Below are 144,179 nucleotides of genomic sequence, written 5' to 3' on the forward strand. Positions count from 1 at the left end.
ACCTGTTACGTTTCATTGACGGCCTGTGCGCTTTCGTAATGCATCGTGGATTTTTATGAAGTTCCGTACAGTTACTGTCCGTATCGTTCAGTGTTAATCGATCTTATTGATGATAAATTATGCGCAGAATACAGTGTACAATAAGTGCAGTACATCGACGTTATTAGAACTTAGGTAAATTTTTTCGTACTATTTTATTTCATTGCAGGCGATAGCAGGACGAGAGATCCAGTATTATCGGAATCTTTGGATTTCGAAGGCAGTGAGCTGTCGAATTCTGATTGGACAACGCATACCTTCAGATTTTTCACACCTACAGTGGCGAGAGAAAACTAGAGATTGGAGAGGTCGGGAGTTCAGTGACAGCGTGGTGGTGGTGTTGATTAAGTGCCTTTGATGCATGTAAAGTTCTACAATGGCTCGTTGGCAAGTTCTGGTGCCAGTTTTTCTGTTTTTAGTATGCTACGTTGTTGCTGCGGAGGGTGATCAAAAGAAAGGCCCTAAAGTAACAGATAAGGTATTGGAAAAATATTTTAGAAGTAACATTATTTCAGAAATAATACTAAGTGCAAACGTCAGCAACATAGTCTAGCTTCATGTCACATCAAGCCATTGATATTTACGAAGAACCGCTGGATTGAAAACTACTGTAATAATTTTAAGTACATAGAAGTTCGGTGTAAATACCACAGAATTCGCATATTTTTAACAGTACTTGCTAGTTTTGACATGTAATATTGATATTTGTTTCAGGTATGGTTTGACATAAAGATCGGAGAGGAGAATGTGGGCAGAATAGAGATTGGTCTGTTCGGTAAAACCGTTCCAAAGACAGTTAAGAATTTTGTTGAGCTCGCACAAAAGCCTGCAGGTGAAGGTTACAAGGGAAGTAAGTTTCATAGAGTGATTAAAGACTTCATGATACAAGGAGGTGATTTTACCAGGGGTGATGGAACTGGAGGTGGGTAGCTTCTTGACTCATTCATACATACAGAGAAATTGTAAAGATAGAATTGATTATCATACTATAACGTATATACTGAGCAGTACAGACTCTACTTGACTTTCTGAAACAGCATTTCGGTTAGTTTGTTTGGACAGTTTTATAGAGCTATTAAATTGCCCAAACAAACTTAGCAAAATGCTGTGCAGTGACGCTTGGTGGCCACTGTTTTCTCAAAATTGTTTAAAGTAATTGTATTTTCTTACAACCAGGTCGAAGCATCTATGGAGACAAGTTTGCTGATGAAAATTTCAAGCTAAAGCACTATGGAGCAGGTTGGCTCTCAATGGCCAATGCAGGAAAGGACACAAATGGCTCTCAGTTCTTCATCACTACAAAACAAACACCATGGCTTGATGGGAGGCATGTTGTATTTGGAAAAGTGTTGAAGGGAATGGTAAGCTGTAATTTATTTAGAATGCATTTTTGTATGAGTGTTTGGTAAACATCTGAAGACAAGTGTTGCATATACAGGCTGTCTATATGTATAGCCTAAAAGTACACTGATGGTGTTGGTGGCTTTTGTATTGTGTGCTGCAGTTGATAACACTAACTGCTGTGAATGATCAGACAATGGCAGAAAGAAAAAGAAAATATTCGATAAACATAATGATGTGGAGTGTATGAGATTACATGGTGCATAATGGAATATATTGTGCAGAATGTTGTCGTGTAAAACAGAATGTTCTGTAAAATTTTAACTGTATTGATAGGCTTCTGCATAACTACAACCTAGGAAACTGATATTTTGGAAATAGCCTACCCACAATTTTTTAAATTATCATTGGTCTGAATGATAGATTAGTCCTTTACCACAGCCAGTTTTCCTCAAGTGACATTCGTTTGCTTCACCAACTCTCAACCAAACTGACTCATTTCAGCCTAACAGACCTCTGGCTTCGCCACAGGTTAATCTGTTACCACAGGCAGTTTTCTTCCTGTCAAATTTATAGTCTTTGCCAACTGATAAGCAAACTATAGAATTGGATTATGAAACAACGCCCAAGAAATCGTGCCATATTCCAAGAAACATACAATGCAGTACAAGAAATACATGTAAAACCCAGTAACCAATTTTATAATCCCATAATAGATCAATGTTCTTCAGTCTCTTGCTGTCTATGACCAACAAATTGCTAAGAGCAGTGCACAGCAGTAGACCTGCTGACACTGTTAGTGCACTTTAACCATCCACAGGAAGCCTTCGTAATTTTCAAATGCTGTTAAAAAGTAGAAAGCAGCTGCTTGCAGTTTGTTGCATCTTATGAAGTAACTCAGTTTTGTACAAAAAATTGTCTTCTACAGGGATCTTTTCGTAACCCACAAAATGTCTAGATGGTAGTATACATCAGTGTGCACAAGCATGTTGGAGTAGATAGAGCCTGTTGCATCCATAGTTCTTTTGTGGAGATCACAAAGGTGTGGTACAGGTGAGGCACACTGTCATGTCCTGTACATTGTGGATATGTTCAGTCTAGGAAATTGATAATGTATAAACTCCAGTGCAGTGGTCACCATCCTGCTGGAAGATCACATCTGGCTGAAGGTCAACAAAGTGCCAAAGCACATCCATATAAACAGCTCATGTTACTGTTGGTTCAATGAAGAAAATTGTCCAAATATGCTTTCATCACACATTCACCTTCCCACATCTGTTTAAGGTTGCTTCATCAGAGAGAACGATATGAGACATCTAGGGTTGTATCTGATCCTATCAGGAACTTCTAAGCATTTGAGTGAAGTTTATACGACACTTTGTGAACTGCTGGGCTAGAGATGTTCAGATCTCTTGATACTTCGTAAACTGAGGTTTGAAAAACTGTCTCCACCATTTCAGCAGATGTGAATTTTCTGCCAGAATCTGCCCTTTTTACACTTCTAGTGGCTAGGAACTTGTTATACAAAGTCTTAATTGTCTTAATGTCTGGTAGCTCCCTTTGAAATCAAAGGTAGAAATTTCTGTAGACACCCCTTAATGCCCCTTTCACATACTGCAGATTGGACTCTCCCTTGAGGTAATCATTTCTGATAACTAAGAATAGTTTGGATAAAAACTTAAGCAATTGAGTTGCGTTACATCACATTGCAAACTGCAAGTATCCTTCCTTGCGTCTCAGGTTTTTTGAATTGAAATTGGGGGAGGTTTCACGTGGCCACACTGTACTCGGTGAGTCACTAGTTTGGACACAAGTTGTATATTTTCCATAACCACTTCAGAAAGCACATCTGTCTGTCTTATCCATGAAAAATCTTTAGTAAGATTTCAAAGGTAAATTTTACCTGAGTAAGAAGTAGCAGGGATAGTGTTCCCCAAGAATTATAGTAAGTATTGCTGTGATACTTGAAATAAGGTTTTTTTTCAAGTCAATGATGTCTTGGGCCAAGGAGAAGCAGTAAAGTTTGTTTTCTAAAAAAAAGGTATTAGTCTTCCCTTTCCATTATATTACAGGTTTAATTTTTAGCTATGTGTACAGAAATTCATGGGTCTCCAGCATTTGTTTTTCTTGGCATTGAGATATCCTTGACACATGTTTGCCATTGTTCCGTCAAATTATTCTATCCGTAGAGTAATGTTATATTCTCCAAACTTATTTCGGTACCATCTAAGTATAAAGTTCAGCTTCAAGGGCAATTAAGTACTTTAAAATGTAGCTGAGAATAGGATAGTGCTGTTACTAAAGTGTCCTAAATTTTTTCTGCAAATGGTAGTACAGCAGGATTTGCAATGAAGTTGGGATGGGGGGGGGGGGGGGGGCTCTTATATGTACATAACACCTGATATTGCAGAACTTACTTCTAACAAGTCACTAAGACAGTTCCAGAATATTTCAGAAAACACAAAGGTGAATAAAAAATTTTTTGGGAAAATGGGATGCAAATCATTTTTCCTTTCATTCATTAGTTTGCATCTTTATGCACTAAGCTGCTGTATACTTCTGCACTTTTTGTCTTATATTATATGATCACTTGGAGGCAGTTATCACTGATGTGTCGTAATTAACTGACATTTCATTATGAAAAATTGTACCAAGAATGATGTGTTTTGATATATCTTCAGTGCGCAATGGTCTTGAAACAGCATACATTCATAAAACACAAGTTAAAATTCTAAAACACAATATGAACAGTCTTTAACCACCAGTATGATGTTTCCATCCTTTTCTTAAAAGTTGTGCCAATAATGACACTTTTTTGAGACATCCTTAATATGCTGGTGCTTCGAAGTAGTAAATCTTCATAGGATGCAAGTTATATTATAAAATGCACCAATTATGGGCTAAGACAAAATCCAATATGGCATCTCTAAAGTTCTGCTTGTGAAATAGGACAGCTTGGTTGAAGGGTCTGAGCCTTCATCAGGCCTGTGTTAGCCATGCTCTGCAGAAGCCACACCCTCAAACCTCTGCTGTGTAAAGCTGTGTGACATTTCAAAGTGCAACCTTAAGCTACTTGACATCAGATATCAGCTGTTCCAAAAATCATGACTGTCATTACATAAATTCATGTTGGAAAAATATTTGAAATGTCTTGATAATTAAAATCCTGTAATCCAACACAGATATATGTATTTTAATATACAGGGTGTTTATAAATGAATATCGGGGTTTTAATGCTTTACAATATTTATTACATTAAACTTACATATAAATGATATGTCAAACGAAAGAGCAACTCAGTTGTTTGGCACCAGTGCCACCTCACTGGTATAGCGAAGTACGCGATTGGTTGAACTTCACTGTACCCAAGCACTGGATAGGTCGCAAAGGGCCCAATGACAGGGCTTGCTTTGCATGGCCTCCACATTCATCCGACCAACGCTATGAGATTTTTTTCCTTTGGGGCTTCATCAAGGATCGTGTGTGTGCCTCTGCTACCAGCAGTCCTCCCTGAATTAAGAAACTGGATTGAAGCAGCTGTTGCTACAATCACTGAAGACACACTTATCAACGTTTGGGAAGAACTCGGCTATAGACTTGATGTGTGCAGTGCGACAAATGGTGCTTACAATGAACATTTTTTGAGTTGCTCTTTCATTTGACATATCATTTATAACTGTAAGTTTAATATAATAAATATTATAAAGTGTTAAAACCCTGATATTCATTTATAAACACTCTGTATATTTTTGGGTACTTCCACTTCAGAGCCTTCAGCTATGAGTCACACCTGCTCTGGAACATACAGGAGCTAATTCAGAACTGTAACACAATGAGTATGGCAGTAGCAGTTTAACAACATTTTCATATCCCAACGTTACCTTGATTTGCAAAAGTGGATTGAACATAGCCAATATATAACTGATATCGGCAGTCATCTTTGACCCATGATAATTATGGTATATGATGTTATGGTTGTGTAGTTAGAGAACCAGTAGGTTATGGTGATACTGACCTGTAGCTCTGCACGAGATCTATGTTAAGTTGGAAGGTGAGAGTTTGGTTGAGAATTGATGAAACCAATATGCCCTGACACTAATTGCAACTTTTATTATGGTGCATATTGTACACATATTGATGGTTGGTTTATGTTCACCATTTTGGTGATGTCATGGATCAAAGCAAATTGGTGGCATCAGCATCAGTGTTTTCAGTAGGATCTTTATAGTAAAAAAAAGTGTCGAGCAGTATTCAAAGTCTTAGACTTTGGAGTGGCACACACATCTCTGGTTCTTTTCTGCCTCTCAGTGGCTGTGTAAAACTACTCTCATTGGCTATGCATAAGTACTGTGTTGTGTTGCCAGCCTTTGTGTGACAGTACACCATTAATCTCAATGTCCACCTCTGGTAGCTGAGTGGTCAGAGCAACATAATGTCAATCCCAAGGGCCCGGGTTCGATTCCCGGTTGGGTCGGAGATTTTCTCCACTCAGGGACTGGGTGTAGTGTTGTCCTAATCCTCATTATTTCATCCCCATCGACGCACAAGTCGCCGAAGTGGCATCAAATCGAAATATTTGCACCCGGGGAACGGTCTACCCGACATGAGGCCCTAGTTGCACGGCATTTATTTATTTATCTATACATCTTCATTCTACAGCCATTCTAAATTTCTTAATATTCAGCTGAATGCGCCTCTGTCTTCCTGTTTTCGAGTGTTCAGTACCATTAGTTTTTGGAAGGAATATTTCATACTGCTGTGGAGTGTGCACTATTATTGACAATTCCTGGCAGATTTTGTGTGCCAGACCAGGATTTGAACATGGGACTGTGCCTTCTGTGGGTATTGGTCTTGCTAACTGAGCTATTCTGACAGCACTTGTGACCTACTTTCTCAGTTTCACTTCTGGCAGTACTGCTCTCCCACTTTCCAAATTTCATAGCTCATTAGGTAAGAGCGTACCAAGTCAAGCTTTGAGTCTTGGTCCTGCACATAGTTCTGATCTTCCAGGATGTTTCAGAACAGTGGACTCTGATGCAATATGAACATTCATTTTGTAAAAATTTCCCAAGGCTGTGGCCAAGCCATGTATTTCCCCACTATCTTTTCTTCCAGCAGTGAAGGTTGTAATCGAGCCATTTCTCTGAACTGTCGTCTCTTCCAGGAGTGCTAATACCACATGTATGCTGGAGAACTTCTGTGAAGTCTGGGAGGCAGGAGTAAAACACTGGCAGAAATAAAGTTGGGTCTTGCATAGATAGCAAACTCGATAAGAGCATTGTCTGTGAAAGGCAAGGTCCTGGGTTTGAGTCATGGTCTGGCAAAAGGTTCTAATTTGCCAGGAAGTTTCAGAAATGGTTTTGGTACCAACTTCTCAATATAAACATGTACCAAGTGTACACATTTCAGTAAGATCGTTAAATCAAAGAATGCTGTTAAAACTTAACTCCCATACATGCTTTACATCCATCAGTACCAGGTGTGGGCTGAGAGGGCTGCCTACATTTCTCTCTGTATTTATGTACTTCACTCTATATTTCTGTTCTGGTCTTCAAAGTATAACTAAAACACATACATACACTATGATTTCTGTAAAACAGTGACCATGCTTTTGCCTAACGTCATACAAAATCTCTTGTGGGTTGCACTTGTCGACAGTATAAGGTACATCTTGGCAACAGGTTTCTGTGTAAAGTTTGAAGCAGCCAGTGGGAGTATATTATGTGGTAACCAGTGGGCAGTTGTTATCTACCTACTTTTTCAGGCTGTTAATTTATGAATTAATCATTTTATGTGGACAGCCTTTCCTTCACATTCTGCTTTGATAGCTTGCATTGTCTGGATGGCTCTTTCTTAGTTTTATGCTTTTGCTGTTTATAAAAGTTTATTTTATTGATCTATACAATGCTTTTGCACTGTCTTTTTGAAATGTCAGCAAAAGCGTCCAATCCCACCAGTCTGCCTTGAAGCGTGACGTAAGTGTGGTGTTGTGTGTGATGTCATTATGGTGCGGAGTTTACAAGTCAGTTGTGTTTGTAGATGTCACCCTGTAGTCTTTGATGGTGCCCTCTGGTGTGTGTGTGTGTGTGTGTGTGTGTGTGTGTGTGTGTGTGTGTTTGGGGTGGCCAACCTAGTTTGCAGTGCTGAGTTTGTTGGTGGTCTGTATTGATTGTTTCAGTTGCTGTTGGGATCTTTGATTTTTGGGTTTTTGAGGTGTTGAGTCTGGTTTTATTTTTAGTAGTTGTAGGTGTTGGTTTTTTGGTATTTATAGTTGTGGTTGACCTACGTAGGTCAAGGGGAATGTCAGATTCCTATTTTTGTAGGTGTTAGTGTTTGGTATAATCAGCTATGGTTGACCTATAAAGGTCAAGGGAAGTGTCAGATTACTGTGGATTTGGTTGGTATAGCAGAATTTGGTAAATTGCTTTTTATTTGCCAATCATTTTGTGTGTTTTGGCATCATTTTTTTACTGTTATATTTAGCTTGTCCCCACCCTAAAACCCCCAATTTCCTATGGTTATCCTGTTAGTTGATTGTATTATTGGAGGGAGATGTTATTGTCTTTGTATATGTATTTTCATGTTTGTTGCCATGTGTATGAAGTAATATCATAGGTGCCATATTGGAGATGCTGAGAATGGCCATTTCTGCTGTATTCATGTCACAGGTCAAAGCAGGCGGGTGGAATCAGACGCTTCTATAGTTACGAAATATGACTACTGATTTTTGTCTCAAAGGCAGAATCTATGTGGTGACTGACTGATAAGTAGCATAGCCAGAGATCTAGGTTAGGTTGGAAGTGACAGTTTGGTTGCCTGTTTATGAAGACAATGAATGTAAAGGTGGAATCTTGGTTGAATTGACAGATTGCTCTGTAGTGTAGCTAGAGGTCTAGGTCAGCTTGTCTGCTGATAGTTTCATTTTCCCTCATTTTTTGTTTACTTGCATCTAGATTTCTGCAGTAAAGTAAGACATACAAGATATGCCAACAGCAATTAATGAAAATTCAATGTTAAATTGTTCCTTGCATGTTCTTGTATATTTGCTCCTGAAAACAATGTTCTCCTCGGAAAAGGCAGTTTGATTGCTCTCTAGAACCTAGCAATGGAAGGTCATTGTTAACATTAAAATGTTAATATTTTTAATGGAAACATCATAAAGTAATTAACTGTATGAATCAGCTGTTCAGTCACCTCTACTTTCCACGACTGCTCGTGACAGGTGTTACTAAGACACTTAGAGGTTAGAATGTGGATGGCTCCTGGTAAACATGTATCATACATTCCACTGTTCATTTTCATAATAGATACCCACTTTGACACTGGTGGCTCTTAATCACCAATGTCCTTATTTTGGAAGACTGATTTCTCACCTCATAGGACTTCAGTATTTGCCAACCATTGCACAGGGTGGCCAGTCCCAGAGAATATTGTTACTTGTTAGGTTATTACACTACCAGTTTTTAATTTTTTCTGTAATTTAGAAGATATTGAATACCAGAAGTTGGCATTCCTTATTCCCCCTCTGCTTGCTTAGCAATAGTGTAAAATGTTATCTTCATTCCCTTGTGGACAGACTGTTGCTGTTGTTTGCTCCTGATGCATCACACTGTATTAAATTTGATTGCAGGATGTTGTCAGGAAGATTGAATCCACACCTACTGATGCAAGAGACAGGCCAAACCAAGATGTTGTTATAGCAGACTCTGGTGCAGAAACTGTGTCTGAACCCTTTTCAGTGGCTAAGGAAGAAGCGATCGAATGAAGATGTGTAAGTAGAACTTGAGGTGAAAGAACATCACAGAAGCAGAAGTTACAGTGAACTCAGTGGGCAGGTCATTCCAGAAATGTTTGATAAATGATCTTTGTATAACTTTGAACTTTTGTGTCTGTTTCTACAAGTGGAGAATAAAGATTTTTTTATAAACAGAGCATCCAGTTTTTGTCAGAAATTGCAACAATGTTAATATCCTTCAGACATACTGTTAAGAGTGAAAACAGCATAATTAAATACCAGCCATGTTAAGTTTAGTGGTAACATAACAGAACTTGATGTAGAGATTAAAGTGTTTAAAAATACAAAACTGACATTTATACTCTTTAATACTTCAAAGCTTTATTTTTATGGGTATGTATTATATCATAATGATTTGATCACACAAAATCAGGTTGTCTTAATGGCACAGATTGTCACGCCTGACAGTACACAATGCTAAGAGTGTGTCATCGTAAACATGGTTTTACAAATTAGCTTTTTGAGAGAGAATTGTATGTCTCTTCAGCTAGAATTTGGGAGAGTGGTCTAGTATTTTTAACTTTAAATGTAATTTATACAGGCGAAACTGCTGCTTTGGTACGCGCATGTAACTCCCGTACCTAATCAATGTACAAACTCTTAGCCTTCCACGAACTGAGGTGGCACATTAGTAAGATACTTTGTTCAGGAGGATGGTCATCCAGATTTAGGTTTTGTGATCTACTTAAGTCATCTAAGGGAATTTTGGGGATGGTTCCTTCGAAAGACCTTCGTCAATTTCTTTCTCTAACATGTGATTCTGCCCAGTATGTAATGACCTCATCAGTAATGGGATATAAAACTGTCTTCAATCAGGATTTGCTCCTGTTTGCAAATGTGAGACTTCCCATTACTCCTACCACATGGGAAATGGATATCTGCCTACTCTGTTACTGAAATACTGCTTTCTGACTACAGTAAAACACAACTAGCATGTCTCAGACCAGTGGACCGATCCAAGTATCGTCGTTCATGCTGTGCACAAAGCACTAAACAGGCAAACTTTTTCATTGAACAATGGGTTAAGAATATTGATCATTTTATTGGTCCTCAGTCTTTTGCAATGGCAAACTTGAATAAAATCTTCACAAACTGCTAGGGCTGGCATGGTGTTCCATTTATACACTGTCCAGTCACAGTAAAAAGCCTGCATAACCACCTTTTGCAGTGCGGACCACTGCAGGACATGCAGGGAAAGAGTCACTGGAGTTCTGGAAAGGATGTGAAGCCATGCCAAATCCAGTGTCTTGTCCAGGTATGCAAGCTTTCTTGGTTGAGACTCCGTGGTGCGAACAGTCTTATTGAGATGGTCCTAAGAGTACAGCAAACTCATCCTGGTACTCCTTGAACGATGCACATACCCTGCGAGCCATGTGACACCTTCCATTGTACTACTTGTTGACTCCACCAGTGTTGAGGAGAAACAAACAGCATATAGGGGTGCATGTGGTTCCCAAGGATAGACTTCTAAAATGACGTTCACCCAGGGAACGCCAAACATTCCCCAGCCTGTAATGCTCCCTCCTATGGCCTTGACCCTTCTCCGATAGATGAGGGACCCAGTGGAAAAGGAGCACATGCACAGAGATTTTGGTACAGGAAGACAGCCGATACCATCTAGTATTGTAGGTGGGAACTTCTAGCACAGTGCCTGTTCCTTTAAAGAGAGCATATCATATTTGCTGTTATTCAGGACTGACACATTCCCAGTGGAAAGTGGCCCATACCAATAGTATCTCTGTCTCATGAGTCGATTCGTCTCATTGGTTGACTTGGTTTCGGAAAGCCAACCAGAAAGAGTTTCTCAAATGTGGTTCATATATTTCAAAGATGGCGGCAAAAGATGTTGCTATTAAAGTTACTCATAAAGAAAATGCAACAGTACATGTAAAAAAAAAAAAATTCGTAAAGAAAATGAGTGGATAGATAATGAAAGGAAGAGGTTAAGAAACAATGGAAAAAAATATAAATCCCAGGAAAAAAAATTGTTCCCGAGAAAATGTTTCTTAGTGCCAGAGATCCGTGCTCCAAAACTAGTTTCTGCAAATACAAAACATTGAATGAAAAACAGGTGGAGGCAATATTTGAGTTTTGTTGATTGGGAGATCATAATAAGCAAAATGCTTTATTTGTAGTAGTTCGGCCTAATAAGTGCAAAAAAAGTGTAGCCAAAGAAGAGGAAAGTGCCTTTCAGGTATCTTATTTCATACACACCTGTTACTGAGGTTGAAGTGTGTAGGACTTCATTTTTGGCTGTTCATGCTATTTCTGTTAAACATTTGAGGACTGTCCATAGCAATGAAGAATGTGACACACAATCGTGAATCTAAAAAACATGTTTCTGTACATAAACCTCGACAGGATAGAAGAGGTAAGCATTCAACAGACGAGAGAAAAACATCAAAATGTTTCCATGGTACACATCATATTATAGTAAAACACAGAATCTGAACAAGTCCTACATAACCTCTGTTAACTCGGTTGCTGGAATGTATTGTTTGTACTGTTAAGATCTTAAAAATTCAGATGAAGTCCCAGTAAAACAAGTGTGACCCCCATTTTCAACAATGAATATAATATTGGTTTTAAATTGCCGTCGAGTGATATGTCGTATTTGTGATTCTGCTAAGGCACAACACCGAATCCAGACATCAAAGTACACATTGAGAAACCTGAATCTGGATGTAGTGCTCTGAAAAGTGACTCAAATGAGCCAAAACAATATGGTAGTGATGCACTTGTTTTATGCATGGACTTAACAACAAGCATTGCCAACACCATATATTTTGACGGAAACAGTTTTTACAAGAGATGAGTTTGGACATATGATTTCTGTATTCACCGTTGTAGTGATGTATGTCTGGTCCTAGAATGTTGCATCTAGAGCGGCCAATGAAGTAGCTAGCTGCATTTTAAAGGCTTTAGATATGATGAATGCCATCAAAGGCTCATCATTTATTCTGATTCGTGTTGGACAAATTAAAAACTGTATTATCCTCGGTCTGTGGTTGTACCTCCTAATTAAAAAATGTTTTGATGTTGAGCACAAATTTCTCCCCCCTGGTCACACTTTCCTGCCATGTGACAGGGATTTTTGAGTTATTGAGTAACTGAAAAGATACAGGCTGTGTACACTCCAGCAAAATGGGCTGAACTTATAAGAAAGAGCAAGCAAAAAAACTCATTCATTGTGGTTGAAATGAAGAAAGTCGACTTCGTGTCTTTGTCGTCTATAATGAACAGTATAGTCAAACACAACGTTACTGTTGACAAAAAGCTTGCAGACATGAGAAACGCAATGGTGTTAAGATTAGTGAGTGGTGAACATTCTGTATATATCAAATATTCAGAGTCAAACTGAGAAACCTGTGCGAGTTAGTTTTTACAGAAGTGTCGTGGGCAATTTATGAAGCTTGCAGACTGCCAGTTAGTTCCTAAGTATCCAAATGGACATCAAATTAAGGCAGCAAAGTTCAAGGACCTTCAAAGATTACTGCAATTAGTGCCTCCAATATATTCAAGCTTTTATCAGTCATTGATAAGTGATGGTAGTAACGATACAATGGAACAGGAAAACATTGATGAGGAGTTTGACTATTAATGACATGCTGTGTAATGTGACTACGTCTCAAGGATTTCATTTTCTGTACTTTAAATTGTAATAAAGTGACCTAATATTTAAATGTTTGCAAAACACCATCTACTGTTGGTATCACAGCAGTTCACATTACTATACAAAATCATATTTCCTTAATTCCCATTTCCCAACAACATACTCTGGTGGCATGTGCCCCTTTTCCACTGGGCCCCTCAATTGTTGCAGCGTGTTTGCCTTCAACCTGATGGAGCATAAAATGTGCTTCATCTGAAAAAACCTACCTATTGCCCCTCTCCAGACGTCTTGGTGTGAAAATTCCAGCCTTTGATGCTGGTGAACAGCCGTCAGAATAGATATATGAACCAGGCCACTGTGGTGGAGCCCCATACGTAGCATTTGCTTGAATGGTACTGAGGAGACAGTGTTGGCAGTTACTTGGTTCATCTGGACTTCAGTTGGTCAACAGTTGCACGTCTGTTCACCCACACCATTGTCATCTATGGCCCATGGTGCAACACAGGTGCCTCGGTGCTGGTTTGGGATAGCACCATTTTGCTATGCACGGTATACTTTAGCCACGATGGCATGAGAACAGTTGACAGAGCCAGCCATGCTTCCAGCGTTGCCCCTTTGGATATCAAACAAATTACTCTGTTTCCGCATCACGACAAGGACTGCAATGTTTTCTGCATCCCTTGACAAGATTTATATATCCTCCACTGCTAGTGGTGCCATCTGTGAGGGGTTAATGCACATAGACGTCAAAAAATGCCAGTCGTCACTTAATGTGACTGCTGCCTCTCATATACATGGTCCAGTGTCTGAAACCTCCCAGTGGAAGGCTGGAAAGTCATAGGCATGGGAAGTAGAGTTAAGCAGCTCCATTCCATTGCTGCCTTTGCTTTACGAGCTGTGTAAGCTGGACACAATTCTCAGCGATAGTGCCCCCCTGCGGGTCCGAGGGTTGGAATATGCCCAAGGTATTCCTGCCTCTCGTAAGAGGTGACTAAAAGGAGTCTCGCTTTTTGGCCGTATGAGTTCAGGTTCCATTCTATGGTTTGACCTTCCACTTTCAAAATTCTACAGGAGTGCGGGACATATGGGTAAGGATGCCTTACGTGGTGCACGAGTTATCCATAGTGCCCTTAGATTCGATCTCCTGAATCTCTTGTCATGACTTTGCATCCCCACCTGCAATTCAACTATTTGGATGAGGACACTTTGCGGGGTATGTCATCTTCTTCCGTTGTCTCCTGTCCTGTTTCGCCCCCACGACAACGTTGGATTTCTCTGTGCCCAGTATCCATTACGGTAGCCAGTCCGTTGTGGTAGGGCTGTCATGTACCCATTTGGTGGTAGCCCCCCCCAGACAACATAGGGATCGCATTGCTGATGCCTGAGCTGTAAACTCGCCCATGTATGCCAAGGAGTAGATGCCTGTCTTCCTGGGGCATCAGGACTCCCGGACACAGCCATCATGCCAGGTGACCTTTGCTGTGGCTGGGTGGCGCCTGTGGGGAGAGCCCCTTAGTCATCTCTTGCTGGTGACCGTACGGCGCCAGGAGTCTCTAAGAAGGGCAAGATCGAATACAATGCTGACAGGTATGACCCTAAATTGTTTCCCTCCCTCGCTACATCATGGGACGCACGTGGGGCTACAGAACGGAGAGGGGCATATTTGCCTCGGTTTTTAGGCTATAGCAGAACTGATGTGGACTCCTTTATACCTACAAAGCCTCAATTTTTCATTGAACACCCTGAGAATAAGTTTGGAGAAGTGACTGCTGTCCAAGATGCAAAACGGCACAGTCTTGATTCAGATAGCATCCCCAGCCCAATCCTGAGTGTTACTTGCCTGTGAAAGAGCTGGGTGATATTCCTGTTTCCGTCACTCCCCATAAAAGCCTCAACATGGTCCAGAGGATCATTTTCCTTTGCTATCTCCTCTTGCAGTTTGACTATGAGCTCCACACGAATTTAGAATGGCAGGGTGTTCATTTCATTCGTCGCATTTACAGGGGACCCAAAGACAACAGGGTTGCTAAAGGTGCCTTCATCTTGGCCTTTGAGGGTGATTCATTGCCTGAAAAGGTCAAGGTGATGGCTTACTGCTGTGACGTTAACCATACATCCCTCTCCCTATGCGGTGCTTTTAGTGCTGGAAGTTAAGGCACATGTCCTCCCGCTGCATTTCCAGCGCCACATGTCGAGACTGCAGATGTCTACTGCACCCAGATATTCCATGTGCACCTCCTCCGACTTGTATCAACTATGGAGAGTACCACTCTCCCTGCACGCCAGAATGCCCAGTACCCCAAAAGGAGCGGAAAATCATGGAGTGCAAGACCCTGGACCAGTTGACTTACACAGAGGCTGAACTTAAATTTGAAAGATTACATCCCATTCAGTTGACGTCGACATACGCTTCAGCTACGTCACCAACGCCGTCCCAAGTGCCAACAGTTCCTCACTCTGTGCCAAGAACAGTGGGCCCTCCGAGCCATCAGAATACATCCGCTCTGTTGGTGGTAGGGGAAAAATCTTCCTCCATTGCACCCAAAGCACCTAGTTCGGGAGCAAGGCCCCCACAAACGCAGGGGACATCGGTCCCTTACCCCTGCCGGAGAAGCAACAGCCTCCTCTGGCTTCTCTCATGCGGAAGGGGTCCCTTGGGGCCCTCTCTCCCAAGGTCTTCTCTAATGCCATGGCGACCACTCGCCAGTAGCTCAAGGAGCCAAAAGCTGCTGGACAAAGAGCTTCCTCCGTGCCTGAAGCTTCTTTGGAGAAATATTACCAGCAAGTCCCTAAAGAGAAGCGAGAGAGCAAACAAACTAAGTAGTAGTCTGCTAAGAATGAGGACCCTCTGGTGTCTCTACCACCACCACCACCACCACCACCCCTACCAATTCTGCATCTGAGGATGTGGTGGAGATCTTAACGTCCCCTGCGGACCTGGATCTCACTGTTGCCTCATCCACCATAGAAATGGCTACAAATACTAATTGCGTGCTTCATGCCTTCCCAATCTCTCGATAACATCATCCTCCAGTGGAATTGCGGTGGTTTTTTCCACCGCCTGGCTGAGCTACAGCAACTCTTAAGCGTTACACCTGCTTTCTGCATTGCCCTCCAGCAAAACCTGGTTCTCAGCAATGCGGACGCCTGCCCTCCATGGCTATAGGGGATATTACAAGAAACACAGTGACTATAATAGTGTATCAGGTGGAGTTTGTGTCTGTCCTGAACTCAGTATGCAGTGAACTTTGCCCCTTCAAACCCCTCTTGAAGCTGTGGCTGTCAGGACACAGGAAATAATTGTCTGCAACGTATATCTTCTTCCCCCAGATAATGCAGTACCCCTGAATACATTGGCTGCACTGATTGATCTACTCCCTAAACCTTTCCTGCTTTTGGGAGATTTTAATGCTCATAACCCCTTATGGGGTGGCACCGTGCTTACTGACCGAGGCAGAGATGTCGAAAATTAGCTGTCACAACTTGACCTCTGCCTCTTAAATACAGGTGCCCCCACACATTTCAGTGTGGCACACATGGCACATATTCGCCCATTGATCTCTCAGTCTGCAGTCCTGGCCTTCTCCCATCTATCCCTGCAGAGCGCACGATGACCTGTGTGGTAGTGACCACTTAACCATCTTCCTGTGACTGCCCCGGCATCAGGCCCATGGGCACCTGCCCAGATGGGCTTTAAACAAGGCAGACTGGGACACCTTCACCTCTGCTGTCACCATTGAATCTCCCCCACATGGTAATATCGATGTGGGGGTTGAGCAGGTAACTACAGCAATCGTTTCTGCGGTGGAAAACACGCTCTCTCGTTCTTTAGGGTGGCCCCAGCGAAAGACATTCTTTTGGTGGTCCCCAGTAGTCACTGAGGCAATTAAGGAGTGTCGGCAAGCTCTACAGCGGCACCCTTCCTGGAGCATCTCATAGCCTTTAAACGGCTCCGTGCCCACGTTTGCCAGCATATCAAAAGGCGAAAACATCTCTCATTCTACAACAAGCGACACCACCTCGTGATGTTCAATCGGATCTGATGTGATAGTGTCTTTCCATTGCACTGGCAGGAGAGCACCATCATACCAGTGCTAAAACCAATCAAAAACTCGCTTCATGTGGATAGCTATTGGGCCATCAGCCTCACGAATGTTCTTTGCAAGCTGCTGGAACGTATGGTGTGTCGGCGGTTGGGTTGGGTCCTGGAGTCACGTGTTCTACTGGCTCTGTACCAAGGCAGTTTCCGCCTGGATCACTCTACCACTGATAATCTTGTGTTCCTTGAGTCTGCTATCCGAACAGCCTTTTCCAGACGCCAATATCTTGTTTCCGTCTTTTTTTATTTACAAAAAGCGAGTGACACCACCTGGCAACATCATATCCTTGCCACATTATACGAGTAGTCTCAGAGGTCCGCTCCTGATTTTTATCCAGAAATTCCTGTTGCTACGTACTTTTCGTGTCCAAGTTGGTGCCTCCGATAGTTCCCCCCATATCCAGAGGAATGGGGTCCTGCAACGCTCTGTATTGAGTGTATCTCTAATTTTAGTGGCCATTAATGGTCTAGCAGCAGCTGTAGGGCCTTCCGTCTCTCAGTATGCAGATGAATTCTGCATTTCGTACAACTCCACCAGTACTGGTGTTGCTGAGCAGTGGTTACAGGGAGCCACCTACAAGGCACAGTCATGGTCTCTAGCCCACGGCTTCCGGTTTTCGGCTGCAAAGTCGTGCGTTATGCACTTCTGTCGGCATCGTACCGTTCATCCGGAACCAGAACTATACCTTACTGACGATCCCCTCAGTGTAGTGGAGACATATCGATTTTTAGGACCGGTTTTTGATGCCCGATTGATTTGGCTTCCTCTCCTTCGTCAGCTTAAGTGGAAGTGCTGGCAGCAACTCAATGCCCTCTGCTGCCTGAGCAACACCAACTGGGGTGCAGATCGCTTTACGCTGCTGTAGCTCTACAGAGCCCTTGTACAATGCCTCCTTGACTATGGGAGTCTGGTTTATGTTTTGGCGGTACCCTCAGCATTGCATTTACTCGAACCAGTGCACCATTGTGGCATTTGACTAGCAACAGGAGCTTTTAGGACGAGTCCAGTGACCAGCGTCCTTGTGGAGGCTGAACTCCCTCCATTGCAGATCAGGCGTGCACAGCTGCTTGCCAGTTATGTTGCACATGTTCGTAGTTCTCCTGCGCATCTGAATTACCCTCTCCTTTTTGTAGCCGCAGTGGTTCCTCTCCCGCATCAGCGGCCCAGGTCAGGGCTTACATTTGCAGTTTACGTCCGACCCGGTGTACACCTAGGCTGCGGCTTCGCCTGGACCTTTCACATGGCCCAAAGGGCTCAGTTCACCTGACGGCTCTCCATTGTCACTTCCTCTCAATTCTTGACATGTACCGAGGCCATGAAGTGGTTTACACTGACAGCTCAATGGCTGATGGTTGCGTCGGCTTCGTGTATGTCCATGGAGGACATACTGAACAGCATTCATTGCCTGATGACTGCAGTGTTTCACTGCACAGCTGGTGGCTATATCTCATGCTCTTGAACACATCCGTTCATGCCCTGGGGAGTTGTTTCTTCTGTGCACTGATTCCTTGAGCAGCCTACAAGCCATCGACCAGTGCTACTCTCATCATCCTGTGGTAGTGACCATCCAGGAGAACATCTATGCCCTGGAACGGTCCGGTCATTCAGTGGTGTTTTTGTAGACCCCAGGACTCGTTGGAATCCCAGGCAACAAACTTGCTGTAGGCTGGCCGAACAGGCTACACGGAAACTGCTTATAGAGATCAGCATTCCAATAACTGACCTGCATTCATTTTTACACCAGCAGGTTTTTCGGCTTTGGGAGACGAAATGGCATAGTCTCAGTACACACAACAGACTGTGTGTAATTAAGGAGACTACGGGTTGCGCGACCCAGGGCTACCTCCTGCACCGCCAAGACCTGCCTCAGTGTCGGTATAGTGCCCAGTTGACAGTGCCCTATATCCTGGTGCACTGTCCCACTTTGAATGCCCTGTGATGAAATCTTCGGTTACCAGATTCGTTGCCATTAATTTTACCTGACAACACCTCAACGGCTGACTTAGTTTTACTTTTTATTTGTGACAGTGGGTTTTATCATTTGATCTAAGTTTTAGCGCATGTCTTTTGTCCCTCTGTGTCCTCCTCCTCCTCTTTATTCTCATGGTCAGCCAGCCATGGTAACCTGTTTTGTCGTTTTAATCTATTCTACCTGTTCCTTGCATTTCTGTGGTTTTCTTGTCCCCTTTTGTCCATTTAAGTGTTGGTTGCCCTTCTCTCATTCTTGTGGCTTTTTCTTTCTCTCCGTTTTGTGTTGTCAGTCTCGCTTGTTTTATTCTCGCCCTTGTGGCATTGTTTTATTTGGAACAAGGGACCTATGACCTAGCAGTTTGATCCCTTCTACCCCTCTTTAAAACCAACCAACCATCAGCAGTAGTGCACATTGTATGGGTTTTGTAGATACTGCCACATTCACAGTGTCTCAGGTGCTGAAGTTCATACTGCTGATGTTCACCATAAGAAATTACATTGTTCTGTGCCTCAATGTGTTAAGGCTGCTCTTCATGCAAAGGATAATGTAAACTATTTGCATTCAGATAGCAGTCACTGTGGTTTTGGTTTCCTAGGCATATAATGATGAAACTGGCCATACTTCTTTTTGCTTAACACATCAAAAAATGCTAGTTCCCTCCTCAAGGTTAAGATGGACACCATTCATGTATGCTGTGAACTGCTGTTTTGCACTTTCAGCTGTAGACCATATTAAGGAAGTGTTGTCAACATACTGAAGGAAGCACTGAGTAAGGTAGTGCAGTGGTTAGTACATTGGACTCTTTCTGGACAATGGCGGTTCAAATCCATGTCCAGCCATCCAGATTTAGGTTCATTACGGTACAGGAAGTAAGTTGTCTTATGGCATGACAAGGGACATGACAATGGAAGGAATAATTACTGAGAAGAAATGCTGAGACCAAAGAAATTAATGTAAATTAAGACCAGGTGGGTGGTGAGAACCACCAACATGTAAGACCAATTCCCACCCAGAGTTCTGAGAAACTGGTGAGAGGGGGAAAGAATCGAGACAGCATATGTGGTGAAATGGGCACTGAGGTCATGACTGTCAAGCTGTAGAACCTGCTCTGCAACAGGATATTGTGTGTTGCTGGTAAGCACCCTCTGCCTATGCCTATTCATGCTACTGAACTCAACCTAACTCTTGCCTGGTGTTTTGTCAGCCTTGGGTATTACACTATCTTCCACATTTTAGCCGACTAGGGGAGAGCACTGGAAGAGATTTAGGGACTTCTTCCAACCCGGAGTTTTGGGTGATTTTTTCCAAACTCTCCCCTATTTCCTAAACCTCACCAGTCCTTTTCATTCATCCCTCTTCCTTCCCCTTCAACCCTTCTGCCAGAAGGAGCCACTGGCACTGAAAGCTTGCAAATTTCAGTTCCTTTACATGTGTGTTCTCATGCTGCTGCTTGGTGAGTAGATTTTTTTTTTTTACAGAAACTAAAACGTGCAGCCAGTAAAATCACTAAAAACTTATGCACAATGCACTAACAAAATATTTCAGCCATAGCAAACTGTATGTGTGGCCTATCTCATTTGAAGCAGAGATTGGCGATGACTGTTCTTATCAGACAATAGTAGGCAAAATTAATAATCACAAGGTTGTGTTTTTTGTTCCCTGTTATAAAATGGCAGCATTATCTTTTACTTTCTCGAACATGCTGTTATCAGGAGCAGTGAGTAACAAGCAATGTGCATGGAGGCATGTTCCGTATAAAGTTTTCCAGTGACAAAATAATAAATTTAAAATTGTCCACACTGGTTCTGATGGTTCACAGTTGCAATCTGATCTGTTTTCCACCACTAGCTAATTTATTTATTACTCACATTTATTCTATAAAAGATAGTCCTTAGGAACTGCCTCACAGTGCAGGCACATAAGTGTCTATGAAAAAGTGAGTGTTAACTGATGCTTTATCCCCACCCGAAGGGGAAGATATGTTGATTAGTCAAACAGCAAGAAGAGATGTGGATACTATGAAACAATTTTGTTTGGATTACTGTTTGCTTACAGGAGCAGATAGTGGTGTTTTGTGATAGCAGCAGTTCTTTATAATAGAAAGAACATAACAAATATTGTGTTAACAACAAACAACACTGTGTGTATATTATTTTTCAAACGGAAACTGGAACCAAAAATAATGCCACCCTGTTGTGTGTTGTGTACATCAATGCAGACAGTTGCCACGAGAGAGAACAGCTGGACTATATGGTGTTGGACAGTGATGACGAATCCCCCCCCACCCCTCCTCTGCTCTATGGCGTACCAGGCAACTGACTTAGCACGTGCATACCACACTAATAAATGATTAAGTCTTGCCTTCATCTGTTCTTGCTTTTACAAATGGAGGATACACAGTCCCAGAATCATCATAAATTGCCCCCCGAAATTAAATTGATGGACAGATCATAGAATTGCCTGTCTGCCTCAAAGTTTGTATGACTTCGTTTAGTTTTTCCATAAGGACAAGTTAATGTTTGTAATGAATTCCACTTAAGCTGACTGATAAAGAAGACCACTGCAACTTGTTTAGTACTGTATCATTCTTACCTGGCAGCAGTATAATGCTTCCAGTACTCTAGAATAAACTGAAGCGAGCAAATGAATAAATGAGGATCTTGTACACTTAAGTCTTGGTATCTGAAATTTATATTTTCAAATTCCAGAAATATGAGAACAGAAGTTGATTTTAGTACTCAAATCATGATATGGCTAAATAATATTGGAGACTTTCATTAAAGCATATGACGTGTATTCCATTTACTTGTATTTCTAGTCATCTGGAAACCAATGTACCAATCAGTTATCTGCTTACCCATCTATATTTTACAGTAAACAGAGTTTCTATATTCTGTAACTATCAATACTATTGCTAAATAATATGGGTGTAGAAGACAATCATTCTGTATTATATTTGGTATATAATGTCTGTTAATGCATAATGTTCTGCCATAAAAAATAAATTCAACACAACTGTTCATTTTTGCAGATACTTTGCAATAACATTGTTCAGTGAACAAAAAAGCAACATATCTTCCATCTGTACATTTCCACGTAGATAATAGGGCTCTTGTGATTTAATGTGCTGTTGACAGATTACTTTGCTATATCAGTAACTATTGGACTATAAATATTAGGGTTCCAGGATTCACACACACACATACAGACTCCACCTTTTAGAATTGGTTATGTATGTCAGAAAGGCCAAGATGCATGTTACCCTACAACCAGCTGGGTAAGTCCACCTGAGGGGTGGACGGAAACAAGGGAACATAATTCCCCAAGAGTGGGGTTCAGCACTTCGGTGTTCAAACCAATTTTCAAGTTGATAGCTAGTTCACATTCCAGTTGTTCAAAGCAGAATCAACATTTGCCTGAAGCACAGATAAGAAGTCTAAATATGGGTGTCCATGTAACAAATTGCACCTTGCTGAGCACCTCTGCACCTCACTGTACACTCTTCAAAAGCTCACGATGTGCCAGGATGTTGTTTGGACATTATAAAAGGCATCATATTTGAGCCATTCAGACCTATATTTAAGACTCTATCTTCTTTTAGAAATGGAAATCTCCTGCACTCCCTTCCTGTTCTGTTGATTGAAAAATGTCATTTATGAATGAGTCACATTCACTGAAAGTTTTGAGATGATGGCACTCAAGCTATACAAAATATTAACTATAAACAGGTGTTTCATCTTCGTCAATGGGCAGGCTGTAAAATAAATCTGTGAAAGGGACACCATGTATGTTCTTGCAGTTTGAAAGTGCTACAACCTTCTCAGTTCCCATTTAAAAAGGTATTTTGCAATTTCCTTCCCTGCATTGTTCTTGTTGACACAGTTTAACAGTCGCACTTATACATATTTTGTTTTGCTTCATAGCTTTTCATTTTCATACTGTCTACTGATAATTTAACACACACAGTACGACAATTTTACTTATTAGTGTAAATACACTAATAATAAGTAACCAGGAATCTGCAGGTTGTGAGGATTGTAATAAGAATGGAAATCAGGTACAGTGACAAACTACTACAGCATGGTATTGGAAAAGAACTTTTACTCGAGTTCTCTGTGCATCGCTATGTATTGACAGGCACCGAGGTGGGATGGATCCACCATTACACTAACAATAAATTTTACTTCACAAAAGATCTCTAAGACCAGGTCTTTGGTAGCTTCTTGGAGGGTCTCTTCTCTCTGTACGTTCAAATGTTGCTGCTATGTACCTTCGTTCACGATTTCGTGGGCCATGCAAGTCGGTCACTGCAATTTCCGTACACACCATGTCATCCAGAATCTGTAATGAGATTATCAGATCAATATTTTCAAGGAACTTAATGAGCTTATTTCTGCAGTTTTAATACTACAAAAGCAACAGATATGACACTTACACAATCTCATGAGATACTGAAATTAATCTACACATTTGTAGGTTCTTTTCTACACATAAAAATTAAATATTGTATGTTTGATCAAGAATGTGCACACCATATGCACAAAGAGTTGGAGGCCTATATGGTTATTCACATCGGTTTGTAGTGTGATGCTTATGGAGAAAGTGTGTCCTTATGGTAAAATGAAATATCACTGTCAAACCAGAACATGAAACAGTGCAATGACAATGACAAACTAGTTAAAAGGGAGAAATCACTGCACACATGAAAAAATATGCTAACTTAATTTCTAAATGTTATTTCGGAATAACAGTAATCACTTGAAGCTGTGTGTGGATTTTTTTAAATTTTTTTTATATAAGGATCATATTTTTATTTCACTTTCTATAAATTGGTGAATGTTGTTCATTTCATACTCACCTAGCAAAAATTTTTAAAAAGGCAGCACTACTTTTATTCGCATAAGATACGAGTCTACGTTCATTTTCTACTCTTGAATGTATCAATTAAACCTTGTTTGCACACAAAATATAAATCAAAGATCAAAAATAACACAAGGAAAATTATCTTTCTGATCTACAGCTTTAAAATTTAGAATAAATGACATGCAAAAGTAACATCTAAATAAAAAGAAAAAAATATTGGAAAACTTCTTTAAAACAATTTTGAGGGCAGAAGGAAGGAGGCTTACGGTTTATTGTGCTGTCAACATCAAGGTCACTGGAGACAGAGCACAAGCTCGGATTGTTGTAAGGATGTGGAAGGAAATCAGCAATGTCCTTTCAATGGAACCATCCTGGCATTTGCCTGGAGGATTTAGGAAAATCACAGAAAACCTAAATCTGGCTGGCTGGACATGGGTTTGAACGGTGCCATCCTGAATGGGAGTCCATTGTGCTAACCACGGTGCCACCTCACTCAGTTTGAGGGCAGAAGTATATGCTACATGAAAGAATGTATTAAAGCTAATTTGTCATTTTGAAATTTCTTTCTTCTAATTTCTGCATTTCATTTATTTTTTCTTTTGCAGACTTCTCAAATTATTCGATTTATTTAACACCATTACAGCCTGTTGTTTCTCTGGCTGCTATTATGCTGTGGTTGAACGGATTTCAACTCTGATCAGGACATAATAGCCCAGAACATTTTGTTAACTGTGACATTTTTGGCTGTGAAAATTAATATTTTATGATCATTGATCTGCCTTCCTTTCTTTTTTAGCATTTTCTGTGTTTTATACCTCTTCCAGATATTGATTATAATCATGTCTTAATATGGAGAGTCACACAAATCTTTATTAATAAACAACTATTATTACATCTGCACTTAAGATATTTACATGATCACAAATGAGTCTCAAAGCTACATGCAATTCTTCTTTTAAGATTTCCGACTTCATATTTTTTGTTACTCTAAAAACTCTTTCTGCAGTTGTTTGGCCGTCACTTAATAGAAAAAGCTTCTGGATACATGATCAAACTTGTATGTGTTTCATTTTTAAATGAAATCATCCAAACTTATAGTTTCTTTCTCCAAATTTAAAAATTCTTCAGTGTTTTCATAACAGTTTCATTGACACAATCTGCATGAATGTCACCACAATCTTCAAATCTAATAAGCTACTTAGAGGACATTTACTCTCCCTCATACAATTTCGTTTCTCTTGCACTACATATACTGATATTAAACATGATAAATTTCTTACAATGCTGAAAGCTGCTGGTGATTTCGAAATTATAACTGATACAACTTTAATTAACACATATTTTACGTCCCCATGTAAAATCAGTATGTCCCCCCCTCTGAAACCTTTCTAAAAGAATGTAGTTCTTGAATTTGTTTTTCACACACACAAAAAAGAAAAAAAAAGCCCTGAGGTCAAATTTTTCTCTAGGAAGATGGTTCTTAGGGTTATTGAATTCAACTTTTACTTCATCAACAACAGTTAAATTATTCAACAGTTTTGGTTTCCCTGTATTAATGCAAGAATTGATTTTTTAATATTGTCCGTTATGTACAAGAGCATGGGTTTATCAGTCTGATATGTGTTAAGGAAAGGCTGCATAATGTTTAAGTATTGCAAAGTGTTAAGTTTTACAGGAAAATGATTTTTGATTTTGTTGTTGTAGTCGTCATCGTTGTCATCTTCAGTCTGGAGACTGGTTTAATACAGCTCTCCACACTACTCTATCCTGTGCAAGCCTCTTTATCTCCAAATAACTACTGCAACCTACATCCTTCGGAATATGCTTACTGTCATCTCCTCTTTGACTCCCTCTACGATTTTAACTCCCCAAACTTCCCTCCAATACTAAATTGGTGATCCCTTGATGTCTCAGAATGTTTCCTATCAAATGACCCCTTCTTTTAGTCAAGTTGTGCCACAAATTGCTTGTCTCTCCAATTCTATTCAGTACCTCCTCATTAGTTGTCTGATCTACCTATCTAATCTTCAGCATTCTTCTGTAGCACCACATTTCAAAAACTTCTATTCTTTTCTTGTCTAAGCTGTTTACTGTCCATGTTTAACTTCCATACATGTCTATGCTCCAGACAAATACCTTCAGAAAAGATTTCCTAACACTTAAGTCTGTATTCAAAGTTAACATATTTCTCTTCTTCAGAAACGCTTTTTTCACCATTTCCAGTCTACATTTTATATCCTCTCTATTTCAACCATCTTTGGCACTGTTCTCAATATTTTGATATGATTTGGGTGGTGTCTTCTTAAATTTCCCCTTCTCTATCTGTTTAAACCATGTTTTCAATGCGGGCAAAATTTCTAGTACTCTCTTGCATACAGACACATTTTCAAACAATCGGTGAGAAACAAATTTCAAAGCTTGCCCCATTAACAGTACTAAAACCCTCTCTTATAGTTGGAGAATATTTGACTAATCAGTAAACACTAAAGAAAAAAAAGAAAGGAATAATTATCAATGTTCCAAACTAATGATTCAAACCCTTGTCTGAAAGCATTGTGAATGATGTGTATTGCACAAGCCTCAATATTTATCAGCTGACTGATTATTATAATCATTAAGAATGTGTTGTTCTATTGGTTTATGTAACTTCTAAGTTGGTGTTTGGACCATCCATAGACATTTTAAAATGATATGGGCAAAACTGAACTTGGCAGATTTTCAAACATGTCATTTGCAGTAGTGTGGCCATGGAAAATTGATGTTACAAAGATGTTTTGAGAAGGTAGTTTTTCTGGGAAAAAATCTATAAACATTAGCAGATAACACACAGCCCAGTCACATTAATGTGACCATCTGTCAAGAGCCTGAATAACCACCTTTAGCAGTGATGAATGTCGTGAGGTGCGCAGCAACAACATACCAAAAAGGATGTGGAGCCATGCCAACTGCAGAGCTGTGGCCAGCTACATTAGGTTTCTCGGTTAAGGGTCCATGGCACAAACAGCCTAATCGAGGTGTTCCCTCACATTCTCAATTAGGTTTAAGTTCAGAGTGTTTGGTGGCCAGGTGCATATAGTGAACTTATCTTTGTGCTCTTCAAGCCATGCACGCACACTGTGAGCTGTGTGACACATTGCATTGTCCTGTTGGTAGATGCCATGGTGCTCAGGAAAAATAAACCACATACAGGAGTGGACATGGTCCCGAAGGACAGATGCATACTTGTGCTGATCCACTGTGCCTTTCACAATGACGAGATCACCTAGGGAATGCCACAAAAACAGTGCACAGACAATAACACTCCCTCCTCTGGCCTGGAAGTTATCTTTCAGATGTTTCACACCATGTGTGTCAACAGCCATCTGTCTGATAAGAGCATAAAATGTGATGCATCTGAAAAGGCCACCTGTTGCCACTCAGTGAATGTCCAGTTGCAATACTGGTGTGCAAATTCTAGCCTTTGTCGCCAATGAACAGCAGTCAGCATGAGTGCGTGGACCAGGCGCCTGCAGTGGAAGCCCAGATGCAGCAACGTTCACTGAATAGTCATTCAGCAGACACTGCAGGTAGCTCCTTTGTTCATCTGGGTGGTCAGTTACTCAACAATTGGATGTCCATTCACCTACAAAAATCTCTGCAGGCATAGTTCACCGTGGCAACTTTGGTCCTTGGTGAACCACAGTTGCCTCAGTGCTGGTTTTAGATAGTGCCATTTTGTCACAAACGGTAGGATTTAACCAAGGCAGCAAGCAAACAGTTTATAAACTTAGCCAGTTTGGAAATGCTTCCACCTTTGGCCCAAAAGCCTATGATCATGCCCTTTACGACCTAAAATAAATTGCTGTTTTCCCATTACGACATGGACTGCACTGTTTTTTGTGTCCTTCAACACACTTTATATACACTCCACTGCTAGTGCTGCCACCTGCCATCCGTGAGTGGTCACTGACATTGGACAGAGGTGGTGGTCACATTGATGTGACTGGACCATGTATAATGTCAAATATGGGTCAAAAAATGGTTCAAATGGCTCTGAGCACTATGGGACTCAACTGCTGTGGTCAAAGTCCCCTAGAACTTAGAACTAATTAAACCTAACTAACCTAAGGACAGCACACAACACCCAGCCATCACGAGGCAGAGAAAATCCCTGACCCCGCCGGGAATCGAACCTGGGAACCCGGGCGTGGGAAGCGAGAACGCTACCGCACGACCACGAGATGCAGGCCCAAATATGGGTCATTCCATATGAATACACCCATTTTTAAAGAGTTGTTGCACCATGATAATGGATGTAGATAGACATAACTCCTCTATTCTTTCACAGGTTATTATCAGAAATATATGGCATTACAATTTATTTATGTAAAAATACTCGAGGCCCGGTAATAAAAAAAAAATAAAACAGGATTTTTTTTTTAAATGTGAGCCAAAATAAAAAAAGTTAATTAATATTAATATTGGGGGAGTAGTGATCAGACACATCATATACTAAGCTTAGAATAACGCATTTTACAAGGAGCATTAAACATTAGCAACTTAAAAGAGATTTACTGTGTTTATTAAAAATATAAAAGAGAAAAAAACGAACTTACTTCTTTCTTTACCAACAAAAAACCAATGAAGTGTAATTATATCACCATAAAGATGACAAGGGAAATAACAGAATAACAAAACAACACTGCTAAATAGTGTTGCGAACTTAAAAAAAAAGTTAAGTTCAACTCTGACAAAAACACCTTTGAAATACCCACAAGTTTAAAATTATGTAACGCCATCTAGTGATGTAATCTGTAACTCATATATAGCCCCCAAGCTCTTAAAATACCTGAATTCTGGATAATTACCCACAATCTAGCAACACTGCTGCTAACCACTTTTTGTAGCTTCGGTAGAGAGGGAGGGGGAAGGAAGGAAATCTCTCACGGAACTGTCTGTCTCTTCTGTCTGTCAAAGAATACATGTGGTTATTAGGATGATTTGAGTCAATCACCACTGTGCTTGAGCTGAACCACATGCTGAGAGTAGTGATAATACATGTGTCTGAATCTGTGTTACTTTTACATCATGATAACATGAGTAGTATTATGCTCATATAAGGATTTCCAAGCACTACTTGGAAATTTTTTCACAACTCAGATGTTTCTAACAAGGGAACCTCCCCATCGCACCCCCCTCAGATTTAGTTATAAGTTGGCACAGTGGATAGGCCTTGAAAAACTGAACACAGATCAATCGAGAAAACAGGAAGAAGTTGTGTGGAACTATGAAAAAAATTAGTAAAATATACAAACTGAGTAGTCCATGCGTAAGATAGGCAACATCAAGAATAGTGCGAGCGCAGGAGCGCCGTGCTCCCGTGGTTAGCGTGAGTAGCTGCGGAACGAGAGGTCGTTGGATCAAATCTTCCCTCCTGTGAAAAGTTTAATTTTTTATTTTCAGTTTATGTGACAAACTCTTATGTTTTCATCACTTTTTTGGGAAAGATTATCACATCCACAAGAAAACCTAAATCGGGCAAGGTAGAAGAATCTTTTTACCCATTCGCTAAGTGTACAAGTTAGGTGGGTTGTTGACAACATATTCCTGTCATGTGACGCACATGCCGTCACAAGTGTCATATAGAATATATCAGATGTGTTTTCCTGTGGAGGAATCGGTTGACCTATGACCTTGCGATCAAATGTTTTCGGTTCCCATTGGAGAGGCACGTCCTTTCGTCTACAAATCGCACGGTTTTGCAAAACACAGACACTAAACTTATTACAGTGAACAGAGACGTCAATGAACGAACGGACAGATCATAACTTTGCGAAAATAAAGAAAGTAAAATTTTTATCGAGGGACGACTTGAACCAGGGACCTCTCGTTTCGCAGCTACTCACACTAACCATGGGACCACGACGCTCCGGTGCTTACATGTTCCTTGATGTTACCTATCTTGCGCATGGACTACTACGTTTGCATATTTTACTAATTTTTTTCATAGTTCCACACAACTTCTTCCTGTTTTCTTGATTGATCTGTGTTCAGTTCTTCAAGGCCTATCCACTGTGCCAACTTATAACTAAATCTGAGGGGAGTGCGATTGGGAGGTTCCCTTGTAAGGTGTATAAGGAGTTTGTACACACCCTGGAGTATTGAGAAAAGAATCTACAAACATACTTCAGCCCACTACATATAAGTCCCATACGGACAGTGAAGACAAGTTCAGACTAACTACTGTTTACACAGAGGCATTTAAGCAGTCTTTCTTCCTAGACTCATATGCAGTTGGAATGGGAAGAAACTATAACATGTTCAACAACGTTGATGTCATGAACTTCACAGTGGTTTACATAGCCTCACTTCTTGTGTTCTGGGTGATACAACAAAAGATATTTCATCATTTAAAAACATACTGTCTACCAAATCATTCATCTTTTATTAGCACATTGCCACATCATATCTCACATAGTTTACTAATTACTTTCAGAATACATAAGAAAGAATAAGTGAGACTACAGTAAGAAATTCAGTGAAAAACTTGTAATATGTACATAGATCCAGAAAGAAAATCAATCTTAGCAAAAAAGGTCTAAAATTATAACCAGATATAAGCTATTGTACACCATGAATCACTTCTCATTTGCCATAAATAGTAGAGCTGAACATGGTATATTGTGAAACATTTGTCCACATGAATGACAACTTTACAAGTGTTACATTCAAAACAGGTTTCCCTATGATGCCCTTGATCATAACAAACTACCCATCTTCTAGAGGGAGCAGTTGGTTTCTCCTTCGGCATTTTTTGCACTGGAAAATGTTCCCAGGTTCTGGCTTGAAGCCTTAGTGGTTCTTCTGCTTGGTTGTCCCTTCCAAGTGTACACAAGGAGAGTTACATTCTTGAAGAGCTGCTCTGCCACAGTGAGCCAGAACACTGGAGTCGCAATTACTTTTTATTTTTGACCCACTGTCTTCTATAGGAGGTACCGATAACTGTTACATGGGGATGCAGCGAGCAAAGTGCACCCTCAGTTCACCAACTATTACAGGAAACCAGCATTTGTTGTCACTTCTTGAATTGGCAGCCAGTGTTTATGTTACGTAACAGTTTGTTTCTCTTTCAATGGATTAAAAAAAAAAACAGTGTTGTTAGAAATTCCATTACTACTTGAAGTTCTATAGGACATTGTCCCAGATGCTGTAGAACAGTTACTTCTATTTTAGATGTCACAGTGCAAATACTAGTTTTAGGATGATTAGCTACATTGTTTCCAGTCCCAAGGAATCACAGTGTACAACACACACTGCTGTCACATTGGCACAAGTTTCTTAGGTCACTGTGCTTTGTTGTGTACTTCCACTTTGTCTGACACCCAAAATGCTACTGTTTTCATAACTTGATCATGTATCACATGCAATATAGTAGCTTGCACCTTTAAAAGACTCATTAAAACCACTTGATTAAAAAACACCAAATACTAGCAATTTCTGCTTCATAGGGGTCAGGCGTACTGTCATTCACTGAGCTCACAAATATACAATTAGAGCCATGTAAGAGTAGTACCCACCATCATACTGTAATACACTGAACTATGATGGCTGTACGCACCATTAAACAGGTTCTTGAGAACAACATGTCAGTTTTCAGCTTAGTGACTGGGGGAGTTCTGCGATTATTACTAACAATAAAGATACAGATTTTTAAAATTATTCTAAGCAAAGTATTACAAAATTAATTCTACAAATAGTTGATCATCTCCTTGAGATTGCTTTTTTTGGGGGCTCTTGCAAATATATGCTAAGAAATTTTCACCCGCACAACCTTCAATGATTTGCTTACCTGGTCTATTGTGTGACCGTTCTCACTAAGACGTTTAAGCAAAGCTTGAGCTTCATGAGCAATTTCTTTACGTTCTTCCCTCTCACTTGCTGCCTTCACTTTTTCAACCTGGAAATAGAATATCATTAATCAATAAGGAAATTATTCATTAAAATGACGAAAAGCAAACATTTACCAGCAGCTGATTAAGGTGTCTCACATACACACATGTAACATCACAAACAATTCACTAGCTTGCGGGTGAGCTGCCCTTTGCTAGCTAATTCTTAAGCAATGTTACATGTGTGTGTGCTGCACACACCAATTAATGGAAGATGCCCATGGAATTTCACATTTTCCTGATATAATTTGTGGGAACATCACAAATTATTATTTTTGTTTTTAATGTGTTTGAAATGTGTTTGCTGTGACAATGCCAATGTTGACATAATAATATTATTATTCTTTGGAATAAAACATAATAAAAGAAGTTTGTTACACCATGGTGATTGTAATTAAAGATTTTTGGTGTGTGTGATAAGAAAATAAAATTGAAAAATCTACTTAAACTGAGCCCTTAATGAACATAAAGAGCTACAAATTGACGACCTCTACGTGATCGGCGAGATGATGACATCGGCAAAGTAATTGCGGCAAAACTTTCACGTATTTTTTTAAATTGAATTCGTCACATACTGTGTTAGGCGAAATGTCAAGAGCTGAATGAACCTGAAGATGATAATCATGAATGCAGCTGGAAATTGATAAGGTAAGGATTAAACTGCCAGTTTTGGACAGAAAAGCCAGATATCTGGTTTTGTATGCTCAAGCACAATTTATGATCGCTGGTATAGAGACTGAGCAACTAAATTTAACTATTAGGTTGCTCAGCTGGAGCCAAAATTTGTTGAAAATATCTAGGATCTAGTTACAAGTGATGAGAATAATAAATATTCTCTTGCAGAAGAATGACTTTTGACCAAAATTGTTTGGAACTGGGTGCTACTAAGCCTCCCAAATTATTAAGAAAAATGCAGGGCTACGCCAGTATTAATGTGTCGGACGAGATCTTGAAAACACTTTGGCTTGACAAACTTCCGGGTAACATTCTAAAATTTTAGTTATATCTGATGAAGCAGTGGATATGGCAGATCGTACGATTGAAATGCACTCTGTCGAGGACGTCCAAATTGCATCAGTTCAATCCATTCCATCAACCTTATCATACGTCAGTCCAAAATCTTGTAAGGATTGAAGAATTGGAAAATGAAATAAAATGCTTTGAAAATCAAGTAGGCAAAGACCACGCAGTACAAGGAGAAGCAGAGCAATATTCAATAAAAGCGAAAAATACTGCTATTATCACTTTAAATTTTGCACATGCTGTAAACCTGAAAAATCTGTCAGTGGCCAAACAAGGAAAAAAGGAAAAACTAAAGACGATAGACACAACACTGGCTGAGAGTTCTACTTCAGTATCGACATCAAGCCACCAACATCATCTGTTTGTTAAAGATCAGACTAGGGGAAGATATTTTCTGATAGATAGTGGTGCATATCATACCAGTTTTGAAAGACAAATTTCCACACTCTGACTTCAGTTTTTATGCTGCAAATGGTTGAGAGATAGAAACTTACACTTCCAAGATGTTAACCATTGATTCAGGGCTTACACGCAATTGTGAATGGCCATTCATTGTAGCAGATGTATCAAAAGGTATATTGGGGGCTAATTTACTTCATCATTATGGTTTACTCATTGATCTCAAAAATAAGAAGTTGATAGACAATGTCACCAAATTAGACACTTCAGCAGAAGTAACCACTGTGAATATTAAAGACTCAGTAAGCTCACTCTATGCTACATGCCAGTTTACTAAACTTATGGAGATATTTCCTAAACACAAAACCATCCTTAGTACCAAAAGTGTTGAAGCACAAAGAACAGCATTACACTGCTATAAATAATAGTATTATACGTCTGTCGCAATCACAATGGGCTAGTCCACTACACCTTGTTATGAAGCAAAATGGCCAGTGGAAAGACTGCAAAAATTATCGCCATCTGAGTGATAGGACTCTCCCAGACTGGTAGCTAATTCCATGAGTTGATGATGTAAATTTTGTCTTTCAAAATAAAAATATATTCTCAAAGATTAACCCACTAAAGCATATTATCAAATTTCATAATCTGAAGAGGGTTGGTTGGTTTGTTGGTTTAAAGGGAGGGGGGACCAAACTGCGCGATCATTGGTCCCTTGTTCCCAGTAAAATAATTACACAAGGGGGAAAAAAGAAAGGAGACATACAGCACAACAACAGGACAAAGGGAAAACCAGAAGAACAACAGAAGGACAACCAACATTACCATGGACAAAACAGGAAAAGAAAACCACAGAGAGTAGCAAGAAACAGGTACAAGGGGTAAAAACAACAGAGCTGATGACCGTAGCTGGCCGACCAAGAGAATAAAAAGAAAATGCCACCTACTCTGCAACACATTAAAACATCCACCCTAAAAGCATTAGAGTGGAGAACACAAAGGGACAAAGGACATGTGCTAAAACTTATATAGAATGATAATACGCATTGTCACATACAAAACGTAAAATTAAATTAGCTGATGAGGCGTTGTCAGCTAAAATTAATGGCACTGAGTCCAGTAACTGAAGAGTCCGTAGTAGGGCAGCAAAAGAAGGACAGCTCACCAAGATATGGGACACTGTCAGCTAGGCGCCACACCAACACTGAGGTGGGTCATCACGTCACAAGAGGCAGCCGTGTCTCACCGAAGCATGACCAATGCGGAGCCGGCAGAGAACCACAGTGTCCCTGCGAGAGGCCCGCATGAAAGACTGCCACACATTTGTAGTCTCCTTAATGGCACACAGTTTGTTGTGCATGCTGAGATTATGCCATTTCAGCTCCCAAAGCCACAAAACCTTGCGGCATAGTACTGAACGCAGGTCAGGCAACATAACCTGGGGTCCACACAAACACCACTGAATGACTGGACCGTTCTAGGGCATAGGTGGACTCCTGGATGGTTGCTACCACGGGATGATGAGGGTTGCACTGGCTGATAGCTTGTAGGCTGCTCAAGGAGTCAGTACACAGAAGAAACAACTCCCCAGGGCATGAACTGATGTGTTCAAGAGCACGAGATAAAGCCACCACCTAGGCAGTGAAAACACTGAAGCCATTGGGCAAGGAATGCTGTTCAGTATGTCCTCCATGGACATACGTGAAGCCGAAGTGAGCATCAGCCGTTGAGCCGTCAGTGTAAACCACTGCATGGTCTCGGTACATGTCAAGAATTGAGAGAAGTGGCAGTGGAGAGCCGCGGGATTAACTGAGTCCTTAGGGCCATGTGAACGGTCCAGGAGAAGCTGTAGCCAAGGTGTACACCATGGCGGTGTACGTGAATGGACCTCGAGTATAGGTGGTAAAGGCAAGGACTCCAGTTCGGAATGAAGGGATTGGACACGAACTGCAATTGGAGCCCTGACCTGGGCCTCTGATGCGGGAGATGAATCGCCATGGGTGGGAAAAGGAGACGGTGATTCAGATGCGCAGGAGAACTACGAACGTGTGCAATGTAACTGGCCAGCAATTGTGCACATCTAACCTGCAATGGAGGGACTCCGGCCTCCACAAGGACGCTGGTCACCGGACTGGTCCCAAAAGCTCCTGTCACTAGGCGAACGCCGCAGTGGTGCACCGGTTTGAGTAAACGCAACACTGAGAGCGCCACCAAACCATAAACCAGGCTCCCATAGTCAAGGCGGGATTGAACAAGGGTTCTGTACAGCTGCAGCAGTGTACAGCAATCTGCACCCCAGTTGGTGTTGCTCAGGCAGCAGAGGGCATTGAGTTGCTGCCAGCAGTTCCACTTAAGCTGACGAAGGAGAGGAAGCCAAATCAATCGGGCATCAAAAACCGGTCCTAAAAATCGATATGTTTCCACTACACTGAGGGGATCGTCAGTAAGGTACAGTTCTGGTTCTGGATGAACGGTACGATGCCGACAGAAGTGCATAACACACAACTTTGCAGCCGAAAACTGGAAGCCGTGGGCTAGAGACCATGACTGCCTTGTAGATGGCTCCCTGTAACCACTGCTCAGCAACACCAGTACTGGTGGAGTTGTACGAAATGCAGAAGTCATCTGCATACTGAGAGGGTGAGACGGAAGGCCCTACAGCTGCTGCTAGACCATTAATGGCCACTAAAATTAGAGATACACTCAATACAGAGCGTTGTAGGACCCCATTCCTCTGGATATGAGGGGAACTATCGGAGGCACCAACTTGGACACGAAAAGTACGTAGCAACAGGAATTTCTGGATAAAAATCAGGAGCGGACCTCTGAGACTACTCGTATAATGTGGCAAGGATATGATGTCGCCAGGTGGTGTCACTCGCTTTTTGTAAATAAAAAAAAAAAAAAAGGAAACAAGGTATTGGCATCTGGAAAAGGCTGTTTGGATGGCAGACTCAAGGAACACAAGATTATCAGTGGTAGAGCGACCCAGGCGGAAACTGCCTTGGTACAGAGCCAGTAGACCACGTGACTCCAGGACCCAACCCAACTGCCGACACACCATATGTTCCAGCAGCTTGCAAAGAACGTTCATGAGCCTGATGGCCCAATAGCTATCCACATGAAGCGAGTTTTTGATGGGTTTTAGCACTGGTATGATGGTGCTCTCCTGCCAGTGCAATGGAAAGACACTATCGCATCAGATCCGGTTGAACATCACGAGATGGTGTCGCTTGTTGTCAGATGAGAGATGTTTAATCATCTGACTGTGAATCCGATCTGGCCCAGGAGCTGTGTCGGGGCAATGTGCAAGGGCACTGAGGAGCTCCCACTCTGTCAATGGGGCATTATAGGGTTCACTGTGGCATGTACTGAATGAGAGGACTTCCCCTTCCATCCGCCATTTGAGAGTGCAAAAGGCTGGTGGTAATTCTCCAATACAGAGGCGAGAGCATAGTGCTCATCAAAGTGCTCGGCAATCACGTTTGCGTCAGTAGATAACACGCCTTTTATGTTAAAGCCGGCGACACCTGTTGGGGTCAGGTACCCAAAACCTTGTTTGATCTTTGCCCAGACTTGGGAAGGTGACGTATGGCACCCAAAGGTTGAGATGTATCCTTCCCAACACTCCAGTTTTCGCCTTTTGATATGCTGGCAAACGTGGGCACGGAGCCGTTTAAAGGCTATGAGATGCTCCAGGAAGGGTGCCGCTTATGCTGCTGTAGAGCTTGCCGACACTCCTTAATTGCCTCAGTGACTACTGGGGACCACCAAAAGAATGTCTTTCGCTGGGGCCACCTTAAAGAACGAGAGATCGTGTTTTCCAACGCAGAAACGATCGCTGTAGTTACCTGCTCAACCACCTCATCGATGTTACCATGTGGGGGAGATTCAATGGTGACAGCAGAGGAGAAGGCATCCCAGTCTGCCTTTTTTAAAGCCCATCTGGGCAGTTGTCCGTGGGCCTGATGCCGGGGCAGTGACAGGAAGATGGGGAAGTGGTCACTACCACACAGGTCATCGTGCGCTCTGCAGGGCTAGATGGGAGAAAGCCAGGACTGCAGACTGAGAGATCAATGGCCGAATATGTGCCATGTGCCATACTGAAATGTGTGGGGGCACCTGTATTTAAGAGGCAGAGGTCGAGTTGTGACAGCTAATTTTCGACATCTCTGCCTCGGTCAGTAAGCACGGTGCCACCCCATAAGGGGTTATGAGCATTAAAATCTCCCAAAAGCAGGAAAGGTTTAGGGAGTTGATCAATCAGTGCAGCTAATGCATTCAGGGGTACTGCACTATCTGGAGGAAGATATACGTTGCAGACAATTATTTCCTGTGTCCTGACAGCCATAGCTTCAAGAGGGGTTTGAAGGGGCAAAGTTCACTGCATACTGAGTTCAGGACAGACACAAACTCCACCTGATACACTATTATAGTCACTGTGTTTCTTGTAATATCCCCTATAGCCATGGAGGGCAGGCGTCCGCATTGCTGAGAACCAGGTTTTGCTGGAGGGCAATGCAGAAAGCAGGTGTAACGCTTAAGAGTTGCTGTAGCTCAGCCAGGCGGTGGAAAAAACCGCCGCAATTCCACTGGAGGATGATGTTATCGATAGATTGGGAAGGCATGAAGCACACAATTAGGTAAGTTATGCCTCAGGGTCACCTGATGCCACCGATTGAGTATTTGTAGCCATTTCTATGGTGGATGAGGCATCAGTGAGATCTAGGTCCGCAGGGGACGTTAAGATCTCCACCACATCCTCAGATGCAGAACTGGTAGGGATGGTGGTGTTAGAGATGGAACATTCAATGAGGCAGTTTACGCCTCAAGGTCACCTGCTGCCACCAACTTTTTGCCTGAGCAGTCTATATCCATTGTGTCTGAGGGTCCGGCGAGATCTAGGTCCTCAGCGGCCGCCAGAATCTCCACCTCAACCGCAGACGCAGAGCTTGTATGTAGCGGTGGTGTGGGTGTCACCACACTTCCCTTGGTCTTGGGGACTTTCTTTTTGGATTTCTCTTGCTACTCCTTGGGTTTCCCTAGCTTGGAGGACTTCACTGATTCAGTCCCTGGGACTGAGGATGAGCATGAAGCCCTACAACCAGCTGCTTTTGGGCTCTTCAGCCAGTGGTGGGTGTCATCTTTCCCACTAGCAGAAACCTGGGAAGGGAGTGACCCAAAGGACCCCTTCCTAGCGAGAGCAGCCAAAGAAGACTTACACTTCTCTGGCTCAGAATTGGGTACTGATATCCCCGATGGTTGGGGGGGGGGGGGGGGTTGTTGCTCCCGAAGTAGATAGCGCCGGAGCAACAAGGAGGGAAATGATTCCCCCACCATCAACGGGGCAGGTTCTGGATCTGAGAGGTGACAGGAATGTGAGGAACTGATGGGGCAAAAACGGAACTCGTAGTGGCGGCATAAGACGAGGTCATAGCCACAGGATGTAGGTGCTCAAATTTCCTCTTAGCCTCGGTGTAGGTCAGTCGGTCCAGGATCTTATATTCCACAATTTTCCTCTCTTTCTGTAAAATCCTGCAGTTTGGCGAGCAAGGTGAATGATGCTCTCCACACTTGACACATATACGAGGCGGGGCACATGGAGTATTGGGATGTGATGGACGTCCACAATCTCGGCATGTGATGCTGGAATTATGGCGGGAAGAAATATGGCCGAACTTCCAGCTCTTACAGCACCACATGGGGGAAGGATACATGGCATCACAGCAGTAGACCATCACCTTGACCTTCTCGGGTAATGTGACATCCTCGAAGGCCAAGATGAAGGCACCGGTGGCAACCTGATTATCCCTCGGACCCCCATGGCTGCGCCGGATGAAATGAACACCTCAGCACTCTAAATTGGTGCGCAGCTCGTCATTAGACTGCTGAAGAAGGTCAATGTGGAATATAATATCGTGGACCATATTTAAGCTCTTATGGGGGCATGGTGGTAACAGAAACTTCCCCCAACTTGTCATAAGCAAGTAATGCCCATGACTGGGCAGAGGATGCTGTTTTTATCAAGACAGCCGAGAGCATATTTTGGACAAGCCCTCCCAAGGAAAGCGTTTCTGAAGAAGAGAAATTTGTTAACATCGAGTATAGATTTAAGTGTCAGGAAGTCATTTTTGAAAGTATTTGTATGGAGTGTAGCCATGTATGGAAGTGAAACATGGACGATAAATAGTTTGGACAAGAAGAGAATAGAAGCTTTTGAAATGTGGTGCTACAGAAGAATGCTGAAGATTAGATGGGTAGATCACATAACTAATGAGGAAGTATTGAATAGGATTGGGGAGAAGAGAAGTTTGTGGCACAACTTGACTAGAAGAAGGGATCGGTTGGCAGGACATGTTCTGAGGCATCAAGGGATCACCAATTTAGTATTGGAGGGCAGCGTGGAGGGTAAAAATCGTAGAGGGAGACCAAGAGATGAATACACTAAGGAGATTCAGAAGGATGTAGGTTGCAGTAGGTACTGGGATATGAAGAAGCTTGCACGGGATAGAGTAGCATGGAGAGCTGCATCAAACCAGTCTCAGGACTGAAGACCACAACAACAACAACTCCACCTCCCCAAACTTTTCCTCCAAATTCTCCACAAAAAACTGAGGCTTCATGGACATGAAAGATTCCCCATCAACTCTCTTACATACAAGGTACCGGGGTGAATAAGCTTCACTATCATCCTTAGCCTGGCATTCCTTCCATGGTGTGGCCAGAGAGGGTAACGATTTGGGGTCATATTTCTTAGCATTGAAGTTAGACTTTGCCCACTTAGAGACTGCTGGTGACAGACCACCAGCAAGAGGTGACGTACTACACTTCATGGTGTGTCATCCACCCTGATGCCACCCATTCCGACCAGAGGTCCTCCCCACGGGTGCCACCCAGCCTCAGCATGAGCCACCTGGCAGGATGGCCATTGCCGGGAGTCCCAATGCCCCAGGGAGATGGGCAACTACTCCATGGCATACGTGGGGAGTTAACGGTGCAGGCATCAGCAGAGCGATCACTGTGTTGTCAGGGTGCCACAACCAACAGGGTACAAGGCAGCCCTACCACAATGGACTGGCTATCATGCTGGATATGAGGTGCTAAGAAGTCCATGGTCATCGTCGGCGCAGAAAGCGACACTGCATAGTGCATGGTGGAAAATGCATCCAGGAAGGTGTCCTCACCCAAGAGATGGAGAATAAGCGGGGCTGCAATGCGACGACAAGAAAGTGGGCTAAAGACCTCAATGCACGATGGACACGATGTATGGCACCCTTTCGCAATTGGCTCGCTCTCCGGATAAATTTATAAAGCTGGAGGTCAAACCCGACAGGGGACCATCACATAAAGGCCGAAACGTGAGAGACTCCTTTTAGTTGCCGGACAGATTTCACTGGATGTTTAAAGCAGCCATCCTTGCCGATGCAACTGTTAAATGTACTCAAGTAATATGTATGATCCTTCTTGGTCTTCAATGCTCAATTAGAAAAAACACTAATGCTACAATTGTGAAAATGGTTTATGGCTCGCCAGTCAGGATACCAAGTGATTTTTCTCAAGAGAATGGCACAAAAAGGGATTCACACTTACCCCAATTTGTGTCACAACTGAATCAGTATATGAATTGTCTAAAACCTGTCCAACATCCCCACAAAGCAAACAAAAACCATTCACATGTAAGGAAGGCATTAGAGCCTCCATATGAAGGCCTGTATGAAGTGATCGAAAGGAACTCAAAAATTTTTGCACTTAAAGTGAAAGACCAGATAAAAAATATTTCCACTGATCAATTAAAGCCTGCCTACCTGATGAATGAGAATAATAAACACCCTGATGGCACTCTGAGTTGTCAGCACAGGACCAACAACCAACTCTACAGAAGGTGAAAAACCAAGAAGAACAACATGATCTGGTCGTAAAATTCGATTACCAGCATGATTAGTTGAAGTCCTAAACTGACTATGCTACTGAGAAGGGAGTGATGTGGGAACATGACAAATTACTGTTTGTATTTTTAATATATTTGAAAAGTGTTTGTCACAATACTGTGGGTATGATAACATTATTATTCTTTGGAATTAAAAAAAAAAAAATTGTTATTCTATGCTAATTGTAATTAAAGTATCTCAGTGTGCACGATAAGAAAATAAAATATATTGAAAAATCTAGTTAAACTGAGTCCTTAATGAATGTCAATTGTAACAAATTCATTAAATGACAGATCCACAAAACTAATCAGGAATTTGATTCACACATGAAATTGAAGTGTGTGTGTGTGTGTGTGTGTGTGTGTGTGTGTGTGGTCTATTTTTGTCGAAGGCCTTACTGGCCGAAATCTTTGTTTGTAACAGTTTTTTTGTTGTGCCTATCTGTGACTCAGCATCTCTGCTATATGGTGAGTAGCAACTTTCCTTTTCATAATATTATTACATTCCATTGTTTGATAATGTAGTCATGACTTAAACTAAAGTGAAATTAATTATTTACGTATATCATCAGATATCATGAGCATACTATGGAATCTAATTTGCCGGCCGGAGTGGCCGAGCGGTTCGAATCGTGCCTCGGGCATGGATGTGTGTGATGTCCTTAGGTTAGTTAGGTTTAAGTAGTTCTAAGTTCTATGGGACTGATGACCTCGGACGTTAAGTCCCATAGTGCTCAGAGCCATTTGCGTCCAATTTGGTGTAGGTCCAATACTGCTTTCAAAATTATTCACGTATATCAAAAGGAACAATGACACAGATAAGGAACAGTAAGTACTTACGACATCTTTAGTGAAGGAAACCTTTGCTTGGTTGGGATTATCTACTTGTACGGCTCGCCTCAACACAGCCACAGCATCTTCAAGTCTGTTCAGATCTGCAAGTGCAGCTGCCTGTTACATGTCATCATGTATTATTACAACTGCATTTTTTTTTTTTTTGATGACGGAAAGTATTTACATAATAATCACTTCTAACACACATTTTTAATTGTAGAATAATACCTTGAGGTTCCTTATCGTGATATAGTTCTGTGCACCAACATTCGATATGATCTCTGCTGTAATGTGGGGTGCATTTTGATTGAGAGCAAGAGCCGCAATAAATGTAGCAGCTCTTCTTGTCGGCTGATGACCCACTTCTTGTAAATTTTTCCATAAATCACTTGCATACTTTAAGCTGTCCTCTGAATTCTGCATACAGATATGATATAACATTTATTTTAGAATCATGTTTACAAGTTGATAATACACAATATACAAAAATAACAAATTCCTAGCAGCTCTATGAATTTTTCAATTCTAGTAAGTTATTCTCAGTCACAAACAGTATGACCGAAGCAGTATTGAGTCACAACTAATGCCACATAGACCAATGCAGACAGCCTGTTGGTTGTTGGGCAGTGCACATCTGTCTTACATAACGTGGTCTCACAATTCCAAAACATAGTACGAGCAGAGTGTGCTTCATACAAATAACACTGTAACTTAGGTAATTTGAGGCAAATGAGAATATTTTGCACTTCCACTAGTGCACTGTGGCCACTATCAAAGCAACTATCACCTCCCATGACAAGCTGTCTAGATAGCTACAAGCCAAATTATAGTATGTGACACAAATGATTGGTATTGACAGCTTATGTGGGCATGTAGCAATGTTACCGGATGAGGCGTGCAGCACCCAGTTCGCTACTATCACATACTCTTGTGGAAAAAAACAAAAAAGATGACAATATGTAGGTTGTACTTATATGCATAAATTTATTTACAGTTATTAGTTCTAATATATAAACTTAAAAAATTGAAAAGAACAGTTCAATATCCCCTATGCTAAAAACCTTAAAAGTTGTTATATTTCACAACAGAGATGCAAAATATTTTTGTAACATTGTAAAACATTGGCAGTTGCAATGTTGTAAAACACTGGCAGTTATTGTTTTCACTGTTAAATATTTTCATTAATAACTTGTTACACAATGGGTGACAGAATAATTTATCACTACATTTGTAGACACAATCTGAAAAAGTACACACATTGTGATATTCAGCTGATGATTTGCTATCGTCTTAAATTCCCAAGTGTGTTGTAGTTACAGTAATGGAAAAAACACCACTCACATCACTGTCAGAACCTAATTTTGAATTATTTTCTTCCGTAATGCTTGAGCTATCACTGCTCTCTCTCAGACGCATAATTAAATTTTCTACACTATCTTCCAAAAAGCCTTGGTTGCCTCTGTGATGACACTTACAGTGTTGCTCACTACTTTCTCCCGGGCCTCTCCCATTGTTTTACTAACAGCTTCCAAAACATGAGTCTCAACTTTACAGAGATGGTGAACTGTTTGTTGCTAGCAACAGCTTATTTTAATATTTGTGCCCACAGACCTCCAGCAGCATTGCACTGAGAATGGTACAGACGAAGCTGAACGATTTCATGTTCTTGTCTTTTAGCAATTTCATCAATGATGTGTGTTGGAAATTATGGTTTCATTTGTGCTACAATTTTGAGTGCTTCAGCCTTCTTCAACTAATCTCTCAGACCTACAATTCATCTTTTGAACAGCTGAATAATTTCATCTTTCCTTCTTGTCATAATTGGTGTTTTACCAAGAACAACTGAATGATACAGGGCATTATCCATAATATTGCCCGACTGCCTTGTGAGATTTGTCATAAGTGATGTTCCAAACCACGTGCGGGGTATCTACATTATAAACTCCCTTAATGACAATAATCCATTTTTTTCCGAATGAAAGATTAACAAATAGTTTGGAAAAAAAGGGAGGAGGAAAGGAGAGTGGGGGGGGGGGGAGGGAGGGAGGGACAGAGGGGAGGGAGGGAGAGGGAGAGAGGGAGAGAGAGAGAGAGAGAGAGAGAGAGAGAGAGAGAGAGAGAGAGAGAGCAGTGTTCCTGCATGTAAAATAGTTTCTCCACCTTTTCCAACAGGCACTGCCACTGTCTCCTTCGAGGTTCCCTCAAGCTAACCCCTAAATAATGAATGACTGGACGTGTCACCTAGCCAAACAATATTTTTGAATATCTCACTCTTGCTTCTCAGCAGAAATTGAAACCACTATGCAAAATCTGTCCTTTCCATTACTGTTTTATGTCCATTTATAAATGAGTAGGTGAAGCCCATGTCTTTTCAGCACTTTATGCTTTGAAAATTTCCTTAATTTAAAAAGATAGTCTTTCTGAAGCAACACAAGCAGTTGCATAATGTGGCATGTTCCCCTTATTTACAAGGGAACTGTATCAGATTGAATGGCTAAAACAGAGTACAAATGCATTTTCATTATGAAGCTGTGCCTGTTCTACCACCCATCAGGCTTATTTATCTGTAACACTCCAAGTTCTGTATAATCAATGTTTGAAGGATAACAAATATAAATTCTTTAAAAGCACAAGTCACTGATGAAATAATACTATGTAACAGACAGTTACAGCCAGCAGGTCCACAAAAGACAAAATGAGGTATTATCCAGAAAAAAGCTATACGATTTTTGCTACAAACAAATGCAGTATGTTCCTGTCCATATTTTCCAAACCAGTAGGTGCTGTGTTGTGGAATTTTCTTCTTTTATTCATCATTGAAGTGCAAAGGTGGAGTTTCAATGAAGTAATTAAAACACAATTGAATGGAACAGTATGTGTAGTAGCCACCAGAAAGATCGCAGGAGGCGCACATTGGCACGGCGCGTCATGGACGGTAGTTGCCGCAAGTAGAGTCCCATTCACCAGAGGGCACGCGAGAATTCGGACGCGACCTCTGCCGGCGTAACAACAAGAACAACAACAACTCCAGCAGCATGGGCCGTGCCCAGTCAGTTAACATCGGGCATGCCTAGGGCACAGTCCCGGTCTACGCTAAGTGAAGTGCAACGTAACATGAACAGTGTTACTACACAATTGGCGACGAGTAGGGTCGTTCTTTCGCGTGTTGCGTCGTCGTTCCGGTTTCGCAGTTTCTCCACGGCATGGAGGATTTGGTGCGGGTTTTGGTTGCGCAGCAGACGGAGCTCATGGCCACCATGAAACAAGTGCTTCCGGCGTTGCTCTCCACGCCGTCTGCTCCGGAGCAGTTCCCTCCTCCCTTTCCCCCGTATGACGAGACGGCGGAGGATTGGGACGCATATGAACATCGCCTTCGGCAGCATTTCCAGGCGTTTCATGTTGCCGATGCGGAGGTATGTCGTGCTCTCTTCTTGTCTTGGATATCTCCCTCACTGTATCAAGTTTTGCGGCAGCTCGCGCCGTTGCAGGAACCCTCGTCCTTGTCTTTTGACACATTGTGTTCATTGCTGTCTTCATATTATCGCCGCCGCACGCATGTTGTGGCGGCTAGGGTCGAGTTCTATCAATGCAAGAAACAGCCCCATCAGTCTTACCGGGTGTGGACCGCTAACCTGCACGGTCTTAGTCGCAAGTATCATTTTGTCACGGAGCAGTCGCGAGAGTCGTATGCCCACGTTATGGTACGCGACGTCATTGTTCGTTCGGCCCCAGATAGGGAGGTCCGGCAACGGGCCCTGCAGTTAGAAGACCCTTCCCTCGAGGAAGTCCTGTCCATTGCTCAATCGTATGAAGTCTCTCACACAGCAGGTCAACAGCTGGAAGCGTGGTAAGACGTCGCGGAGGTTCAGGGCGGCGCGGCCGCGTCCACTGTGTCCGGGGTGGACGACGTGCAAGCGGTACAATCCGGCCGTTACGGCCGCTCCCGCGCGACGCGTAAACAGAAGTCCGGCCGCCGGCCCCTGTTGCCGTCCTGTGCGTCGTGCTATATACATCACGATCGATCTGAGTGCCCCCAGCGTTGGGCCGTTTGTCGCAAATGTAATAAAAAAGGTCACATTGCTAAAGTTTGCCGCGCAGCCTCAAAAGAATCGAAGGAAGCAAGTACAGCGGACATGGACGTTGACATTCAGGAAGTTTCATCGGGCCAGGCTCCCGACGCATTGGCACGCAAACTCTTTATCGAGGTGTCGGTTCGGTCGCGCCGGTTACAACTGCAAGTAGATACGGGCGCGGCAGTTTCGTTGTTGAATGCACAAACTTATTCCGACCTTGGATCGCCCCCGTTGGCGCCCGTTTACCGGCGTCTACGAGGTTATGGTAAACAGTTCATTCCCCTACTGGGTCAATTCACTACCGACGTGACTTACAAATCAGTCACTCGGCCTATTACTTCTATTGTTGTCAGTGATGCGAGCTCCGCTAACCTTTTTGGCCTGGATGCCTTTCAAGCTTTCGGTTTTTCTATCGCTGACACCATACAGTTGGTCTCCGAAGACGTTCCCTATCACTCATTGAAATCTTTGGTCTCAGACTTTCCGGATATTTTTGAGGAGGGCCTGGGGCGTGTTTCAGATTTTGAAGCTCACTTAACGTTGAAGGCGTCGGCCCGCCCGCGTTTTCTACGCGCGAGGCAAATCCCTTTGGCTCTCCGCCCTCAGGTAAAGGAAGAGCTAGACCAGCTGACAGCACTAGGGGTCGTTCTTCCCATTTCCACCAGTGAGTGGGCTTCGCCCCTCGTTATTGTCAAGAAGCCCTTGGGAAAGTTACGTCTTTGTGGCGATTTCAAGGCCACCATTAATTCCCAATTGGTGGTGGACACCTATCCTTTGCCTCGTGCTGATGAATTGTGCTCCGCCGTGGCGGGAGGCCAATATTTTTCGAAAATCGATCTGTCGGAGGCTTATCATCAGATACCACTTGATGAGGACTCCAAACGGCTGGCGGTCGTCAACACCCCGATTTGCCTTTACCAATACCAGCGGTTGGCCTTTGGAATATCCAGTGCCCCGGCGATATTCCAGCGTTATCTTGAGCATGTCACGTTGACAATCCCTCATTGTATTAATTACCTGGATGACATCATTGTCACAGGTCGCAGCACGAAGGAACACTTGCACAACCTTCGCACCCTCTTTCTCAAATTCCGGTCTGTGGGCTTGCGTTGCAACCTGCGTAAGTCAACCTTCTTCCAACCATCCATTGAGTATGTGGGCTACACCATATCTCGGCACGGCATCCAGCCACTAGGAAGTTTGGTCCAAGGTATCGTCAACCTTCCTCGGCCCACTTCGCTGAAAGAGTTACAAGCTTTTTTGGGCAAGATAGCCTATTACCACCGGTTCATTCCCAGGGCTTCCACTATAGCCCACCCCCTGTACTGCCTTCTGCACAAGGGTGTTCCTTTTGATTGGTCGCCTGCATGCGAGCGAGCGTTCACCTCGTTGAAGGGCCTCCTCACGTCAGCCCCTTGTTTGGCTACTTTTGATCCCCACAAGCCATTGGTCCTGGCTACAGACGCTTCGCAGTATGGGGTGGGGGCGGTCCTGGCCCATCGCAACGCAGATGGTTCCGAGCAACCACTGGCGTCTGCATCTAAAACGCTTAGTCCCGCGCAGGCCCATTACTCCCAGGTGGAAAAAGAGGCTTTGGCCATTGTCTACGCTGTTACCAAGTTTCACCCTTTCTTGTATGGCACAAAGTTTCAGTTAATCACTGACCATAAGCCGTTAATATCATTACATGGCCCCGCCTCTCAGATTCCGGATAGGGCGGCCCACAGACTACAGCGCTGGGCCTTGTTCCTCTCTAAGTACCATTATGACATTCATTTTCGCCGTACAGGACAGCATGCCAACGCCGACGCTCTTTCCCGTCTTCCGGTGGGCCCGGATCCTACGTTCGATCGAGAGGAGATTATGTGTTTTCATTTGGATGTGGCGTCCCGCCAAGCAGTTGATGGCTTCCCGATCACTAGTTCTCGAGTCGCCAGGGAAACGGCGGCTGACCCGGTTCTCCAGCAAGTAGTTCGCCTCATTCAGCAGGGGTGGTCCTCCCGCCCTCCGGGCCGGGCCTCGGACCCTCTTCGTAATTATTTTCTTCTACGAGACCGCCTCTCGGTCTTGGAAGGAGTTCTCCTTCTGGCTACCGATGATACAGCTCCTCGCGTGGTTGTTCCTGCAGGTTTACGAAGGGAGGTCCTCACGTTATTACATGCGGGGCACTGGGGTGTTTCCCGTACTAAAACCTTGGCTCGCAGACATGTGTACTGGCCCAGTATTGACAGAGAAATTGAGCACTTGGTGGCCGCCTGTTCCCAGTGTGCGAGCCAACAAGCATCTCCTAGGGCAGCGTTCTCTTCATGGCCGCCGGCAACCCAAGCATGGGAACGTGTTCACATAGATTTTGCGGGCCCGTTTCTCAATGGCTTTTGGCTCATTGTCATTGATGCTTATTCCCGATTCCCATATGTGGTTCGCTGCTCCTCAACCACTTCCGAAGTTGCAATCCAGGCACTAGCAAAAATCTTTTCTGTGGAAGGTCTGCCAATCACCCTGGTCTCAGACAATGGACCGCAGTTTATTTCGCAGACCTTACAGGATTTTTGTAGGCGCTTCGGTATTCGGCATGTTTGCTCTCCCCCCTTCCATCCACAATCGAATGGGGAAGCCGAGCGCATGGTGCGCACATTTAAGACGCAGATGAAAAAGTATGTGCACGAATTTCCTGCAGAGGAAGCATTGACGTTTTTCTTGACGGCATACCGGACCACACCAAGAACGCAGCCCCGCAGAGCTCCTCCATGGGCGTCAACATAGGACTCTGCTGCACCTCCTCCGGCCTGGTCCTCGCCAGTCTTCACAAAACGGAGTACCTGGCTTTCCACTGGGTATGTCGGTCTGGGCCCGTGGGTTTGGTCGCAATCCACGTTGGATACCGGCGGTGGTCCTGCGCCAAAATGGCCGCCGGCTCTATACCTTGCAGGCGGGGGACCGGGTGGTACGTCGTCACCAAAATCAGCTCCGTCCACATTCGGGCACCCACCCTCCGACCTCTCGGACACCGGCTTCCCCATTGCCGGCTCCTGTCTTGGTTTCACAGGGGACGTTACCTCCTCTCCCCGCTGTGACTCTGCCGCACGGTGATGGTTCTCAGCCTTGGCAGCCTCCAGTAGCTCCAGCACCGGCATCGCCATCATTCGAGATGCCCCAGCGAGAGCCGGACCCCCTAGCAGGCCCGGTTTCGCGGGAGTCTAGTTCACCTGTGGTCGTCCCTTCCTCTTCGTCCCTGCCACCGGGTCTTGCCCCTCCCGAGGTGGAACAGGATCCGGAGTTCGACAGCTTGTCGCCCGTTCTGTCCCGGGCTCCGGTTGTGGGACGACGGGGGCCTCTTCGTGTGGGTCACTTCCAGCCGTATTCGAAGGTTCCGGCTCGAGGGTTGGCAGATCCTCTCGACTCTGACCATCCAATGGAAGTGGAGGTCATCGCTCCTGCCCGACGCTCCACCTTCCGACGCAGTGGATCACAGTGGCTTCACCCCCCGAAGGAGGAGGAGTGTAGTAGCCACCAGAAAGATCGCAGGAGGCGCACATTGGCACGGCGCGTCACGGACGGTAGTTGCCGCAAGTAGAGTCCCGTCCACCAGAGGGCACGCGAGAATTCGGACGCGACCTCTGCCGGCGTAACAACAAGAACAACAACAACTCCGGCAGCACGGGCCGTGCCCAGTCAGTTAACATCGGGCATGCCTAGGGCACAGTCCCAGTCTACGCTAAGTGAAGTGCGACGTAACGTGAACAGTGTTACTACAGTATGCATACTTGACAATGTCAACATGTGGATATGCTACACTGTCTTCAGTGTATCTCCACTGCAGTGATCCAATATCGAAAGCCACAGTGACCACACTATCACACATGATGTGACGGGAATATCAATGTTGTATCCAGACCTTTGCCATAAATATGTTAACATTGGTCTATACCTTGTTTCATAAAGTTGGTTATAGATAACAGTGAAAGCAGATGATGAAACATCAGTCATGTAATGTGACCTGGGTTTGCCAATTTGCAAAAATACAAACTCAACAAGATCCATGCAATAGAGTTTGTACTGTCTAAATAAATATACCTCCAGAGGTTGGTAGCATTTGGCTGGCTTTGGTGGCAGTATCTGTAGCATAATATTCTTGTTAGGAAAACATTATTTTATCAGACTGTAGTCTTTGTGCCTTTACTATGAATCACAAAGTAATAGACCATTCTCACCAACATGTTCACAAAGGACCAACCTGAAAAAACTTTTCATGTGCTCTCTGGTCATTTTTCCATTTTTACTCACTTCAGTACAGAAGTTCTGTGGACACATTTCTGCTAGTTTCTTTGCAACCTGTGGGCCAAATGGCCCCTGTGTTTTCTGCAAACAAATGTAAAGTTAAAGCTTGTTAGTTAATCTACCATCTATCAATACAGCCACATCCATTTGGCAACTGTGTGTGGCACTATGAACAGATTTTACCACACCAGCTGTTGATTTTTTGCATCTGTGTGATAGTGTCTGGGCGATATTGCACACATGTGCTTAACAACCTTTTTTGTCTTCAACAAACATGTTTACATCTGCCTCAAATGTTTCTCCTCTCTTTCTAATAATATGGTACTTTTAATTTCTTTGTTTGCCATGACTGTAGTGATATGCCTGGATGATTGTTATCTACTTCTTTGAGGTCACTGATGAAATGCAAAGAAGTTTTAAAATTGTCCAGAGCAATGGTCCAACAGCTCCCACAATCTGCACTTGAATGTGCCAATAGTGGTCTACTGATCCACAGTCTTCGGCTTTGTCAAACTGCACTCTGACAGATTCATTTAAAGCCTTCAGTTTTGAAGTTTGTTTCTCTTGAAGTTGCCTGGGTCATGTTTTTTCTGCATCGCATAATTTAAAATTATCTCACACTTAGATTCTGAACTGATGTGACTATAACAGTTCATAAGTTTTCTGTAAGAAAGTCAACCTTTATTAAAATAATTCTCACAAATATTGTCCAATGTTCTTTCATCAATACACTGTAGCACACTGCTTCATGATATTTTTGGGTTTGAAGGTGCGTATCCACGACTTTATTTAATGGTGAGAACATTCCAGAACTGTTGAGACTATCATACCCGTGGGCAGTTTCTTCGTCACTGTCAGACTCAATCACTATTCCGATCCAATGTGTCGGTATGTATCTGTTAAACCCCATAGTATTTTTTCATTATAATGTCACTTAACGTGTAGGAACATTGCTGATCCTCCACTACAATTACATACTCATTATCCGAAGCGTAAGCTCGACATACCTTTATAAGCATCAGGTTCACAACATTCACACGATTAACAGCCTGCAGCTTGTTCATGTTTGACATCCGTACATGTGTTTCACCATGACACTGCAACATTAATGTTCATACTGTCTTCACAGCTACGGCACAGTGGGGCTACTACTCTGACCTTCAGATGGCGCTGGTGGCTACACACGTAGTTATATACATGAATGACGTTGATAGCTATTCAGAAGGGTACAACATTACATTTAACACAAGTTTTCTATCAGTTTTACTCATTCGAACTGGGGTACTTCCCTTCTTAGAATAGTTCTATATATGTCACATAGGGATTTTCTGAAAATCGTCCAAAGCTGTCACTTACTACTTCTTCTACCGCCAACTGGTTCTATAGAACTTCTTGCCACTCTTCCTGAAGCATGCACCTCCCATTCCTATCTACATCCTAAAATATATTAATAACCATACTGGCTGTCCCATATCAGCTAGCTTTCAAGCCCCCAATCAAAAGTATCACAGACATGTTTGATCACTTCCTTGAGCATCTCAAATCCATTTCATTCCTCTTCCATCTGGAACCGTCCTTGTTACCGCCAGCCTGACCTCTCTCCAAGCAGATATTGCACATGGCCTCTCAGCCCAATAACATCACCTCTCCTAAAGAGAACCAAAAAGTCTACAAAAAAACACTGTCTATTGTCACCCTAACCAACTTCATCTGTACCCATAATTACTTTACTTTCGAGTGCCAGGACTACAAATAAATCAAGGAGCATGTCCTAGGAACCACAATGGTCCCGTCCTATGTCAACCTTTCCATGCCATGCAAGAGGCAGTTCTCAAGGCCTGGAAGCTGACCACCTGGCTTGATACGGACTTATTAATGACATCTTTGTGGTTTGTACTCATGATAAGAAGAAATCCTCCACATCCAGCAACAGTTTAATTCATTTTCTCAATTCAAAATCACCTGATCCTTTTCCAGAACCAAAGCTGCCTTCCTTGTCATTGACCATTTCCACACTGTTTGCTGATGACAATTCTATCCGAGATGGCAAAGGACTTATAACAGCAAGCAACTGGAATTAATATTGTGAGATCTTAAAGCTTTCCCGGTGTATCAAATGTTTGTATTGCTCTCTAGTGTCCAGCCAGGTGCAGTTGTCAATTAAACACAATATTTCAAAGGTGTAGCTTGCTATCATCTTCAGGAGATACCAAAAGAATGGGTGTCTTTGCTCCATCACACTTCCTTTATACTCTTCATCACTCCCCACACCTTCCCTTACTAGCTGGCCACGCAACACGTGCGGTAAAGTGATAGGCAGATGCAATTGCTGAATATTGGGCATGCACTGCAGTTTCTCTATGTTCTTGTCAACTCTATCAGGTGCAGAAGTAGCTCTCAGCTGGCTCTTCAGCTGGCTGAGCACTGGGTCCCAACCTTTCCTGACAGTGAAGCCACTGTCGCTATTGATCAGCCCATTGGCCACTTTAACTTCAAGTCACTCCGAAGAAAGTATACTGAGGGAGCTTGAGCATTTTAAGGATATATTCAAGGAGAACAGATACAGCACAAGGCAAATTCAATGTGTGTTCATGCAGAAGGTGCAGGTCCAGCAAATTGAGCACTATGAGGAGTTAAAGACATTGGAGTACCTGCCATACTTGACTCACTGTAATATTTAATGCATTTTCCACTATTAGCTATTGTGTCAGATGATGTGTGACTCTGTAAAATGTGTGTGTACTATATCTCATGGAAATGCAGTAATACAATGAGCAGACTGTGTTCTTGTAACCCAGTGTGGGTTGCAACATAATTATATGCTCACACTCACATCAGAGGTGATATGGGATTTAAGGTCATCCATTTCTTGGTATATGGAGCCTGTGCGCAGGAGTGAAACAGCTGAGATTTTTCAGGTCTCTGAGGTTGGAGACAGTACAGAAAGACTTCGGTATTAGGCTAAGTATGAACATATGGTGATAGTGAAATGAGACTCTGGGTTGGCTTACTGATCTCCTTTTCACTACTTCTTCACATGTTATCAATGAACATGCAGAAGAGCACAGACACTAGTTTATAAAAATGTAGATGAGGCTTGTTAGAGTCTCCAGTCAGCTGGCAGAGCAAATGGACACCCCAGCGTATAAGTTTGTTAAGATAAACAGTAACATACTGGATGGCACTAAAGACCACGAACCGTGAAAGTGCCAGAATCTGTTGCTTTAATCGAACCCTTAGTTTTAAGTATACGTTAAAGTGGAAGTGACATACAGATAGGTACATGTAGACAAATGTATGATGGAAACCAATAACCCAGTCCAGAGGTACTTACAGGCACACTTTACAAGTCCTTCTTAGTGTGGAAGCTTAACTCACAAGATGTCTTCTGTATAGGCTGTTGTTCATCTGAGGCTGAAAGTCTTTTGATCACTGGACTCGATCTCTGCCTTGGATGGTGTTTGAGTGTGTCTACATATGACATTTGGAGATGTTTGCTTGCAGATGGGTTGTGATTCCATTGCTTTTTATCTTTAATTCGCAATCTGTGAGTGTGAAATCAAGCAGTGGTTTCTCAATGGACTGGTGAAAGTGGCTTGCACTACACATCCCTACCTAAGTTACAGGCTTACAATTAATATTCATACTTAGATTTTTTTCTTTTTTTCCTGGCGACCTTGCATGATTCAGACATTTCAGTGCAGACCGATAACGAGAGGTGCCAAGAGTGCAGAACACACACCAACCTCAATCAACACTCAAAATCTGCAGTTGTAGAACACTGTGTAGCTATAGGGGTCTGAATGAAATATGAACAAATGGAAGTGCAAGGGCAGATCTTGTCACTTCTCAAAAAACCATGGGACCCAGAACTAAGCCACCTGAGATCACACTGTCAGCCGAGATTTACTTCCACACATGACAGTTGCAGCAGAAGCACTGAGGGATTGTAGTTGGCATCCAGCAGTTTGCGATTCCCCCCCACCCTCACCACTCCGCATGACACAGTGAGCAGCCTGGTAATGGGAGAAGGGGGTGAGGAGCGATAAGAGTAGAAAGGAGGTGCGATGTAACAGACAGATGTTATATGTGTATCACCTGAGGTATGCTTCAAAACATTGTGTTATCTAAATGATGTCCCTGCCTGGACAACTGAAAGCAATACAACAAGAATGGATAGTGTTTTAAAAAAGGCCAAGATGAACATCAACAGAAGTAAAACAATGGTAATGGAATGCAATCAAATTATGATGATACAGACAGAATTAGATCAGGAAACAAGGCACAAAGTAATTGACGAGATTTGCTATTTGGGCAGCAAAACAAGTGGTGGTAAACAAAATTGAGATGACAAAAAGCAGACTGGCAATAGCAAGAAGAGCATTTATATAAAAAAAGAGAACTTCATTAACACAGAATATAAATTTGAGTGTTGGGATGTTTTTCTGAAGGTATTTGCATGAACTGTAGCCTTATATGGAAACAAAATGAGGACAATAAGCAGTTTGGAGAAGAAGAGAATGGAAGATTTTAAAATGTGATGCAACTGAACAATGTTTAAAATTACATGGGTGGATCAAATAACTAATGAAGCAATACTGAATTGAATTGGGAGGAAAAAATAAATTTGTGCCACAACCTGACTCAGAGACGGGATCGGTGGTTAGGACAAATCCTGAAACATAAGGGAACAGTCATGGAAGGAAATGTGTGTGCAAAGGGAAGCTGAGGTTTGAATATACATCGATCGTTCATATTAATGTGACCATTGCCTATGTATGATGACAACGTACAATAATCACTCACAGAGAGCAGGCAGCAGCACTAGTAGTGGAGGGTGTTTAAAGCATGTCAGGGGGCATAGAAGGGTGTAAACAGAATGATTTATCTGACGTCCAAAAGGGCATGATCACTGGTTTTGCTGACTTCTGGTCATTGGAATTTGCATGCCCATATCGCAACTGGATGCCCACTGAATGACAACAGGTGACCACCTCATATAATGACATTTTATGCTCCATCAGACTGCTACTGGTGTGTAATGCGTGAAACGTCTGAAAGCAAACACCCAGGCTGGCAGAGCATGCATTATGGCATGAGGAATGTTTTTGTGGCATACCCTGGATGACCTTGTCATTCTGGAAGACACAATGGATCAACACAAGTACGCATCTATCGCTGGGGACCATGACCACCCCTAGATGCAGTTTGTTTATCCTCGGCACCATGACATCTACCAGCAGGACAATGCAATGTGTCACACAGTTCACAGTGTACATGCATCATTTGAAGAGCACCAGGATGAGTTTACCACACTCCCGTGGCCACCAAACTCTCTGCATTTAAACTTAATTGAGAATCCTGTGGGATCACCTCGAGTGGGCTGTCAACACCATAGATCCACAACCAAGAATCCTAGCACAGCTGGCCATGGCATTAGAGTTGACATGGATCCACATCCCAGTTGGTACCTTCCAGTATCTCACTTGCAATCTTCCTGCATGCCCTGCCGCAGTCCCTACATGAAAAGGTGGTTATTTAGGCTTTCAACAGGTGATCACATTAATGAGACTGTACACTGTAGTAAGCAGAATCGAACTGATGTAGGCTGCAGTAGTCACACAGACACCGAGATGGACAGGCTTGCACAGGGTAGACTAGCACAGAGAGCTGCATCAAACCACTCAGTACAAAGTACTTACTCTTGTCAGTCATGATACCAAGTGTAAATTGAATACTTATAAAACACACTAACACATTGAAAAATGCACTGTAAAAATTTGTCCTTCAAAACATAAAATTAGCTCACCAATTTGTAGCAAGCTGCCATAGTTAATACAACAACATTTTTTGGAAATCTTGCATTCTGAATTTGTTTGTCTTTAATCATTTCAAATACAGTTAGCATATCTTGGTACTTCTCATTCTTGTAGAGGAGGTCCAAAAGTAACTGATATGATATTAACTGATCAAAAATCCCATCAAGAGCAGAATCTGTGAATGCCTAGAAACAAACAGAAAAATTAAAAGACACAGGGAAAGACTAACTTTATTTTAAGAAAAACAAGTAACATCAAATACAAAGAAGTATGGTCACTGGCTACTCCTCTCTTCTAAAACTGAAGTTAAAAACTTGTAAATTTTACAAATTGTAAAGTATGTGCATATAAATCAATTAGTGTCTTAATGAGTTATATTTGTAGGAATGAGAGAGACATCAGACACTACTGTCCAATGCAGATGCCATGAACTAAATGTCACGGAACTTTGTGAGATCACAGCCCCTTGTACTATGACATGGACAATATTATTCACAGGAGCACTTTTAACAGGGCATAATTTTACATTTAAAATAGCCAAGAATTTCCATTAATATTGCATTTAAGTTCTAGCAAGTTTTGAAATTTTTTGTTGCCAAGCTGATCACGGGTATTGAGTATCACACACAAGATAAACTATCAAATGAATCCCAGTGCTGAACTATTTCATGTTGTGGAGGATGATTCAAAAATCCCTTGATATTTCCTTGAAATCACTAAAGAAAGTACAGCCACTGTTTCTGCTCGACTGAGGGGGATGACTTACCAAGAGGTCCGACAGGATTTCCTTAGGAAGTTTAGAAAGACAGGTCCATCTGAGCAAGCTATCAGGGATTTGGTAAAAAAGTTCAAAAGAATGGGAAGTGTTGCTGATGGAGTAAATTCCAGGTGGCCAGTAACATCACTAGAGCCTATAGACATCGCACAGAATGCTACTAACTGCAGTCCAACCGCCCCAACATGATGGCTCAGTGGGAAGCTAAATGTCCTGCAAACAACTGTGTGACAGACACTGAGATTCACGTTGAATAAACAGGCGTTCAACATCCAAACTATGCACCACCTTGACCATAAAGACACTGCTGCTCGTGTTGCCATTTATGGCGAGAGACCTTCTACAATCACAGAGGACGAAAATCTCATGGAAAACTTTCTGTTCAGTGATGAGTCCACAATGCACACATGTGGCAAGGTGAATAGGCACAACTGTCACATTTGGGCGTACAATAACAGACACAATTTACCTAGATATGCTTCAACAGTAAGAAGTCTGTTCAAAAAATTATGGAACATTCATAATTTTGCGCCAATGGTGTGTTGGAGCAAAATGCGGTTGGCATCCCTGCACATGCCTGTGTTTAACATGTAACTGCTGGAAGTTTCATTGTTGTATGTCTGTTACTTACTGTTCAGTGCTACACTGAGTAGAACGTTGAGTTGCATATTTTGCGAATTTCGAGATGGCAGAGTTAAGAGGGACAACACATCTGCTTTAAATTTTGCGTGATACTCAAGAAAACCTTACACAGGCACACCAAATGATGCAGGAAGCCTACAGTGATGAGTGCTTAAGCTATACTCAGTGTTACGAATGGTTCACACAGTTTAAAAATGGCCTGACAGAAGTGAAAGATGATCACCGTTCAGGACACCCTTCGACACTCATGTCACAAAACATCAACTAAATGGTGCTTGCCAATCGAAGACCAAGTGTCCAAAAGATTGCAGAAGACTGTAACATTTCAGTTGGATCATGTCATGAATCCTGACATAGCATCATAGAATGCACTGTGTTGCTGCCAAGTTCGTCCCATGGCTCATGAGTGAAGACCAAAAAAACCTCACCTCACAATCTGTGAAGAGCTTTTGGATCAGGCAAATGAGAATGAGATGTTCCTTTTCATGGGTGGTGAGACATGGGTCTAAGGTTATGATGTTATGATGTTGAGAGCAATGTTCAATCTTCACAATGGGTCGGGAAATGTTCTCCAAGACCAAAAAAAGGTCGTCAGGTCAGGTCAAATGTCAAAGCCATGCTGATAGTGTTTCCTTTGACTTTGAAGGATTAGTTCAGCTTGAATTCGTACCACAAGGACAAACTGTTAATTGAAGTTACTATCGGGACGCGTTACGACACTTGTGAGAAAATGCAACAAGGAAATGGCCTGAAATGTGGCAAGACAATTCATGGCTCTTGCATCACGATAATGCACCTGCACATACATCCCTGTTGACGCATGACTATTGCACAAAAAACAAAATCACTCTGCTGCCTCATCCTATATACTCTCCACACCTGGCCCCTGTGGACTTTCTGTTATTTCCAAAGTTGAAAAACCTGTTGAAATGGCTAAGATTTGCAACAACAGATGAGAAAAAGAAGATTCACAGATGGTACTTCACATGATCCAACAGAAGGCATACCAGCAATACTTTCAGAAGTGGGAATGACATTGGAAGTGGTATATCAATTGTGGAGGAGAGTATTTTGAAGGAGACCTTGCATAATAAGTAAAAGGTAAGCGTAGAAAAATTTTGTGGACAAAGTTCCAGAATTTTTTGAACAGAACTCATATCTGGAACCACAACTTGAACAGGATAGGACAGGGACTACGATTGTTGTGTGTGGATGTGAGCCGAATTGGTGACACTTCGCTCTCAGCTTCAGGCTGTGATGGCTTCGGTTACACAACTTGAAGCTGCAGTGGATGGGCACCACTATTGTGGGCTGGCCGTGGGGATCCAACGGACGTCCAACGCATCAGAGTCCTCCGATAGGTCCTCACTGGTGGCCAACCCAGTTACTGCTCACACTGAGGCTGACCCTTCACCTGTGGTCGAGTGGGAGGTCGCCCCAGGCAACGAAAGACTTCCCAGGCAGCCGCACATAAGGCGACAGCATCCGGCTCAGCGACAGTGTCAGCCACAGAGAGCACCTGGAACCTGTTGGTCAGACAAACCAGGGAGCCAGTTTGTCTGGCAGACAGGTTCCAGGTGCTCTCTGTGGCTGAAACTGTCATTGAGCCGGATGCTGTCCCCTGTCCTGTTTCAGAGGAAACCACTCAGCCTGCAAGATCCGGGCAATCACAGAGGCTAGGATTATTGGTAGTTGGGAGCTCCACCGTTAGGCACGTTATGGGGCCCCTTAGGGACTTGACTGACAAGGAAGGTAAGAAATCCAATGTGCACTCCACGTGCATACCAGTTGGAGTCATTCCAGATGTGGAAAGGGTCTTCCTGGATGCCATGAAGAGCACAGGGTGCAGCCAACTGTAGGTGGTGGCTCACGTCAGTACCAATGATGTGTGTCACTTTGGATCAGAAGAGATTCTCTCTGGTTTCGAGCGGCTAACAGAAGTGGTAAAGGCTGCTAGTCTTGCTTGCAAGATGAAAGCAGAGCTGACCATTTTCAGCATAGTAGACAGTACCGATTGCAGACCTCTGGTAGAGAGCCCAGTGAAGGGTATGAATCAGGGGCTCAGACGGTTCTGCGACCGTCTAGGCTGTAGATTCCTCGATTTGCGCCAAAGGGTGGTTGGGTTTTGGGTTCCGCTGAATAGGTCAGGTGTCCACTATATGCAGGAGGTGGCTACACACGTAGCAGGGGCCGTGTGGCGTGGACTGGGCAGTTTTTTAGGTTAGAGGGTCTTGGGAAAACACAAGAAGGACTTCAGTCACAAAGGGTGCGGGCTGAACACAGAAAAAACGTAGATACAGGAACCATTGGTATAACAATAGTAAATTGTCATAGTTGTGTTGGGAAAGTACCAAAGCTCCAAGCGCTAATAGAAAGCACTGATGTTCAAATCATTATAGGCACTGAAAGCTGGCTAAAGCCGGATATAAGCTGAGCTGAAATTTTTGCGAAGAACCTAATGGTGTTCCAAAAGGATAGGCTAAACACGGTTGGCGGTGGCATGTTTATTGTTATCCGAAGTAGTTTAACTTGTCGCGAAATTGAAGTAGATACTTCCTGTGAGTTAGTATGGGCAGAGGTCATTGTCGGCAACCGGAATAAAATAATAATTGGATCATTTTACCGACCTCCCAATTGAATACTGTAATCCCCAAATCCTCGAAAAATAAGCAAAAAATATACCTATTCAAAGAAGCAGATAAAAATTCACTTGAAGCCTTCCTGAGAGAGAATCTCCACTCATTCCAAATTTATATTATAAGTGCAGACTAGATGTGGCTTAAATTCAAAGAAATAGTATCAGCAGCAATTGAGAGACTTGTACCAAATAAAATAACAAACGATGGAGCTGATCCTCCTTGGTACACAAAACGGGTTAGAACAATGTTGAGAAACAACGAAACAAACATGCCAAATTTAAACAGACGCAAAATCCTCAACATTGGCGATCTTTTACAGAAGCTCGAAATTTAGCGTGGAGCTATAACAGTTTCCACAACAAAACTTTGTCTCGAAACCTGGCAGAAAATCCAAAGAGATTCTGGTCGTATGTGAAGTATGTTAGCGGCAAGAAACAATCAATGCCTTCTCTGCACAATAGCAATGGAGATACTATCGAAGACAGTGCTGCCAAAGCAGAGTTACTAAACAGAGCCTTCCGAAATGCCTTCACAAAAGAAGACAAAGCAAATATTCCAGAATTGAAATCGAGAACAGCTGCCAACATGAGAAACGTACAAGTAAATATCCTCGGAAGAGTGAAGCAACTTAAATCACTTAATAAAAGCAAGTCTTCTGGGCCAGACTGTATAACAATTAGGTTCCTTTTGGAGTGTGCTGATGCATTAGCTGCATACTTAACAATCATATACAACCGTTCGCTCGACGAAAAATCCGTACCCAAAGACTGGAAAGTTGCACAGGTCACACAAATATTCAAGAAAGGTAGTAGGAGTAATCCACTAAATTACAGGCCCATATCATTAACATTGATATGCAGCAGGATTTTAGAACATATATTGTGTTCGAACATTATGAATTACCTTGAAGAAAACTGGCTATTGACACACAGTCAACATGGGTTTACAAAATGTCGTTCATGTGAAACACAACTATCTCTTTACTCACATGAAGTGTTGAGTGCCATTGACAAGGGATTTCAGATCGATTCTGGATTTCTGGAAGGCTTTTGACACTGTACCACAGAAGCGGCTCATAGTGAAATTGCGTGCTTATGGAATATTGTCTCAGTTATGTGACTGGATTTGTGATTTCCTGTCAGAGAGTTCACAGTTCAAAGTAACTGACTGAAAGTCATAGAGTAAAACAGAAGTGATTTCTGGCATTCCCCAAAGTAGTGTTATAGGCCCTTTGCTGTTCCTTATTTATATAAATGATTTTGGAGACAATCTGAGCTGCCGTCTTCGGTTGTTTGCAGATGACGCTGTCGTTTATTGACTAATAAAGTCATCAGAAGACCAAAACAAACTGCAAAATGATTTAGAAAAGATATCTGAATGGTGCAAAAAGTGGCAGTTGACCCTAAATAACGAAAAGTGCGAGGTCATCCACATGAGTGCTAAAAGGAACTCGTTAAATTTCGGTTACATGATAAATCAGTCTAATCTAAAAGCTGTAAATTCAACTAAATACCTAGGTATTACAATAACAAACCACTTAAATTGGAAGGAGCACACAGAAAATGTTGTGGGGAAGGCTAACCAAAGACTGAGTTTTGTTGGTAGGACACTTAGAAAATGTAACATACCTACTAAGGAGACTGCCTACACTATGCTTGTCTGTCCTCTTTTAGAATACTGCTGCGCGGTGTGGGATCCTTACCAGACAGGGCTGACACGAGTACATCGAAAAATCGAAAAAATTCAAAGAAAGGCAGCACGTTTTGTATTATCGCAAAATATGGGAGAGAGTGTCACAGAAATGATACAGGTTCTGGGCTGGACATCATTAAAAGAAAGGCGTTTTTCGTTGCGACAGAATCTTCTCAGGAAATTCCAATCACCAACTTTCTCCTCCGAATGTGAAAATATTTTGTTGACACCGGCCTACATAATGAGGAATGATCACCAAGATAAAATAAGGGAAATCAGAGCTCTTACGGAAAGATACAGGTGTTCGTTCTTTCCGCGCGCTATATGAGTTTGGAGTAATAGAAAATTGTGAAGGTGGTTCGATGAACCCTCCGCCAGGCACTTAAATGAGATTTGCAGAGTATCGATGTAGGTGTAGATGTAGACTGTTTCGTGCCACACAAAGAGACGGAAGCTATATGAACATTTGCAGGGTCACCACATTCAGATGTATGGATGTACGTTCTCCATGTGGTGTGTAATGAAGCTATTATTTCCATTTTGTGAATAAACGTTTGTTCACCAAAAATGTCAAGGGACTTTTGAATCACCCTGTATTATGATTATGAGATTTACATGCAATAAAAAATAGTATGAATCCTGACAAGACAATCAGTTTAAAATGATTCCTGCTGGTAATCACTGTTTATCACTTACGTACCAGGTTATGGAAAATGATTACCATTTCTAGACTTAAGTGTTTTGCTTTATTATCCCTTTGAAGGAGTGAATAAAGTATGTGCGACTTTCTGAATTTTATTCATTAGTGTGATATCATGTCAATGTGACTATGAAGGCAGGGGAGCACAATGGAACAGCTGACCAGGAGGATAAGAAGATGTGCACGCATTTAGAAAGTTTAAAGCTGCCCTTTTTTTGGGAGTTGGAGGGGGAGGGTGATAAGTGTTATAAACCTATATAAAGACATTAGAACAGGAAGGAGCCCATTAGAGATGTAACACAAAGGAAATTGAATTGACCATGTGCTTTTCAAAGGAATCAGCCTTAAGTGATTTAGGGAAATCATGGGAAACTTAAATCTAGATGACTGAGTGGGTATTTTACTCCAACTCCTAAAAAATGTGGTTCCGCTTGGTTACAGGGTAACAAAGCAGATTAGTAAAATTAAACCTAAGCATAAGCCAGAAATCTGAGTGCACTCCTCTCAACTCACAATAAATATTTAAGTAAATATTTACCGTTATAATTGCTGGTACTGCAACAGAAATGGTCACAATGCAGAACCAATCGTAAGATAGGGACCTGTAGGTTCCAGTGTAACTTTGAAATGTTTCAAGAAATTTCAATTGAATTTGATGTATATATATGCTTTACTATCTCCAGAAAAATATACTGTAGTGAAAATACACACTGTATGGGTTGAGATGAGGGGTGGGTGGTGGGAACGAGTGACATGTAGAAATAAGTATAATGGCGAAATATCCAAATAAATTGCCAACATACTTACACGTATGCCTTACAGTGTGTAGAAGGGGGTTGAACACTCTTCACACACTAAAGGACAGTGGTCGTTGTGAGAAGGTGGAAACATTTAACAATAATTTTTAAAAAATGAGCAATATCAGAAATGAATATCTAGTTTTTGGGGTCACTACATTGATTTATAAGAATCCTGAAGACAGAACTTGGGCAAAGGATGTGACCAGAGTTTTCCAAGGCACATGTTTCACTGGGTGAAATGGAATCAGTACCTCATCCACCGGGACCATTGGTTTGTTGGTATAGTTCAGTAAACTGTTTCTGAATTAAGTGAGCGCAGCACCATCTGCCTGTAAAGCATCTGGTAAGGTTAACTGCATATTTGGATAAGTCCTGCTTCCCTTTGGAGATGCAATGTCTGAAGATGCCATGACTACAGAGGAGGGACTTTTCATATGTAATGGGTGACAGCATCTCAAAGTGGACGAACTGTTGGTGGTCAGTGCGCCTGATATGGACAAGGGTATTTATGTAGTAACTAAAGAGGTGGACACCAACATCCAAGAAGGTACCTGAGAAAAGCCAGATGAAGAGGATTGGGGATAGGCAGTGTCGCTCTACAGGAGAGACCAAAGACTGTAGACAAAGGTTTGAAGGTGTTTAAAGACTTCTCTAAGTGGCCTGTGAGCAGGTTGATTCAGGAGGTGTCACACATTTATTCATGGCAGTTTCAGGGATTTGTTTCTTGCAAAGGAGAAATAATGATGAATAAGAATTTGGCTGATCATGCAGATTAGGAAGGACATCATTGGGAAAGATTCCATTGCAGCAAAGCCACATCCATAGGGTTTTTGGTGTAAAGGGGTATTACATCTACGACGACATAAACAGAGGAAAGGTGGTAACGGAAGTGATTAGTGTCTCACATCCATAACAGAAGATTGTGGATAGTTTGTTGAGGATGGCAGCGAAGAAGAGTGAAGGATCTTCTTGTGAGAACAATGTTATGAGCCTTGACTAAGTGACCAGTTGGGAAATAAGCGAAGCTGAGTTTGTGCAATTTAGGGAGCAAATAAAAGGTGGGTGTACAGAGTTCTTTCTAGTAGGATAACTAATTGTGGCTCAGTTCAAAGTGGGACTTGTCACTGAAGACAATTCTGCTCCAGTCAATAAGAGTCCAGAATGAAGACATGTCCGGTGACACCCCAGACAGCAGTGGTATACCAATCTCACTGTCACTCGCCATACAGGCCAACACAACAGGAGTAATGGAATGGGGCGCCGCTTCTTTTCATAGCAGGACCCCTTTGGTTGTCACTCACAGCATCCTTACAGCACAGCGGTATGTCAACAATATTCTACTCACCATTTAGTTGCTCTTCATGGCAAGCCATCCCAGGGCTTATATTTCAGCAAGATAATGTCAGCCCTTTACATCGCGAGAGTTTCTACTGCTTATCTTCGTGCTTGCCAAATCCTACCTTGGCCAGCTATGTCACCACATCTCCCCCCAAACGAGAGCGTTTGGAGCAGTATGGGTAGGGTATGATACACCAACTGGACAGAATTTGACACGATATCCCTCAGGAGGATACCCAACAACTCTGTCAATCAATGCCAGGCCTAATAACTGTTTGGCATAAGGACCGGAGAAGGACCAACACATTATTTACTTGCTCAGTTTGTGTAGCTGTTACTCTGGAATAACTAATCCATTGTTTTTAATTTTAATCATTTGTTTGTATGTACATGAACATCAGATCTACCGATTCCCATTCCATACAGATAATTCCTTCGTGGTTTGTCTCTTTTTTTGTTCCAAAGTGTATGATCCCATCAATAGTGACATATATTAGTGGACGGTAAAGAATGTTAACTGGAGAAACAAGAAGTCACATTTTTTCCAGGTATTAAACTGAATAAAAATACTTAAAACTTATTTTCAAATCAGGTGTAAATGATGAAATATGTTTTGTTACAGATGTACTTACATTCAATGCTTCATCTGGCTTATTCAGGTAGTAAAACATTCTCATAACAACTGGTCCAAAGACAAAAGTTCCAAATCTTAGGTCCTTACTCTGATTGTTGAATCTGCAACCAAAATCCCAATATTTATACATACTGAAAAGAAACTACAGGTATCATATCTAAACAACTGACACATTCCTTGTGTTTCCCACCCAATGTTCTTAACACATTGTTCAGTATATTGCTCACTGATAGAGAGAGAGCGAGAGAGAGAGAGTTTATTAATATGCCCCTGGAAGGTACAAATCCTTGCTTAGTCCAACTACCCCAATCCCAATGTCTGTTAGGACTTGTCAGTGAGTCATCACCTGCAATACGGGTCTGAATCAGTAGGCAGATAACCACTCATAGGTGCAGTAGTTCGATCAGATTTAGTATGAAATAATTTGCTTTGACCTTGATCAATAAATTTACTGTACAGTCATTTGTTTTATAAGTTAGTAACAATGTTGTTAGGCAACATTCAAATAACAGAAAAACCAAAAATCAAATAATGGAAAATGCAGGATGGAATGTAACAATATTATGAAAAGGAAAAATGCTACTCACCATTTAGTGGAGAGGCTGAATCGCAGATAGGCACAATAAAAAGACTGTCACAATGTAAGCTTTCGGCCATCGAAGCCTTTGTTGAAAATAGACACACACACACACACACACACACACACACGAGTGCAGTGCGCGCATACGCAACTCATACAATGACTGCAGCCTCTGGCAGCTGAAGACAATGTTGTTCTCAAACATTTAAGTATTTAAAACTAAATCATGGCATCAACTAAATCTAAGCATGTGATGATGACTTTAGTGTAGAAACTGAAAGGGCTTGAAAGGTTGGGGAAAGAGAATCTCTTCAAAGCATTGCACTTGAGATAGGTGTTGGCATGACAGCAGCTTTTAACAAGTGGGGGGGGGGGGACACTAAAACTCATGAAACAGTATTATGTATTATGAAAAGGATAGTTGCTACTCACCATATAGGCCTTTGTAAAACACACACACACACACACACACACACACACACACACACGAACTGTGTGTATATTTTGTCTATCTTTGACATAGGCCTTATTGGTTGAAAGTTATTGTGTGGCAGTCTTCTTCTTGTGCCTATCTGTGACTCAGCACCTTTGCTATATGGTGAATAGCAACTATTATTTTCATAATATTGTTACATTCCATTGTGGACTTTTTATTTTTAACACTCATACAAGTCATACAATGATGATCGGTGATGCAGTTGAACTCAAAATACACCAGACTTTGAAGAAGCCTATAAGTAAAATTCTAGACAATGCTTTGTGGGTGTGGTTCGAACAGAAGATGAACTCCATTGTCTGGACCCAATCGTAAAAGAAAAGGCACCAATTTTGTATGAAAATTTACACAAAAATTAAAAATTTACAGTGTGCCAAAACTAGCTAGACTGTTGGCAAAAATGATGTGGCATTCAAAATGTAATTATCTTGAGCAAGAAGCTGTCGGATGACGAATCAGCTACCAATGAGTTTGTTCCAAAATCTGAAACCCCTGAGTAGGTGTATAACATTGATGAGCCTGGCTTGACCTACATAATGCTCCCTGCAAGAATTCTTGCTACACAGAATCCATCGGCACCACGTACAAAGCTTGCCAAAGACAGAATTACTATTGCTCTCTGTAGCACTGCTAATGGCGGTCATGAGATGCCTTTGTTTATGATGGCAGGAAAAGGCATTCAAAAACATTAATATCGCACGCAACCTGTATTTTATCGTAGCCAAAAGTCAACACGGATGATACAGCATCTTTAAGGAATGGTATTATGACCAATTAGTCCCTGCCATCACAAAATAACTACAAGGAAACAGACTCCCTAAACATGCCATATTGATACTTGATAATGCGATAACTCATCCATCTGAAGATGAACTTTAAAAGGTGAAATAAAAGCTTTATTCCGTCCTGCTAATATAACATGTATAATCCAACCCATGCACCATGGGATCAGTGAGTGGCTAAAGAAGTCATATCGTCAAAAATGCATTTGATCAATTTTAGAGGGGACACAAAGAGTTAGCACCTTGTTTCGAGCAATGAAATCAATAAATATAAAAGATGTGATCTGTACAGTTGCCAAAGTGTGGGAAGATTTGCCAGCATCTATGGTTGAAAAATCTTGACACAAACTATGGCCAAAAATCAAGGAATTTAAAGATGAAACATCAAAAGAAACAAGTGAGGAGAATCAAGATGAAACAGACCATGAAACAAGCAATGAAAGTCATGACGTAGTAGACACTCCTGCGATTTTGAGGCATTTGTACACATTACATACAACTGGACATTGGACCCAGTGGTATGAGTGAGTGGATCAGTATAGCTGACATTACTACACAATGGTAGAAGAATTAACCGATGATCAAATTACTGACACTGAAGAACTCATGAGAATGAGAATGGTGATGACACCAATGAAGACAACGAACCAATGGCTCGAGCATCACACATATATGGTAAAATTGCATGTGAAGGGAAATGGATAGGTTAAAGTTAGATATAGTGGGAATTAGTGAAGTTCGGTGGCAGGAGGAACAAGACTTTTGGTCATGTGACTACAGGGTTATAAACACAAAATCAAATAGGGGTAATGTAGGAGTAGGTTTAATAATGAATAGGAAAATAGGAATGCGGATAAGCTACTACAAACAGCATAGTGAACGCATTATTGTGGCCAAGATAGATACAAAACCCACACCTACTTCAGTAGTACAAGTTTATATGCCAACTAGCTCTGCAGATGACGCAGAAATTGAAGAAACGTATGATGAAATAAAAGAAATTATTCAGGTAGTGAAGGGAGACGAAAATTTAATAGTGCTGGGTGAATGGAATTCGGGTGTAGGAAAAGGGAGAGAAGGAAACGTAGTAGGTGAATATGGATTGGGGCTAAGAAATGAAAGAGGAAGCCGTCTGGTAGAATTTTGCACAGAGCACAACTTAATCATAGCTAACACTTGGTTTAAGACTCACGAAAGAAGGTTGCATACATGGAAGAATCCTGGAAATACCAGAAGGTATCAGATAGATTATATAATGGTAAGACAGAGATTTAGGAACCAGGTATTAAATTGTAAGACATTTCCAGGGGCAGATGTGGACTCTGACCACAATCTATTGGTTATGACCTGTAGATTAGAACTGAAGAAACTGCAAAAAGGTGGGAATTTAAGGAGGTGGGACCTGGATAAACTGAAAGAACGAGAGGTTGTACAGAGTTTCAGGGAGAGCATAAGGGAACAATTGACAGCAATGGGGGAAAGAAATACAGTAGAAGAAGAATGGGTAACTTTGAGGGATGAAGTAGTGAAGGCAGCAGAGGATCTAGTAGGTAAAAAGACGAGGGCTAGTAGAAATCCTTGCGTAACAGAAGAAATATTGAATTTAATTGATGAAAGGAGAAAATATAAAAATGCAGTAAATGAAGCAGGCAAAAAGGAATACAAACGTCTCAAAAATGAGATCGACAGGAAGTGCAAAATGGCTAAGCAGGGATGGCTAGAGGACAAATGTAAGGATGTAGAGGCTTATCTCACTAGGGGTAAGATAGATACTGCCTACAGGAAAATTAAAGAGACCTTTGGAGAAAAGAGAATGACTTGTATGAAAATGAAGAGCTCAGATGGAAACCCAGTTCTAAGCAAAGAAGGGAAAGCAGAAAGGTGGAAGGAGTATATAGAAGGTCTATACAAGGGTGATGTACTTGAGGACAATATTATGGAAATGGAAGAGGATGTAGATGAAGATGAAATGGGAGATACGATACTGCGTGAAGAGTTTGACAGAGCACTGAAAGACCTGAGTCGAAACAAGGCCCCCGGAGTAGACAACATTCCATTGGAACTACTGACGGCCTTCGGAGAGCCAGTCCTGACTAAACTCTACCATCTGGTGAGCAAGATGTATGAAACAGGCGAAATACCCTCAGACTTCAAGAAGAATATAATAATTCCAATCCCAAAGAAAGCAGGTGTTGACAGATGTGAAAATTACCAAACAATCAGTTTAATAAGCCACAGCTGCAAGATAATAACACGAATTCTTTACAGACGAATGGAAAAACTAGTAGAAGCCGACCTCGGGGGAGATCAGTTTGGATTCCGTAGAAATACTGGAACACGTGAGGCAATACTGACCTTACGACTTACCTTAGAAGAAAGATTAAGGAAAAGCAAACTTACGTTTCTAGCATTTGTAGACTTAGAGAAAGCTTTTGACAATGTTGACTGGAATACTCTCTTTCAAATTCTAAAGGTGGCAGGGGTAAAATACAGGGAGCGAAAGGCTATTTACAATTTGTACAGAAAGCAGATGGCAGTTATAAGAGTCAAGGGACATGAAAGGGAAGCAGTGGTTGGGAAGGGAGTAAGACAGGGTTGTAGCCTCTCCCCGATGTTATTCAATCTGTATATTGAGCAAGCAGTAAAGGAAACAAAAGAAAAATTCGGATCAGGTATTAAAATCCATGGAGAAGAAATAAAAACTTTGAGGTTAGCCGATGACATTGTAATTCTGTCAGAGACAGCAATGGACTTGGAAGAGCAGTTGAATGGAATGGACAGTGTCTTGAAAGGAACATATAAGATGAACATCAACAAAAGCAAAACGAGGATAATGGAATGTAGTCGAATTAAGTCGGGTGATGCTGAGGGAATTAGATTAGGAAATGAGGCACTTAAAGTAGTAAAGGAGTTTTGCTATTTGGGGAGCAAAATAACTGATGATGGTCTAAGTTGAGAAGATAGAAAATGTAGACTAGCAATTGCAAGGAAAGCGTTTCTGAAGAAGAGAAATTTGTTAACATCGAGTATAGATTTAAGTGTCAGGAAGTCATTTTTGAAAGTATTTGTATGGAGTGTAGCCATGTATGGAAGTGAAACATGGACGATAAATAGTTTGGACAAGAAGAGAATAGAAGCTTTCGAAATGTGGTGCTACAGAAGAATGCTGAAGATTAGATGGGTAGATCACATAACTAATGAGGAAGTATTGAATAGGATTGGGGAGAAGAGAAGTTTGTGGCACAACTTGACCAGAAGAAGGGATCGGTTGGTAGGACATGTTCTGAGGCATCAAGGGATCACCAATTTAGTATTGGAGGGCAGCGTGGAGGGTAAAAATCGTAGAGGGAGACCAAGAGATGAATACACTAAGCAGATTCAGAAGGATGTAGGTTGCAGTAGGTACTGGGATATGAAGCAGCTTGCACAGGATAGAGTAGCATGGAGAACTGCGTCAAACCAGTCTCAGGACTGAAGACCACAACAACAACATAGCCTTTTAATACATCTAACAAAGCTCTGTGTGTACCTGAAAGACATTTTGTGGATGGATAATAGCAGAACATCGTGGCTAAATTGAAGTTGTTGGTTCCTAAGAAAAAGCTCATTACAGATTTTTTGTCCTGCTTTAGATCAGAACATTTTTAACCATGTGATCTCATGTTTTGAACAGTCAATTGCAAATCATCTGTGTGTCACTGCAGTACTACAATTCAGAACGCATATTACAGTACGGACACTGATTTATACCACACTTTCATACAAGATATTTTAGTGTGTGTGTCATTCCATGTCAAATCATCCAGAAATTTTAGGAAATGACACCCATCGTCACGCAAATCCTTGAAATTTTGGGTAGTGGAAGTTTACCTAGATATATTCACATTTCCAAAATGTAAATGTTGCAGGCCAATTACTTTTTCACTTATGATAAAAAGAAGTTGTATAGATTCAGGAATTCAGGCTTTCATAGACGAGCTCCTTTATAATTTAAAAATGCAATAGTTCCTACAATTTTTGCAATGGAAGCTTGAAGTTCTCTTTTTTAGTTAAAGTGGGAGGTTTATATTTTTATAGTCATGCTTCTTGTAGTGAATATCCACCATCTACATCTCATAAAAAATTGTAAATAATTTCTTTTAAACAAAATCCATGCACGGACATTATAATTTTTTTAAGTTATTGCCCCCTCATAGATACCTTTGAAAAATTTACAATTTTATTATAAATATTCCAGTATGGTACACAAAAAGAATCAGTTTGTAGAAATAATGGGAAGTGTGAAAAAACAAAGTTATTGTAAAAGAAATATTGAAGTTGCTAATTCATGACTACCACGTCACCACTAAATTGCTGAAGTTGGCTACACTGGATTTCCCTAGGAACAAATCATATCTGACAACACTGTTTTATTGCCACTACATGTATTGCGTCATCCAGTTCCTTTGTTTTGAGTCGTGCTCACTGAGCATGCAGTTCTGAGCTCTTGTACTGACAAGGGGAGGCCACCAATTGTGAAATTCAGATTCGATTCATACTGCGCATAATAAAAGCTCATGGCCAGAGGTGTAATGTGGCAAAGCACCAAGATGCACTTCTCAGCCGTTGTTGTGAAAATTGACAGTTAAAAGAAACCGTTGTGATGATATACTCTCTACGATTAATAATTTTCTACAGCATCGTGGTGCAGCGGTAAGCGCTCAGGTTCGTAATCCGAAGGTCGCCGGATAGAATCTCACGCCATGCAACCTTTTTTTTAGTATTTATGCATATAATAAGTTGTTAAAGTCGTTTGTCGTGGAAAAACTGGCGACTTCGAACATCATTATGTTTTCCACAAACAAAGTTGTATTTCACAAATGTTATTAATTATCTTCACAATGTTTACCACTTATAGTTAACGGAAGACGTAGAAACGATATTCCGAAACGAATATGTATAGTGTAAGTCAAACGTTTGAATTAGAATAGAGACCCCACGAACACAAATTTGCTGTGGCAGGTATGAAATATAAACTCCGTTACTTGCTCGTTACACTTGAAAGACAGATGTTGAATGGGCCGAAACGAGCTGCCGCATAACAGCATAGTTGCCTGCTAACTTTGAAAGAAGGTAGATGCGGTCCCTAGCGCAACTTACAACATCGTCGAAAATCAGTGCGTACGTGACAGCTTTGGTACATCCTGTTAAAACAAACGGAAAAAATGGAGGTGGTACAATTGGAGAGCGATCCGGACCCTTCGCATGAAAGTGATGTGATCGAAGAAGATTCTATACACAGTGAAGTGGCGAAACAACAATTGAAAGATGCGTTGGTGTATTTTGAAAGCCTCCTTTGTAACAGTAATTGCATTGCAGCAGAACCGTCATCATCAATCAACGAAGAAGCCATGGTAATTGGGGAAGAAATGTTCCAGAATACGCTGCAAATGCTCGCCGAAAAAACCCTCGTTCATGATGAGGAACTGATAGACATTAATGAAATAGACGATAATAATGCCTACGAAAACGTTGAAACGAGTCCCATTGCCAACGAATCATCAGACGAATACGAGCCGGATGAGAAGAAAAAAAAGGGTATGACTATATTTCTCTGGATTACAAAATTAGAGCTGTCAATCTGGCCAAAGAACATCCAGGATAGAATCCCAAAACTCTACAAAAAAAGGGGTGCTCTCGTTTGACAAATATGGGCTATTTATCCAGGTGGGAAGAACAAATCAAACGTGGCGGTAGCAAATTTGATAAATATTGTACCATCGATTATTCATGGGTGCATGATCGCTTCGTAGAAGCTCGACAAAACTTCCAGCAAGTTACTACCAGAAACCTGCAGCAGTGGGCCTTGGGGCTGCAAGTCAGTTCCCAGATTTCAACTTCAAAGCTTCAAAAACATGGGTCACCGAATTTAAAAAGAAGCATGGTATTCGGCAACGGAAAATCACAAAATTTGTTTCCCGGGAAGAGATGGCTACCCAAGACGAAATTTTGGCCGCAGCGGACACATTTCGGATCCAGACGTGAACATTGATAACTAACTTCGACAAAGATTTCATAATTAATACTGATCAAACAGGTACGTAAAGAGCTGTTCACAAATGTCATATGACATGATGATATATCTTATATATGATATATCTTATATATGATAGACAAGACAGATTTCGTATATTTCTTATATAAACAATATTTGTTTATCAGGGTGCCAGTACCAGTCCACGTTCAACAGAACTCTCGCCGAAAATGGATCAAAGGCTGCCCTGGTAACCCGACACGACATGAACAAGGTGACGCATTCGTATACGGCACAATATTCAATCACGACGTCTGGACGAGTCTTGCCCCTTGTTTTCGTATGCCTCGAAGAGTCCACAGGTAGTTTTGGACCCAGAGTACAGAAGACAGTCGACGAGTACACCAAGAAGTATACCAAGGTTGTTATTACATCCTCCAAATCCAGTAAACTAACAACGGGTTTGTTCATGGACTTCTTGCGTAATGCTTTGCAACCATACGTACAAATGAAAGAATTTCTCCTTCTGATCGACTCTTGGGGTGGGCAAACGAACCCGGCGTTATACGATGAGATGTTCCAGGATGATAAGAAGTTACCAACGTGCATTATAAAAGTCATTTCTCCAAAGTGCACTCCTCTCGTCCAACCGTGTGAGTGTATTTTTACCGGCAGGTAAAACATTTGATCAAGCGCCATCAAAATTGTGCTTTTTTAATCGAGCAAAACCGTGACATCAACTCCAGAAACAATTTTATAAAAATCCAATCCATCGTCCACCACCAACTGTCTTCTCTGATTTTTGGGGATATGATATGATACACGTGGTATGCATAAAACCTGACGAATGATAGAACAATTATTCAGAATGTCAATCAGGTGTGTTTCCCAAAAGATAATTTAAAAAACAATTGTTCTTGTAAAAACGCATTGTTTATCAGATGTGCTCGATGTCGTGCTGTTTTCTGCTTTCCATGTTTCTATGATAACTATCACTCTGGTTCGTGCGATACTCCAGCTACTTCTGGTCACTAATTGTTAATTATGTGCGAGTGTATACTGAACTATTCAATATATTGTATCCACTTGAATATTATTTGTGATATTGTGTTTTATTTCAAGTATTATTTTTCCACGACAAACGACTTTCAACAACTTATTATATGCATAATTGTTGCAACTGATTGCCGGGGATGTGTATAATAGAGGGAAACATTCCATGTGGGAAAAATATATCTAAAAACAAAGATGATGTAACATACCAAACGAAAGTGTTGGCATGTTGATAGACACACAAACAAACACAAACATACACACAAAATTCAAGCTTTCGCAACCAACGGTTGCTTCATCAGGAAATAGGGAAGGAGAGGGAAAGACGAAAGGTATGGGTTTCAAGGGAGAGGGTAAGGAGTCATTCCAATCCCAGGAGCGGAAAGACTTACCTTAGTGGGAAAAAAGGACAGGTATACATTCGCACACACACACATATCCATCCACACATATACAGACACAAGCAGACATATTTAAAGACAAAGAGTTTGGGCAGAGATGTCAGTCGAGGCAGAAGTGCAGAGGCAAAGATGTTGTTGAATGACAGGTGAGGTATGAGTGGCGGCAACTTGAAATTAGCGGAGATTGAGGCCTGGTGGATAACGGGACGAGAGGATATATTGAAGAGCAAGTTCCCATCTCCGGAGTTCGGATAGGTTGGTGTTAGTGGGAAGTATCCAGATAACCCGGACGGTGTAACACTGTGCCAAGATGTGCTGGCCGTGCAATTTCCCTGCCTGGAACAGTTCCGTCCTCCGTCACAGCGGGACCCACCTCCTCTTCCTCAAAATCACCCTCTCCAAACCTTCCAGGAATTTCTGACTTCCAGCCTTGCCTCTCAATCCTTCTTAAAAAACCTTAATCCTACTCCCAACATCACCACTGCTGAAGCGCAGGCTATCCGTGATCTGAAGGCTGACCGGTCCATCGTCATTCTTCCGGCGGACAAGGGTTCCACGACCGTGGTACTTGATCGTCGGGAGTATGTGGCCGAGGGACTGCGCCAGCTTTCAGACAACACCACATACAAAGTTTGCCAAGGTAATCCCATTCCTGACGTCCAGGTGGAGCTTCAATGAATCCTCAGAACCTTAGGCCCCCTACAAAACCTTTCACCTGACTCCATCACCCTCCTGACCCCACCGACACCCCGCACCCCTACCTTCTTCCTAAAATTCACAAACCCAATCATCCCGGCCGCCCCATTGTAGCTGGTTACCAAGCCCCCACAGAACGTATCTCTGCCTACGTAGATCAACACCTTCAACCCATTACATGCAGTCTCCCATCCTTCATCAAAGACACCAACCACTTTCTCGAACGCCTGGAATCCTTACCCAATCAGTTACCCCCAGAAACCATCCTTGTAACCATTGATGCCACTTCCTTATACACAAATATCCCGCACGTCCAGGGCCTCGCTGCGATGGAGCATTTCCTTTCACGACAATCACCTGCCACCCTACCTAAAACCTCTTTCCTCATTCCCTTAGCCAGCTTCATCCTGACCCACAACTTCTTCACTTTTGAAGACCAGACATACCAACAATTAAAGGGAACAGCTATGGGTACCAGGATGGCCCCTTCGTACGCTAACCTATTCATGGGTTGCTTAGAGGAAGCCTTCTTGGTTACCCAGGCCTGCCAACCCAAAGTTTGGTACAGATTTATTGATGACATCTTCATGATCTGGACTCACAGTGAAGAAGAACTCCAGAATTTCCTCTCCAACCTCAACTCCGTTGGTTCCATCAGATTCACCTGGTCCTACTCCAAATCCCATGCCACTTTCCTTGATGTTGACCTCCACCTGTCCAATGGCCAGCTACACACGTCCGTCCACATCAAACCCACCAACAAGCAACAGTACCTCCATTGCGACAGCTGCCACCCATTCCACATCAAACGGTCCCTTCCCTACAGCCTAGGTCTTCGTGGCAAACGAATCTGCTCCAGTCCGGAATCCCTGAACCATTACACCAACAACCCGACAACAGCTTTCGCATCCCGCAACTACCCTCCTGACCTGGTACAGAAGCAAATAACCAGAGCCACTTCCTCATCCTCTCAAACCCAGAACCTCCCACAGAAGAACCACAAAAGTGCCCCACTTGTGACAGGATACTTTCCGGGACTGGATCAGATTCTGAATGTGGCTCTCCAGCAGGGATACAACTTCCTCAAATCCTGCCCTGAAATGAGATCCATCCTTCATGAAATCCTCCCCACTCCACCAAGAGTGTCTTTCCGCCGTCCACCTAACCTTCGTAACCTCTTAGTTCATCCCTATGAAATCCCCAAACCACCTTCCCTACCCTCTGGCTCCTACCCTTGTAACCGCCCCCGGTGTAAAACCTGTCCCATGCACCCTCCCACCACCACCTACTCCAGTCCTGTAACCCAGAAGGTGTACACGATCAAAGGCAGAGCCACGTGTGAAAGCACCCACGTGATCTACCAACTGACCTGCCTACACTGTGATGCATTCTATGTGGGAATGACCAGCAACAAACTGTCCATTCGCATGACTGGACACAGGCAGACAGTGTTTGTTGGTAATGAGGATCACCCTGTGGCTAAACATGTCTTGGTGCACGGCCAGCACATCTTGGCACAGTGTTACACCGTCCGGGTTATCTGGATACTTCCCACTAACACCAACCTATCCAAACTCCGGAGATGGGAACTTGCTCTTCAATACATCCTCTCGTCCCGTTATCCACCAGGCCTCAATCTCCGCTAATTTCAAGTTGCCGCCACTCATACCTCACCTGTCGTTCAACAACATCTTTGCCTCTGCACTTCTGCCTCGACTGACATCTCTGCCCAAACTCTTTGTCTTTAAATATGTCTGCTTGTGTCTGTATATGTGTGGATGGATATGTGTGTGTGTGCGAATGTATACTTGTCCTTTTTTCCCACTAAGGTAAGTCTTTCCGCTCCCGGGATTGGAATGACTCCTTACCCTCTCCCTTAAAACCCACACCTTTCGTCTTTCCCTCTCCTTCCCCTCTTTCCTGATGAGGCAACAGTTTGTTGCAAAAGCTTGAATTTTGTCTGTACGTTTGTGTTTGTTTGTGTGTCTGTCGACCTGCCAGCACTTTCATTTGGTAAGTCACATCATCTTTGTGTGTGTGTGTATATATATATATATATATATATATATATATATATATATATATATATATATATATATACGACAGGTGTGTGTGATGATGATGTGACTTACCAAATGAAAGTGCTGGCAGGTCGACAGACACACAAACATACACACGAAATTCTAGATTTCGCAACCAACGGTTGCTTCGTCAGGAAAGAAGGAAGGAGAGGGAAAGATGAAAGGATGTGGGTTTTAAGGGAGAGGGTCTATCGACCTGCCAGCGCTTTCGTTCGGTAAGTCACATCATCTTTGTTTTTATATATATCTCTGCCCAAACTCTTTGTCTTTAAATATGTCTGCTTGTGTCTGTATATGTGTGGATGGATATGTGTGTGTGTGCGCGAGTGTATACCTGTCCTTTTTTCCCCCTAAGGTAAGTCTTTCCGCTCCCGGGATTGGAATGACTCCTTACCCTCTCCCTTAAAACCCACATCCTTTTGTCTTTCCCTCTCCTTCCCCTCTTTCCTGATGAGGCAACAGTTTGTTGCGAAAGCTTGAATTTTATGTGTATGTTTGTGTTTGTTTGTGTGTCTGTCGACCTGCCAGCACTTTCATTTGGTAAGTCACATCATCTTTGTTTTTAGATATATTTTTCCTACATGGAATGTTTCCCTTACCAAATGAAAGTGCTGGCAGATCGACGACACACAAACAAACACAAACATACACACAAAATTCTAGCTTTCGCAACCAACGGTTGCCTCGCCAGGAAAGAGGGAAGGAGAGGGAAAGACGAAAGGATTTGGGTTTTAAGGGAGAGGGTAAGGAGTCATTCCAATCCCGGGAGCGGAAAGACTTACCTTAGGGGGAAAAAAGGACGGGTATACACTCGCACACACACACACACACACACACACACACACACACACACACACACACACACACATCCATCCACACATATACAGACACAAGCAGACATATACAGAGGCAAAGAGTTTGGGCAGAGATGTCAGTCGAGGCGGAAGTAAAGAGGCAAAGATGTTGTTGAATGACAGGTGAGGAATGAGTGGCGGCAACTTGAAATTAGCGGAGATTGAGGCCTGGTGGATAACGGGAAGAGAGGATATATTGAAGAGCAAGTTCCCATCTCCGGAGTTCGGATAGCTTGGTGTTAGTGGGAAGTATCCAGATAACCCGGACGGTGTAACACTGTGCCAAGATGTGCTGGTTATATATATATATATATATATATATATATATATATATGTGTGTGTGTGTGTGTGTGTGTGTGTGTGTGTGTGTGTGCATTTCAATTACAAAAAACAAATAATAATTAAAAAGTGGCATGGCGCGAGATTCGATACGGCGACCTTCGGATTACGAACCCGAGCGCTTACCGCTGCGCCACGATCTGTAGAAAATTGTTAATCGTAGAGAGTATTTCACCGCAACGGTTTCTTTTAGCTGTAGATTTTCTCAACAACGGCTGAGAAGTGCATCTTGGTGCTTTGCCACATTACACCTCTGGCCATGAGCTTTTATTATGCACAGTATGAATCGAATCTGAATTTCACAATTGGCGGCCTCCCCTTGTGAGTTGTATCCAGAGTCAATTATTGGTTAAAATTCAATTGTTGCAGTTTTTAACTATTCATTCCAAAACAAAAGTAACTCCCCTAATGTCACAATAATAATGTGAAATACTTTTGTAATGAAACACTGGGATACAATAATTATTCATTATTTAATTACTTTCTAGGTTACACCAATCATCTTTTGAATTATTTACAACAAATATTGGTTTTAAGACTGAAGCAGTATGGGAAGTACAAGTAGGCAGTGTTTTCTTGTATGGTATCGGCAAGATACATGTGATAATGCCCTGACTTGTGTGAATGAACTGACAAGTGAAGAACAAGACCTTTTATTATGGCAAAGTAACAGTCATTCATACTGTGATTTAAGTGTTTCATATGTGTGTGTGTGTGTGTGTGTGTGTGTGTGTGTGTGTGTGTGTGTGCGCGCGCGCGCACACACACAAAGAAAGATTCTCTTTACATAAAAAAATTTGCTGTGATCCCTTCAAGCACCATAAATGATCTGTTTCATCAGAACTGCGTGAAATTAGTTTAAAAAGGACAAATACCTTCAAAATGAGAGGCTTAGGCGTTATTCCTGGGGAGAAAATGTGCCCCCCAACATGTATCAAACTTATTAATGAAAAGCAAGCAAGTGATGACTCATCACCAGACTATATAAATGACAGTAATGTGAAGGTGCAGACTCCTGAAAAATCTGTGCTCAATACTAGCTCAACTAGCTTAGGAGGATCTCCTGCAAAGCTGCATTTAATTGCTCGGTATAGTCGGTATGCAGCAGCCAAACAAAAATTGGAATCAGCAGCTGGGGCTCTGAAAACTAAAATTTCATACACACATTAAGTTGAGCTGGCTGCTGATGCAAGCACTATCCCTGACAGTGATTCAACAGAACTGGAAGAAAAGGCAAAGCACCATGATGAACTCATGGACAAAATCAAACAGAAAATTGAACATGCAAATAATTGCGAAAAAATTCAGTTACTTACTCTTGTGCCACCAACTTGGTCTCGACAGAAAGTCAGTTCCAAATTTCAGGTTTCTGAATATTTGGTACGACAAGCAAGAGGTCTTTTAATGGAGAAGGGTATTTTATCGTTGGCTGAGCAGAAAAGAGGAAAGACAATGCCACATGATACAGTGCAAAAAGTAAAGAGTTTTTATTTGGATGATGAAAACACAAGAATAATGTCTGGGAAAAAAGAGAAAGAGAGCACCAGCAAAAATACCTATGAACAAAAGCATCTTGTTTTAAGTAATTTAACTGAACTGTATTCTCTCTATGTATAAAAAAAAAGTATCCTTCTCTTCGACCAAAACAGTGTATAGTTGCAGGATCATCTGGAACATATACCGTATGTGTGTGCATTTACCACCAAAACGTTAAGTTGCTTCTAAATTCCATTTCTATTAAAGAAACATACCAAGATCTAATTAAAATAACAACATATGATATAAATAACTGAGCCTGTATGCTTCGTCTGTGTGAAAAATGCCCCACCACCTCATTGCTTCAAACCCACTTGTTGTTGTGGTGGTCTTCAGTCCTGAGACTGGTTTGATGCAGCTCTCCATGCTACTCTATCCTGTGCAAGCTGCTTCATATCCCAGTACCTACTGCAACCTACATCCTTCTGAATCTGCTTAGTGTATTCATCTCTTGGTCTCCCTCTACGATTTTTACCCTCCACGCTGCCCTCCAATACTAAATTGGTGATCCCTTGATGCCTCAGAACATGTCCTACCAACCGATCCCTTCTTCTGGTCAAGTTGTGCCACAAACTTCTCTTCTCCCCAATCCTATTCAATACTTCCTCATTAGTTATGTGATCTACCCATCTAATCTTCAGCATTCTTCTGTAGCACCACATTTCGAAAGCTTCTATTCTCTTATTGTCTAAACAATTCATCGTCGATGTTTCACTTCCATACATGGCTACACTCCATACAAATACTTTCAGAAACGACTTCCTGACACTTAAATCTATACTCGATGTTAACAAATTTCTCTTCTTCAGAAACGCTTTCCTTGCCATTGCTAGTCTACATTTTCTATCTTCTCTACTTAGACCATCATCAGTTATTTTGCTCCCCAAATAGCAAAACTCCTTTACTACTTTAAGTGCCTCATTTCCTAATCTAATTCCCTCAGCATCACCCGACTTAATTCGACTACATTCCATTATCCTCGTTTTGCTTTTGTTGATGTTCATCTTATATGTTCCTTTCAAGACACTGTCCATTCCATTCAACTGCTCTTCCAAGTCCATTGCTGTCTCTGACAGAATTACAATGTCATCGGCTAACCTCAAAGTTTTTATTTCTTCTCCATGGATTTTAATACCTGATCCGAATTTTTCTTTTGTTTCCTTTACTGCTTGCTCAATATACAGATTGAATAACATCGGGGAGAGGCTACAACCCTGTCTTACTCCCTTCCCAACCACTGCTTCCCTTTCATGTCCCTTGACTCTTATAACTGCCATCTGCTTTCTGTACAAATTGTAAATAGCCTTTCGCTCCCTGTATTTTACCCCTGCCACCTTTAGAATTTGAAAGAGAGTATTCCAGTCAACATTGTCAAAAGCTTTCTCTAAATCTACAAATGCTAGAAATGTACGTTTGCCTTTCCTTATTCTTTCTTCTAAGGTAAGTCGTAAGGTCAGTATTGCCTCACGTGTTCCAGTATTTCTACGGAATCCAAACTGATCTCCCCCGAGGTCGGCTTCTACTAGTTTTTCCATTCGTCTGTAAAGAATTCGTGTTATTATCTTGCAGCTGTGGCTTATTAAACTGATTGTTCGGTAATTTTCACATCTGTCAACACCTGCTTTCTTTGGGATTGGAATTATTATATTCTTCTTGAAGTCTGAGGGTATTTCGCCTGTTTCATACATCTTGCTCACCAGATGGTAGAGTTTAGTCAGGACTGGCTCTCCGAAGGCCGTCAGTAGTTCCAATGGAATGTTGTCTACTCCGGGGGCCTTGTTTCGACTCAGGTCTTTCAGTGCTCTGTCAAACTCTTCACGCAGTATCGTATCTCCCATTTCATCTTCATCTACATCCTCTTCCATTTCCAAAATATTGTCCTCAAGTACATCGCCCTTGTATAGACCTTCTATATACTCCTTCCACCTTTCTGCTTTCCCTTCTTTGCTTAGAACTGGGTTTCCATCTCAGCTCTTCATATTCATACAAGTCATTCTCTTTTCTCCAAAGGTCTCTTTAATTTTCCTGTAGGCAGTATCTATTGTACTCCTAGTGAGATAAGCCTCTACATCCTTACATTTGTCCTCTAGCCATCCCTGCTTAGCCATTTTGCACTTCCTGTCGATCTCATTTTTGAGACGTTTGTATTCCTTTTTGCCTGCTTCATTTACTGCATTTCTATATTTTCTCCTTTCATCAATTAAATTCAATATTTCTTCTGTTACCCAAGGATTTCTATTAGCCCTCGTCTTTTTACCTACTTGATTCTCTGCTGCCTTCAGTACTTCATCCCTCAGAGCTACCCATTCTTCTTCTACTGTATTTCTTTCCCCCATTCCTGTCAATTGTTCCCTTATGCTCTCCCTGAAACTCTCTACAACCTCTCGTTCTTTCAGTTTATCCAGGTCCCATCTCCTTAAATTCCCACCTTTTTGCAGTTTCTTCAGTTTTAATCTACAGCTCATAACCAATAGATTGTGGTCAGAGTCCACATCTGCCCCTGGAAATGTCTTACAATTTAATACCTGGTTCCAAAATCTCTGTCTTACCATTATATAATCTATCTGATACCTTCTAGCATTTCCAGGATTCTTACATGTGTACAACCTTCTTTTATGATTCTTGAACCAAGTGTTAGCTATGATTAAGTTGTGCTCTGTGCAAAATTCTACCAGACGGCTTCCTCTTTCATTTCTTTCCCCCAATCCATATTCACCTACTATGCTTCCTTCTCTCCCTTTTCCTACTCTCGCATTCCAGTCACCCATGACTATTAAATTTTCGTCTCCCTTCACTACCTGAATAATTTCTTTTATCTCATCATACATTTCATCAATTTGTTCATCATCTGCAGAGCTAGTTGGCATATAAACTTGTACTATTTTAGTAGGTGTGGGCTTCGTGTCTCTCTTGGCCACAATAATGCGTTCACTATGATGTTTGTAGTAACTTACCCGCACTCCTATTTTCCTATTCATTATTAAAGCTACTCCTGCATTACCCCTATTTGATTTTGTATTTATAACCCTGTATTCACCTGACCAAAAGTCTTGTTCCTCCTGCCACCAAACTTCACTAATTTCCACTATATCTAACTTTAACCTATCCATTTCCCTTTTTAAGTTTTCTAACATACCTGCCCGATTAAGGGATCTGACGTTCCACGCTCCGATCCGCAGAACGCCAGTTTTCTTTCTCCTGATAATGATGTCCTCTTGAGTAGTCCCCGTCCGGAGATCCGAATGGGGGACTATTTTACCTCCAGAATATTTTACCCAGGAGGACGCCATCATCATTTAACCATACAGTAAAGCTGCATGCCCTCGGGAAAAATTACGGCTGTAGTTTCCCCTTGCTTTATGCCGTTCGCAGTACCAGCACACCAACGCCGTTGTGGTTAATGTTACAAGGCCAGATCAGTCAATCATCCAGACTGTTGCCCCTGCAACTACTGAAAAGGCTGCTGCCCCTCTTCAGGAACCACACGTTTGTCTGGTCTCTCAACAGATACCCCTATGTTGTGGTTGCACCTATGGCACGGCCATCTGTATCGCTGAGGCACGCAAGCCTCCCCACCAACGGCAAGGTCCATGGTTCATGGAAAATGAAATATAAGACTACGATCCTAATGACATAGTTCAGTACAGTTGATGGATTTCAACTGATGGAATGACTAAGTGTTCAAATCACTTCTCTATCAGAAATTCTGTGACACACTAATTAAGAAAATTGAAAAACTTACTCCACACTCTTATTTCTCAATCACAATCTGATGATCTGAAAATGAAGAAGGAAACACTTGATGGAGGATCAGTGTTAATTTTAATGGATTTCAGTGAAAATCTCAATTTTGTTGTTCAAGATGAAGTACAGGGGTACCATTGGAACAATGGCAGCTGCACCCTTCACACTGTCTATATTACAACAAACAGTCGCATGCATAAAGTATTTGTATTGTTTCTGATGATCTAGAACATGATGTTGCCTTGGTGTACCAGATTCAGAAGACTGTACTGAGTTTTTTTAAGTGTGAATTTCCAGAAATTCATCTTGCGTATGTTGAATATTTCACTGACAGTTGTGCTGCACAATATAAAAATTGTAAGAATTTCAGAAATATCTGCTACCATGAACATGACTTCCAACATAAAGTGCAGCTGGTCCTTTTTTGCACCAGCCACGACAAATCTCCCTGAGATGGTATTGGTGGCACTGTTAAAAGACTTGTCACAAAAACAAGTTTGCATATTTTAGTATTGTGCATGATTTCTCAGATACACTTCTGCCACTAATACCAGAATGCACTGTGCAGCCCACCTGCTATGTTGCATGTGCATATGACTCTTCTTGGTATATGGGAATTGTTGCGAAGGTAAATTGTGAAGAAGCAGATGTTACAGTAAGGTGCAAGCACCCTCATGGACCATCCCTGTCGTCCTATTGGCCTGATAATGATGATTGTGATATTTCTCTCTCTCATATTCTGTGTGAAGTTGATATCATCACAGCAACAGGCCGTAGTTATTCTCTGATCAAAGAGTCCACAAGGCTGCTGCAAGAAAAGTGGTTCTCATACAAAAAAATATTATCGAAGCATTAAAGTGCTTCGTCACATGAGTAGTTCCGAACCAACTTGAATGCAGCACCAGCACTTTGTGCAGTGTTGGCAATATTGGCTTTTGACAAAATGCTTGAATATTATAAACAAAATGCTATGTAAAGAAGAAAGTGTTTTTATATATATAGCCATTCATTTCTCAAAACTGATTTTTTTGTGTGATGAAACTTTATTATTTGTAGATTTGAGGGGGGGGGAGGGGGGGGGGAGCGCAATTGTCCAAAATATTTTTTTCTAAGTTAACAATAAAATTAAATTACAGAAGTTTAATTGGGTAATTCTAACACGTTTTCAGAAACTACATCTGAAAGGATATTCAGGGAAAAAACTGTCAGAATACCATTTTTTGTTTAAAAACTGCAGCCAATTTTCAAATTTTTACAGTCTGCTTTGAAATAACGCATTGCATTAAACTTTCCGCAATTGCTACCAACAGTATATATATATAAAGCAATAAAAATTGGCAAATTCCATGATATTAGATACAAAAGCAGTACACAAAATCTCAGTCCACAACTAGATAATGGGTATCATGGCCTGGATGACTTGACATGGAATGACTCTCATTTGTCATTTTCATTTTGTTACTGTTTTAACAAGTGAACAGAAGGTATAAACCTACTCTGCTAACTGTAGAAACTAAATGTCCAATATTTTTATTTACTATAAATATAACTACCAAGATGGTCCACCAAGGGTATCACGCCCAAAAATTTGTCGGCATCAGTACACTATCAAAATGCAGATGCTAGAAAATTGAAATGAAATTAATGATTAATCCAAATTATCATTTTCAATAAAGAAAACTACTTCAGCCTCAATGTCACTCACACTTTCAATGAATGTGGTGGGGAATTTGTATCTGATGATCCCCCTGCCGCATCCACATTTACTACTGACTGCTGCCTCCTACATACACTCATGTCTTCCACGTACAAAGAATCATGATTTCTTTCTCCCTTCCCTCCCCACAACCCTTTTGTATGCATTTCAGCACAGGTAATTTGCTGACAAGAAAGTTTTTCAACGTCAGATAATGAATCCTGTTGTCATCGTTATTGTTGCTGGTGTGATATTGAGAAATGATAGACTAATGTTTTAATCTGCGTCACTGCTGTCGGTGTGATATTTATTTTAGGGAGTCAAGCTTCCATTTAAAACATTGTGATAACAAAGGCTCCAAACATTCCCAAGGTACTTCTTTGCCTCACAGGGAGTGACAAACCTGTGAATTTTGCTTCTTGTCTACTCTATTTCGTAAAGGAACAAACAAATTCTTAGAAACCTGTGATGTTGCATATCAATGTAAAGCTCTACTCGTTAGCTTCTCAGTGATGTTAAGTTTCTCTGCTGCATACGGATTTGTATAAGAATTATAGTCATTTATGTTGATACACATGCATGTAAGTTTCATACAATTTCAAAACTTTGCAGACATGTAACTTTCTTCACAACTGTCATACAACTGTTAGTTTTACATCTTTTATCTGAATCACTGGATGCCCCAAATTACTCAATTACTGAATTACTCATCTGTTTCTTACAATGAGGTGTGACATCTACAAAGATGTTTCACAAGAATTTTAAACTTTTGCACTGTTGTTGTGCATAAAAAGTGAACAACAAAAGCAGTGTCTAAGTTAAAATTAATGCAAAACATGCAGACAGGCAATACATCCACTTGTAAGCAAGAAACAGAATAAAATGCCACCAATGGTAATGTTTTGAGTGAATATAATGCAACATATATGGTTTTGAAGCAATGCATTTTAGTCACTGTACATACAGCACTACACCATCATGAAGGAAAGTGCTCTAGTTTTGAACCATTCTGCACACCCATCTCCACTAAACACTGGCAGCCAATGGGATTTAGTCTTCCTCTGGATACATTGCCATTTGTAGTAATGGAAGCTCTCCTCCTGACTGCGACATCGTCTTACCTCAGTGGTAATATAACATTACTCATTGTCACCTGTAGGAAGCACTTTGCAATGCTTGGCAACATGGAATGAAATCACAGCTGTCTTTATCACTGATGTCACGAAATTATTCCACCTAAGTTTATTACAATTTTGTCTATCTTGTCATCCACTAATCCATCTTTTACCCAAAACAAATTCCTTGTTTCTATGGTATGTTTAACAAACTTCTACACGACAACTGCAGTCATGGATGGAATTATATTCTGTTGCCTCCTGGAGCTTCTCTATTGCAAAGCAACCTCTCATTTTTCTTATGCCATTCTCATTTTTACTTTTTATTTTATTTATTTTTTTTCTTTCTTTCTACCAGGGTGTCTTCCAGAAACTCCGTGGCACAACGTGGAGATCATTAGCTCCAACACTAAGGACATCTGCTTTTGGACTGGTAAACCCTGTTGCAAAATACTGCACTGCAGTCTGGATGAACAGCTCATACACCAGACTCAGCAACACACAGCTCAACCACACTATGCGTATCATCACAGGGACAATCCAAAATACCCCCAACTTTCTGGCTGCCTATTCTCAGCCATATTAAAGTGTGAGTTAACAAAAATAGCTGATGATCCTTACCTCCCTATACATGAGAACATTCCTGTCCTTGATAAAAACAGACTTCGCACCCGTCACCCACCTCTACAAAGAGCAAAATCTCTGTTGGACAACAGAACAACAACAGACTAATGGACAGAAATATTGGCAGAACGCTACCCCAGTACAGCTGAAGATGCCATGCATCGCGACTAAACCTTCGGGGTATGAAGAGCATCACAATATCTGGCCTGCTTTCAATAGAATAAGGACAAATAGTGGAAGATGTGCTGACTCAATGTACAAACGGGGATTAACAACATCGCCCAGCTGTGACTGCGGTACAGAATGACAAACTGTTCAGCACATCATACGTACATGCCCAAATTGATCCTTTCCTGGTGATCCGGAGGAGTTCCTGTTAGCAACCAAGGCATCAATTGTGTATAGTCAGCAGTTGGAGATAATCCTGTAACCTGTAATTTGTAAATTTAATCAACTTATAATCATAATGTTCCTTTCTATGTGCTAACTGACTGTATACGTGTTGTAAAGGAAAAAATGTTTCCTTGTGCGATGTGATGCTCGCCATATGATAAATAAATAAATGGAGGTCACCAGAGAACTGTGTGCACATTAATGTTTACAATTCATCTAACTGGTACCTTTTTCCAGGACTTTTGAATCTGGTCTAATCATTCAAATATCTTCCTTTTTTTTTGCTGTATTGCACACCGTTTATTGCAACCAATTAATCATATTGATGACACTATGCCAAGGAACTTCATTTCTTGATTGGTAAAGGGGGAACATTACCAACAATTATGATTTTACCCTTGGTCAGAATGGAGAGCAAAAAATTCTTGTACCCACTTTGATCAATTAGTAGCATTCATTTTCCTACGATAATGTCCAGTGGCTTTTCGAGCTTTAAAAATTAGTTCTGCTTCATTGAAAAATTCGCTCCTGGATGAAAACGTGTAAATCTTTTCGGTAAACTGGTACTTGTGGTTACATGCGTAACATTGTACATGTTCTGATATTGAAAAGCTTTGATGACCCTGAAACATCTTACATGCTAAAATACAATATTTGTTGTTTAATTAAAATCTTCTTCTTGCTAGCACACCTCCCCCACTTGAAACCAATTGCGTACAACCATTTTTGAACCCAACTGTATGAAACTGTGTTCACCACTGAGAAGAAATACCGTATAATATATCTTACTACAGTCCTGTCGAAGTTATTGAAGTAAAACATTCCTCCATTCAAATGTTCATAATTGTTCTTACAGAAATATCAGTGAAACTGACACAATGTAGACGCCTTCTGTTCACTAGATATTAAACATTTCCTTATCACATGACTTTATAATATCTCTTTAATATCATTACCCCAATCATCAACTGTAATCTGTGGACATTGTAGATGCAGAAGATTGGTTGGTTGATTTAGGGGAGGGGACCAAATAGCGAGGTTATTGGTCCCATCGGATTTTGGAGGGATGTGGAACAAAGTCGGCTGCGCCCTTTCAAAGGAACCATCCCGGCATTTGCCTAAAGCAATTTCGGGAAATCATGGAAAACCCATATCAGGATGGTCGGACGCAGGTTTGAACCGTCATCCTCCCGATTGTGAGTGCCGTGTGCTAACCAGACGCTGAAGAAATTATCTCACTGGCTACTGATTCAGCTCACTGAATTAGCCATTTTGGATGGACAGTCAATAACACACACCATAAGCAGTCATGTGGCAGAAATGAGTGTGAGAAATAACTGTTATTCTGCTTCTCGCCTCACCCCTCGCACACATTCATCTGCACAGCTTATTACATCTTTCAATTTCTTCACCGCTCTGCAGCAAATCCTCTCCCTCCTTTCACACTTTGCCTTTCTGCTAAGTTCAGTCACTCTGGATCTATCATAGTCCTTACTGCTACACCTGGACGTACAACTAAATATTAAATTATGAATTAGTCTTGCCGTTTGCAGTTTTCTTATCCTTGACATTTCTTGTGCAAAAATTTCTCTCAAGCTTGTATTTTTAACTTTCTTGAAGTCTTTCACAATTCTGCTGTTTGTCTTCAGAAGATGGGGTGGGTGGGGGAGGGGGAGGGTATTTCTTGTTTCAACATATATCAATGGATAACTCTGCGAACTTTAACATGTCATTACTCTTGATATCTTGATACAATTTGGCACAGAAGAGAGTTCATCACTTCAAATAAAAATAAATCACGAAGTTAAAAGAGCATGTTGTTCAGTTCCATGTGCAAGTGTTGCCTCACTCCATATTTTAGACTTACACATTTTGTTATTATCCTGCTCAAGGAAATGATACATAGAAAGCCAAACCGCATATTTTGTGCTATGTGGAAGGAAGACTTCACTGGCACAATAACAGTCAATGCCATGTAACACACAATAAGTAAATCATCTCATTAATGTACTACAGACATCTCATGATGAACATTTTATTTAAAATTGGTAATTGCAAGGAACAAACATATGACTGAAACATCTCATAAATTCAGTGGCTGAAAACTGTTTTACAATTTATTTTGAACCACAGTATCCTAAATAAATCACCTGCAGACAAAATAGGATTCAACAACACGGAGTTGCTCATTTTAAGAAAATTTAACATAAATGCAAGAGACAATACCTTTTGAGCATTTTCAGCACCAATTCCACATCATTTTCACCAGCTAAGTGGACCATGTTTTTCAGGTCTTCAGTGAAAACTAAATTTTTTGACTCTGGATGAGAAATTTCTTCCATCTTTGATCGAAATCTGTCAGCCATATTTGTAAACTGGTTTTGTACCCTCTCTCTTGTTTTGCTGTAGTTGTCTAGTCCCAGTGCAGCTGCAGAGTATAGTGTTCGAATGCCTGTGGAACAGAAAAAGTATTATAACCCAAATACTAAAATAACTTTCAGAACTTAGAAACACTGATTGTGATGATGATGATTACGGGTTCAAGGGGCTAAAACACTTGGTTATCAGTTCCTTGATGCACAGGAAAATGACGGAAAAAGATATGAAATGAGAAAGAACTGTCAGATGCAGTGTATGTGAGCATGCCATCGTGGTTGAGATAGTTAAAAGTGAGATACAACTCAAGCAGCTAAAAACTGTAGCTGGTTACTGAGGGTTACACCAAGAATCATCACAGTCAGTATAACTAAAATGGGGTGAGAAACTAAATGGCACAAGGAAATGCAGACTGTAAGAACTTGGCAGCAAATTAGCTTAAACAATTAGATCAATAAAATACACACACAAAAATGTGCACAGGGATAAAGTAGCCTGAGGGCATTCGTGTACATGTTGTAGTGAGAGGTACTCCGCCCACAACCATCCCAGACTCTGAATATGGACGTGCTTTAAATTTTTTTTTTATAAAATCCGCTATCCCACAGGAAACATAGGCCTTTGGTAACTGCTAACTCATCGTTTATAAGTATCTGAAGTAATGAGGAAGACAGGTTGATGCCTGATCTCAGATCAGCCAAAAGGGCACACGGGTTAACCGAAGCGTCCGATTCCACCCGTCGGCCTTGACCCGTGACATAAGGCTGTTGTGTGTGAAGTCACGACAGCGCAGAATTTAGTTTGTGAGTGTGAGAGTGGCGTGTTTGTAGGTGTCATTTTGATATGATCGGTGGTGCTCTCTGGTGGTGTGTTTGTGTGTTAGGTGATGTTTTTGGTTCAGTTTGCATGTGTGGTGTGTTCATAGGTGACGTACTGTTGTGTTTGGTGGTTCTCTCTGGTGGTGTGTTTATGGTTAGCGTGTTATGTGGTGTATGGGGTTCAACTGAGTGGTAGCATTGCACGTGTGTGGTATCAGTGGTGACTCTCATTCAGCGGAATATTTTTCAGCGAGTTAACGATTTTGGTTTTGTTATGTCAATGTCATTGTTTTTTTTCTGCTCGTTGTGTGTGAATTTTGGTAAATCGCTTTGGTTATGTCTTTGGTAGGTGTGGATATGACTGACAAGGTCAACAGTTTTCAATTGTCGATGATGACGGGGGACAGTGTGCTGTCTCTAATAAAATTTCTTCAGCTATTCAGCCTGTCGGCTGAAGTCGTGAAGTGTTCAATGTGTCGTGAAGAAATGAGGCTTACTAAAGTTACGGCGTCTCGGATCAGGGATGGCTATATGTGGAGATGTTGTAAGGACAACAGGTCAAGGGAAGTGTTCGATTCTAATTTTGATTTTCTAGTCCAATTTTGTTGGTTTGTTGTGTTTTTTGAGGTAGTGATGATTGTGGACGTGGTTGTAGTTTTGGGTTTCATGATTTGGTATCGGTAGTTTCTGTTGACCTATATAGGTCAAGGGAAGTGTTCGATTCCAGTTGATATTGTTTTTAGCTGATTTTGGGAAGGCCGAGGTCATTTTATTTTATCATTTGGTTTAGCGGCGTTGGTTTATTTTTTGTTTGCCCCCACCCAAAACCCAATTTCCCTCACTTGTCCTGTTAGTTTCAATATCTTTTTGGAGGATTATGTATTTGATGGTTTTTCAATCTATTTTTGGGTTTGTTGTCTTGTTTACATTATGACATCATAGTCGCTATATGGGAGTAGTTGTGAATGGTCATTTCAGACATATTGGTGACGTCACTGGTCAAAGCAGACCGGTGGAATCGGATGTTTCCGTTAACCCAGGCACACTCCCCGAGAATTTGGGGAATCGTGAGAGGACTTCCACACTTGTTTTCAACAGAGTCATCTTGATGTTAAAAGAACTTGTTGACAAGTCTGGTGTCGGCAATAACAGTTGGCAAAGTCCAATGGCATCTTTTCAAAGGGCCTGAAGAGAAGTATGCCATGCCTTGGTGGTGCCCTTGATTGCTCTGTTTGCTGAAGGCTATGGTAGCCTGCCTTTCCATATCCCAGGTTTTCTAGATTTAATGTCACAGTCGCAATATTAAATCTGTGCCCAGTAATTCAAATCTGAGTTTGTCTCCCGTGGTTGCTTCTTCAGCTAATTTGTCAGTGACTTCATTCTCCAGAATACCCACGTCCCTCGGTGTCCAGATGAATGTTGCCATTGTACTGGAGCCATAATAGTCAACTAATAGACCTTGGATGATAGCGACCACAAGGTTTTTGTGGCAACACTGAGACACACCTTCTAAGTAGCTCATGGTGTCACTTCAAACCACCAAGTTTTCTGTAGTGAGGGTTTTAACGTACTACAGAACCCTCAATATGGTGACCAACTAAGCCACATATACACCATGCACTAGGCAGTGGACACTTTTCGTGTCTCATTGCATGTCAAAAGCAAGTTGATTCTGTCACTGACTTTGGATCCACCCATGTAGATGGATGTCGAATATGGGTAGCCATAGGGAACCAAAGGGAACAAGCATCAGAGAATGGTGACATCAGCATTTTCTTAGGGCCATCTGAATCATAAGACTGGATATGTACCACAGAGGAAGGGGGGAGGGGGAGGGGAGGGAGGGATGCTGAGAGAACTCTATTAACACAGACAAGAGGGGCCAAATGGAGGTCCCTGGATAGAGCTTCGAATCGTATACCACTGGTCTATCCATTTTTGGGTGATTCGTAAGCAGTCTGAATTGTTTGTTTTGAAAAAGAATTCAGTAACACAAACAGGTTGGCATCTGACAGATTGTGACCACATAGTTCACCAGGAGTTGCTGGTGTCTAACCCTCTGTGATGAGATACCACCTTCAACCAGTAAACTGTCTAAAGGGCTTGTGCAGATAGCTTCAGCTGCCAACCGCACACCACTGTGGTGGACAAGTTCTTACAAGCTTAGTACCATTGGTGCTACCAACCCGTAAGCAATACATTGAGACAGGATAAAAAATAAAAGTCACTTTAAGAGTCACAAAAGAACTGTGTGATCTGCAACTTAGAAAGGTCTACTGAGATATATGAGGGCATTAAGTTTCTAGCTGCCTTAATTGTTTTAACTATGTTGACTTATTGTTCAATAAGAGGACTAAGAATTTGAAAGTTTCAAAGACTTCAAGGTAAAGTCTAGGTCCTGATGCAATGCTGAGTCTACAAAAGTGCACCAAATGAGTTTTTACAGGAGAAAATTGATATCCATGGTTCATGGCCCAGCTCTGTACTTCTGTATGTCCCCAGCAGTTGAAACCCAGAGATGCGCATCAATGTAGAGCTGTAATACATGCACAGATCTTCTACACAAAATAATGGTGAGATCATGAGTCCCACTGCGGTCATGAGACCGTTGACTGCAATGGCAAAGAGGATGCACTCAAAACTGATCCAAGATGGACCTGTTGTTGTTGTGGTCTTCAGTCCTGAGACTGGTTTGATGCAGCTCTCCATGCTACTCTATCCTGTGCAAGCTTCTTCATCTCCCAGTACCTACTGCAACCTACATCCTTCTGAATCTGCTTAGTGCATTCATCTCTTGGTCTCCCTCTAGGATTTTTACCCTCCACGCTGCCCTCCAGTACTATATTGGTGATCTCTTGATGCCTCAGAACATGTCCTACCAACCGATCCCTTCTTCTGGTCAAGTTGTGCCACAAACTCCTCTTCTCCCCAATCCTATTCAGTACCTCCTCATTAGTTATGTGATCTACCCATCTAATCTTCAGCATTCTTCTGTAGCACCACATTTCGAAAGCTTCTATTCTCTTCTTGTCCAAACTATTTATCGTCCATGTTTCACTTCCATACATGGCTACACTCCATACAAATACTTTCAGAAAAGACTTCCTGACACTTAAATCTATACTCGATGTTAACAAATTTCTCTTATTCAGAAACGCTTTCCTTGCCATTGCCAGTCTACATTTTATATCCTCTCTACTTCGACCATCATCAGTTATTTTGCTCCCCAAATAGCAAAACTCCTTTACTACTTTAAGTGTCTCATTTCCTAATCTAATACCTTCAACATCACCCGACTTAATTCGACTACATTCCATTATCCTCGTTTTGCTTTTGTTGATGTTCATCTTATACCCTCCTTTCAAGACACTGTCCATTCCGTTCAACTGCTCTTCCAAGTCCTTTGCTGTCTCTGACAGAATTACAATGTCATCGGCGAACCTCAAAGTTTTTATTTCTTCTCCATGGATTTTAATACCTACTCCGAATTTTTCTTTTGTTTCCTTTACTGCTTGCTCAATATACAGATTGAATAACATCGGGGAGAGGCTACAACCCTGTCTTACTCCCTTCCCAACCACTGCTTCCCTTTCATGTCCCTTGACTCTTATAACTGCCATCTGGTTCCTGTACAAATTGTAAATAGCCTTTCGCTCCCTGTATTTTACCCCTGCCACCTTTAGAATTTGAAAGAGAGTATTCCAGTCAAAATTGTCAAAAGCTTTCTCTAAGTCTACAAATGCTAGAAACGTAGGTTTGCCTTTCCTTAATCTTTCTTCTAAGATAAGTCGTAAGGTCAGTATTGCCTCACGTGTTCCAGTATTTCTACGGAATCCAAACTGATCTCCCCCGAGGTCGGCTTCTACTAGTTTTTCCATTCGTCTGTAAAGAATTCTGTTAGTATTTTGCAGCTGTGGCTTATTAAACTGATTGTCCGGTAATTCTCACATCTGTCAACACCTGCTTTCTTTGGAATTGGAATTATTATATTCTTCTTGAAGTCTGAGGGTATTTCGCCTGTCTCATACATCTTGCTTACCAGATGGTAGAGTTTCGTCAGGGCTGGCTCTCCCAAAGCCGTCAGTAGTTCCAATGGAATGTTGTCTACTCCGGGGGCCTTGTTTCGACTCAGGTCTTTCAGTGCTCTGTCAAATTCTTCACGCAGTATCGTATCTCCCATTTCATCTTCATCTACATCCTCTTCCACTTCCATAATATTGTCCTCAAGTACATCGCCCTTGTATAGACCCTCTATATACTCCTTCCACCTTTCTGCTTTCCCTTCTTTGCTTAGAACTGGGTTTCCATCTGAGCTCTTGATGTTCATACAAGTGGTTCTCTTATCTCCAAAGGTCTCTTTAATTTTCCTGTAGGCAGTATCTATCTTACCCCTAGTGAGATAAGCCTCTACATCCTTACATTTGTCCTTTAGCCATCCCTGCTTAGCGATTTTGCACTTTCTGTCGATCTCATTTTTGAGACGTTTGTATTCCTTTTTGCCTGCTTCATTTACTGCATTTTTATATTTTCTCCTTTCATCAATTAAATTCAATATTTCTTCTGTTACCCAAGGATTTCTACTAGCCCTCGTCTTTTTACCTACTTGATCCTCTGCTGCCTTCACTACTTCATCCCTCAAAGCTACCCATTCTTCTTCTACTGTATTTCTTTCCCCCATTCCCGTCAATTGTTCCCTTATGCTCTCCCTGAAACTCTGTACAACCTCTGGTTCTTTCAGTTTATCCAGGTCCCATCTCCTTAAATTCCCACCTTTTTGCAGTTTCTTCAGTTTTAATCTACAGGTCATAACCAATAGATTGTGGTCAGAGTCCACATCTGCCCCTGGAAATGTCTTGCAATTTAAAACCTGGTTCCTAAATCTCTGTCTTACCATTATATAATCTATCTGATACCTTTTAGTATCTCCAGGGTTCTTCCATGTATACAACCTTCTATCATGATTCTTAAACCAAGTATTAGCTATGATTAAGTTGTGCTCTGTGCAAAATTCTACCAGGCGGCTTCCTCTTTCATTTCTTAGCCCCAATCCATATTCACCTACTATGTTTCCTTCTCTCCCTTTCCCTACACTCGAATTCCAGTCACCCATGACTATTAAATTTTCGTCTCCCTTCACTATCTGAATAATTTCTTTTATTTCATCATACATTTCTTCAATTTCTTTGTCATCTGCAGAGCTAGTTGGCATATAAACTTGTACTACTGTAGTAGGTGTGGGCTTCGTATCTATCTTGGCCACAATAATGCGTTCACTAAGCTGTTTGTAGTAGCTTACCCGCGTTCCTATTTTCCTATTCATTATTAAACCTACTCCTGCATTACCCCTATTTGACTTTGTGTTTATAACCCTGTAGTCACCTGACCAGAAGTCTTGTTCCTCCTTCCACCGAACTTCACTAATTCCCACTATATCTAACTTTAACCTATCCATTTCCCTTTTCAAATTTTCTAACCTACCTGCCCGATTAAGGGACCTGACATTCCACGCTCCGATCCGTACGACGCCAGTTTTCTTTCTCCTGATAACGACATCCTCTTGAGTAGTCCCCGCCCGGAGATCCGAATGGGGGACTATTTTACCTCCGGAATATTTTACCCAAGAGGACGCCATCATCATTTAATCATACAGTAAAGCTGCATGCCCTCGGGAAAAATTACGGCCGTAGTTTCCCCTTGCTTTCAGCCGTTCGCAGTACCAGCACAGCAAGGCCGTTTTGGTTATTGTTACAAGGCCAGATCAGTCAATCATCCAGACTGTTGCCCTTGCAACTACTGAAAAGGCTGCTGCCCCTCTTCAGGAACCACACGTTTGTCTGGCCTCTCAACAGATACCCCTCCGTTGTGGTTGTACCTACGGTACGGCTATCTGTATCGCTGAGGCACGCAAGCCTCCCCACCAACGGCAAGGTCCATGGTTCATGGGGGGGGGGGGGGGGGGGGGGGAAGATGGACCTCAATTTCCTATACATATAGGTCGCTGATGGCTGAATCTATCCAAATCTGAAACAGCTATATAGGTCACGGTAGTTTTAGATCCCAATTTATGGGATCAGGAGCTGCTGTTGAGCTATATAGGTCAAGGGAAGTGATAGATTCTAACGTGTGGTATCGGGAGCTGCTGCTGAGCTTATAGGTCAAGGGAAGTGTCCGATTCCATATGATATTGTTTTTAGTGGAATTTGGGGAGTTTTGTGTTGTCGTTTTTTTTCGTCATTTTGTATGGTTTTATATGGGGCTGGGTGTCTAAATTTGTTTATATTTAGCTTGTCCCCACCCAAAAACCCCCAATTTCCTGCGCTTGTCCCATCAGTGTCATTAGGCTTTTTGTGGAATGTGTGTGTGTTTTTCAATGTATTTTATTCTTTATAATGTTTACGTAAAGACTTTATATGCGCCATATTGAATTTGTGGTTTATGGTCGTTTTCGCCATATTTGTGACGTCATGGGTCAAAGCAGACGGGTGGGATCGGATGCTTCCGTATTTCCAATTGCAATGGTGGTGGTGGTGGTTGTTGGGGGACGGGGGGACGGGGGGGGGGGGGTGCAGTCGATGTGCAACCAGCAATGCTTAACAAGGCTCTGTGTTCACCTACAGCACAGGCAACTCTGAGCACGTGGCACTCATAGACCCTATCCACTTGGCTTTCTGAAACATCAATCACAAAGTTATTTTAATCTATATATGGAATAGGTATGCTCTTAAAAATTTAAATTAAAATCTACACTTAATGTCATCGCCTTCAGCTCAAAAGTCAAGAAGTGTAATAATATATTAAGTTGTTTCTTAAATAATTGAAAATCACAAAATGAAGCTTCTATATTGTTATTATAATTGACTTTTCACGAAAATCTAGCTCTGCAGGACAAGCTTCAACTGCAAAATCTGTGTCTATCAATGAATTTACATTTGTATCCCTGCCTAATGTAAGTGGCGACTCCTCTTTTCTCTGTATTTGACAAACAGTAACTGAATGTTAGGTTACATCCATCCATATTCAACATTCATACACAGGTCATCAAATGATGTTCAGAAACACATATTGCAAATACATGATTTTAAAGCTGCAGGTCATCCAAAGAATTCATAAATTTAGTGGTATTTTTTAATCCTCTAGCACTCTTGATACAAAAGGTTTACTTCCGTGGATAAAGATAGCCTGAGTGTACTTGTTACGTCTCACCCTTACAAATTCTGCTGCCACACCAGCCAATAACCCTTTCCCACCCGTGTTAATATGTAAGGTATGCCTTGTACACCCTTACTGTTAATAGCACAAACAGAAACCCAACTTATTTGTGACCCAGTACTTGACAGAAGCATTTGATTTATCTCCATGTTGGCCCAACTCAAGGAGTGGTAGTTTAGTATTTAATGATCTGTAGACAATGAGGTCATTAGAGACTTAGCACAATCTCCAATTAGGGAAGGTTGGTGAAGGAAAGCAGCCATGCCCTCTGGAAGGAAACATCCTGGCATTTGCCTTAAGCAACTTAAGAAAATAATGGAAAACCTAAATCAGGGTAGCCACACGCAAGTTTGAACTTTCTCCCAAAATGCAAGTCCAGCATGCTTATCACTGCGCTACCCCAATCTTGACCCTACTCAAGGAGCTGGTCAGGTTGAGCCTGCCACAACGTCTCAAAACAAATACGGAACTAAATATTTATACGGCTGATGCGGATGCTATATGTAGCAAGTCACTCTTGATACAGAAGCCACTGTCCCGTAAGTGTTATCCACGGGTAAATGTGTTGAGACTGAGCGAACGTTGGAGTTTTTTTAAAATGAAGTCATATTAAATGTCCTTGAAGATTAACGGGATCACACCGAAATATATTCAAATGTCGCTTCATCTGATCGTGCACGTATGTATGTTGCTACGCAACTTGGTATCTCGAGAAATCGAATTCACTCACCAATACAGGGGAGTATAAGGCGGGTGCGTGGCAGCTAGTTTACTTATAGGTTACCTAGGTGAACACAGCTACTTTCACAATATTTGTGGGATGTCTGCTATTATGACCGGTACTTACTTAAATGTACACCTGTCTATTGAATATTGTCCTCTCATCTTTCTCGAGTGTCTTACAAAAACAAACATGGAGAATATTGTTAACATTTTGTTTAATCGAGTTGTTAATCATCAATAAATGACAAAACCACATTACAGTTTGAGGTTATGATTAACCGGTCGCTAATTATACAGCTTTCTCTGCTAATCTACTTAAGAAACTGAAGTTCACACTCACGAGAATCTCTTAACTGTCTGTTGAGTAACACATACCGAGGAAACGAAAACAATTCCAAAACAGATCTCGTAAACATCGACATTTTCAATTCATTTATTCAATCCACAATATCAAGCACACCTCCCAAGCTGTCGCGTAACACCATAGATCCAAACAAAATGATAAGACAGATAACACCAGCCAAAGATCAAAGTCGTTCGACAGTTCACTTCTAGATACTGGCGCCAAAACGCTCTCAGCTGCCATCGTCATGTACCGTTTCAGTGCACTACGGATAGGTACAGAATATTAAATATTGTGCTGTATGAAAATCGTGATGCAGACGGCTTGACGACGTTGAATGCTCAGTCAGAGAGAGGGCTGAGCGCGCTGTTGTCTAGCGCAAAAGGTCTTCTTCAGAGCGCGGACAGGGTTCAGCAATCCAATTGATGAAAGGATCTCTTTGCGAGTGCGTCAGCTGCCGTGTAGTAAAAATAAGTACCGTAAAGCTGAGCTACTTTGCCCCTTGGGGGGTAACTTTGCTCCAACTGTGAAAAAAGATTCAATCCTGCCAAGCACCTATTCTAATAAAAGCTTCGGAACGATTTTGATTCTTTCCAACAGTTGTCAGTTTCTACTAGCTAGAATGTTTGAGTTATTCTGCCACTCGCTATTTTGCATATTTTCTGTTAACTATATCGCTACTTTTTAGGTAATTTTCGTCAAGAAAAAGTGGTATTTTGCTACCAGGAAACAGAAGGTTCAAATGGTTCTGAGCACTATGGGACTTAACATCTGTGGTCATCAGTCCCCTAGAACTTAGAACTACTTAAACCTAACTAACCTAAGGACATCACACACATCCAAGCCCGAGGCAGGATTCGAACCTGCGACCGTAGCAGTCGCGCGGTTCCGGACTGCGCGCCTAGAACCGCTAGACCACCGCGGGCGGCGAAACAGAAGGCAAATGAGATTCTTTTATTTGTAGAAATTAGTTATTGTCAAAAGCATACCCTAAAAATTGTAGTCAACACATTATTTGTCACTGTACTATCGAAAGCAACCATGAAGTGAATTTTCTGGGAGAAGTGGGGCAACTTTGCACTAATTACTCATAAAATGAATCAAAGTAGCTCCAAAGCCTTTTCATTACTTTGTTTTAGACTTTACACAGCTTAGGATGAATTTCATTACGTTAAAAAATTAGTAATACTAAGAGAGTAACGATTTTATAGTGTGCAACAAGTGTAAACAGGAGCTAGGACCTTCCCAGCTAGCACTCAAGCTTATTTCAAGGTGGATATTGAGTTTAGGTTCAGTTGAAAATTCAAGATTGAAAAATCAACCTGTTACACAGTTTACATCAAGCTGTAAAAATTTAGCTTGAATTAAAATAATTTTCCCAAGCTTGAAATAAACTGTAATTTCCCTGGGAGGCTGTACAGCGTTAATGATTGTTGACTGTTGTGGAGTTTGTTTTATACTGGAAAATAGTTCGTTAAGTGTGTGGTGCCTCCTGCCTTACTGCTACACCGGGTCTGAAGAGGATATTAGTGTATTACAGGTACGTTGGTGCATTTTTCTCTAGTGGTACGCTAATATTACAAATGTTAAATATTATTACGTAATGTAAAGAAATATCATATTCTTTTACATAGAAAAATTGAGCCTGGATGAAAGTGAAATGGATTACCAGCTAATAATACATATTACAAGTTGATCAGCAAAAAGAGGTCATTTTAAACTAGCTCTCTAGTACGTGGCACCAATAAATTAAAACTTAATGTTATTTTACCTTTTTAAAATCTCGCCTTTTTTTGTTGTTTTACATTTAAGTTCCACTGAACTGGTAATTTCTTAAATTCATTTCGATTTCATCTTTTATTTCATTTTGATTCAGGTTTACTCACCAAAAAATAATTGTGGATAGAATAAAACGTCTACATTTTTCTAAACAGTAGTTTCTGTATAATTCAGATTAAATGGCCCTGAAACTGTTAGAAATAGTAATGTGTGGCTTCTTCATGAAGCCATCGCAAAATTACCCAAATGTCATCTTTACTTTAAAAATTTCAAGCAAGAAGTTATTTCAAATTACTTTTAAACTCTTTGGAATGAAGTCACCAGAAGCAGCTGCTTACTCAGTGACATTTATACTAGTTAATGATTCTTACTACATCAGTGAGTTTGAAGTTATTTTGCTAATCTGGGGCATAAATTATATTTAGGTAGATCAGTTTCAACTTTTTACATTTTTTTATGTTTAGGTATGGCTAACATTTTCTTTTACCTGTTACAGGATCATTATACCAGCAGAAGTCAGCGATATTTGATCTTGCTCTGGTCTGTGTGCTAGGGCCGGAGGTGCTTCAGAATAATTAAATTTTAAAATAAAACAATTTTAAACAGAATGAGATTTTCACTCTGCAGCGGAGTGTGCGCTGATATGAAACTTCCTGGCAGATTATCGAGTTCGAGTCTCGGTCGGGTACTCAGTTTTAATCTGCCAGGAAATTTTAAACGCTTTGAAAATAGAAAAATTTAAACATACATGTCTTGAGAATTTTTTTCTCACACCATTTCCATTCTGATATTTATTTAATTAATTAGGTTCAATAAATTCAGATTAATAATTATGTAGCTTAAAACAAACTGTAAATACCAGGCTGTATTCCACATGTGTAGATACAGCTGGAGCCAACCTTGATAAGTCAAGCTTGAAATATAGCTTGAACTCTGCCAACTTTGATGTTTGTTTCAAGCTTGAATATTCCAGCTTTGATCAAGCTTATATACTTGAACTTTACATCTGGAAACAAGTTTGAAACCGGCTTACTGTGCTATCTGGGTTACCAACATGCAGTTTACAACACTGAAAATCTGAAAGAATGCCTGGAACTCATAAGCAATGGAACACTTACTTGAAATGCCATAAAATGCTTTAAAACCGCTGCCTGGTACTAGTAAGCAACTTAAGAAGATAAAAATTCAGACAGTGCTTGGATTATTGTATTGATGAAGACCAATCAGAAGAACAAATACTCGATGAAAGTCTGGACAAAGATTGGGAAACATACAGAAGAAATTGATTGGAAGTGATAGCAGCATCTATAAAGGACGAAGAGAGCCTATCAAAACCACAGGAGAAACTAGTAGAGGTGGGCCAAACGGTTATTCTGGAGTAACCATTATCACAGTTCCCGTTATTGTTTGATAACCGTTATTGTTAACGGTTATTAATAACTGCAAAGTTATTTTTCGCTAGCGAATACCGAAACCGAACACTCCGAGGGCCTACAGTTAAATAACGACATAGTTGGAATCCATCAGTTTAGTTATCAGTATAACTGCGAGTAGTGTGAAATGGCAGGAATGTCGTATGAATCGTGTCGTAACCTTACCTTATTAACTCCGGGTACATTTTAGTTGATGTTAGAACGATTATTAGCGTTTCATATTATATGTTTGTAGGTTATCGGTCGCTATTAGAAATATTATCTTCGCAGCTGCAACAGAAAGTACGCGGAACTTCGCCACAGCACTGTTTAAGTAAAATGTTAACAACGTGCGTTTTTAAGTATGAAGTAATATGTAAACTGAGTATTGTAGGTTAAATTCGAAGCTTAATTTATTGTGCTGCTCACATAATAGAATAAAGTGTACAGCCTTGTAATACAACAACAAAAAAATATACGTAATGTGTCAGATTCGTTTACTCCTGTGCTGTAAAAGATATTCCTATTGGGGAAAGTGTGAATACGCTAATCCTAGTTTTATGTGAGATTTGGAAACTGCTCGATTTCTCCAGCTACAGCATGTTTATAACATATGAGGATATGCAGATCGAAAAGGTTGACAGTGTTACATTTCTGGGACTACAACTCGATAGTAAATTCAGTTGGGAAGGGCATACCACATTTTTTCCACTATTATTTCATAAGGGAGCATATTCTGTCGTAACTCATAAAACGTAGCAAAAGTTTTTCGCATGTAAAAGCGTGTAATAAAAATAGTTTGTGGTATAAATTCAAGAACATCATGTAGGAACCTGTGCAAGGAACTTTGTATTCTAATCACTGCTTCCTAGTATACTTATTCCTTAATGAAATTTGTTACAAGTATTTCCAACCAATAGCTCAATACATAATATCAGTACTAGAAATAGGAACAGCAATCTACATAAAGACCTAAAATCACTTACCTTGGTCAAAAATGGGTCCAATATTCAGGAACATACATTTTCAATAAACTGCCAGCAAGTCAGCAACCATTAAAAACTTGGTTCAGATAAAGCACGGTTTACAGTGTGTTTGAAAGACTTTATGATACAGAAGTGAGTGATTCCACCCATCATCAATATGCCAGAAATGGCTATTTTAAGTGTGTCTATGACGTCACTACATACACATGGCAACAAACACGAAGATACATATAAATAATACAATAACATCTCCCACCAAAAATACAATCAAACCAACTAGACAACTGCAGGAAGTTGGGGGTTTTAGGGTGAGGACAAGCTAGTAAAAAAAAAACACACCAAGATCCCAAAACACAAAATGAAGAACTAAAAGAAAAAAATACAGCATTCTGCTACACCAACAAAAATCTGCAGGAATCGGACACTTCCCTTGAACACTATAGGTCACCATAGGTGACCATACCAAAACACCAATACCCACAACTAAAAGCACGAAAATTGGAATAGGACATTTCCCTTGACCTGCATAGGTCAACCTCAGATGACGATACAAAAACATCAACATGTAAAACTATGAAAATTGGAATCGGTCATTTCCGGTGACCTATATAGGTCCACCACAGCTACTGCCAAAAAACCAACACCTACAACTGCGAAAAATAAAACCACAATCCCACAAGTCCACAAATAAATCATCCCTACATAAATTAAATCACATTCAATACTCCATAAATACACAAAACATCACAGCTAGAAAAAAAAATTAATTGCCACCAGCAAATTCCGGCACTGCAAACTAGATCGGCCAGCCCCCCCCCCCCACACACACACATACAAAAACCAACTCATAAACACCGTGCCATAATGACATTCACACATCGCAACACCTTTACGTCGAAGCAGACGGGTGGAATCGGACGCTTCTATTGACCCTCCTTCTACTCTTTAGATGAATATCGTAACACACTGATAGACCATCTTAGGTAAAAATTCTGCTATATTTCAGTTTTGACAGCACTTGGTTGCAACAGTCAAGATTGGGTATTCTGTGTATGAAAAAATTTATTAAAAGTGCGTAACTGTGTTTTATTCTGACAGTGTATCAATTCTGTAAATATTAGCAGTTACTGTAATATATTCACATATTTTGACAATCTCCTGACAAATGATTAGGATAATTATTATATTCAACTTATTGTGTTATACTTTCTGACATGTTATTTGTCATTCGCGATGGCCAGCGGCTATTTCCGAAGAATATTTGTTCACTCCAGTAACTCTGAAATATCACCGGGGTCTAAGACTGGAGACACTGTGTCAGGAACACAGACACACAGTTATTCCGTTACCAACTACCAGGTTACCTGTAATGGTAGCCCGATAACTGCTAGAGAGCAAGGGAGTGTCTCCTGACAGTACGCACTTGGCTGTTTTGACGTTTACTGACAGGAAGTTGGTTTCACGTGACGAGGCATCCTGTTCGAAGACGCCATTCATGTTGATGTCTGCCATGTGCTCCATTTAACTGCTTTCGTTGTTTGTTGCTGCTTCTTGTTATTTTCGTTGCTGCTGTTCCGTTTTGTTATTGTTTCTTGTTATTGTTTAGTTTGTTTTAGTAAACATGAGTGATTCCCACGAAACGCTCTATAAGTGTGAGGAATGCAGTTCAGAGTTTAAAATGCGAAAGAACCACGACGCCCATATGAGGAAAGTTCATGAACTTGATATCCATGTGTCTTTTGGAAAAGGCAGTGAATTGTGTCCCTAGTGTGGAATTGCATTTATGAGATGCAGTTCATTAAAACGTCATCGAATAACTGTGCATGGCATGAAGTCGGAGGAAAACAGTCGGAAATGCCGCATTATTTTCCCACAGTGCTCTCTCTCGTTTCTCACCTATGACACACTGAGAACACATATTCAAGAGAACCATGACGTTAGTTATGAGTGTCAGGAGATAGAATTTGGTTGTCTTGCAGGTTTGTTTTTTATATTTATTGTGTTAGTCACGTTTTAGTAAATTTTGTTGGTCCCAAGTAAATGACTTAAAAATACTGCCTTAACATTTTTTTCAGACTTTGAAGGGTGGAAAATTTCTTACGAAAAAGTAAACCATGTTCATTATGTAAGGAATTGTTCAGAGCAGGAGCGACTGGAAAAACGTGTTCGATATTACCACTGCCATCGCTCTTTCAATTTCAATTCTAAAGGAACAGGTGCCAGGTGTGTCAATAGTATGGGCACGAATAAAATAGGCAGTACTTGTCCATCCAACATGCAAATGACAATAACAGAGGACAAATGCTGCTTAAAATTTTTTCCAAAGCATATGGGACACACCCAAGATGTTGGAAGAACATTTCTGCATAGGAACGAGAGGGCAGAGTTGGCAGGTTAAATGGATTATGTTACACTTATGTACATGATATATGAAATTATCAAATTTATTTGTGTGAACAGACGTAGGGTCTATCAATGTACTTCATTTTTATTTCCTTTTTTTTCTTTTTTCAGGACGGCTGTCATAGGGTGTTCCTGTTGGACGAGTTCTACAAGATGTCCGAAGTACACCAAAGTGTGGAGAGAATCCATCTCCTTGAGAAAAAAGATTTGCATTATATAAAAAGAGATTTTGATATTGGTTATGCAACGAAGAAGCATGAAAATGATGCAGTGAGTGTGAAATTGTGGGTTGAAGAAATGAAGAGACAAAGTGACAACCCAGTACTGTATTTCAAGCAGCAAAAACAAGTGGATCCTAATTTTCAAGATGAAGACTTCATTCTTATTATAAAGACAGACTTTCAGGCCGAACAACTTCTAAAGTATGGAGAAGATAAAATATGTGTGGATGGCACTCATGGCATGACTGCAAACGATTTTCAACTTTTTACTATTGTCGTTGTTGATAGATATGGTGCTGGAATGCCAGTTGCATTTTGTTTTTCAAATAGGGGAGACATGTGCTTAGTGTCTTTTTATTTCAAATGTGTGAGAGAAAGGGTGGGCACTGTAAAGACCAATGTGTTTATGTCTGACGATGCACCAGCATTTTATAATGCATGGTCAGCAGTAATGGGACCTGTGGCAAACCAGTTGCTGTGTTCTTGGCATATACAACGGATCTGGTCTCAGAATTTAAGGAGAATTTCTGGGGGTAGTGAGAAAAAATCAGCAGTGTTTAGTTCACTAAAGCGACTTCAGACTGAACTGGATATGGATGTTTTTACTTGTAGTCTGGAGAAAGTGGTGGAAGACTTATTGAATGATCCGGATACTGCAGAATTTGGCAGGTACTTTCTTAACATGTACTGCCAGCGAGTGGAAAAGTGGGCATATTGTTCCAGGCACCGATTGGGCATTAATACAAACAATTACTTGGAGTCCCTACATAAAGTTGTTAAATACAGTTATCTAGAAGGGGAAAAGTGCAGAAGGCTGGACAAGTCATTAAATGCTTTGTTGTGTTTAGTGAGATACAAAGTATGTGAGGGCTTAGTGAAGCTCTCAGAACGTAAACAGTGCTCTAGGACGTCAAGAGCGAAAGCAAGCCACAACGATAGCTCAGATATAACAAATGAGATGATTTTATGCTGGGGTGAAGGGTTGTGGGAAGTGCTTTCTTCCACTGGTTGTGAAGTGTATGTTGTTGTAAAAAATTCAGAACTGATATGTGAAAGAAAATGTTCACTTAAGTGTAACATCTGCAACATATGTGTGCATTCATATAAATGCAGCTGTTTAGACAACATTTTAAATTTTAACATATGTAAGCATATACATGCTTGTGCCAAATCATTGTCTGGTGCTGTCCAGGAGAGTGAACAGTGTTCCTTGCCCTCTAGTGCAGACAATGAATATGTGTCAGCATTGCTTTCTGGCAATTCAGAAAAATCTGCTCACACATTTGAACAGGATGTGATGTCTCACTGTGAAACTATAGTTGCACTCAGCAAAGGAACACAGTGTGGACAGGAGACTAAGGCCAAAGTATTGAAGGATCTGAAGAAGATCATTGGCAATCTTAATAGAGATTTTTCTTTCTCACAAGAAAACACAGTAAATGTGAATGCCAAGATTGAATCTCAGGCTAGATTAGTGATTAAGTGATTAAGTGTTAAAACAAAAAGGAAACTCCAGGTTGGAATATCAACAATATTAGGAAAAAAATAAGTTTGCCACTCACTGTAAAGGTGACATGTTGAGTTGCAGACAGGCACAATGTAAAGAATGTTATACATTTAGTTTTTGGCCAAAGGCTTCTTCAGAAAACAAAACACAAACAGATTAACACTAGCAAGCACACATGACCAATATCTCCCACTGCAGATAGTGGAGATGTGTGCAGGGAGTGTGCTTGTGTGTGTAAATCTTTTTGTGTTTTCTTTTCTGAAGAAGGCTTTGGCCAAAAGCTAAATGTGTAACAGTCTTTACATTGTGCCTGTTTGCAACTCAATATGTCACCTTTACAGTGAATAACAAACTATCCTTTTCCTAATATTGTTAATGCACATAAAGGTGGTCTTGTACATTATGGCAATTTGTGTGTGTGTGTGTGTGTGAGAGAGAGAGAGAGAGAGAGAGAGTGAGAGTGAGAGTGAGTGAGAGAGAGAGAGAGAGAGAGAGAGAGAGTCCATGTAGTTGAAGGTGAATAAAAATTTAAATTTACTTGTGCATTTTTTGAGTTTTGTTAATCATGGTATACTAAAATAATGCTCTCCCACCATCTTGGCTCATTCAAACTGTATTCTATAATTCAGTGATATCTAATTGTGTAAATAAAACTGTATTGAACAATGAAACATAATTGGTCTGTATCAGTGTTTGGTAAAGGATTTGAGTTACCAAAAGACAACAAAGAAAGTAATGGAATTTGTCATGATTTTACTACTGTGTTTGAGCACATAAATCAAGGATTTAGTGTCACGCTACAGCAAGTCTTAGTTTCTATGTAAAAGAAAACTGGCTGAAATTCTCAAAAATGCTTAAATGTCATGTCTGTTAAGACAAAATACTTTACCACACACAGAGTTTGCCTGTGTTGCGACATTTTTTGGTCTTCTGTGGATAGCTATAATCAAATTTGGTTTTGATGGTCTGAAATAACTCTTTGAATGCATTAATCACAGCCATTTCTTGTAATGGAAATACGGAAGCGTCCGATCCCGCCCGTCTGCTTTGACCCATGACGTCACAAATATGGCGGAAACAAAAAGAAACACACACACTTTCCACAAGAAGCCTAATGACACTAACGGGACAAGCGCGGGAAATGGGGTGTTTTGGGTAGGGGGCAAACTAATTATAAACAAATTTAGACACCTTGCGTAGCTACAACTTGTAAGTGAAGACAGCCATGCATGTATACCCACCCACCTCCCCAGGGGTCGTAACCCCTGCAACCCATAGAAGATAAAGATGCGTCAGTAGCTGATTAGTGTTTTTTGTCTTTTTAAAAAAAAATCTCACGGGATAGAACGAACTGATCAGAAAAGTAAATAAAGTAGGATAAAACAGAACTGGAGACAGCCACACTCAAACCAAATTCCACTCCGTCATGACGTCACACACGACAACACCCTTACGTCACGGGTCAAAGCCGACGCGTGGGATCGGTCGCTTCTGTCGACCCCTTGTAATCCCACCTGTGAGTCTACTGCAGATAGTGCTGTTTGAAAAGAGTTTAATGTTTCCTTGTTAATGATCCTTTTTGTGAATACATAATAAGAATGCTAGGAAACAGCTGGTTGATTATTAGTTCTCTTTGTACAAAGTCCCATGACTAGTGCTCTGTTGGCAGACGTCATTGGGTCAACTAAAGTCATCTCATAGTCCCATGTATTTAGATTTGGGATAACAGTGTCAAGGCAGGCATCACCTCTGGTTGGTGAATGACATGCTACAAATAGTCCATAAATTGTTAATAGATTCATAAATTTTCCTCCTTAGATCTCTCCTTGCAAAAGCGTACATTGAAATGAACACCCAGTGCAATTTCTGATTTCAAGTGCATAAAATAGCACAGCCAAGATTCTATTTAGATGAGAAAATTTTCAAAGTTGCCATCTGGAGAATGGTATACTAGACAACAATTATTATAATAAGATTTAATAAGTCCAAAGCAGTAGCTTTTTAAGTCAATTTCTTTAACACTAGATTTTCTGTTGGTATATTTAGATACACCACCGAAGGAAGCAGGTGTTCTGCACCATGCACTTATTGAATTTAGGCATTCAATTCAGTTATACTACCCTGCTTCTTGTGCTGATAACCAATGTTTACACAGACACAGTAAAACTGGCTTCACTTCTATAAAAAGTGATAACACATTAAGTTTAGTTCTAAGACACAGGCATTATGGGAGTAACTTTCTGAGCAGTATGTGACCCGTTTACACTTAATTCTTCTTTCTGTTTGTCACAAATGGTTCAAATGGCTCTGAGCACTATGGGACTCAACTGCTGTGGTCATAAGTCCCCTAGAACTTAGAACTACTTAAACCTAACTAACCTAAGGACAGCACGCAACACCCAGCCATCACGAGGCAGAGAAAATCCCTGACCCCGCCGGGAATCGAACCCGGGAACCCGAGCGTGGGAAGCGAGAACGTTACCGCACGACCACGAGATGCGGCCTGTTTGTCACAGAAAAGATTATTTTGCAGGAGTATTGGCGACACTCTGGAATAAAAAAAAACGATACATCTCAATATTTTTGGGCCATTTAGCATTATCCATTACATTATATCTAAGCTCAGGGTACTTCATATTCCCCAGTTTGGTCCCCCTACATGTGAATGCGAAATAAACTGAGGTAGCAGACTTATGAGCAGTATAGCCTTGTGTTAACTTTTTAACCACATTTATTTTCCATATTTTACGCACATTTCGTTATAACAACTGAGATCCACAGAAAGAAAAAAAAAACTGACACTAATCGGCAGAATATTTCGGCGTATCTGTACGCACATATATCAATTACGTAAATTTCAGTATGGGCCAACTGCGGAACTTTTACACTATTCTGTTTATTGAACATGAAGGACTAAAACATAAGATGGAAATTACTTTGTGCTTAACTAATTCCTACAGTATTCACGTGTGCAACTCAGTGATCTCCATACTGATGCAATTGCATGAAAACCGTCCTCGCAGCAATGAGCAAAGTGTTTACTGAAGGGACAGTCCGTGACTTCCGACAGCCAAACGTCAAAACAGCCAAGTGCGTACTGTCGGGTAGTGGTGGGCAAGAAATCGCGTATCTGTTAGAAATCACAGTGATTGAGAAGTCACAGATATCACAATAACAACTTTACAAAATCTAACTGCGATTTCAGTCACAGTTAGCAGTCACAAGTGGCATTTCACATTCAACGCCATGAGCTATCTGTTGGCCGAATTCCGTACTGCTTTCTGCGATTTCAGTGACAAGTCGCGGCTAGAAGTCGCAAGTAGCAACTAAAAAGCGCAGTTAACAGTGCCATCTGTTGGCCAAAGTTCGTACTACGCTCATCTCTGCGACACGCTATCGAGTCCAACTGCGATTTCAGTGACAAGTCGCAACTAAGAGTCGCAAGTAGCAACTAAAAAGCACAGTTAAAACTGCCATCTATTGGCCAAAGTTCGTACTACGCTCCTCTGCGACACGCTATCGAGCCCAACTGCGATTTCTGTGACAAGTCGCAAGTAGCAGCTAAAAAGCGCAGTTAGCAGTGCCATCTGTCGAGCAAAGTTCATACTACGCTATTCGCTACCTATCTAACTGCGATTTCTGTGACAAATCGCAACTAAGAGTCGCAAGTAGAAACTAAAAAGCGCAGTTAGCAGTGCCATATGTCAAGCAAAGTTCATACTACGGTATTCGCTACCGAGTCAAACTGCGATTTCCGTGACAAATCGCAACTAAGAGTCGCAAGTAGCAACTAAAAAGCGCAGTTAACATTCTTTTCCTAGTGCCATCTGTTGACCGACGTACATACTTCGTTATGAGAGCCTTGTGCCTCACGAGATAGACGTGCTGTGTGTGCATATGAAGGGTTCATTTCAATACTGGTACACGTCCATTTTTGTTCATTTTGAGATACAGAGTCGTAAAGTTAAATGAGCGCTGAAAAATCTGCATTTGAGATACCAGAAATATTCAAACATATGGCTTCTTGCTAGAGATGAACCGTTATTTCTGTTTATTTGGATCATTAATTTCAGAAGCATTATGGACAGAAAAGTGGAGGTAATGGACTTGTACCACTATTGCAATAAGCCCTTCACATTATATGACGACATGCACATTCAGCACCAGTTATGGTTGGTCAAACACAGCTGTGACTCTGAATATATTACATTAATAAGATGCAACATTGCCTTTTTCACCTGAAAATATCAAGTAACGTAACAAATGTGCTTGATTCTGCTTCCAATATGACAGTTTTGGTTAATACTCCACATGCCTACAGGACTTTGCAATGTTAACACAGCAGAACTCACACATCTGTATAATAGTAGTGAAATGAAAACAGTATTATTGAATCATATGAATGGCCGGCCGAAGTGGCCGTGCGGTTAAAGGCGCTGCAGTCTGGAACCGCAAGACCGCTACGGTCGCAGGTTCGAATCCTGCCTCGGGCATGGATGTTTGTGATGTCCTTAGGTTAGTTAGGTTTAACTAGTTCTAAGTTCTAGGGGACTAATGACCTCAGCAGTTGAGTCCCATAGTGCTCAGAGCCATTTGAACCATTTTTGAACCAATCATATGAATGCCTCACTTTTGTTCAGACATAGTTCAAGACTCGGGAGAAAAGTTTTACATCTGGTGTTCTACATGGCAACTTCACACACAAGAACTTTTTGCCGACACTACTTCCTCCTACATAAGTAAGCTTTTCCTGTGTTACTTTCAAGTAATGCACTTAAGCTATTCCTGATTTAACTGGAAGATCTGTACTTCCCACTTTCATATCAACAGCTTCAAAATGCATATTGTAGACTTCGGGATATGTTACAGGTCAGTGTCACACCAAGATTGTGGAGAAAGGGGGGGGGGGGCGGCATGTCACTCTCCAACAAGTGTTTACCAATAAATAAGTGGCGGAAAATTACGGGTATTGGGCGGCTTAACATGAGGAAAATGAGATTTTCATTATTCACTCACTGTATTTAACATTTATTATTCCTTTAAAATCGCACAACAACTTCAATAACACACAGTTTAATCACTCATCTGCACACTTATTTCACAATTATGTCACTTTTAAATTGCAAATCCTCTAAGAGCTGTCTTGAATCTTCACGAGTCTCCTTCAACAGTCTTGATGTGGATAGATACGCAGAGCAACCAATAATCAGAGTCAGAACTGTGTCTGCAAAATCACAAGGATTATTAGACAATTTTTGCTGTCACTAATTACAAGCAATATAATTGACAGAGTAGATTGCTAATATTTGCTGTAATGAAAGCCACTCAATGGGGTATATTTCACATTTGCAAGAACGATCTCACTGAAGTAATTAAGTTCATCAAAACACTTAGAAACTAACCTCTCGTCTGACGAAAACGGTCTAAAGACGCAGTGGCAATTACTCCAGATCTGTTGACAATGATATTTTGAGTTATCACTTTACTGAGTGACTGAAATGTAGTTCGGGTACCTGTGAACATAACAATATGTTAGAATTCATTTTCTAAACACGAACTATTACGGTACTGTATGGCTACTTACATATTAATTACACTATTAATATTTTCACAGTTGTTTCTTTGATACAAAATTAAAGCCAACGGAACAACAAACGTAAAACATACTTACCAATGACACGTTTGTTGAGATGCAATTTTCTCTGTGGACAGATGTAACTTTTTCATACGGTGGTAAGTCGCAGAAATCGCAGAAGTAGCAGAAGTCACAGAAATCGCAGAAGTAGCAGAAGTCACGGAAATCGCAGAAGTAGCAGAAATCGCAGAAATCTCGGAAGTAGCAGAAGTTGCAGAAATAACAGTGGCGGAGAGATTCACGACGTAGGTTCCTTAACTGCGACTCTTAACTGCGACAAATCGCAGTTAAGAATAACAGATACTGAAAAGTAGCATTCACAGAAATCACTGATATAGGAAAATCGCAGTTAGCACATCACTATTGTCGGGAGACACTCCCCAGAGAGCGAGAACTGTGAGCCAATAAATATAACTGCCAGAGGAAAATACAGATCTCTGACAGTTATTCCCATAGTCGCTCGAATTCCTTATGGTACCTCTCTTTATACTACCCGTCCAAGCTAAATTGACGTATGAGGCGGTGGCTTAAGGGAAAGACCGTACTTGTTAATGCCTGTACTGCAGCTCCTATCAGCCACTGCTCGGACATTAACTTTATTTAATTGTTTGTGCTAAAAGTAACGATATAGTACACAGTTCTTATCAACAGATGGCGCGCAGTCTCACCGTTATTCCCATGGCCTATAGAACGCCTTCCAAATGGTCTACCCTCTCCTTCTTTCCTAGCCAGATCTCCGATAAGTTGACGATCTTCGGCCAACAGATGACGCGAGGTACTGTTGACATTAGACAGTTATTGAAATAACTGCCTGCATCAGAGGAACGGTTATCGCAGTAACCGTTACTTCTCAGTAACCGGTTATTTCTGTCAGTTACGTTATTTTTTGCCACCTCTAGCAAGTAGACTGATGTGTTTGTGACTAGACGGTGTGAAAATAAACATTACCCAGCAGAGTAGGCCATCAGTGAACCACTGCTACACTTGTGCAGCATTTTGTTAAGCCATAAGGCATTAAGAGGTATTCATAAAGTCTGAATGGTGTTAAGATGTCCTTTTATCATCAGGATGCATCTGAATGTGTAGGAATACATGCTAGCGGTCATTGACATTGAAGATTGTTGGCATGTGAGCGCATGAGGAATCCTGGAGATTCAGGACAGGGTAGTTGTCATGGGTTGTTCTAGAGTTAAGAACTCTCCAGTTGCCATGAAGTCTTGTTGTACTACCATCTTTCTTGGCAATATATTTAATTCATGATGCCAAGGGGCTGACAGATGGGTGGAAAATACCTGCTTGTATGAGTCTGTGAATGGTATTTTTAGCTGTTGGTAAATCTGCTGGACACAGGCGACAAGGTTTGTATCTGATGGGAGGACCATCTGTAGTCAGTCCTGCCCATTGCAACATCACATACTGCACAGAGACAAGGCTGAATGTGGGCAGTTGCTGGGGCCAGTGCACTGTTTACTAACACTGCAGGTAGCAGCATACTGGCCTTGAAGTGTGTGATGTTGTTGATTGATGGCCCCAGTCGTTGCAGTGAGTGCTGTACCAACACTGGTGTGTAGACAGGTGATGAGGAACAGGGGGGCACCTCGTCTGCAGTGGCTGGTTCGAAGTGATTGTTGACATCTAGCATTGGCATGTGGCACAGCGGAATGCCTATGAAGTCTGTGCCATGGTTGCAAGGGGGTGTGGAGCATGGGGTGGCATCCTGTTTGTCATAGCTAGCCATTTTGAAGGAAGCTCACATTTTTGTGTGCATGCTGTTGTATCTTTGGCTTCCAAGATGTTTATGCGGTGGTAGAGGTCAGAATTTTCGATACAAAGTAATCATGCTGCTGTGAAGGAGCCAATGTATTGCTGTTGAGTGGAGAGAATGCTTTCAATCATAGTGATGCACTGGTGGGCTGTTTCTGTCATAGACTCATGAGTAGAAATGGGTCTGGTAGAACGAGGTGTAGTGAGAATAGTCTTAGAGAATCGTCCTTGAACCTGAGCCCCACTAATGTGGAACATTAATGCTGTGTGCCCTACATCAGGCAAAAGTTTATGGTTACATAGGAAGCCCATTTCGATTATAGGTTCACACATGTCCATGCTCTAAAATGTCCAGGTGCATTGTAAATCCAGTGTAAGCTGAACAGTGCACGAAGGGTGTCATGGATGGCGATTCCTGAATCAGCTCCTGTGTGTAGAATAATAATCAATGATGGCTTGAAAGTGGCCATGCCGTCAAAGGGCAGGGAACTGACAGAGCCCATATTCATAAGAAAGAATTGTTTTGTAGTTAGTTCTTGAATGAAGAGGCATCTGTCCATAGGTGCCATAGACATGAAGTGAGTCTGTGCAACATGCGAGGGTGATAGGTGACTATATTGTGATGAGTGGGCTGAAGCTCAAACTTCAGTTCGCTGAAGACATTTGGGAACTCACACGGTTTTCTACATTTTGGAGCTGTGTGCCTGAAGGTTGTATGAAAGTAGCAGAACTATCATGATGAGGTCATGTTGCTGGATGTGTCCTTGTCACATGGCAGGGATGGCGTGTTCTTGCTACAGCTTGTTGGAGCTGGATAGTGTGGTATGACGTCGCACTCAGGTTGCATCGAGCTGGTATGGCTAGCAGTGGTGGCCTTGAAGATGATAACACCCATGTGCTGCCTGGGGTGTCATCATCCTGGTTGTTTATTAATTGACAGTAAAGGATGATGGAGAACATACGGTCAGTTAATATGAGTCATTTGTCAAGAGATTCAGACTCATGCATAATCATCGTTAGTTGTAGTTCCATTGGTAGTTTAACACCCGCAGTGTCCATAGTACCATGTCTAGCATGAGGGCATGCTCAACGTTTGCGTGGAGATGCCACCAGAGGTGTAATGGATTGTTATAGTGTAGCTGTTGCTCATACAAAGCCTCCTGCACTTGTTGTTGAGGGGTTCTTGAGAGGCATTGTAGGAGTCTAATTTTCACTGTGTCGCATTTGTTCATTTTAGGTGGTAACAATATGTCATCACTGTTGACATCTGCTTGACTTCTAGATTGCAGAGTAAACTGATGGATCTAGCCTTGTCATTGAGGACTCCTGTTGCTATAAAAATATTGTCAGCCATCGTGCACCACAAGGAGAGGTTGGTGACATATAAAAGTAGCAATTTGAAGTGAGTACTAAGCTTCAGACATGAAGTGAAGGGCAAGTTTGCAGCATTGCCTCTTGTGGCAGGCAAGGTGTCTGGCAATTGTCCATGAAGTCCAGTTTGCTGTGGTGAAATGGCAACGAACCGGATGTTGGCATTGTTGATGTCGAAGATGCAGGAGACACACAACTTGCATCACACATAGGTTGCACTCAGTTTTGAACATTGCCCACAAAAGCACCATCCTCTAAATCTAAATGGAGGCCCATAGTGTGAGGCAACACGGCCATCAATTGTTCATGACACACGAATAGTTGCTGAGAGGTGGTATGTGAATGTTCATATAGCACAAGTGACACGAAAGGTGTAGATGACATGAAAATGTTTCTACAAACACTTTGGGATCATTGCACACTGGTAATACTATTATCAGTGGAGTTGTACTCATGGTGTGAGGATGGATTCATAAGTGGTAGATATTGCTGATATGCCAAAGGTTTGATGATGTTGGCAGGGATGAGTCTCAAGTCATTGATGCACCCAGTTTTCAATGCTGTTTGTGCACACTGAGAACACTTCACATCCTGCCCTGCAATCGTGTCATCAATGCAATCCAGAAGTGGCATGCTGGCTGGACTGTTATGTGAGAGCCATACCGTCACAAAGAAAAATGGCAAAAATTAAAAGAATTGTTCATTTCACGACTGATGTGAGGGGTCACAGATGTAAGTAAATCATAGTACGGGCTGGTATTTATGACTACTATAAATAACAAATGCAGTGGATACATCTGCATAAACTTTATTGTCGTTGTTGTTGTTGTTGTTGTTGTTGTTGTTGTTGTTGTTGTTATGATCTTCAGTCCAGAGACTGGTCTGATGCAGCTCTCCATGCTGCTCTCTTCTATGCAAGCCCCTTCATCTCCGAATAACTGCTGAAACCTACATCCTTCTGAATCTGCTTAGCGTATTCAGTTCTTGGTCTCCCTGTATGATTTTTACCCTCCACGCTTGCCTCTAGTACTAAATTAGTGATCCCTTGATACCTCACAATGTGCCCTACCAACCGATCCCTTCTTCTAGTCAAGTTGTGCCACAAATACCTCTTTTTCTTAATTCTATTCAGTGCCTCCTCATTAGTTATGGGATCTACCTATCTAATCTTCAGCATTCTTCTGTAGCACCACCTTCAAAAGCTTCTATTCTCTTCTTGTCTAAACAGTTTGTCATCCATTGTTTCACTTCTATACAAAGCTACACTCCATACAAATACTTTCAGAAAAGACTTCGTGACACTTAAATCTATACTCGATGTTAACAAATTTCTCTTCTTCAGAAACGCTTCCCTTGCCATAGCCAGTCTGCATTTTATATCCACTCTACTTTGACCATCATAAGTTATTTTGCTCCCCAAATAGCAAAACTCCTTTACTACTATAAGTGTCTCATTTCCTAATCTAATATCCTCAGCGTCACCTGATTTAATTCGACTACATTCCATTATCCTCATTTTGCTGTTGTTTGTTCATCTTATATCCTCCTTTCAAGACACTGTCCATTCCATTCAGCTGCTCTTCCAGGTCTTTTGCTGTCTCTGACAGAATTATAATGTTGTCAGCAAACCTCAAAGTTTTTATTTCTTCTCCAAAGATTTTAATTACTACTCCAGATTTGTCTTTTGTTTCCTTTACTGCTTGCTCAATAGACAAATTGAATAACATCGGGGATAGGCTACAACCCTGTCTCACTCCTTTCTCAACCACTACTTCCCTTTCATGTCCCTCGACTCTTATAACTGCCATCTGGTTTCTGTACAAATTGTAAATAGCCTTTCACTCCCTGTATTTGACCTCTGCCACGTTTAGAAATGGAAAGAGAGTATTCCAGACAATGTTGTCAAAAGCTTTCTCTAAGTCTGCAAATGCTAGACACATAGGTTTGCCCTTCCTTAACCTATCTTCTAAGATAAGTTGTAGGGACAGAATTGCCTTGTGTGTTCCAACATTTCTATGGAATCCAAGCTGATACTGATCTTCACAAAAGTCAGCTTCTACCAGTTTGTAATCTATCCCTCCCTCCTTTTGTCATCACAACTGTCTTTATTGTTAATTCTTTTAATCCCCCCTGTGGGTTCGGGGGTTAGAATAGGCCCACGGTATTCCTACCTGTTGTAAGAGGTGACTAAAAGGAGTCTCAAATGTTTCAGCCTCTATGTGATGGTCCCCTCTCAGGTTTGACCTCCATATTTCGAAATTTTTCCGAAGAGCGAGCCAATTGGGGAAGTGTGCCTTACATGGTGCATTATTTCCATAATGCATTCGGATCTTTCACCTGCTTTCTCGTCATCCCACTTGTTCTCCATCTCTTGGGTGAGGATACATTCCTGGGTGGGTTTTCCGCCACGCACTGCGCAGTGTCACTTTCTGCGGAGTCTACGACCATGGCCTGCCTTGCACCTAATATCCAGCACGGTAGCCAGTGCATTGTGGTGGGGCTGCCATGTACCCTGTTGGTTGTAGCCCCCTGACAACACAGGGATTGCTCTGCTGATGCCTGTGCCGTTAACTCTGCACCTATTCCCTGGAGTAGATGCCCATCTCCCTGGGGCATCGGGACTCCCGGCATGGCCATCCTGCCAGGTGGGCCTTCGTCCGTGGGGAGGGCCCTTGGTTGGAGTGGGTGGCATCAGGGCGGATGACCGGCAATGAAGCATGGTACATCATCTCTTGCTGGTGACCAGCCATCAGCAGTCCTCAAAGTGAAACTTCCTGGCAGATTAAAACTGTGTGCCCGACCGAGACTCGAACTCGGGACCCTTGCCTTTCACGGGCAAGTGCTATACCGACTGAGCTACCGAAGCACGACTCACGCCCGGTCTCACAGCTTTACTTCTACCAGTCTCATTCTGGAAACATCTCCCAGGCTGTGGCTAAGCCATGTCTCCGCAATATCCTTTCTTTCAGGAGTGCTAGTTCTGCAAGGTTCGCAGGAGAGCTTCTGTAAAGTTTGGAAGGTAGGAGACGAGATACTGCCAGGAAGTTTCATATCAGTGCACACTCCGCTGCAGAGTGAAAATCTCATTCTGGAGTCCTCAAAGTGTTTGAGGGCTCAATTTAATGCAAATACGTGTGACCCCAAATCGTCCCCCCCCCCCCTCCCCTGGCCACACCATGGGAGGAACGAAAGGCTAAGACTGATAGCGAGACTTATTCGCTCCGGTATCTAGTATGTACGAGAGTTGATGGGGAATCCTTTGTGTCCATGAAGCCTCAGTTCTTTGTAGAGCATTTAGAGGACAAGTTTGGGGAGGTGGAGGGCTTGTCAAAAATGCGGTCTGGGTCAATCTTGATAAAGACAGCATCCTCTGCCCAGTCACGGGCATTACTTGCTTGTAAGAAGATGGGGGATATTTCTGTTACTATCATGCCCCATAAAAGCTTAAATATGGTCCAGGGCATTATCTTCCACAGGGATCTTCTTTTACAGTCCGATGACGAGCTGTACGCCAACTTAGAGCAACAAGGTGTCCTTTTCATCCGGCGCGTCCACCGGGGTCCGAGGGATAATCAGGTTGCCACCGGTGCCTTCATCTTGGCCTTCGAGGGTGACACATTACCCGAGAAGGTGAAGGTGATGGTCAACTGCTGTGATGTCAAACCATATATCCCTCCCCCGATGCGGTGCTTTAAGAGTTGGAAGTTCATCCATATGTCTTCCTGCTGTGTTTCCAGCCTCATATGTCGAGATTGTGGTCGTCCATCCCATCCCAATACTCCATGTGCCTCGCCTCCTATCTGTGTTAACTGTGGAGAGCAACATCCCCCTTGCTCGCCGGACTGCACGATTCTACAGAAGGAAAGGAAAATCATGGAATACAAGATCCTGGACTGACTGACCTACACTGAGGCTAAAAGGAAATTTGAAAGGCTCCATCCTGTACGCATGACAACATATTATGCCGCTACTGTCACTACTGTTACAGCCCCATCCGTTGAACCAATTGTAGTCAGCTCTCAGAGTCGTAAAACCACTCCTGCCCCTTGATCGTGGGGGGACACTTCCCTCCCAGTTGCTACCGCACCACCTACCTTGGGAGTAGCACCCCCCCAACCATCAGGGACACCAGTCCCCACTCCTAAGCCGGAGAAGCATGAGTCTTCTTTGGCTTCTCTCACTGGGAAGGGATCCCTTTGGTCACTCCCTTCCCTGTTTCCTACCACCGGCACAGCCAACACCCGCTAGTGGCTGAAGAAGCCACAGGTCACTGGACATAGGGCTTCGCGGTCCTCTTCAGTCCCAGAGACTGAATCAATGAAGCCCTCCTAGCTAGGGCAACCAAAGGAACAGCACGAGAAATCGAAATCAAAGACCCCTAAGACCAGGGAAATTGCAGTGGCACCCACTCCACCACTACCTACAAGCTCTGCATCTCAGGGTGAGGTGGAGATTCTGGCATCAGCTGAGGACCTAGATCTCGCCAGACCCTCAGACACAATGGATGTAGCTCACACAGGAACTCAATCGATGGCAGCAGGTGACCCAGTGGTATAATCTGCCTCCTCGGTCCCTTCACACCTATTTCAACTGTGGACAATGTCATTCTCCAGTGGAATTGCAGTGGTTTTTTCCACCACCTTGCTGAGCTCCGGCAACTTATCAGCCTTCGCCCTTTCTTCTGCGCTGCTCTCCAGGAAACTTGGTTTCCGGTGATGCGAACCCCCGCCCTCCATGGCTGTCGTGGTTATTATAGGAACTGGTGGTTTATGAGAGGGTATCTGGTGGCGTCTGCATTTATGTCCTTAACTCTCTTTACAGCGAGTGTGTCCCTCTTCAAATACCTTTAGAGTCTGTCGCTGTTCGGGTGTGGACGCTTCAGACTGTTACTGTCTGCAGTCTCTATCTTTCACCAGATGGAGTTGTCCCGCAGCAAGTATTGGATGCGTTGATAGCCCAATTGCTGCCATCTTTTCTGTTACTGGGCGACTTCAAAGCCCATAACCCTCTGGGGGGTGGATCGGTGTCAACAGGCCAAGGCACTGTCATTGAGCAAGTGTGGGCACAGCTTGACCTTTCCCTCTTAAATAATGGTGCCTTCACACATTTCAGTGTGGCACATGGCGCATACTCAGCCATCAACCTTTCGATCTGCAGCCCTGGCCTTTTACCATCTGTCCAATGGAGTGTGCATGACGACTTGCGCAGTAGTGACCACTTTCCGATCTTTCTGTCACTGCCACAGCGTCACTCTTCTGGGTGCCCCTGCAGATGGGCTATGAATAAGGCTGACTGGGACTTGTTCATCTCCATTGCCACTATTGAGCCTCTTTCCAATGACGCCATTGATGCGGTGGTTCACTCGATCGCCACTGGCATTGTTACTGCTGCAGAATCTGCAATTCCCTGTTCTTCTGGGTCCCCTCGGCGCGGACTGTGACTTGGTGGTCACCCGAGATCACTGAGGCAATTAGAGATTGCAGGTGGGCCCTCCAGCGTTATAAACAGCATCCATCATTGGAACACCTCATCGCCTTTAAACGGCTCCGTGGGCGAGCCTGCCGCCTCATTTTCTGACGCAAGCAGGAGTGCTGGGAAAGGTACGTTGCCACCATTGGCCTCCGTACCTCTCCATTGTAGGTTTGGGCCAAGATTAGGCAACTCTATGGCTAACGGACCCCCGTCAGTGTACCTGGGCTTTCACTGAGTGGTGCAGTCTGTACTGACACTGACATGATTGAAAACTGCTTAGCAGAGCATTTTGTTCAGAGTTCTGCTTCTGCAAATTACCTGCTGGCCTCCCACTCCCTGAAAGAGCAGTTGGAATGTTGTAGTCTTTCATTCCACACACGCCACCCTGAATCGTATGACGCTCTGCTCAGTGAGTGGGAATTCCAAAGTGCCCTAGCCGCTTGCCTTGATACGGCTCCTGGACCAGATCACATCCACTGTCAGATGCTCAAACACCTCTCGGTGGACTGCCAGTGACGCCTCCTAGACCTTTTCAACCGTATCTGGGTTGAGGGTGAGGTCCTGTAGCAATGGCGGGAAAGCATCATAATCCCCGTGTCGAAACCTAGCAAGAACCCACTGGAGGTGGACAGCAACTTCCCCATTAGCCTCACCAATGTTCTTTGCAAGTTGCTCGAATGCATGGTGAGCCAGAGGTTGAGTTGGATACTTGAGTCTCAGGGCCCTCTGGCTCTGTCTCAGGATGGGTTTCATAAGGGCCGCTCTAGCACCAATAATCTGGTCTGCCTAGAGTCTGCCATCCGTACGGCCTTTGCCCGCCGTCGGCATCTGGTTGCCATCTTTTTTGACAGGCGGAAGGCGTACGATACGACATGGTGATATCACATCCTCACCATGCTTGATGGGTGGTGTCTTCAGGGCCCACTCCCAATTTTTGTACAAAATTTTCTGTTGCTTTGTACCTTCCGCATACAAGTTGCGGCCTCCCATAGTTCCTCCTGAGTTCAGGAAAATGGGGTCCCACAAGGATCTGTCTTGAATGTATGTCTCTTTTTAGTTGCAATTAATGGGCTCACTGCAGCGGTGGGAACATCTGTCTCAGCTTCCTTGTATGCTGATGACTTCTGCCTATGCTATAGCTCCACTGGCATTGCAGCTGCTGAATGGCAGCTGCAGGGCACTATCCGCAAGGTGCAGTCTTGGGCTGTAGCACGTGGCTTCCAGTTTTCGGCTGCGAAGACCTGTGTTATGCACTGTGCCAGCGTCGCACTGTTTACCCTGAGCCATGGCTTTATCTTGACGGCGAACCTCTTGCTGTGGTGAAGATGCATTGGTTTTTGGGATTGGTTTTTGATACCTGGTTAACTTGTCTCCCTCATATTCAGCAGCTTAAACAAACCTGCTGGTGGCATCTTAACACTCTTCGTTGCTTGAGTCACACCAGCTGGGGTGCCGATCGGTCTACCCTTCTACAACTGTACCAGGCTTTAATTCAGTCCCATCTAGATTATGGGAGCCTGGTTTATGGTTCGGCATCCCTTTCCATGCTGCGGTTGCTTGACCCCATCCTTCACAGCAGGATCCGACTTGCCACTAGAGCTTTCCACACAAGCTCTGTCAACAGCATACTTGTGGAGGGTGGTGTCCCTCAAGTGTGGATCAGGGGCCACCAACTACTTGCTGCTTATGCTGCACATGTTTGTAGCTTGCGCGGGCATCCCAATTACTGTCTGCTGTTCCCCAACCCGGTCGTCCATCTTCCAGAACGGTGGCCCCAATCAGGGTGTACGATCGCGGTTCGTGTCTGGGCTCTTCTCTCTGGGCTTGAGATTTTCCCTCTTCTGCCTCTTTTCCGGGTCCCTCTACATATACCCCCATGGTGTGTACCCCACCCATGCTTTTGGCTTGATTTGGCACAGGGCCCAAGGGATTCAGTCCCTCCTGAGACCCTCCACCACCACTTTCTTTCAATCCTTGCCGTGTTTCAAGGCTCTGATGTGGTCTATACCAACGGTTCAATGGTTGCTGGTCGAGTTGGTTATGCTCTTACTCTAGGGGATCATTATGAACAATGCTCATTGCCGGCTGGTTGCCATGTTTTCACTGCAGAGCTGGTCGCCATCTCTCGTGCACTAGAGCATATCCTCTTCTGCTCAAGTGAGACCTTCATTATCTGTAGTGACTCCTTGTGCGGTTTACGAGCTATCGACCAATGTTTTCCTCACACTCATCTGGTAATGGCTATTCAGGAGTCCATCCATACTCTAGCCCATTGCAGCCGCTCCGTCGTTTTTCTGTGGACCCCGAGTCATGTCGGCATCCCAAGTAATGAACATCTTGACGCACTGGCCAAACAGGCTGTCAGTTCACCGGCCTTGGAGATTGGCCTTTTGAAGTGTGATCTCAGGTCAGTTTTGTGGTGGAAGGTACTTCATACCTGGGGTGATGAATGGTGTACCCTGACTTCACCCAACAAACTTCAGGTCGTCAAGGGGACTACTGGTGCATGGTGTTCCTCCTTTTGGGTTTCTCACAAGGACACTGTTGTCCTCTGCTGGCTGCGCATTGGCCACACCTGGACGATGCACGGTTATTTATTGCGCCATGAGGACCCACCTTTATGTTGCTGCAGGTCAGCTTTGACAGTGGTCCACATTTTGTTGGTCTGTCCACTTTTAACTGCGCTCAGGCAGATTTTTGCACTGCTCCCTGCACTTTTATTGGATGACTCCCTGCACTTTTATTGGATGACGCTGCAATGGCAGACTTAATTTTGAGTTTTATTCATGCAGGGGGCTTTTATCATTTGATCTGAGGGTTTGTGTCCTTTTTTGTGTTGAGTCTGGCCTTCGGCCTATAGTTTTAGATTGTGGTTTTTAGTGTGTTTCTTAGTGGTTGGCGTTTCCTTTTTTGTTTTCATGGTTGGCCAACCACTGTAACACTCTGTATACTTTTAATTCCTTTTGTCAGGTCTTTGTCTGTGCCCGTGTCTTTCTGGTTCTGTGTAGTCCCTTGTCATCTCAATTGCTTGTTTTTGTAGGATTTTATGGCCATGGAGCAAGGGACCGATGGCCTTTGTAGTCTGGTACCTTCAACCCTCACAAATCAACTAACCAATTCCTTTAATAAGTTTCGAGAGTAGTGGGATTTACAATAAACTTTTTACCTATCGTCTTTTCTTGTAGTTGGCTCCAGTTCTTCATGTCTAGGGGTCTGGTTCTTGAAGCTGAAAATTTCCCATTTTAGATTCCCATGTTCCAATTGAAATAAATAATGTCAATGAATGACCGTGCAGATTTTTTTGTGTTTATTTGTTTCACATTTTACTATATCACACTGTCTTTTGAATTTTCACATTAACAAAGCCAAAATTACATTGTTCTTTCAAAATACAAAAACAAGTCTGATCACATCAGAGGCATGCCCTCTACTACTTCCTCATTCTGCGGTAATAACAATATTCCAAAGGGTTCAGAAATTTTCTTGACAAATGAATTTCTGTTAATTTATAAATGAATCCAGATACAAACATAATAAACAGTACCAAATTGCATAACTAATAATAGAAATTTTAAGTGTGCCAAATATTTCATAATTTCAAATGTTTCTAAGAAAACTAATTTTAACTGTACATACAGAGCTAGCACATATTTATTGTAATAACGAAAACAAAGTAATTCAATTTCATAGTTTTTTGGCTTGAAATATAACATATTGCGTATAAGATTGTATGAAATTTTTCAGATAAACAGTTGAGATAATATTGACCTGTCCAAAATTCGAAAATTAGTTCTGGTATCGACTACTTCTGTTGAGGAAAGTAATGCTACAGGAGGGTGTCCCTTTACAAGTTTTTCCATTTGTCTGTAAAGTATTTGTGTTAGTATTTTGCAACCATGACTTATTAAACTGATAGTTAGGTAATTTTCGCACCTGTCAACACCTGCTTTCTTTGTGATTGGAATTATTATATTCTTCTTGAAGTCTGAGGGTTTTTGCCTGTCTCATACATCTGCTCATGGGATGGAAGCACTTTGTCAGGACTGGCTCTTCCAAGGCTGTCAGTAGTTCTAATGGAATGTTGTCTACTCCCGGGGCCTTGTTTCGACTCAGGTCTTTCAGTGCTCTGTCAAATTCTTTATGCAGTATCCTATCTCCCATTTCATCTTCATCTATGCCCTCTTCCATTTGCATAATATTGCCCTCAAGCACATCGTCCTTGTGTAGACCCTCTGTGTACTCCTTCCACCTTTCCACTATCCCTTCTTTGCTTAGGACTGGTTTCCCATCTGAGCTCTTGATATTCATACAGGTGGTTCTCTTTTTTCCAAAGGTCTCTTTAATTTTCCTGTAAGCAGTATCTCTCATACCCTAGCGATACATGCTTCTACATCCTTACATTTGTCCTCTAGTCAATTCAATATATCTTATGTTACCCAAGGATTTCTAATAGGCCTTGTCTTTTTACCTACTTGATCCTCTGCTGCCTTCACTTTTTCATCTCTCAGAGATACCCATTCTTCTTCTACTGCATTTCTTTCCCCTGTTCTTGTCAATCGCTTCCTAATATTCTCTATGAAACGTCTACAACCTCTGGTCCTTTCAGTTTATCCAGGTAGCATCTCCTTAAATTCCTATCTTTTTGCAGTTTCTTCAGTTTTAATCTACAGTTCATAACCAATAAATCGTGGTCAGAGTCCACATCTGCCCCTGGAAATATCTTACAATTTAAAACCTGGTTCCTAAGTCTCTGTCTTACCGCTGTGCGGAGTGGCCGCATGGTTAGAAGCGCCATGTCACTGATTGCATGGCCCCTCTTGCCGGAGGTTTGAGTCCTCCCTTTGGCATGGGCGTGTGTGTTGTTCTTACCATAAGTTAGTTTAAGTAGTGTTTAAGTCTAGGGATCGATGGCCTCAGCAGTTTGGTCCCATAGGAATTCACACACATTTGAACATTGAGTCTCTGTCTTAGTTTTGCACCACCTCTGTTCCGAGTGTTCCGGAACCGGTACAGAAAATTGGAATAGAGATCAAAATAAACATTGATTCTTTAGTTTATCCCGGTGTATTTCTTGCTCGAACAGTCCATGGGTGTACTGCCAGTCCATAGTGTCCAACGAGCACAATATTTTGGTGATCAGATATGTCACCATCATCAGATGTACTGACAAACAGAGCTCCTGAGTGTGGGCAGCCATCTTAATTCCCCTCCCCCTGCGAGGCATTCTCTCTGTGGTCTGCGCCTGCAGCCACATGTCGGCGGTCACTGAAATGCTGGCATCGGCGTTAGTGGTGGCTTCAGTGTAATTGCCTCATCTGCCCTGGTTGCCCATTCATTTTCTCTGCTGAACATCTTTTTAATTAGACTCAGTGCTGGTTCCCATGCCATGCTGAGGTTATAGCCACAATCTCGGTTGATGAGTCCATCCCTGGTATGAATTTTGATAGCCTCTCTAATGATGCTGTCCCAGTATTTAGATGTCTGTGCCAAGACGTTGGTATGTTGGTAGTCCATTTCATGATTTATGGTCAGACAGTGCTCTGCGACTGCCGACTTGTTGGGGTACATAAGTCAAGTGTGCAAAACTTTTTGATGTGTGTATAATCTATCTGAAACCTTCCAGTTGTCCAGGCCTCTTCCATGTATACAACCTTCTTTCATGATTCTTAAACCAAGTGTTAGCTTTGATTAAGTTATGCTCTGTGCAAAATTCTACCAGGTGGCTTCCCCTTTCATTTCTTACCCCCACTACATATTCACCTATTTCCTTTTCTTCCTTTTCCTACAGTTGCATTCCAGCCCCCACGACTACTAAATTTTCATCTCCCTTAACTATCTGAATAATTTCTCTTACCACATCATACATTTCTTCAATCTCTTATCATCTTCAGAGCTAGTTGGTGTATAAACTTGTATTACTGTGGTAGGCGTGGGCTTCATGTCTATCTTGCCTACAATAATGTGTTCACTATGCTGTTCATAGTAGCTTATCCACGTTCATACCTTTTTTTCCCCCATACAGTAAAGCTGCATGCCCTGGGGAAAAATTACGGCTATTGTTTCCCCTTGCTTTCAGCAACTTTATTAGCCAACATAAATGCATGCAACTACCTTAGACCAAGACTCAGATCACACTATCCTCTCTCTGCACAGTCCAAAGACCATTTCCTTCTCATGGCAGAATGTCTCTGGAGACTGTACCAAGATCAATGCTCTCACACCCTGAATGCTTATTATTTTTGTCCCTTTAATACTAAAAAGTACAATAATGTCAATTTACTATGATCCTGTAGGATAACCCAATAAATTTTAAATAGAGTAAAATTTCCCCAGGCTGTTATCCTGTCCTAAAATAATGTTTAAATTAAGTGAAACAAAGTAATACACTCAAGGAGCTATTTTGCTCCAGTTTTTAAAACATTATAAATTTTCAGGATTGAAGGTCATGAAACAGAAGAAGTTAAGAAATTCTGCTACCTAGGAAGCAAAATACCAATGATGGACAGGGCAAGGAGGACATCAAAAGCAGACTAGCAATGGCAAAAAAAAATTCCTGGCCAAAAGAATTCTACTAGTATCAGACACAAGCCATAATTTGAGGAAGAAATTTCTGAGACATAAGTTTGGAACACAGCATTGTATGGTTGCGAAAAATGGACTGTGGGGAAATTGGAACAGATGAGAATCAAAGCATTTGAGGTGCGGTGCTACGTCTGAATGTTGAAAATTACGTGCGACTGATAATTTAAGGAATGAGGAGGTTCTGTGCTGACTCAGAGAGGAAAGGAATATATCGAAAACACTGACAAGAAGAACGGACAGGATGATAGGACATCTGCTAAGACATCAGGGGAAAATGTCCATGGTAGTAGAGGAAGCTGTAGAGGGTAAAAACTGTAGAGGAAGACAGAGATTGGAATACATCCAGCAAATAATTGAAGACATTGGTTGCAAGTGCTACTCTGAGATGAAGAGGTTGGCACATCAGAAGACTGTTGACTCAAAAAAAAAAAGTAAATAAATAATAATAATAATAAATAAATAAATAAATAAAAATAAATAATAATAATAATAATAAATAATTAATAATAATACTAGCACTTCAGGAAACACAATATACTGATGATGATACCATCGATTATGGTAACTATCGCATATTCAAAAGCAAAACTGATAGACAAATTGGCAAAGGGAATGGCGATACTTGCGCACAAGAAGATCATAAACTCCGTCAATGAAGTCACTCCTGTCAACAACAGACTCATGACAGCATGTATACAGTGCACCAACAGAAATTATACACTTGTCAACGCTCATGCCCCAACCAACATAGACAACAAGAGAAACCCTACTGAAGTGGAGAATTTCTGGACCACATAGACAACAAGAAAAACCCTACCGAAGTGAAGAATTTCTGGAACCAACTGGAGGAGACTATGGCGAAGATCCCCAAGAACGACCCCATCTTACTCCCTGGGCACTTTAATGCACAACTGGGCAGAGAGAAAGAACACAGGAAGACTATAGGCAAATATCTTGCACGCAGATTTACCAACAGAAATGGAAGGCGACTAGTTGATCTCTGCCGACAATTCAACCTGAAGATAATGTCGACATCTTTATGAAAGCACCCCAGAAAGCAAAAAACTTGGCCATCTCCTATTCAAGAACTTGGAAAATTCCAGATATAGCAATCACTCACACATAGCAACAAGAAATTCATGATTTACAAGTCCAAAGAGGTGCCAATATTGACTCAGACCACTACCTTACACGAGTCAAAGTAAAATTCACTCCATGAAAGTACAACCCCAAGAAATCACACCTGCGAAGATTCGACGTAAACAGTCTCCACAAAACAAACATAAAGGACGCATGGGAGAAAGAGGAAGCAAACACATGGGAAGAGTTCAAAAACAAGATTATACGTAAAGCACAGGAACTACTACCACTGAGAAAAATGAAAAAAAAAACATGCTTGATGGAGCGACAATTGTGAAGACAACCTTAAAGCACACAAATTGGCCTTCCAGAAATACAGCAGCAAGAAAATGCCAGAATCACAACAAAATTTCTTCAAAGTACGGAAAGAAACACTCAGAACCATCAGACAAACCAAGAGAAGATACCTAAACGAACAACTGGAACAACTGGAGAGTGACTTTCAGAAGTACAATAAAAGAGATTTCTACAGGACATTTGCAAATAGGATACAAGGATACACACCATAGAATCTCTGTTTTAAAAAACAAAATGGAAAATAAGCACTTACTAATGAAGAAAACTGCAAAGAAATCGCAGTTTATTTCACCAATTGTCCAGAACCCACAGAAAGATTCCCACTTATTGAACCCACACACACCAACCAAGAATCAATACCACCCTCAAAAGAAGAAATCCTCAAGCACATCCGACATCTCACAAAAAACAAAGCGGATGGTGAAGACAACATAGTAACAGAACTACTGAAAAATTTAGGCCCTAAATCACTTGAGGAGCTCACGGAAATTATCAAAGAAATTTGGACAACAAAAGAATTACACGGCGATTGGAATTGTGCATGTGTCAACACTTACCAAGGCATTTCACTACTACCAGTCACCTACAAGATCTTCTCTTCATGCCTATTTCAGAGAACACAGGGACAAATTTAACACAAGGTTGAGGATTATCAAGCGGGTTTCCAACCCGGACGTTCCTGGCCTGAACAAATTTTTAATATAAAAACAATGTTGAAATACAGAGCTATTAGACATAAGCTTACATTCATCAACTTCAAGAAGGCGTATGACTCAGTCGGCCGTAAATCCCTTGTCAACACTCTAATAGAACTCGGACTTGACCAGAAAATATGTAAGCTCATTGAACAGACACTCTCCAACACAGCCTCTAAAGTAAAATTCATGGGTGAAATTTCAGAATGTTTTGAGATCAGAACTGGAGTGAGACAAGGAGACGTACTATCTCCAATTCTGTTCAATATCGTTTTGGACAAGGTCATAAGGTAATGGGATAGTGAGCTTAGAAAACGTGGCCTATGGAAACCAATGAAGATTGGAAGGAAAACTGTGGTCACCTGCTTAGCCTTTGCTGATGACCTTGCAATTTTGACAGACAGTGAACAAAATGCAATACATCAAATAGAAATACTCAAGGAATGCGCCGTGAAGGTTGGCTTGCAAATTTCTTTTGAGAAAACGGAATTTATGCGTACACTCTTAAACATACAGAATCTCACCACAAAATATGGACGAATAAATAGAGTTCCACATTTTAAATATCTGCGGGAAATTTTGGAACCCACTGACAAGAAAAAAAATCTCAAGAAACTCAAGCAAAGAAACTAAAGAGAGCCTACGGTCGAACACACCAACTTTACAACAAAAACTGCATGTCCATGCATGCAAAAATCAGGCACTACAGCACTGTCATTAAATCCAAGGTGCTATACGCAGCAGAAACCTTGTCACTCCATAATAAGATGCTATTACAAAATCTACAAAAAGAAGAATGGAAGATCATTAGGAAAATCCTTGGACCACGAAAAACTGAAGCTGGATATAGACTGCAAACCAACAAAACTACAGAGGAAATTTCAAATACTGCTGCTGACATTAGAAAAAGACACCTTAAATTCTATTTACACGTACACAGACTCCCTGTCTATAGACTCATACGCCAGATACTCACAGCCTCTGAAAACCTTAAAGGTATGACATGGGCCGAATAAGTACGAAGAGACCTTACTGATGCTCAACTCACCATTCAGGACACTGCAGACTGTAACATTTACAGAAGCAAAATAGGCAAGTGGGTAGTCCAGCCAGAGACAAGAGCCAAAATGACCGGTACAAAGTGGATTGATGAAAGAAAGAAAGGCATGAGCGAGAAAATGAGGGTCTCATGGAAAAACTGCAGGAAGAACTGTAGAAGCTTCATGTGATCCACAAAGGGTCTACAATGTGTATAATAAAAATAATAATAAATAAATAAATCTTTGATGTCTTTGTGTGTTAATAGACAGTTTTTACATTGTTTTAGAATAGACTAACCTCATTTTCAAAATTTATTTTACAAAATTACTATGCATTACATGATTTTGTTTAAAAAACTATCCGATAGTGTAACAAAGTAACACAGCTTTATGGTAGTAGTTCTGATGATAACCAGCTGTTGCTTTCACTTGCAGTTGCTTTGATGAAACTTAGAGAATGGGTTTATCATATCAACCATAAACAAAAAGACTATGGTGAATTTCATTGCCTTTGCAAGGAACTGTGGCCATATGAAAACCATTTCTTCAGTTATTTTTGCATGTTTTGTGAGCAATTTGATATGTTACCCAAGCTCATTGAACTAAAACTCTCAAAAATTGAATATTTTGTGTAGACAAAGGTATAGGTATGGCAGATGGAATAAAGGAGACCATAAATACAAAACATCTACACATAATTAAGAGATGGAGACATGAAAAATGCATGCATACACATGCAAGTCTAGAGCTGACTGAATGAGACATTGTTGTTACAGCAAAGCAGCAGTGCTGTCCAAAATAATTTCCTCAATGGGGTACTCGATCCCTGCTAGGTTAACACGGAGCTCCCCCCTCTGCTGGGAGTGCAGAGCACAGAGAGGGGTGGGGTGGAGGATACTGCTGCTCAGTTTTGCACAGGTATGTGTGACCACCTGTGCATAAGCAGAGAAATGAGTGGACCACTTCTTGCTGCAATAAGAAGGTGCAGCGGGTGTGGCAGGTAGCAGTCAAAAGAGGTGGTACTGCTCAAGATGAGGTGGTAACCACAGAGGTTATCCAAAATGAAAGTGGAGATTGGGGTTGGTGAGTGGTGGTGGCTGAGTTGAGGGGACAGTGAGGTTGATGTGTCGTGTTCTAACTATGACAGTTGAGGTTGCAGGTGTCTTTTAGCATCTGTGACTGAGAAACCCATCTGGCAAAAATGTGGAAGTGATGGAATCCAAATCAGCCTCCCATGAGAGACAGTATTGTTGGGAGTATGTTTCTGGTGGTGTGCCATTGTGGACGCATTGCTCACCTTCTTGTCCTTCCCTGCTAGGTTAACACGGAGCTCCCCCCTCTGCTGGGAGTGCAGAGCACAGACAGGGGTGGGGTGGAGGATACTGCTGCTCAGTTTTGCACAGGTATGTGTGACCACCTGTGCATAAGCAGAGAAATGAGTGGACCACTTCTTGCTGCAATAAGAAGGTGCAGCGGGTATGGCAGGTAGCAGTCAAAAGAGGTGGTACTGCTCAAGATGAGGTGGTAACCACAGAGGTTATCCAAAATGAAAGTGGAGATTGGGGTTGGTGAGTGGTGGTGGCTGAGTTGAGGGGACAGTGAGGCTGATGTGTCGTGTTCTAACTTTGACAGTTGAGGTTGCAGGTGTCTTTTAGCATCTGTGACTGAGAAACCCATCTGTCAAAAATGTGGAAGTGATGGATTCCAAATCAGCCTCCCATGAGAGACAGTATTGTTGGGAGTATGTTTCTGGTGGTGTGCCATTGTGGACGCATTGCTCACCTTCTTGTCCTTCCATGACAACAAGGCCATTGATTAGTCTGACTGAGATCTCTTAAGGTCGCAGCTGGTGTAAGCCCACTCATGTTATAACTATGTTTTCATCTAGGTTAAAATGTGTAATATTCTCTATGTGATTGCTGGCATTCCTAGGTGTACTGATGGTGTCATGCAGGGTCCTCGTCAGTTAACTGTAACAGTGGTCAGTTTACCATGCAACAAAATGGCAAGTGTATTATCACCCCATCTAACTACTTTATGAGGTCCTGAGTAAGATACGTGTAATGCTGGCTGAACAGCAGTACATGGTCACAGTCCTGCAGAGCTTTATGCATGAAGATTTTCTGGAGTCCATGCACTTGCAGTGGTGGTATTTTTACTTGAGCCATGTGTTGCTTGATTTTGCAGACAATCTGTGGTTATTCTTTATCTGTAGTAAATTACAGTAGTTCTGAAAAGTCTGCTAAAGAGTTGTAACAAAGCAGTTGGATGCTTTCCTCTGGTTACATTTTTCTTCCCCCCCCCCCCCCCCCCAACTTTTTTGCAAATATATTGAATACTGTTATTTTATGTTCCCCTCTTGCCCCACGTCGACCTGGACATGCTTCGTGTGTTTGCCACGTCCACCGGAGACATCGTCGTTGTCGCTCTGTTCCACCCGCAAACTGCCGGCCCACCTGTCACCGCACGACCAGCGCGCTCAGTACAACGCCCGGGTCACTTCAATGACTTCCAGGTTCGGTGGCCAAACCTTCCTTCATGACATCTACCAATACAGCTCCCCGACGACGCTGTTGAGCTTACCGTGGTCCAGCTCCCGTGGACCACCCTGATGACGCCATAGTCACCCCCCCCCCCTCCAGCCTCTAAGGTGTACTCCATACTGCGGGGGAGGGGCTCTGTGGCGCCAATGAAGTTGACACCAGTATCGATCTGAGTATCGTCTTTGAACTAAGCTAAACATTATCTTTGTGCAGTTCCGCCATGTTAGTTCTTTGTAAGCCTTACTTGTGTAAAGAGGTGAATAAATGCACTCCTGATTCTAAGGTGTTGTTTGGTGTAACTGACCCGAGCATTGACTTCATGTGTATATGTAAGTGAAGTATCTATACAGCTAATGCTGAAAATAAGATAGTAACTTTTGTACTCATTTAGTTTCAGAGTAATTATCATTCTTATCTAAAACATTTTTACTGAATTAAAATCCCATATTTTGGAAAACTAGACAGCACAATCCAATAGCAATTATTGTTTTATCTAAAAGTCCTTAGTCAAACAAATCTTACTCCACTGTTCAGTTATTCAGAAATAGAAATCTTTAATTGTGGCTTGTAAAAAAGACAGTGGACAACAATAACTGAGAGTAGTTTTGATTATTGCAAACTTATAAAAGGAACATTTTGGGAGCCATTTTAGTCAGTCTGCAGGATGTTACGATATGACCGAAATCAATACCTGAAAGTACTGCACAATGTACTATAAAAGATGCAGAGTTTTACTTAAATTTCACATCTGAGAGCTTATACAGCAACTATTTTTCAATGATTGACTATGAACCCCAGTTGGATTTATGAAATGTGTTGGTCTTGGGTGACGCTTAGTGTCACGATGGGACTGGGCTGTGGATTATGTTGATTCCAAATGATATGTGCTGTGCACATCATTTTGATTTTGATATAACTATCTACTTGCAAGGACAATGCAATTAGGGAGCATGTTAAAGATATACTTGCCACACGTAAACTTTTGCGTCACTTCAGTGTTAAATTGCTGCACTTGAACAATCACAAAACAGGACATCACCAGGGTGTAGTATATGGCTTACGCTTTATCTGTGCCTAAATTATAGTAAATGAGACTCAGTCTGGCCATAAACAGTAGGTTATTTAATGTCAAAGTGAAATTAAAGTGTTTTGAACTGTAAACCCAGTGTGGACAACATCACTTGAAATAGCCTACTTTCACCAATTACTTTTCAGCGATATTTGACACAGCCACAGCTACCAAAGGTTTAATAGTACATGTAAGTAAGGTAAAGCTACAGAGTGTGGGTTGCTCCATAAAAAGAGGTCCATGAAAGATGCATGAAGATCTTCTTTATAAGTCATATGCATATACAGAAAGTCCATAGGAAGGCATCTGTCTATTCCCCTCCATGGTACATGAGTGCAGTTTTTAGGATGCAGTGCCAGGCTTGTATGAGACAATTACTTTGCGAATGGTAAACTGTTGTTGAAAAGTGTTGGATACCACATTCTTGACAGAATTCACAATAAAGGTGCTGACTTGAATTGTCTACATTGGTCCGTTGTCACTGTGGCAGGGCAACCAAAATGAGAAATTTGTTGGCTGACAAATGCTTTTGCACTTGGTTTAGCTGTGATATCCAAGACAGGTGTAGCCTCAATCAACAATATCATTCAATCATTGAAAGAAAATCCCAATACCCATTTGTAATGGGAAGAGGTCCAGTGAGATCTAAATGGACATGCTGAAAACAACCCTTAGGAATAGCATAATGGCTGGGTTGTGGTTGTGCTTGTTGTCCTATTTTGGAACACTGGCAGGCTGTACAAGCTTGCATCCAAGATTTACCATCTTTCATGACACTGAGCCAGATGAAGTGGTCAGTGACAAGCTTTGTTGTTGGGAAAGTCCTGGAATATGAAATTCCAAGCAGTTTATTGAAAATCGCTCATCTTGTGGCGCATGGTACCAACAGACTAAGGTGGTTTTGGGAGACATCACATAGTACTAGTTTTGAAGAACTGTGGATGTTGTGGATTTTGATGCACCATCCCATTGTGTTGTAGTGCAGAAGTTCCCATAACTGTGGGTCTGCTAGTTGCACTGTTGCAAGTTTATCAAAATCAGTATCTACTGAAAGAGGGTATATCCATTAAAGCAAATAAACTACAACTTTGGCTGTACCGTAGAGATGTGAGACAGCTATTGTGAATTGTGTGATGAAGTCCAAGTGGTGGAAGCACTGAGGACTACAATTTTTTGTGGGATTTCGAATACAATCTGCTAGGAGGTGATGATCTGTATAAACACGTGTAAAAATGTATCCGTATATCCATAAGTCTGCCCTCAGTATCATCTTTAAAGTACCATATTGCTTCATACACCACCAACAGATCTCTGTCATAGGTTAACAACTTATGTTGTGAGTCTGTCAGCTCTTTGGAAAAGAAACACCGTGGTTGTTATGGACCTGTTGCTGATTGATGGAGGACAGTGTAAATTGCAAGATCACCCAGGTCTGTGGTAGTAGTGAGTTGGGCAATGGGTGGTGGGTGAGCTAGGGTTGTAGCCTGGGAAAGGCAGTATTCAATTTTGTCAAACACTTATTGCATCTGTGAAGTCCAATCAGTAGTCTTTTAACCTGAATGTCCTTTCTGAATAGCACATCTGTAAAAGGTGTCTGTGTAGCTACTGCACTTGGCAGGTGTCTACAATAAAAATTTATCACACTGAGGAATTGGTGTAATTCATGAAAGGTCCATAGTCACGGAAAATGATGAATGAGTTCAACACTTTGAGATGTAGGTCATCTACATCTACATATATACTCTGCTAGCCACTGAGCATGTGTGGTGGAGGGCACTATTTGCGCCAAAGTCATATTTCCCCCCATCTGTTCTACTTGCAGATCGTGCAAGGGAAAAACAAGTGTCTGAACACCTCAATACGGCCGGCCGGTGTGGCCGTGCGGTTAAAGGCGCTTCAGTCTGGAACTGCATGACCGCTACGGTCGCAGGTTCGAATCCTGCCTCGGGCATGGATGTGTGTGATGTCCTTAGGTTAGTTAGGTTTAATTAGTTCTAAGTTCTAGGTGACTGATGATCTCAGAAGTTAAGTCGCATAGTGCTCAGAGCCATTTGAACCATTTGAACCTCAATACGAGCTCTAATTTCCCTTATCTTTGAATGGTGATCATTGCATAATTTGAAAGTTGGTGGTAATACTCTATGCTCTACATCCTCAGCAAAGATCGGATTTTGGAATCTAGTAAGCAGCCCCTTCCATTTAGCGCATTATCTATCTGCAAGTGTGTCCCAGTTCAAACTTTCTATGAGATCTGTAATGCTCTCGTGATGGCTAAATGTACCAGTCACGAATCTTGCCACTCTTCTTTGGACCTTCGCAATCTCTTGAATCAGACCCAACTGGTAAGGGTCCCATACAGATGAACAATACTCCAAGACTGGATGAACTTAAGTATTATAAGCAATTTCCTTTGTTGAAGGACTGTATCGCTTTAGGATTCTACCATTAGACTGCAATCTGGAGTTCGCCATACCTGTTACTTGTGTAACCTGATCATTCCATTTGCTAGTGTTGCAAACCAAATGATCAAGAAAGGTAACTTGAGACTGCCTCAGCTGAAGTTTATAATAACTGATGATTCCAAGTTTGTGTAAAGTATCGAAAACTACTTTGACATACTCTTTGTGCTCCTCTTAGGAAGTAGAGAAAACTTAAATGTCATCCAAATAAGCATAGCAGGAGAATCTAAAAAGTAAATCTTTGCCAGGTTTGTGCTGCATTTTAAGTCTGTGTGGCCTACAAAGAAATTCATACAGTTCAAAAGGGGTGGTGATAACTTTCTTCAGAATGTCACTGGGGTTCATAGGAATCTGTCCTGAATACCTGGGACACGATACTTGTCCTGTATTGTGTGGGAGTTGAGCCCAGATAGTCACCACATGATCTAAAAGTATCTGGGTATATTAAATGGATGGGAGAGGCCCAAGGACTATCAGATTTTCTAACAGTCCCAACTCGCAATAATTCCTCTATAACCAGTTTGGTCATGTGGAGTCCTTAAGTGGCACATCTACATGCCTTGTGTCAGATTTACAGACCCAAAGTGGAATTTATTTTATGAGGATGGTTTGAAAAGTTCTCAGAATCACCATGAGAGGTCAGCACTAGTGCAACGAGTTGTTCACGTGATATTCATTGGACTGTTGCCTGTAAATACATGCCACATCAGTGCTCTTGGAAGAGAGCTGTGGCAGTGATGTGGCTCTGTTGTTGTTCCAGTGTAGGGATTTGCGAAGGTGGAAAAAATTGAGATTCGAGCAAGGATTAAGTAATTCGTAAAGAAAGGTATGACATTCATGCTGATTTCCAGAATACACTGGGGGACTCTGCTCCTTCATATTAAACTGTTGGCAAGTGGGTAAATGAATTTAAATTTGGTCGGGAGAGCTTAGATGATGATCCTTGCAGTGATTGGCCAAAATGTGTCACTATTCCAGAAATCATAGCAAAAGTGCACAAAATGGTTGTGGAGGATCGCCGATTGAAAGTGTGTGAAACTGCTCACGCTTACCAGATGTCATCTGGGAGGGTATATCACATTTTAACTGAAGAATTAGAAATGAAAAAATTGTCTGCAAGGTGGGTGCTGCAACTCTTGACACTGGATCAAAAACATGCCATTACCATGGCAAAATTACACAAACTAAGGAATGAGTTGTTGCCACGTCCACCTTATTCACCTGATATGGCTCCGTCAGACTTCCATCTCTTCCCAAAACTTAAAATTTTTCTTGGTGGATGAAGATTCGCTTCAAATGAAGAATTGATAGCTGGAGTTCACAAGTATTTTACAGGCCTGGAGGAAACTCATTTTCGAGATGGGATCAAGGCATTGGAACATCATTGGACCAAGTGTATTAATCTACAAGGAAACTACATTGAAAAGTAAAAAAAGTTTCAGTGATGTAAGTCCTTTTTTTCTATTCCATTCCAAGAACTTTTCAAACCACCCTTGTATGAACTGGACTGTTACTGATACCACACTGTTGGAACTGAAAACGGGAATAAGGTGGGGTCGGGAAAGCACACATAGCAGGTGCACAGGTAGTAGAAGAAGAAGGCACTTGTCTGACCTATATAAGTGCTGATGAATCTATTGCAAGCTGCTCCAGTGGTGTGTTAGTATCTGCTGCAGCCTGTGCCACATCCACAGACTTGTTCATGAGGAGGGAAGTGGGATGATGAGGCCCACATATGTACATGCTGTAGTGAGCTCATCTGCTGATAAGTAAATTTTGTCACTTATTGTGAGGTTTTCTTCACACAGGTAGTGTTTCCCGTCATATGTCAGAGTATTGCTGGGTAGTATTTTGTAAGTCCAGCATCAATGAGAGGAAATATTTAATTATCTGTTGACAGTATTTGTACGAGGGTCACTCCAAAAGAAATGCACACTATTTTTGTAAAAATACAGTTTTCATTCTGCCTGTGTGAAAGTTTTACAGTGTGTAGATACATCCTTCCCGCTTGTTTTCAATCTTAGTTCAACCTGTTCCTGTGAGTGGCGCTGTCACAGCATGTCTTCAAGATGGCTGCTACACTTGATGTTCATCAGAAGCAACATGCTGTCATAGAATTCCTGTGCTGTGAAAACGAGACAGTGGGAAACATCCACAAGAGGTTGAAAAAGGTGTATGGAGACGCTGCTGTCGATCGCAGTACAGTTAGTCCATGGGCAAGCAGGTTGCGTGATGAAAGCGGGCACGGCAATATTGAGGATTGTCCTCGCAGCAGCAGCCCTTGTACTGCACACACTATAGACAATGTGCAGAGAATTAACGAATTGGTGACTGCTGACAGACGCATCATAGTGAACGAATCGTTACGCTACATTGGGATAGGGGAAGGAAGTGTTTGCAGAATACTGAAAGTGTTGGCATTAAAAAAGGTTTGTGTCAGGTGGGTTCCCAGGATGTTGACAGTGGCTCACAAAGAAACAAGAAAAACGGTATGCAGTGATCTTTGGGAACAGTATGAGAATGGTGGAGATGAATTTCTTGGAAGAATTGTGACAGGTGATGAAACATGGTCCCATCATTTTTCACCAGAGACAAAGAGGCTATCAATGGAGTGGCATCATGCAAATTCACCCAAGAAAAAAAAATTCAAAAATACACCTTCTGCTGGAAAAGTTATGGCTACAGTGTTTTTCAATTCCGAAGGGCTCTTGCTTGTGGACATCATGCCAAGTGGAACCACCATGAATTTTGATGCATGTGATGACAATGAAGAAACTTCAAGCTCGACTGAGTTGTGTTTGACCACATTGGCAGAAGCAGGATGTTTTGCTGTTGCATGACAATGCACGGCCACATGTCAGTCAAAAAACCATGGAGGCGATCACAAAACTCGGATGGACAACACTGAAACACCTGCCTTACAGTCCTGACCTGGCTCCATGTGACTATCATCTCTTTGGGAAACTGAAAGACTCTCTTCGTAGAACAAGGTTTGAAGATGATGACTCCTTTGTGCACGCTGCCAAACAGTTGCTCCAACAGGTTGGTCCAGAATTTTACTGTGCGGGTATACAGGTGCTGGATCCAAGCTGGCGTAAGGCAATTGAGAGGGATGAAAATTATGTGGAGAAATGAAAATATTGTTCCTAAAGGATGTATATACACACTGTAAAACTTTCAAACATGTAGAATAAAAGATGGATAAAAAAAATAGTGTGCATTTCTTTTGGAGTGACCCTTCTATGTGTCAACTGAATTGATGGTTTGTGAGAAGTGTCCACAGTCCTTACAGTCATTGGTTGCGTGAGAGGTGGTGGACTGCCAAGTCCACTGATGGAACGTTGACTACTGTGATACAAAAGAGCTCCAAGAGACAAGTCAAAAAGAAGTAAAAACTCTTAAAAAGTCAGCAGCTGCCAATGCTAGTTCATTGAAATCAGAGATGAAAAATTTCCAAGAAAACTTGCCTTCCAAACAGAAGTTTGATGTTTGAAGTATAGTATCATACACTGTGATGTGTGAATAATTCGCTGCAGGAATTGGAAGGCAGATGGAGTGTTTCCTGCTTGTGGTGGATCACCTGAAGTAACACTCACCTCAGACATCATAGCAATGAGAAAATGTTGATTGGAAGTGTGGTCCAAGACATAGAGTCTGCCATACAAAGACTGTGTGTAGTGAGATTGACTCATGTGTCAAGGTGGTAGATGACATGACTTGAGGTGACAGTCTGGTGTGCCTATTGCAGCTGGTCCTTACCATTTGGGTAATAGCAGGAAGTGGTGCAATTGTGATCTTTATCATTGAAACATGTATGAAACCAGCAGAGGTGTGGGTGTGTATTTTTGCCAATGAGCAGAGTGTTGTTGTTGGTTGGCCGTCTGTTTGTTTTGGCTGGATGAAGGTCTTTGCCCATGTGGGTGGGAGTGAATTCATCTTCAGAGCTGTCTGCAAGTGCTCAGTGCCATTTGCTTACTTAACTATGTAAACAAACCATATGCTAACGTGCAGAACCAGTCATCACCCAGTGATTGTGCCAATAGGAACCCTCTGGTAGTTACATGAGATTTTATTTATGCAAGGAGCAGCTTTAAATATCTGAAAGCACAAATACATTTTCTATTGTCATTTCATTGTAATATTTACACTCAATGACTCAAGCAAAAACATATTATCGTTACAGTATAATGAAATCAGAATACCTTTACAATATTGGCAGTAATATGAACCTTAGCATGTCCACAGCCTCAGTTATAATACTCTTGGAATATGTAGCATCACTTCAGGTGACACTTACAAATAAGATTAGATTAGATTAGATTAGATTAGATTAATACTAGTTCCATGGATCATGAATACGATATTTCGTAATGATGTGGAACGAGTCGAATTTTCCAATACAAGACATAATTATGTTAATTTAACAACATACTTAAGTTAATATAACAACTTTATTTTTTGTGTGTTTTTTGTTTTTCTTTATTTTTTATTTTTATTTTTTTTATATTTTTTAAAAATATTTTTGTTTTGTTTTTTTTTTCTTTTTTTTCTTAATTTATATCTAAAAATTCCTCTATGGAGTAGAAGGAGTTGTCATTCAGAAATTCTTTTAATTTCTTCTTAAATACTTGTTGGTTATCTGTCAGATTTTTGATACTATTTGGTAAGTGACCAAAGACTTTAGTGCCAGTATAATTCACCCCTTTCTGTGCCAAAGTTAGATTTAATCTTGAATAGTGAAGATCATCCTTTCTCCTAGTATTGTAGTTATGCACACTGCTATTACTTTTGAATTGGGTTTGGTTGTTCATAACAAATTTCATAAGAGAGTATATATACTGAGAAGCTACTGTGAATATCCCTAGATCCTTAAATAAATGTCTGCAGGATGATCTTGGGTGGACTCCAGCTATTATTCTGATTACACGCTTTTGTGAAATAAATACTTTATTCCTCAGTGATGAATTACCCCAAAATATGATGCCATATGAAAGCAATGAGTGAAAATAGGCGTAGTAAGCTAATTTACTAAGATGTTTATCACCAAAATTTGCAATGACCCTTATTGCATAAGTAGCTGAACTCAAACGTTTCAGCAGATCATCAATGTGTTTCTTCCAATTTAATCTCTCATCAATGGACACACCTAAAAATTTGGAATATTCTACCTTAGCTATATGCTTCTGATTAAGGTCTATATTTATTAATGGCGTCATACCATTCACTGTACGGAACTGTATGTACTGTGTCTTATCAAAATTCAGTGAGAGTCCGTTTACAAGGAACCACTTAGTAATTTTCTGAAAGACAGTATTGAAAATTTCATCAGTTAATTCTTGTTTGTCAGGTGTGATTACTATACTTGTATCATCAGCAAAGAGAACTAACTTTGCCTCTTCATGAATGTAGAATGGCAAGTCATTAATATATAATAAGAACAACAAAGGACCCAAGACTGGCCCTTGTGGAACCCCATTCTTGATAGTTCCCCAGTTTGAGGAATGTGCTGATCTTTGCATGTTATGAGAACTACTTATTTCAACTTTCTGCACTCTTCCAATTAGGTACGAATTAAACCATTTGTGCACTGTCCCACTCATGCCACAATACTTGAGCTTGTCTAGCAGAATTTCATGATTTACACAATCAAAAGCCTTTGAGAGATCACAAAAAATCCCAATGGGTGGTGTTCGGTTATTCAGATCATTCAAAATTTGACTGGTGAAAGCATATATGGCATTTTCTGTTGAAAAACCTTTCTGTAAACCAAACTGACATTTTGTTAGTACTTCATTTTTACAGATATGTGAAGCTACTGTTAAATACATTACTTTCTCAAAAATTTTGGATAAAGCTGTTAGAAGGGAGATTGGACGGTAATTGTTGACATCAGATCTATCCCCCTTTTTATGCAAAGGTATAACAATAGCATATTTCAGTCTATCAGGGAAAATGCCCTGTTCCAGAGAGCTATTACACAGGTGGCTGAGAATCTTACTTATCTGTTGAGAACAAGATTTTAGTATTTTGCTGGAAATGCCATCAGTTCCATGTGAGTTTTTGCTTTTAAGCAAGTTTATTATTTTCCTAATTTCAAAGGGAGTGGTGGGTGAGACTTCAATTGTATCAAATTGCAGAGGTATGGCCTCTTCCATTAACAGCCTAGCATCTTCTAATGAACACCTGGATCCTACTATATCCACAACATTTAGAAAATGATTATTAAAAATATTTTCAACTTCTGACTTTTTTTTGTTCGTAAAGTTTTCATTCAATTTGATGGTAATACTGTCTTCCTCTGCTCTTGGTTGACCTGTTTCTCTTTTAATAATATTCAAAATTGTTTTAATTTTATTATCAGAGTTGCTGATTTCAGACATGATACACATACTCCTGGATTTTTTAATAACTTTTCTTAATATAACACAGTAGTTTTTATAATGTTTGATAGTTTCTGGGTCACTACTCTTTCTTGCTGTCAGATACATTTCCCTTTTCCGGTTACAAGATATTTTTATACCCTTAGTAAGCCATGGTTTGTTACAAGGTTTCTTATGAGTATATTTAACTATTTTCTTGGGGAAGCAGTTTTCAAATGCATTTACAAAAATGTCATGAAATAAATTATATTTTAAATTGGCATCAGGTTCACGGTACACCTCATCCCAGTCTAACTGCTGTAGGCTTTCCCTGAAATTTGCAATTGTT

At 41.5% G+C, this 144,179-nt stretch overlaps 2 protein-coding genes across 3 annotated transcripts; one reads left to right on the forward strand and one right to left on the reverse strand.

Moving 5' to 3' along the window:
* The first annotated feature begins 274 nt into the window (after positions 1-274).
* Positions 275-9,311, forward strand: LOC126259702 (peptidyl-prolyl cis-trans isomerase 5). The gene is made up of 4 exons (XM_049956673.1): positions 275-517; positions 754-961; positions 1,216-1,400; positions 9,011-9,311. The coding sequence occupies exons 1-4, from the start codon at positions 416-418 to the stop codon at positions 9,143-9,145; spliced, it is 630 nt and encodes a 209-aa protein (XP_049812630.1). The 5' UTR covers positions 275-415; the 3' UTR covers positions 9,146-9,311.
* Positions 9,312-22,941: 13,630 nt separating this feature from the next.
* LOC126260069 (pentatricopeptide repeat-containing protein 2, mitochondrial-like) lies at positions 22,942-99,261 on the reverse strand. 2 transcript variants are annotated; one of them, XM_049957267.1, is made up of 8 exons: positions 99,129-99,261; positions 89,854-90,079; positions 65,223-65,325; positions 55,995-56,189; positions 42,063-42,251; positions 41,841-41,951; positions 31,552-31,659; positions 22,942-23,201 (listed from the first exon to the last, which is right to left on the reverse strand). In XM_049957267.1, exons 2-8 carry the CDS (start codon positions 89,991-89,993, stop codon positions 23,046-23,048), a joined length of 1,002 nt encoding a protein of 333 aa, XP_049813224.1. In that variant the 5' UTR covers positions 89,994-90,079; positions 99,129-99,261; the 3' UTR covers positions 22,942-23,045. The 2 variants fall into 2 exon arrangements, with proteins under 2 accessions (XP_049813224.1, XP_049813223.1); XM_049957266.1 differs by having other exon boundaries at positions 99,094-99,248.
* Positions 99,262-144,179: the final 44,918 nt, after the last annotated feature.

Source organism: Schistocerca nitens, chromosome 5, assembly GCF_023898315.1.
Source record: "Schistocerca nitens isolate TAMUIC-IGC-003100 chromosome 5, iqSchNite1.1, whole genome shotgun sequence".
Lineage (NCBI taxonomy): Eukaryota > Metazoa > Arthropoda > Insecta > Orthoptera > Acrididae > Schistocerca > Schistocerca nitens.

Bases quoted from the DNA above. Each gene is read 5' to 3' on its own strand.
- LOC126259702 (XM_049956673.1), top strand. From the start codon at position 416: ATGGCTCGTTGGCAAGTTCTGGTGCCAGTTTTTCTGTTTTTAGTATGC. The intron at 518-753 runs GTATTGGAAAAA...TATTTGTTTCAG, and splicing joins GCCCTAAAGTAACAGATAAG to GTATGGTTTGACATAAAGAT. The intron at 962-1,215 runs GTGGGTAGCTTC...TCTTACAACCAG, and splicing joins CAGGGGTGATGGAACTGGAG to GTCGAAGCATCTATGGAGAC.
- LOC126260069 (XM_049957266.1), bottom strand. From the start codon at position 99,175: ATGTCGATGTTTACGAGATCTGTTTTGGAATTGTTTTCGTTTCCTCGG. The intron at 56,190-65,222 runs GTAAGTACATCT...GTTTGTTTCTAG, and splicing joins AGCCAGATGAAGCATTGAAT to GCATTCACAGATTCTGCTCT. The intron at 41,952-42,062 runs GTATTATTCTAC...GACATGTAACAG, and splicing joins TCACGATAAGGAACCTCAAG to GCAGCTGCACTTGCAGATCT.